Source organism: Melanerpes formicivorus, unplaced genomic scaffold (assembly GCF_026170545.1).
Source record: "Melanerpes formicivorus ecotype bairdi unplaced genomic scaffold, bMelFor1.0.p_v2 SCAF_9, whole genome shotgun sequence".
NCBI classification, from domain to species: domain Eukaryota; kingdom Metazoa; phylum Chordata; class Aves; order Piciformes; family Picidae; genus Melanerpes; species Melanerpes formicivorus.
The window spans coordinates 23,418,534-23,562,712 of NW_027142361.1; positions in this window are offsets into that span (position 1 = coordinate 23,418,534).

A 144,179-nucleotide genomic window follows, 5' to 3' on the forward strand; every position below is an offset into this window, starting at 1 on the left:
TATTGTAAATATTGTAAATTCTGTAAATTCCCCTGCATATCCTATATTGCTTTGTAAATATACAGCTCCACTGCTTTGCTAATTCAGCTGTGAGTTTTTTTTTCCTTTCCCTTCAATTTTTCCTTCCCTTTACTTTACAGGGGGGAGGAAGGAGGCTTTTTGGCCTTTCCCTTCCAACCCTATGACATTTTTTTTTCTTGGCTTTCCCAACGTGTGGCAGATAATTAGTTTAATTTATTACTTGATCGATTTAGTGTTTTCTAGCTGAATTAGCAAACATGAAGGTGTTGTGGATTGTAGAACGGCTATTCTTTTCAATTTTTGGGGCTCTGGTTTACAGATATTGTTTGGGTTTGATTTTGGATTACCTGAGTAAATATTTGGTGCGGACAATTTATCTGTGGGTTATGTATAGAGTTAGACTATGGTATGGAAAATGTATTGATTTTTTATGGCCAGCGAGATGCAGAAATGTTACCTCCACCACTCTCCCAATTGAGATAAAGGGTTTTAAGATTCCGCCGGAGGAGAAGGTATCTTTAGGTGATGGCTGGGATCCAAAGGTTATTTATGTGATGTGTATAAATCTGCTGCTGGTGATGGTAATTGCATATTTACTGTTTTCTTTGCAACGGGAGAGGAAGATATCCAGGGCGTGCTTTGTTATTAAAACTAGATCAAAAAGAAAACGCCGTGGCTCTGGATCAGTCCCAGAGTCATCTAGTGATGAGGAGTGTGGAGAATCTGTGTCAGTTAAAAAGAGGGCTAAGAAGTTAATTGGAAAGGCCGCTCTAAATGACTTTGCTGCTGATTCTGGCAAGCTGCCAAGGGCGGAGGCTGGTATCAACATGGCGCCTACTCCTTCTCCTCCTTCTTCTTCTCCATCGGCCATTAACGGAGCAACGTCATTTCCGCCCACTCTCTCGGTGGGACCGGAAGTCACTGCCCCAGCAGCTGATTTATCTCAGGACCTGTCAGCTTCTATTAAGGTGGCTGTAAATTCAAACACAGTTCCAGTTAAGGTGGCCGGTTTAAAGACAAGAGGTGGAAAGACAAAAGATGGAGAAGAAGAGCTGGAGACTGATCCTGGTGAGGGGCCCTCTACTCTAAGAAATCCTGCTGAGGAGGAAGAGAAGATTTGTTTTAAAGATCTAGCTAACCTAGTGAGAGCAAAGCAGGATAGAGATGAAGCTAGGAAAGGAGCTGGCAAAGGTGGTTCTCAGCTTAAAGAGATCCTTGAGAAAATGACAGCATGATTATTAGAACAAAAAGTTCAGGGAGAAGAAGAGGAAGATGATATTACTGAGTGTTCCTCGCCGCGTGAGGAATTCCAAAATGTCCGTAAAGATTTCACCAGGGCAGATAAGGAGCCAGTTCTAGCTTGGCTTAGTAGGTGTTATGATACAGGTGCTCCATTTCTAACAGTTGGAGATAAGTCAGCAGCTCAGTTAGGAACTCACTCGAGGGATAATGGAATAGATATACATCTAGGCAGGGCTCTTGGTAAGGTTAATCTGTGGATACGCCTTTTAATGGCGGTTGCCCTGAGATACCCTTCCCGAGGTGATCTTCCATGGAATCCTAAACCCTGGACTACCATAGATGAGGGAATTAAGCGCTTGAGAGAATTTGCTGTTAGAGAGCTACTCTATGGTGAACATGAAACTCTGAATCCTGATGACATTCCTGTGGGTACTGGTCTTGCTAAAAAGATCATCAAGCTTACTCCTTCTAATTATGCAAACATTCTGGCAAGCAGAATTGTGTCAAGAAATTGTGGTGGAGCTCCTCCTATGGTTGGCCAATTCAGTGATCAAATGAGACAATTGGAGGATAGCATGACACGTGTTTCTTTGGTTTCAGCCATTGAAACTCTGTCTGGAAAAATTGAGAATTGCATAAGAGAGTTAAAGGATGAATTTAAAAATTCAGGTCATCCTGAGTGCAATCACACAGCACTTAGAAAATGGCCAAGGGATCAGGCCCAGCCAGCATGGATTTACGAAGGGCAGGTCCTACCTGACCAACCTGATCTCCTTCTATGATCAGGTGACCCGCCTGGTGGATGCGGGGAGGCCTGTGGATGTGGTCTACCTGGACCTCAGCAAGGCCTTTGACACCGTCCCCCATAGCAAACTCCTGGCCAAGCTGTCAGCCCTTGGCTTGGATGGGAGCACACTGCATTGTGTTAGGAACTGGCTGGAGGGCCAAGCCCAGAGAGTGGTGGTGAATGGTGCCACATCCAGGTGGCGACCAGTCACTAGTGGTATGCCCCAAGGATCAGTCTTGGGCCCTGTGCTCTTTAACATCTTTATTGATAATCTGGATGAGGGCATTGAGTCCATCATCAGTAAATTTGCTGAAGACACCAAGCTGGGGGCAGGAGTTCATCTGCTGGAGGGTAGAGAGGCTCTGCAGAGGGACCTTGACAGGCTGGACAGATGGGCAGAGTCCAACATCAAGAGATTTAACACATCCAAGTGCCGGGTTCTGCACATTGGGCACAGCAACCCCATGCAGAGCTACAGGCTGGGGTCAGAGTGGCTGGAGAGCAGCCAGGCAGAGCGGGACCTGGGGGTGCTGGTCAATGGCAGGCTGAACATAAGCCAGCAGTGTGCCCAGGCAGCCAAGAGGGCCAATGGCATCCTGGCCTGCATCAGGAACATTGTGGCCAGCAGGAGCAGGGAGGTCATTCTGCCCCTGTACACTGCACTGGTTAGGCCACACCTCGAGTACTGTGTCCAGTTCTGGGCCCCTCAGTTTAGGAAGGATATTGACTTGCTGGAGCGAGTCCAGAGAAGGGCAACAAAGTTGGTGAGGGGTTTGGAACACAAGCCCTATGAGGAAAGACAGAGGGAGCTGGGATTGCTTAGCCTGGAGAAGAGGAGACTCAGGGGTGACCTTATTACTCTCTACAACTACCTGACAGGCGGATGATGGTCTCTTCTCCCACGCAGCCAGTACCAGAACAAGAGGACACAGTCTCAGGCTGCGCCAGGGGAGGTTTAGGTTGGATGTTAGGAAGAAGTCCTATACAGAGAGAGTGATTGCCCTTTGGAATTGGCTGCCCAAGGAGGTGGTGGAGTCTCCGTCTTTGGAGGTGTTCAGGAGGAGACTTGATGGGGTGCTTGGTGCCATGGGTTAGCTGTTTAGGTGGGTTGGATTGGTTGATGGGTTGGACGTGATGATTTTGAAGGTCTCTTCCAACCTGGTTTATTCTATGTTATTCTATGTAATTCTAAATTTGTATCAAGCTATCCCTCCCTGTATGTACATTTTTTGACACCTTCATCAACACAATTTCACTGTGCTTTTATGGAAAATCTATATATTCCTTGAAGCCTGTTAAAGCAGATAAGCAAAATTCAGGCACTTTTCCAGTTTATTGAGTTTTCACAGCTCCATTTATAGTGTAGTTACTTTAGAGTCTTCTGGAACAAAAGCTGGAGATGGGAGCTGATTGCTTTGAAAAAGTTGAAAGGGAAGCAAATGTACTTTGGTTTGCAGATATGAATGTGAGTGTATGTGCATGCATGGTTCTGTTACACAGTCTTCCTGTCCTCTTTTGCAGAGCTTAGAATTTTTTATTTGGTCAAGTTCTGGGCTGCAAACCCACATTTGGGTTGAGTTACAGAAGCTCAGATTTAGGGGTTATCAGTTGTACTCTGGGAAGTTTGACTGAACAAACAAATGATCACTCCTGTAAAATATGGTTAGGACTCAGTTTATGATTGGAGTAGGCAAATGGTCATGTCCTGATGCTTAATTACTCAATTCATTTTACTACAAATTGTGCTAACTGCTACTGATGTCCTTTCAACAGAGGTGCTTTAAAATATGTATAGATGTGGCACTTACAGACATGATTTAGTGGTGACTTGGCAGTGCTGGGTTATCCGTTGGACTTGATAATCACAGAATTTCAGGGGCTGGAAGGGACCTCGAAAGGTCATCCAGTCCAACCCCCTTACCAGAGCAGGATCACGTACACCAGATCACACAGGAGCGCATCCAGGCAAGTTATGAATATCTCCACAGAGGGAGACTCCAGAGCCCCCCTGGGCAGCCTGTTCCAATGTTCTGTCACCCTCACAGTGAAAAAAAGTTTTCCTCATGTTTCCAATGATCTTCCTATGCCTCAGCTTCCACTATTGCCCCTTGTGCTGCCATTGGGCACCACCGAGCAGAGCCTGGCTCCATCCTCTTGGGAGTCAGCCTTTAAATACTTATAAACATTGATGAGGTCACCTCTCAGTCTCCTCTTCTCTAAGCTAAAGAGCCCCAGCTCCCTCAGTCTCTCCTCATATGGAAGATGTTCCATTCCCCTAATTATCCCCTTAAAGGTCTTTCAGCCAAAACAGTTTTATGAGATATCCATAACCTGCCTGGATGCATTCCAGTGTGATCTGGTATAGGTGATCCTGTTCTGCAGGAGTATTGGACTGGAGGATCTTTCGAGGTCCCTTCCAGTCCCTGACATTCTGTGATTCTCTGAGTCTATGATTCTATCATCTGATAGTATTCCAAGTACCCAAACTGGTGAAATTCAGGTTCATTGGATGTGAGCAAAAACTGTGAGAAGCTGCCTTAATGGTAAGATTAATGAAGAAATGTGGTGCTGCAAAATTATAAGTCTTAAATTGTATCTGTGGTTGCAAAAGCTCATAAATTAACTTTGTTGATCCCTCATTTGATCACTGGGGTGTATATCAGAAAATCATGTCTAGAAGCAAATAGCTATGAAGTTAGACATGATTCTACTACTACTGTAACACAATTCTGAAGATAAAAGGAATTGTGGAAAAATGGATTTTTTTTAGAACCAAGAGCAAAAAATGAATGAAGACTGGAAGAATAAAACCTGATTATTCTTCAGATTCCACAGAGAATTAGAGAACCATAGAATTGTTAGGGTTGGAAGGGACCTCAAGGATCATCTAGTTCCAACAACCCCTGCCATGGGCAGGGACACCTCACATTAGACCAGGTTGCTCACAGCCACATCCAGCTTGGCCTTAAAAACCTCCAGGGATGAGGCTTCCACCACCTCCCTGGGCAACCTTTTCCAGTGTCTCAGCATATTCATGGTGAAGAACTTCTTCCTAACATCCAATCTCAATCTACTCATTTCTAATTTTTTTTCATTCCCCCTAGTCCTATCATTACCTGATACCCTAAGAAGGATACAGCCTCTTCAAACTGGCTTTGAAAAGCTCTAAAAATTATGGTGTTGTTTTTTTTTTTAAGTAATTTTGATTTGTTTTTTTGACTACTGCAGTCCAACTTGTTAGTTATATAAAATATTGCAATTTCTCATAGCAGACAAGTCAATCAGTTTACTAATTGGCTTGTTTGGAAGGAATAATTCTCCTGCTTAGAAATTGTAAAGTTGCTTCTGAGTCACTTTAGGTCTTAGTCTTGCATTTCTTTTATGTGGGCACAGTCCTATCCTGGTCTTATTTTTTTAGAATAGAATTAACCAGGTTGGAAGAGATCTTTGAGATCATTGAGTCCAACCTATCACCCAACACCATCTAATCAACTAAACCATGGCACCAAGCACCCCATCCAGTCTCTTCTTAAACACCTCCAGTGATGGTGACTCCACCACCTCCCTGGGCAGCACATTCCAATGGCAAATCACTCTTTCTATGAAAAACTTCCTAACATCCAGCCTAAACCTCCCCTGGTGCTGCTTGAGACTGTGTCCTCTTGTTCTGGTGCTGGTTGCCCGGGAGAGGAGACCAACCCCCACCTGGCTACAACCTCCCTTCAGGTAGTTGTAGAGAGCAATAAGGTATCCTCTGAGCCTCCTCTTCTCCAGGCTAAGCAACCCCAGCTCCCTCAGCCTCTCCTCATAGGGCTGTGCTCCAAACAACAAGCCACAATTCTTGTTAGCGTAAGGGCAAAAAGTGTTGCCCTTGTGAAAACAAATAGCGAAGCAGTTGGGATGGAGTGCAACAGAATTTGCTGCTTGGATAAGGATGGCAGGTAGGAAAAGTGGAGACTAAAGCAGTAACAGTAATAATCATATGTCACAGTGAAAACTGCAGGAAAGTAATGGCAAAGAAGAGTGCAGAGAGGTACTGTATGAATTAACATGACTTCCAAAGTGCTGTATGGATTTAAGAAAGGCATTGAGATAAGAATAATTAGTAGCAAAGGGGGAAAAGGAAAAAAAAAATCCACTTATGAATCCTGTTTTTCAAACCTGGGGCAAATATTTTCAAAGGTGTTGAAATTAATGTGGTCTCAGTGGCTAAATCCCCTAGCTAGTTTTGAACATTTTCATATAGATACTTAACTATTGGGCTGCTAGATAGATAATTAGGCTCTTAAATCAAAGAAAAGTTGATTTCAGAGAAGCTGACCTCTTCTGTAAGCTATTCAGAGTTCAGGGCTTTTGAAGATCAGGTCACTTTGATTTAGGTCTTCGGTACACAGCCTGGATGTTTTGACCTCCAGGGGAATCTTGAACAAGTGTCACAGGGTTACAACCTTCATGTCCACTCAGTATTGCAAAATAAAAAGAAGGTGCTGCAAAAACCTCACTGTAGAAGAGGCAGCCTGGTAGGATAGGAATATTGAGTATGGTCTTACTGGCTTGACGCTAGATAGTTGCAGGAAGGACAACTGATTCCCTGTGAGCTGCATCCCGAGATGATCTTCCATGGAATCCTAAGCCCTGTACTACCTGTCAGTGACCGGCAACCCTCCACCCGGAGCAATATAAACGCTATCCTTACTGAAGCTCTACAAAAAGGGCTTGGCTTACTCACAAGCTGAGAACTTCGTGGAGTCTTTCCTCAATAATGTTTATAATCCAGACAATGTGGCATGGATGTGCCGTAATAAGGAGACAGGAAATGGCGTCGGCTGCATAGCCGCACCGCGTGGCTCTGCTGTTCTCTCCCAGGATACAAAAGGTTCCTCGCTCGGATCGGGGCGGGGGGCAGTGGCAGGTCAGCAACGCTGGTTTCCACAGTCTACCAGGTTTTCTCCTACAGTGATGGATCATGCAGCGGTTGATCCCACGGAGTGCTGTCCACGGCACCGCACGCAGCTGGGTGACGGTGGCAAAAGGACCACGAGGCCTCCCAAAGCACTGGCTGGCACGCACGCACACACACACAGGCTCCAACACCGTGGTGGGGGGGCTCATTTACCAAACGACCCCTATTTACCATTTGCCCCAGTGAATACTGGTCCAATAAGCATCTGTTGCTAACGCAAACATTAACCAATGAAGTGACACCTACCAAATATGGCCTAAGTATATGCTATACCCAGGGAAAGAAACATATAGCCTGCCTCTTGTACTACAGGGGTGAGACCACACCCAGGTAGGCTGTTTACCTGGACTCAGTGGCGCCAGGATCCCCCCTGCTGCCTCCAGAAAGGAGGGGGAACAAAGGAGGGTTAACACATAGAGAAATATATCCTACCCAAATGTTTGGGGCACAATCCTGATCATAAGCATCCTTCACTACAATCGCATCCAAAGGAAGAATCAACAAGGAAATCTACGGTGCACGAAACCTGAGATCCCTGAAAGCCCTGAGTCAACTAAGAGATCCTGAGAATCCGTTTCTCTTTTCTTTGCTTTGTCGGCGAAGAAATGAACTGTTTTCCATTTTTATCATTTTCTGATTTTCTTGGACTTTTGAATCATCTACATCTGAGCATAGCCGGAATGGACTATGAACTTTAAATATCGTTTTGTATTAGATGGACAGTATGAACAGCCAATGAAATTGTTTAGAAGGGGTGGACTGTGACTGTTTGAGGATGTCCCCTTAAGAAAGAGAATATGGTAGTTGGATGTTTGTAAACGAAAAGACAGATCTAAACTAATTTCATTGGTAGATCGGTGTGGTGAAGGCACATTATGCCCCAATACTGAATCTTGTCCCAGCATGTGGGCAAGTTCCCCCTCCCTTGGAGGAAGACAAAAGCCAAGGTATTAGCCAGGCTTACATGCACCCAGCGCATGCAGTGCTCATGCTGTCACCAAGTATGGGCATAATTCTAGCTTCACGCTTTCTATAGGCTGAAGCCAGTTGTTTATGAGAGTGCCCATTGGTCAAGCCTAGCCTCGAGGAATCTATAAGTATCACCCCAGTTGGTAAACAAGTTGCCCCCTCTTTCACTTTGTCTCTGTGCTTGCTCGAGAGAGTAACTCTTCAGCTGCAGCCTTTGCCATTGAGCTTATTGTTGTTAGCTTCGGTTATACATGCACGCATACTGAAAGCCCATGCATGGTGAGAAGCACAGAGGGAGGACCTTTGCTGAGCCTGAGGAGCTCAGCGTTGCTGCAGACAGCCGTGCCGACCGGGAGAGCCCACCGTGCCACTGGAGGACTGGACCAACCCCCGAGGGTAAGATCTGCCCAGTTGCCGGGGAGAAGGGACTTGATCGATACCAAGTCCACGTATGCCTAGCCCCACCGTAGGGGGAGAGAAGCCGAGTGCTGCTCTGAGGAGCTGCCGAGTGCCGCTCTGAGCCCTGTGAACCTCAGGGAAGACTAAAGCATTGTTCGTGCTATACTGCGCCGGACCCGGGACCACTCTGAGAGTCCTGCTGCTCCTTTAAGCTCAGTAAACGAGAATCCACCACCTAACGCAGCCGCATTATCTCCTCGTAGCTGTTTGCATCAGCCCCGAGAACCGCCGTGATTGGGTCGACCCCCGTAGCTTTTCCTGCTGCCCGTCATTCAAACCCACCTACCGGCCATCGTCGTCCCGCTCTGACGTGCGAGCCCTGAGCCGACCCCGACCAGGACCGATCCCTGTTGTCTGAAGGGAATAGAATATCTTCCAAGTGCTTTCCATCCACTAGCACTCAGTTCAAAGTATCCGCGTCTAGCAGAGTAAGCGCTGATGCATAGAAAGATTGTAATATTGCTGTGTATAGCCAGAAGCCGCCCGCGTCCCGCCGAGTCTTCATCTAGTGGCCAAGTGGCGGAACTGCACCCTTCATTATATAAATATAGAGATAGTCTGTAACTAGTTAAATTAAGTTATAATCATAACACAAAGCCACTTGTGGAATCTATTTCACGAACGTGCACTAGAATATGTATATAAGTTGGTGATTTATCGGTTATTAATAGTTTGATAATTAATAAAAATAATATTTTCATAATTCATATTTCATATTCATAAATTTAATAACCTCTTCACCACAATCGGGAGGAAGCACCTTCTGAACTGGGAGTGCATGAGTACCATGGGCATTCCTGCACTTTTCTGGTCAGTCTGTCTTCCCTCCTTCTGTGGCTTTGCAGCTCACAGCATTCTGGGCTTTCGGCCAAGGCTTGACCTTGAAACTGATAAACTGCAAGGCCTGTATTAACTGCTTTCCAATTAACGCTTACCTGCTTCTAACTTTTTTTCTCTTTTCTCTCTTTCTAACCCTCTCTGGGGAAAGGGGGAGAGAAGAGGGAGCAGAGGTGGGGAACCCCCTCAGCAGAGGGGGAAACTCTCATTTCTGTGCTACTTTATTGTATATTTCTGTATATATTGTAAATACTGTGAATCCTGTATATATATTCCCCTGCATATCCTGTATTGCTTTGTAAATATACAGCACCCACTGCTTTGCTAATTCAGCTGTGAGTTTTTTATTCCTTTCCCTTCAATTTTCTTTCCCTCTACTCACAGTGGGGGGGGAGGGGCCTGGCCTTTCCCCCAACCCTACGACACTTACATGCGGCATTCAATACTAATTCAGATCTGACTCACGATATGAAGGTAGAAATGCTGGCTATTTTGGCATTTGACAATGCTAGTGAAGAAAGTAAACAGGTGCCACTGTCTCATGACTGCAGGAAGCAACAACAAATGAAGCATCGACAAACAGCAACGTACCTAGCCACGGCCATAGAAGCAGTCCTGAAACCACCGGTACGACCACCGCACAAAGGAAACAACCTGGGTGGAAATCATCGTGCCTCTGAGAAACCTAGGTACCTTAAATCAAAGTGCCTGACTGCTGGACAGACTCGAAAGTGTCACAGACCTAATCATTTTACTCCAGAGTGTCGCAGAAGCTGCTCCTGCAGCGCAAGTACACCCCGCGCAACGACACCAAACTCCCCCCCCGCAGCCCCCTCTGGCAGCGCATAGCGGACCTGACAACAGACGCATACCACTTTTAATCCACAAAGTGTTGTCAAGTTTAATTGGCTTGGTCCTTTGGGTCACAGACCCTGTGCACTGTTAATTGGCAGATTGTCTACCTCTAGACAGGGCATCCTTATAATTCCTGGTTCAATACATTCTGATTATGACTGGGCTATGAAAATTATGCTCTATACCATTGCCTTTCCTGTTAGCACTCTTGTTGGGACAGAAATTGCTCAGCTAATACCATCTGAGTCCCGAGTGCCTAAAACTTCCAAGAGGATCCAAGGGCAAGAAGGCTCGGGTTCCACCGATAGGCCTAATACCTTATTAGCTCTAGAAATCCAAAAGAGAAAACTGGAACAGATTGTATCTGTCAGAAACCCTTGTGGACAAATTATACAATTTTCAATTATTATGGATACTGGAGACGATGTCATCATGCTGAAGTCATGTGTTTAAAAGGTATCCAAACAAACTGGGTTAGCAAAGAGCCAGTGCAATTAACTTTTAACTATGGCAAATCAACCACTGTAAGACCGCACGTGTTAACCCTTCCAGTTGCTCTATTGGGCTGGGATGCCTTAAGTCAGCTAGGAGCAAAACTCGTTACTGTTCCTTTTCTGTAGTGGCTACTAATCAGCAACCAACCCTCAAATCAAAATGGAAAACACATAATCCAGTATGGGTGGAACAATGGTCGTTCAGACACGATAGGCTGCAAGTTGTTAAGACCCTAATACAGAAACAATAGCAACTAGAGCACACCTTGCTAGCCACCCTCAACCCACCCCTACCCCCACCCCCAGAAAAGTGAGGATTTTCTGGTACGACTCTTGCCGACCAAACTCTGCTCTGATTTAAAGTTACAGTGCTAATTTTTTCATTTCTGATTGAAATGTCCTTAAGAGATTTGTTATTTAGAGTTTTGCTAAGTTTTCCTGGTAAGCATAATGAATGGTGTGACCGGTTGAGGCTGTGCCTTTAAGAAAGGGAATATGGTGGACGGAAGTTGGTAAACGAAAAGAAGGATCTAAACTAATTTCATTGGTAGAGTGGGAGGAAGCACCTTCTGAACTGGGAGTGCAGGAGGGTGTCCTGGGCATTCCAGCACTTTTATCTTCAGTCTTTCTTCCGCTCCTCCGCCGAGCAGCAGCTATCTCTGTGCTGGGCTTTTGGCCAAGGCTTGACCTTGAAAAACTGATAGACTGCAAGGCCTGTATTAACTGCTTTCCAATTAACACATAACTGCTTCTAACTTTTTTTCCTCTTTTCTCTCTCTTTCTAACCCGCTCTGGGGAAAGGGGGAGAGAGGGGGAAGCGGAGGTGGGGAACCCCCTCAGCAGAGGGGGGAACTCTCATTTCTGTGCTACTTTGTTGTATATTTCTGTATATACTGTAAATATTGTAAATCTTCTATATATTTCCCTGCGTTTCCCTGCTTTGCAAATATACAGCTCCACTGCTTTGCTAATTCAGCTGTGAGGTTTTTTTTCCCTTTCTCTTAAATTTTCTTTCCCTTTACTTTACAGGGGCGAGGGAGGAGGCTTTTTGGCCTTACCCTTCCAACCCTACGACATTTTTTTCTTGGCTTACCCAACGTGCGGCAGATAATTAGTTTAATTTATTACTTGATTGATTTAGTGTTTCCTAGCTGAATTAGCAAACATGAAGGTGTTGTGGTTCGTAGAGCGGTTATTCTTTTCAATTTTTGGGGCTCTGGTTTACAGATATTGATTGGGTTTGACTTTGGATTACCTGGGTAAATATTTGGTGCAGACAATTTACATGTGGGTTATGTATAGAGTTAGGCTATGGTACGGAAAATGTGTGGATTTCTTATGGCCAGCGAGATACAGAAATGTTACCTCCACCACTCTCCCAATTGAGATAAAGGGTTTTAGGATTCCGCCTGAGGAGAGAGTAACTTTAGGTGATGGTTGGGACCCAAAGGTGATTTATTTCATGTGTATAATCCTGCTCTCGGTGATAATTAATGTGTATCTCCTGATTTCTTTGTGGCGAGAGAGAAAGGTGTCCAGACTGTGTTTTGTTATTAAAACTAGATCAAAAAGAAGACGCCATGGCTCAGGATCAGTCCCAGAGTCATCTAGTGATGAGGAGTGTGCAGAAACTCTGCCAGTTAAAAAGAGGGCAAAAAAATTAATTGGTAAAGCAGCTCTAAATGATTTTGCTGCTGATTCTGGCAAGATGCCAAGGGTGGCGGCCGGTATCAACATGGCGCCTACTCCTTCTCCTCCTCCTTCTTCTTCTTCTCCATCGGCCATTAACGGAGCAACGTCATTTCCACCCACACTCTCAGTGGGACCGGAAGTCACGGCCCCAGCAGCTGATTTATCTCAGGACCTGTCAGCTTCCATTAAGGTGGCTGTAAATTCAAACACAGCTCCAGTTAAGGTGGCTCCTTTAAAGACTAGAGGTGGAAAGGCCAAAGATGGAGAAGAAGAGCTGGAGACTGATCCTGGTGAGGGGCCCTCTACTCTAAGAAATCCTGCTGAGGAGGAAGAGAAGATTTGTTTTAAAGATCTAGCTAACCTAGTGAGAGCAAAGCAGGATAGAGATGAAGCTAGAAAAGGAGCTGGCAAAGGTGGTTCTCAGCTTAAAGAGATCCTTGAGAAAATGACAGCATGATTATTAGAACAAAAAGTTCAGGGAGAGGAAGAGGAAGATGATATTTAAGAATGTTCCTCATTGCGTGAGGAATTCCAAAATGTCCGTAAAGATTTCACCAGGGCAGATAAGGAGCCAGTTCTAGCTTGGCTTAGTAGGTGTTATGATACAGGTGCTCCAGCTCTAACTGTTGGAGACAAGACAGCAGCTCAGTTAGGAACTCTCTCGAAGGATAATGGAATAGATAGACATCTAGCCAAGATTCTCGGTAAGGTTAATCTGTGGATACGCCTTTTAATGGCGGTTGCCCTGAGATACCCTTCCCGAGATGATCTTCCATGGAATCCTAAACCCTGGACTACCATAGATGAGGGAATAAGGCACCTGAGAGAATTTGCTGTTAGAGAGCTACTCTATGGTGAACACGAAACTCTGAATCCTGATGACATTCCTGTGGGAACTGGTCTTGCTAAAAAGATCATCAAGCTTACTCCTTCTAATTATGCAAACATTCTAGCAAGCAGAATTGTGTCAAGAAATTATGGTGGAGCTCCTCCTATGGTTGGCCAATTCAGTGATCAAATGAGACAATTGGAGGATAGCATGACAAATGTTTCTTTGGTTTCAGCCATTGAAACTCTGTTTGGAAAAATTGAGTATTGCATGAAAGAGCTGAAGGATTCCATATACCAATAGGCACAGAAGGATAATTCTAATTCTTCCTCCAGGTGGATAAAAGTTTCATCTGTGAGGAATACACGTCCTCCAAGGAGGTCATTCCAAAACAGATCAATTTAAATAGACCACCAAGGCAATCACGTAGAACTATTTGGATAACTCTGCGTGAAAGTTTGGTGAGAACATGAACCACTGGGATGGCCAACCAACTTCTAATCTTTTCAGGAGACTGAGAGAACTGCAAAGTGGCAGAACCTGAGGTAGCAATACCAGAAGGGTAGCTGTTACTTCCATAGTTCCCCAGAACAACTCTAGTAGCTCCAACAGTGGCTCCAGTTGTAACATGCAAAGCTATAACACTTCACACTGTGCGCAATGCACATGTGGGCATGTTCCCCATAACTAGGGGTGCCCTGCCTCCCGCCAGGGGGAGGAGAGGGGTAACAGAGATAACAGAATCTATTGGGATGTGTACATCCAGTGGCCTGGCACTTCAAAATTTTGGAAGTACAGGGCCTTGGTTGACACAGGAGCTCAGTGCACCATAATGCCATCAAATTATCAGGGATCAGAGTCTATAACTATTCTGGGAGTCACTGGTGGATCTCAAGAGTTAGGTAAGGTGGAGGTTAATATAAGTTTAACAGGTAAACAATGGAGGAAGCATACAGTTGTGACCGGACCTGGCGCACCTTGTATTTTGAGAATTGATTTTCTGAGAGGAGGGCATTTCAAAGACCCTAGAGGTTATAAATGGGCTTTTGGAGTAGCTTCTATCGAAATTGATGGACAAAAATTGAAGCTATCTGCCAGACCTGAGCTTTCTGATGAATCTGCAGTTGTGGGACAACATAAGATACAGGACATTAAATTGCTGGTTGCTTCTCAGACTGTGCATCGCAGACAATACAGAACCAACCATGACTCTTTGTTGCGCATTCAGAATCTGATTGCCTCGACCCAGATGCAGGACCCTGCACTTGCTCTTATTGAACTTCATGAGGTTGGCCTGTGCCCACCTCTCCAGCCTGTCAAGGTCCCTCTGGATGGCCTCCCTTCCCTCCAGCGTGTCTGCTGCACCACACAGCTTGGTGTCATCAGCAAACTTGCTGAGGGTGCACTCAATGCCACTGTCCATGTGCCCCACAAAGATGTTGAATAAGACAGGTCCCAGGACTGATCCCTGAGGGACTCCACTTGTCACTGGCCTCCACTGGGACATGGAGCCATTGACAGCCACTCTTTGGGTGCGGCCATCAAGCCAGTTCCTTATCCATCTAGTGGTCCACCAATCAAACCCATGTGTCACCAGTTTGGAGACCAGGATGTGGTGTGGGACAGTGTCAAAGGCTTTGCTCAGGTCCAGGTAAACGACATCAGTTGCTCGCCCCTCATCTATTAATTTTGTCACCTGCTCATAGAAGGCCACCAGGTTGGTCAGGCAGGATTTGCCCTTGGCAAAGCCATGCTGACTGTTCCCAATCACCTCTTCACTATTCTTTTGAGCGAGTAGTGACTCCAGGAGGATCTGTTCCATGATCTTTCCAGGCACAGAGGTGAGACTGACTGGCCTGTAGTTCCCTGGTTCCTCCTTCTTGCCCTTTTTGAAGATGGGGGCAATGTTTCCCCTTTTCCAGTCTGTGGGGACTTCACCAGACTGCCAGGACTTTTGAAATATAATAGAGAGGGGTTTAGCAACCTCATCTGCCAGTTCTCTCAGTACCCGTGGGTGTAACCCGTCGGGTCCCATGGACTTGAACACTTTCAGGTTCTTCAGATGATCACGAACCTGATCTGCACTTACAATGGGCAGTTCTTCCTCCCCGTCCCTGGCTTTGACTTCCATAACATCAGGAGTGTGGCTAGAGGCCCTTGCAGTGAAGACTGAGGTAAAGAAGTTATTAAGTACCTCAGCCTTTTCCTCATCACAGGTGACCATGTCACCATTTTCTTTTCTGAGGGGGCCCACACCTTCCCTAGTCTTCTTTTTCCCATTAATATACCTGTAAAAGTTCTTAGTATTCCCTTTAATCTCCCTGGCTAGATTCAACTCAAACTCTGCTTTGGCTTTCCTGACCAGGACTCTTGCTGCTCGGGCAGCTTCCTTGTATTCCCCCTGTTCTACCTGTCCTTCCCTCCACTTCCTGTAGAGTTTCCTTTTAAGTAATAGTGTGTCCAGTAGCTCCTTGCCCATCCAGGCAGGCCTCCTAGCATTCTTACCTGCTTTTCTCTTTGTTGGTACACAGAGCTCCTGGACACAGAGGAGGTGGTCCTTGAATACTGACCAGCTGTCCTGGGTCCCTCTTCCCTCCAGGGCTTTGTCCCACGGCACTTTGGCTAGCAGATCCCTGAAGCGATCAAAATCTGCATGCCTAAAGTCTAGGGTCATGAGCTTGGAATACTTCCTCCTGATTGCCCTGAGGATGTTAAATTCAACTGCTTCATGGTCACTGCAGCCAAGGCCGTCTATGAGCCTCACATTGCTTACCAGCCCTTCCCTGTTGGTGAGAACAAGGTCCAGCATAGCACCATTTCTTGTTGGTTCCTCCACCATTTGGAGGAGGAAGTTGTCTTCTATGCAGTCCAGGAACATCCTGGATTGCTGGTGCCTTGCTGTGTTGTCCCTCCAGCAGATGTCCGGGTGGTTGAAATCACCCATGAGGACCAGGGCTTGTGACCTGGAAGCTGCTTCTATTTGCCTATGGAGGGCCTCATCTGCTTGGATCTGCTGGTCAGGTGGCCTGTAGGAGACCCCCACAGTAATATCTTCTTCCCCTGTCCTGCCTTTAATTTTGACCCATACACTCTCAACTAGCTCATCATCCCTCCCCAGTTGGAGCTCCACTGATTCCAACTGGCTATTGACATAGAGGGCAACACCTCCTCCTCTCCTTCCCTGCCTATCCTTCCTAAAGAGTTTATATCCATCTATGCCTACATCCCAGTCATGGGATTCATCCCACCAAGTTTCAGTAACAGCCACTATGTCATGGCATCCCAGCAGCACAGTGGCACTTAACTCATCCTGTTTATTGCCCAAGCTGCGCGCATTCGCATAGAAGCACTTCAGCTGGGCTGGCCCTGTCCTCCTCTTGTGCCAAATCCCCTCGGTTTCCACAGAATGTCCTGGTGGATCATTCGTGGCTTGCCTCAGGGTAGCAAGTTGAGAGCCCTTACCAGCTCTCCTTCTCTCTACTGCTGGTGAGCTGCCCCTCTGTTTGTCACCAGCCAGCAGGAGACTATTAACCCCATCCCCCTTCAAATCTAGTTTAAAGCCCTATCAATAAGCCCTGCCAATTCCTGCCCCAGGATTCTTATCCCACTCTGGGACAAGTGTGTCCCATGAGTTGTTTTCAGCTCAGGTGCCTTGAAAACCAATCCATGATTGTGGAACCCAAAGCCCTGTCGATGGCACCAGCCCCTGAGCCATGAATTGATCTGTCGGCCCTTCCTCAGTGTGTCCTCATCCATTGCTGACGTTAGAGGGATGGCAGAGAACACGACTTGAGCCCCTGATCCCTTTAGCATTTGCCCTAAGGTTCTGAAGTCTTTCTTAATAGATTGTGAGCCTCTCATTGTTACATCGTCACTGCCCACCTGAAAGACCAGCAGTGGGTAGTAGTCTGAAGGACTCACGAGGTTGGGAATTCTATCTACAACGTCTTTTACTTGGGCACCAGGGAGGCAGCTGACCGCTCTATGAAATGGGTCTGGTCTGCATATTGGGCCCTCTGTTCCCCTCAGTAGGGAGTCTCCTATGACGATGACCCTGCGAGGTTTCTTTTCTGGGTAAGTTTTGATGGCTGGCCTGAGGCAACCTGTCATTGGTGCAGCTTCTGACCTTCTTGGGTCCTCGACCTTACCAATGACCTGTTCCTCCTGCAGAGCCTCATACCTGTTCTGTAACTGCACTGGAGGCAGCGTGCTGCTCACAGGAGCAGACTTCCTTTGTTTGCATTTCTTCCGTCGGGCAGAGACCTGTTCCCATTGGCCCTGCTCATGGGGGTTACTACAGGGAGGTTGAGAGGCTTGCTGCTGGGAAGGTATCAAACTCCCTGTTCCCCTAAGTGTTACCCCCTGTTCTGGTTTAGAAGAGATTACCCCCTGTTCTGGTTTAGAAGAGATTACATTATGGGAATCGTCAATTTTCTGCTCGCCATCTCTTCTATCTCTTAGCCTTTCTACCTCTTCTTTTAGTTTGACCACCGTGCTCATCAGATCACTGACCTGCTCACACCTGAAACAGGAGCTGCTCCCTCCAGCCTCCATGTCGAGTGCCAGGTTCCAGCACTCACTGCAGCCACCAATATAATAATATAATAATATAATAATATAATAATAATATGGTGGACGGAAGTTGGTAAACGAAAAGAAGGATCTAAACTAATTTCATTGGTGGAGTGGGAGGAAGCACCTTCTGAACTGGGAGTGCAGGAGGGTGTCCTGGGCATTCCAGCACTTTTATCTTCAGTCTTTCTTCCGCTCCTCCGCCGAGCAGCAGCTATCTCTGTGCTGGGCTTTCAGCCAAGGCTTGACCTTGAAAAACTGATAGACTGCAAGGCCTGTATTAACTGCTTTCCAATTAACACATAACTGCTTCTAACTTTTTTTCCTCTTTTCTCTCTCTTTCTAACCCGCTCTGGGGAAAGGGGGAGAGAGGGGGAAGCGGAGGTGGGGAACCCCCTCAGCAGAGGGGGGAACTCTCATTTCTGTGCTACTTTGTTGTATATTTCTGTATATACTGTAAATATTGTAAATCTTGTATATATTTCCCTGCGTTTCCCTGCTTTGTAAATATACAGCACCCACTGCTTTGCTAATTCAGCTGTGAGGTTTTTTTCCCTTTCCCTTCAATTTTCTTTCCCTTTACTTTACAGTGGCGAGGGAGGAGGCTTTTTGGCCTTACCCTTCCAACCCTACGACAAATGGTAAGCATTTGATATTTACATATACGTAGTATATAGTAATCGAACTAAGGTGTAAGTACTGAGTGATGAGTTCACATTGTAAGATTTTCCTTTGTTTCGAACCTTCTTAGTTGTGTGCCTAGGCATTTCAAAGGAGCTCCATGTAATGTAGTTAAGGTTTGTAGTAAGGTTTGTAGTAAATAGGTATTCATTTTAGAAAGTATTCCTTAGCTAAGGTAATGTCTTTATATTTCCTTCTTAGACATAGACTAGAAAAAATAAAAAAACTATCCCAAACTGGTAAACAAAATGTAACATGTGCAAAGAAAAAATTTAAACATAGAAATATATAACAAAAGCACAAAAACTCTGGATACAAAACATAGAGTACTAAATAACAGAATTATAATAAAAGAGAAGAGCAACAATAAAAACAAATATTGAAAACAAAATATGACACAGTGAAAAATCATAAAGATTACTAACAAAAAATAGCTATTAACAAAAAAAACATAAGAATTGTTAGCAAAAATAAAAATAAGGATTATCAATACTACTAGATTAAAACAAACAAAAGTTTCATCTTTACATTTTGCTTAGTAGAGATTATAAAAAAAAAAAAAAAAAAAAAAAGGGGGAAAAGAGAGAATACCCCATAGCAAAAAATTAGCTCATGGCAACCCTAGAAATGCTGTAACCCTAGGGACATCAACCCTAGAAGTGCTGTAACCCTAGAAACATCAACTTTGCAATGTGCTGTAACCCTCTCACCACAAGACAGCATGAACATGGCACAACTGTCATGAAAATGGCAATCAGCAAACCTGCTTAGCACTGACCTCAACGACGGTCACGATAATTCAAGATGTCAACAGAAAGCATCTAACTGTGTTGTGACTGCTTAACTGTTGTGTGAACATTAAGAGATTAGAATTACTAGGATGAACAAAACCACATTATTATGTGTAATTTTATATTGGGCAAAGCAATGAAGCACTTTTTGCCCTTGCTGTTTGCCTGCAAGTTTTCTGTCTGTGAAGCTAGAGCCTGGCCAGATCTACCTTTACAGATTAAAGAAATCTTGCTACCATTAAACAATTCATGATTTTTGACCATCCTAGAGAAAATAAAGATGCAACATAATCCTAAAGCAGATTGCAAGAGACAGTGCTAAGGATTGCATTTGTGCCTCAATCTCTGTGTGCAATGTGTTCAGGCATAATCAAGTCTTCTCTGTCAATAAGAGGAGTGAAATGTAAAGATCAGAACTATTAAGATCTAAGTTTCATAGTTTCATAGTTTCATTCAGGGTTGGAAGGGACCACAAGGATCATCTTTACAATGTTTGTTATCTTTGACCATGTATTATGCCAGCTCTGTAGAGCATTGTAACTAGTTCAACTTAAGCTTTGTGCCTTGTATGGGTTACATCAGTCTGTTAGACATGCTGTGCTACAGAACTCTTGCTTTTGCTATACAGCTTAGCTTTACCTTGGTTGCTTCTGTGTTTTCAGCAGCATCTTGTATGGGATGAGAATAACTCCCATGACCAGATTGCTCACAAAAACAAAAAGGGGGATTTGTGGCAATGCCAGCGACGAGCAGTGTGAGCAATCTGGCAGTGCAGGCCTAGAGCCTGACGTGGTGGTAGGCCATGCTCAGCATAAATGCAGAGCCAGCTAGCAGTGAAGCAAAACAGTGCTGTGCCTGCAGCATGTAACTAAAAGAAGGCACTGGTAGCTATAAACATGGACAGTTATCTTGGGACAACAGGACATGCACCTGCGTCAACAAACCTTGCATGTCGTTAGCAGTTGGACCAATAATCTATAGCAGTGCAATGTGTGGTCACTCATAGGGAAACAATGAATCCATGCCAACAAGGCACTCTTCCTACGGTTGGCCAATTCACTGATCAAATGAGACAATTGGAGGATAGCATGACACGTGTTTCTTTGGTTTCAGCCATTGAAACTCTGTCTGGAAAAATTGAGAATTACATGAAAGAGCTGAAGGATGAATTTAAAAACACCATATCCCAATTGGCACAAAGAGATAATTGCAATTCTTCCTCCAGGTGGATAAAAGTTTCATCTGTGAGGAATAGACGTCCTCCAAGGAGGTCATTCCAAAACAGATCAAACCAAAACAGACCACCAAGGCAGTCATGTAGGACTATTTGGATAACTCTGCGTGATCAGTTTGGTGAGAACATGAACAGGTGGGATGGCCAACCAACCTCTAATCTTTTCAGGAGACTGAGGGAACTGCAAAGTGGCAGAACCCAATGTAGCAATACCAGAAGGGTAGCTGTTACTTCCACAGTTCCCCAGAACAACTATAATAGCTCCAAGAGTGGCTCCAGTTCTAACACTGCACACTGTGCTCAATGCACATGTGGGCATGTTCCCCATAACTAGGGGTGCCCTGCCTCCCGCCAGGGGGAGGAGAGGATAATAGAGATAACAGAATCTATTGGGATGTGTACATCCAGTGGCCTGGCACTTCACAATTTTGGAAGTACAGGGCCTTGGTTGACACAGGAGCTCAGTGCACCATACTGCCATCAAATTATCAGGGATCAGAGTCTATAACTATTCTGGGAGTCACTGGTTGTGGAGGGTTAGAGAGAGAAGGGCCCAGCCTTCTCTCCCCCACAAAGAGGAAGAAAAAAAAACCACAGCTAGCCAGCCAGAGAAGCAAAGGGAAAATGCTATATTTACAAGCAATTTTGGGGAATGCAGGATATATACACAATTTACAGAATTAACAACATATATATAGAAACATACAGCAAAGTAAAAACAAACAATAATACAGGAACGAAATTCCCTAGTCCGGAGGAGGGTTCCCCCCCTGTACCCCCTTCTCTCCCCTTTTTCCCCAAAGAGAGTTAGAAAGAGAGAAAAAGAGCAGTTGTTAATTAAAGCAAAGTGTTAGTGGGCATAATCTGTTCAGGGTCACTCTGGCAGGGAGCCCAGAAGCAGGCTCGCTGGAAAGGGAGAAGGAAAGGAGCGAACTGAGGAAAGTTCCCAGCTGCACCTAAACTTAAAGCTGCATTCTACCAATCCACGAATGAAATAAGTTTAGAATATCTGATTGTTTTCATTAATATTCCAAAATATTCAGCCATAGTGTCCCAGCACAGCCTCAAATGGTCACACTGGTGGATCTCAAAAGTTAAGTAAGGTGGAGGTTACTATAAGTTTAACTGGTAAACAATGGAAGAAGCATACAGTTGTGACCAGACATGACGCACCTTGTGTTTTGGGAATTGATTTTCTGAGAGAAGGGCATTTCAAAAACCCTAAAGGTTACAAATGGGCTTTTGGAGTAGCTTCAGTAGAAATTGATGGACAAAAACTGAAGCTACCTGTTAGACCTGAGCTTTCTGATGAATCTGCAGTTGTGGGACAACACAAGATACAGGACATTAAATTGCCGGTTGCTTCTCAGACTGCATCACAGACAATACAGAACCAACTGTGACTCTTTGTTGCGCATTCAGAATCTGATTCGTCAGTTGGAGAGTCAGAAAGTCGTCAGCAAAACTCATTCACCTTTCAACAGTCCAGTATGTCCTGTGTGAAAGCAGAATGGAGACTGGCGTCTGACAGTGGACTACTGAGCCCTAAATGAAGTAACACCACCTATGAGTGCAGCAGTACCAGACATGATGGAGCTACAGTATGAGCTGGAATCCAAAGAGGCCAAATGGTATGCTACCATAGACATTGCTAATGCATTTTTCTCTATTCCCATAGCAGAGGAATGCAGGCCTCAGTTTGCTTTCACCTGGAGGGGAATCCAGTACACTTTCAACAGATTGCCAATGGGTTGGATCCACAGCTCAAGCATCTGTCATGCAGGGATCCATGATGCTCTGGAGAAAGGCGGTGCTCCAGAACACATCCAGTTCATCGATGATATCATCGTCTGGGGTAAAACTGCTGAGGAAGTCTTCGAGAAAGGTAACAAAATCATTGACATCCTTCTGAATGCAGGTTTTGCCATCAAGCGAGACAAGGTGAAAGGACCTACCACAGAGGTTCAGTTTCTGGGAGTGCGGTGGCAGGATGGATGCCGACACATTCCAGTGGCTGTGGTAAATAGAGTCTCTACCATGGCAAATCCCACAAACATGCAAGAGACCTTACGTTTCTTGGGGATAGTGGGATTTTGGAGACTGCACATTCCAGGATACAGTCAGATTGTGCAACCTCTGCATGATGTGACTCGAAAGAGAAACCATTTCCACTGGGGTCCTGAACAACAAGCAGCCTTTGACCAGATAAAGCAAAAAGTGATTCAAGCAATGGGTCTGGGACCTGTCCAAGATGGTCCAGACATTAATAACATTTTGTACATGGCTGCAAGTGACAATGGTCCAACCTGGTGCTCCTGTGGCAAAAAGCTCCAGGTGAGACACGTGGACGACCTCTTGGTTTCTGGAGTCGAGGTTACAGAGGTTCAGAGGCAAATAATACTCCAACAGAGAAAGAGATTCTAGCTGCCTATGAAGGAGTTAAAGCAGCCTCTGATGTAATTGGAACAGAATCACAACTTCTCTTAGCTCCCAGATTACCAGTTTTGAATTGGATGTTCAAAGGCAAAGGCTCCACACCACATCATGCCACAGACGCAACATGGTCTAAGTGGATGGCTCTGATAACACAGAGAGCTCGAATGGGAAATCTTGAAAGACCTGGTCTAGTGGAGGTGATCTCAAGTTGGCCTGAAGGTACCAACTGTGCTAAACCTCCAGAGGAGAAAGTAACTCGTGCTGAGGAAGCTCCTCCTTACAATGACCTTTCTGATGATGAAAAGAAATATGCTTTGTTCACAGATGGTTCCTGTCGTCTTGTTGGAAACAAGTGAATGTGCAAGTCTGCAGTGTGGAGTCCAACACGCCGAGTTGCAGAGGCAAAAGATGGAGAAGGAGAATACAGTCAGTTCGCAGAGGTAAAAGCTGTCCAGCTAGCTCTCGACGTAGCTGAACGTGAGAGATGGCCAAAGCTTTATCTCTACACCGAGTCATGGATGGTAGCCAATGCTCTGTGGGGTTGGCTAAAGAACTGGAAGAAGAGTGGTTGGCAGAGGAAAGGAAAACCCATTTGGGCAACTGACCTGTGGCATGACATTGATGATCGAGTTGAGAGAATTCCAGTGAAAGTGAGACATTCCTAAGAGCAAAGCTACTGAGGAACAGCAACACAACCATCAGGCAAATCCAGCTGCAAGAGTTTCTCAAGTAGACATGGACTCTAATCTTGATCTCGACTGGAAACACTGAGGTGAGATATTTTTTGCTCGGTGGGCTCATGATTCATCAGGACATCAAGGCTGAGATGCAACATACCAGTGGGCTCGTGACAGATCCATAGACATTTCCATGGATGTTATCACACAGGTCATCCATGACTGTGACATTTGTGCTGCTATTAAGCAGGCAAAGCGAATTAAGGCCTTACGGTATGGTGACAGATGGTCCAAGTACAAGTATGGTGAAGCTTGGCAGATTGGCTACATCACTCTACCACGTTCTCGTTCTGGTAAGCAATACGTGCTTACTATGGTAGAGGCAAACACCGGATGGTTGGAAACATCCAGTTCCACATGCAACTGCACGCAACACCATTCTCGGTCTGGAGAGACAGATCCTTTGGAGACACGCAACTCTAGAGAGGATTGAGTCTGACAACGGAACTCATTTCAAAAACAACCTTGTAAAGGACTGGGCAAAAGAGCACGGTATTGAGTGGATATTCCATATTCCTTACTATGTGCCAGCTGCAGGGAAGATTGAACGCTACAACGGTTTGTTGAAGACCACTCTTAAAGCCATGGGGGGTGGATCTTTGAAAAACTGGGAAAAACATTTAGCAGAAGCCACCTGGCTGGTATATAGTAGAGGTGCAGTGAATTGGTCTGTACCTGCCCATCCAGGTCTTCTACAGAAAGTAGAAGGTGATAGAGTTCCTGTTAGAGAAAAGAATCTGTTTGGTAAAACTGTTTGGGTGTTTTCACCCTCAGGAGAGGCTAAACCTGTCTGAGGGGTGGTCTCAGCTGAAGGTCCAGGTCACACTTATTGGGTAATGCAAGAGAATGGTGAAATTCAGTGTATTCCACAAAGAAAGTTAACTTTAGCTGAAAGAGTTTAATTTCAGACAGTTGTACAGCTACATCCTGTCCAAAGGAAGAGTCTACGAGTAATCTACGGTGCACGAACCCTGAGAACCCTGAGAGCCCTGAGTCAACTAAGAGACCCTGAGAATCCTTGTTTCCTTTTCTTCGCTTCGTCTGCGAAGAGACAAACTGTTTTCCATTTTTCTCATTTCCTGATTTTCTTGGACTTTTGAGTCATCTACTTCTGAGTATAGCCGGAATGGACTATGGACTTTACTTACAAACTGTAAATATTGTTTTGGATTGGATGGACAGTATGAACAACCAATGAAATAATTTAGAAGGGGTGGATTGTGTCCATTTGAGGCTGTGCCTTTAAGAAAGAGACAGTGCTGGGACACTCTGGCTGAATGTTTTGGTGAAGACAATGGAAACATCGATATTCTAAACGAATTTCATTGGTAGATTGGTAGAATGCAGTTTTCAGTTTTAGCGCAGCTGGAATTTTTTCTCAGTTCGCTCCTTTCCTTCTCCCTTCCCGCTTGCCTGCTTCTGGGCTCCTTGCCAGAGCGACCTTGAACAGATAAGCAACTAATTCGCATGAGGCCTACTAAGATTTTGCTTTCTTAATAACTGCCTTTTTCTCTCTTTCTAACCTTCTTTGGGAAAAAGGGTGGTAGGGGGAGAGAAGGGGGTACGGGGGGGGAACCCTCCTCTGTCCGGAGGAGGGAATTTTGTTCCTGTATTCTTGTTTTTTTTTTTACTTCGCTGTGTATTTCTGTATATATATTGTAAATACTGTATATATGGTGTACATATCTTGCATTTTCCACATTGCTTGTAAAATATAGCATTCCTTCCGCTTCTCCGGATGAGTTAGCTGTGGTATTTTTCCCTTTGTGGGGGAGAGAAACCTAGGCCTTCTCTCTCAACCCACCACACCACCCTTTTCTTAATTTCCTTTTTCCTTGACTGTTACTTTTTTAGCCACCATCCTTAAGTGAGATCACAGAGGTACTGACTTTATAATTGTCTTCCTTTATGGCTTTGATGATGCATCCTAAGATTAGGAGGCCTGATCTGGAAAAGAAATCAGTTGCATTACATCATTTTTCATTACCTCAACAAATTAATACTGATGCTTTTCCTAGGTAGGAGTGATTTACCAGCTTAGGAAAATATAAAATGTATGCCCTGGCTCAATTCCATGAGGCATGAGGAAAATGATTGAATGAGAGCCGGGAACCTGCTTATCAAAAACTAATGGAAAGTAGAATTTATCTTCAATATTTTTTTCTTTAATGGCCTCACACATAGACTTATAAAAGCTGCTGGGAGCATTGTGGCTGTCTCTTCTGACCTCTTTCATTACATGGGCCACTGAACTGATCAAATTGATCTCTGCAACAGGCCCATAACTTGGGCTGAGCTTGTATGAGCTCCTAACAGAATCAATACTGGGTCAGAGTATCATTACTGCATCTGTGCACTCCTGCTTCTTCTCTGACAAAGCATGAAAAACGTCCACCACAACAAGTTTATTCTTTACCTTTTGGGAAACTATTTAGGCTAGTGTTGTTTTTAGCACGAGAATGAAATTCTCTTTAGAGTGTTTCCATAATCAGTGGAGAGAAACACATTTGCTCTTCCAGCAGGCTAGTCAGGGAACTCAGAGTTTGGCCCTTGTCATGAATCTTAACCCTAAGTAAACATTTTTTCCCCCCTGTTACTGAATACCAAGGGAGTTTGGGGAGATAAGGATTAAGAATTGTGGACTGGTTGATAGGACAGTGAGATGGATTGAGAACTGGCTGAAAGACAGAGCTCAGAGGATTGTGGTCAGTGGGGCAGAGTCTAGTTAGATGCCTATGGATAGCAATGTTCAAGGATCAGTACTGAGTTCAGTCCTGTTCAGTGTATTCCTCAATGACCTGGATGAAGGGATAGAGTGTACCCTCATCAAATTTGCTGATCATACTAAACTGGGAGGAGTGGCTGACACACCATAAGGCTGTGCTGCCATTCAGCAAGAACTGAACAGGCTGGAGAGTTGGGTAGGGAGGAACCTAGTGAAATTCAACAAGGACAAGTATAGAGTCCTACATCTCAGGAAAAACAGCCCCGTGTGTCAGTACAGGCTGGGGGCTGACCTGCTGAAGATCAGCTCTGGGGAAATGGACCTGCGAATCCTGGTGAACAAGAGGCTGAGCATGAGCCAACAATGTGCCCTCATCGCCAAGAAGGCAAAAGGCATCCTGGGATGCATTGAGAGTGCAGTCAGGAGGTTGAAGGAGGTTCTCATCTATTCTGTTCTAGTGAGGCTTCATCTGGAATAGCATATCCAGTTCTGGGCTCACCAACTCAAGAAGGACAAGAAACTTACTGGAGAGAGTCCAGCAGAGAACGAGTAAGATGGTGAGGGGAATGGAACATCTACCTTTTGAGGAAAGGCTGAGAGAGCTGAGTCTGTTTAGTCCAGAGGAGCCTGAGGGAGGATCTCATGAATGCTTACAAATATCTAAAGGGAGAGTGTCAAGAGGAGGGATCCAGACACTTCTCAGTAGTGTCCAGTGATAAGGCAATGGTCATAAACTGAAACACAGGAGGTTCTATGTAAACATAAGAAAGAAGTTCTTCACTTTGAGGATGACAGAGAATAGAATAGAATAGAATAGAATAGAATAGAATAGAATAGAATAGAATAGAATAGAATAGAAATAACCAGGTTGGAAAAGACCTTCAAGATCATCGAGTCCAACCTATCACCCAACATCATCCAATCAACTAAACCATGGCACCAAGTGCCTCATCCAGCCTCTTCCTAAACACGTCCAGTGAGGGTGACTCCACCACCTCCCTGGGCAGCACATTCCAATGGCCAATCACTCTTTCTATGAAGAACTTCTTGCTGACATCCAGCCTAAATCTCCACTGGAAGAGGCTGATGTTGTGGAGTCTCTTTCTCTGGAGTAATTTCAAACCCACCTGGATGTGTTCCCATGTGTTTTACTCTAGGTAACTGCTTTAGCAGGGCAGTTGGACTAGATAATCTTCAGAAGTTCCTTCAAATCCTGACCATTCTGTGTTTCGTGACCAGAAGACTGAGAGAAACACTTCTGGGATATACCTGTGCACCCAGTTGCCAGTATAGACAAATTTCAAGTCTTAAGCCCCAGTTTTTAAATGGCATCTTGTACTTGGACCATCTGTCACCATACCACAAGGGCTTAAGTCGTTTTGCCTGCTTAATAGCAGCACAAATGTCACAGTCATGGATGACTTGCGTGATAGCATCCATGGAAATGTCTATGGATCTGTCACGAGCCCATTGGTATGTTGCATCTCTGCCTTGATGTCCTGACGAATCATGAGCCCACCGAGCTAAGAATATCTCACCTCGGTGTTTCCAGTCGAGATCAAGATTAGAGTCCATGTCTACTTGAGAAACTCTTGCAGCTAGATCTGCCTGATGGTTGTGTTGCTGTTCCTCAGTAGCTTTGCTCTTAGGAATGTGAGCATCGATGTGCCTCACTTTCACTGGAATTCTCTCGATTCGATCAGCAATGTCCTGCCAAAGGTTGGCTGCCCAAATGGGTTTTCCTTTCCTCTGCCAGCCACTCTTCTTCCAGTTCTTTAGCCAACCCGATAGAGCATTGGCTACCATCCACGAGTCGGTGTAGAGATAAAGCTTTGGCCATCTCTCACGTTCAGCCACGTCGAGAGCTAGCTGGACAGCTTTTACCTCTGCGAACTGACTGGATTCTCCTTCTCCATCTTTCGCCTCTGCAACTCGGCGTGTTGGACTCCACACTGCAGACTTCCACCTTCGCTTGTTTCCAACAAGACGACAGGAACCGTCTGTGAACAAAGCATATTTCTTTTCATCATCAGAAAGGTCATTGTAAGGCGGAATCTTAAAACCCTTTATCTCAATTGGGAGAGTGGTGGAGGTAACATTCCTGTATCTCACTGGCCATAGGAAATTAATACATTTTCCATACCATAATTTAACTCTATACATAACCCACATATAAATTGTCCGCACCAAATATTTACCCAGGTAATCCAAAATCAAACCCAAACAATATCTGTAAACCAGACCCCCAAAAATTGAAAAGAATAATCGCTCCACAAACCACAATACCTTCATGTTTGCTAATTCAGCTAGAAAACACTAAATCAATCAAGTAATAAATTAAACTAATTATCTGCTCCACGTTGGGCGCCAATAAAAAAAAATGTGGTGGGGTGGAAGGGTAAGGCCAAGAAGCCTCCTCCCTTCCCCCTTGTAAGGTAAAAGGGAAAAAAAAAAAAATTGAAGGGAAAGGAAAAAAAACTCACAAGCTGAATTAGCAAAGCAGTGGAGCTTTATATTTACAAAGCAGTGTAGGATTTTCAGGGGAATATTTACAAATTTACAATATCTACAATATATACAAAGATATACAACAGAGTAACACAGAAATGAGAGTAACCCCCCTCGGCAGAGGGGGTTCCCCACCTCCGCTCTCCCCTCTTTCCCCCCCTTTCCCCAGAGTAGGTCAGAAAAAGGGAGAAAGAAGAAAGAAAGAAGTTAAAAGCAGTTTTGTGTTAATTGGAAAGGAGTCAATACAGGCCTTCTATCTTATCGGTTTCAAGGCCGAAGTCTTGGCAGAAAGCCCAGCAGAGAAAGAGCTGCTACCCAAAGAAGAGGCGGAAGCAAGACTGACAGAGAAGTGCTGGAAATGCCCAGTTCACTCCCAGTTCAGAAGGTGCTTCCTCCCACTCTTCCAATGAAATTAGTTTAGATTATTCCTTCCGTTTACCAACTTCCGTCCACCATATTCCCTTTCTTAAGGGGGCAACGTCAACCGGTCACAAAGGGTAAGGCCAAGAAGCCTCTTCCCTCCCCCCTGTAAGTAAGGGGAAAGAAAAATTGAAGGGAAAGGAAAAAAAACTCACAAGCTGAATTAGCAAAGCAGTGGAGCTGTATATTTACAAAGCAATGTAGGATATGCAGGGGAATATATACAAATTTACAATATTTACAATGTATACAAAGATATACAACAGTGTAACACAGAAATGAGAGTTCCCCCCCCCTTGCTGAGGGGGTTCCCCACCTCCGCTTTCCCCCTCTCTCCCCCTCTTCCCCAGAGCAGGTTAGAAAAGAGAGAGAAAGAGGAAAAAAAAATTAGAAGCAGTTTGTGTTAATTGGAAAGGAGTTAATACAGGCCTTATCAGGTTTGTCAGCTTGAAGGCCGAAGCCTTGGCAGAAAGCCCAGCACAGAGAGAGCTGCTGCCCAAGGAAGAGGCGGAAGCAAGACTGAAGATAAAGTGCTGGAAAACCCAGTATACCCTCCTGCTGTCCCAGTTCAGAAGGTGCTTCCTCCCACTTCACCAATGAAATAGTTTAGATTATTCTTTCCATTTACCAACTTCCGTCCACCATATTCCCTTTCTTAAGGGGACAACGTCAACCGGTCACACATCTAAAATAATTATACATACATCACAAATGTGCAAATATAGAGTAAAAAAAAGAGGTAGAGAAGAAGCCAAAGGAGAACTATTTCCCCACATTTCTTATATTCACCTTCCTACAAAATTAGAGGCCTTGACCCATTCTGATTGTAATAAAATTGCCTGAAGCCCTTATAAACTCCCTTTATAAGGGACTTCAGTTCTTTGATGGGACTGAAATTCCAGTGCAGGTAATTGCATTTTTCATGTCTCACTGTCAAATTGTTGCTGTGTGTTGTCAAATCTGTTTAGCAGGTGACACCTTTGATGTCTGAAGTGGATCCATCTTCTGTCTGATGAGAAGGTGAGTTCACAGTTTGTATTGCTGACATACCTGACAAAGGGGAGGGACTCTGCTGAGGGCTTGCACTGCGACTTGCTTAGTTAATATTTATAAACTTTACTTGAAATGGGCTGGGAAAAGATGACAAATTGTTACTGCTGTTAAAACAATAGTGTAAGCTGCCTATTTTCATGTAAGCACTTCCTTTCAATAACTTGCCTCAAGTACTCAGAAAACAAAAGGAAACAAAACAAACCTCTTGACCAAACCAAAAAAGAAATGTATCTGAAGCTGTTAGAATAAAACCCTTCATACCTAATTGTTTTTTCATGTGTGTGCCTGTTTAGCTCCATTCATGGTTTTTTTTTTTGTTTTGTTTGAATTGTGTAAAACTGTTGTAACCAAATAATTTATTAGCTCGGTTTTATTTGCAAGGAAGGTTCAGTTGCCCTTTATATTATTGTTATATCTCAAGACAATGTTTCTTTACTTAGGAGCAGATGTTTGAAATCCTCCAGGAGATTTTTATAAGACTATGGAAATGAACTTGGCATGGGTACCGATCTCCCAGGTGGAGCGGGTGAACACAAGCCTCCTTAGAAGTCTCAGATCAAGGCTAGTCAGAAAGAGCAACAGAGCCCAGCCACCAAAAGCCTAGTGCTTTGGTGACTGACAGGTACAGGCTCTTTCTGAAGTATAAAAAGGAATGCTAAATGATCTCACTGACAGAATAAATCTTCTATTTGTTTGGTCTGGACCAGATGTGCTAAAGGCTGATGTGGAAATGTCTGCTGATGCCAATCTCAGTTTAAATCACAATTTGGCAGCAGGGTTTCCTCCCCCACCCCACTCCCCCTTTCCTCTCTACCCCAATGTTTTTTTGTTGTTGTTGTTGAAGTTAACAATCCCATTCGGTGCTCCTAAGAAAGTTTCATCAATGCTCACAATTAATTGCCTCACTTGCCTTCTTCCCTAGGGCTGTGAGAAGCAGCCTTTCAGGCTTTGCTTTCCTTCATTGCAAAGAAGCCACTGAAAAGTCAGGAGAAACTCGTAGTATCACACTTTGAGGTCTCTGCCCCATCCTAATACCATCTGTCCACATCTCATTATGCAGACTTGGATGCTTTTTTTTTAAAAAAACATGGTTCAACAGAAATGGTTGAGGCAGTTTTAGGTCAGTTAGTTTGGCAGGTCCACGTGGGCTGATTGTATTAAAAGATAATATTAACCCGGGTTAATAATTTCAGGACAATAAAATACTATAAAAATTTTAATGCTTGTGCATCTAATGAGAGCTCCCCCTGAGGCCTGGTGTCAGCCTCTGAAAAACAAACAAACAAAGCCAGAAACTGGTTCTTTGTTTGATTTTTTTTTTTTTTAATTGGAAATCTAATACTTATTTGGTTTATTAGTTTCATATTTTCTTGTTATTCTGTGTTTTAACCACAGAACATGTGGTTAAAATACTCTAATTTTCTCTGTAAATGAAAATTTCCTAGAGGTAAATTGGAGGACACTGAAAGTGAAAAAGGAAAAGGTGGAAGTATCAGGGTTACAATTAGATATTATTGCATATGATGGTATCAGGATTATAACTAGATATAGAATAGAATAGAATAGAATACACTAGACCAGACTAGACTAGACTAGACTAGACTAGACTAGACTAGAATAGAATAGAATAAACCAGGTTGGATAAGACCTTTGAGATCATTGAGTCCAACCTATCAACCAACACCATCTCATCAACTAAACCATGGCACCAAGCACCCCATCCAGTCTCCTCCTAAATACCTCCAGTGATGGTGACTCCACCACCTCCCTGGGCAGCACATTCCAATGGCAAATCACTCTTTCTATGAAGAACTTCTTCCTAACATGCAGCCTAAACCTCCCCTGGTGCAGCTTGAGACTGTGTCCTCTTGTTCTGGTGCTGGTTGCCTGGGAGAAGAGACCAACCCCCACCTGGCTACAACCTCCCTTCAGGTAGTTGTAGAGAGCAATAAGGTCTCCCCTGAGCCTCCTCTTCTCCAGGCTAAGCAACCCCAGCTCCCTCAGCCTCTCCTGATAGGGCTTCTGCTCCAAACCCCTCCCCACCTTTGTTGTCCTTCTGTGGAAATGTTCCAATAAGTCAACATCTTCCCTAAACTAAGGGGCCCAGAACTGGACACAGGACTTAAGGTGTAGCCTAACCAGAGCTGAGTACAGGGCAGAATGTCCTTCAGAAATACCTTCAGAGTTGAGACAAATTTTGACCTTAAATGTATGGCAGAAGTTTTGAATTGTTCTTTTAATTTATTAGGAAAAAAATAATCCCACTGCATTTCATGGCAGAACAGACATCTACACTAACTTTTCAAGCATAGAAGGAAATTGTTGCTCCTTGCCAGTGTGTTGCAGAAGATTGCTTAACCAATCCCTCAAAATGTATTTCCGCTGACAGAGACAAGGTAGGCAACCTTCCCAGGTAAATACAGTTTTTCATTCTCAACAACCAAATTGTTTGCATCACTGTCAAATAAAGCCAGGTCTTTGATAAAAAATCACTGCAAGAAGATGACAGCCAGCAGTGTGCCCAGGTGGCCAAGAAGTCCAATGGCATCCTGGCCTTTATCAGAAACAGTGTGGCCAGCAGGAGCAGGGAAGTTATTCTGCCCCTGTACTCAGCACTGGTTAGACCACACCATGAGTCCTGTGTCCAGTTCTAGGCTCCTCAATTTAAGAAGGACATTGAGATACTTGAACTTGTCCAGAGAAGGACATCGAGGCTGGGGAGAGGTCTGGAGCATAGCCCTGTGAGGATAGGCTCAGGGAGTTTGGGTTATTTAGCCTGGAGAAGAGGAGGCTCAGGGGAGACCTTCTTGCTCTCTACAACTCCCCGAAGGGAGGTTGTAGCCAAGTGGGGGTTGGTCTCGTCTCCCAGGCAACCAGCACCAGAACAAGAGGACACAGTCTCTAGCTGTGCCAGCGGAGGTTTAGGCTGGAGGTGAGGAGAAAGTTCTTCACAGACAGAGTAATTGGCCATTGGAATGTGCTGCCCAGGGAGGTGGTGGAGTCCTTGTCCCTGGAGGTGTTCAAAAAAGGATTGGATGTGGCCCTTGAAGCCATGGATTAGTTAGTCATGAGGTATTAGGTATTAGGTAATAGGTTGGACTTGATGATCTCTGAGGTCTTTTCCAACCAGGCTGATTCTATTCTTCTATGATTCTGTGAATGTCTTGGTACAAGACATTCCAAGCTTACGACCCTAGACTTTAGGTATGCAGATTTTGATCACTTCAGGGATCTGATAGCCAAAGTGTCATGGGACAAAGCCCTGGAGGGAAGAGGGACCCAGGACAGCTGGTCAGTATTCAAGGACCACCTCCTCTGTGTCCAGGAGCTCTGTATACCAACAAAGAGAAAAGCAGGTAAGAATGCTAGGAGGCCTGCCTGGATGAGCAAGGAGTTACTGGACACACTATTACTTAAAAGGAAACTCTACAGGAAGTGGAGAGAAGGACAGCTAGAACAGGGGGTATATAAGGAAGCTGCCCGAGCAGCAAGAGTCCTGGTTAGGAAAGCCAAAGCAGAGTTTGAATTGAATCTAGCCGGGGAGATTAAAGGGAACACTAAGAACTTCTACAGGTATATTAATGGGAAGAAGAAGACTAGGGAAGGTGTGGGCCCCCTCAGAAAGGAAACTGGTGACATGGTCACAAGTGATGAGGAAAAGGCTGAGGTACTTAATAACTTCTTTACCTCAGTCTTCACTGCAAGGGCCTCTAGCCACACTCCTGATGTTATGGAAGACAATGCCAGGGACGGGGAGGAAGAACTGCCCCTGGTAAGTGCAGATCAGGTTCGTGATCACCTGAAGAACCTGAAAGTGTTCAAGTCCATGGGACCTGACGGGATACACCCACGGGTACTGAGAGAACTGGCAGAGGAGGTTGCTAAACCCCTCTCTATTATATTTCAAAAGTCATGGCAGTCTGGGGAAGTCCCCACAGACTGGAAAAGGGGAAACATTACCTCCATCTTCAAAAAGGGTAAGAAGGAGGAACCAGGGAACTACAGGCCAGTCAGTCTCACCTCTGTGCCTGGAAAGATCATGGAGCAGATCCTCCTGGAGTCACTACTCACTCAGAAGAATAGTGAAGAGGTGATTGGGAACAGTCAGCATGGCTTTGCCAAGGGCAAATCCTGCCTGACCAACCTGGTGGCCTTCTATGAGCAGGTGATAAAATTAATAGATGAGGGGCGAGCAACTGATGTCATTTACCTGGACCTGAGCAAAGCCTTTGACACTGTCCCGCACCACATCCTGGTCTCCAAACTGGTGACACATGGGTTTGATGGGTGGACCAGTAGATGGATAAGGAACTGGCTTGATGGCTGCACCCAAAGAGTGGCTGTCAATGGGTCCATGTCCCAGTGGAGGCCAGTGACAAGCAGAGTCCCTCAGGGATCAGTCCTGGGACCTGTCTTGTTCAACATCTTTGTGGGTGACATGGACAGTGGCATTGAGTGCACGCTCAGCAAGTTTGCTGATGACACCAAGCTGTGTGGTGCAGCAGACACACTGGAGGGAAGGGAGGCCATCCAGAGGGACCTTGACAGGCTGGAGAGGTGGGCACAAGCCAACCTCATGAAGTTCAATAAGAGCAAGTGCAGGCTCCTGCATCTGGGTCGAGGCAATCCCAGGCACAAATACAGGCTAGGCAGTGACTGGCTGGAAAGTAGCCCTGAGGAGAGAGACTTGGGGGTACTGGTGGACAAAAAGCTCAACATGAGCTCTCAATGTGCACTTGCAGCCCGCAAAGCCAATCAGATCCTGGGCTGCATCAGGAGAAGTGTGGCCAGCAGGTCGAGGGAGGTGATCCTCCCCCTCTACTCAGCCCTGGTGAGACCCCACCTGGAGTACTGTGTCCAGTTCTGGAGCCCCTATTACAAGAGGGATGTGGAGGTGCTGGAATGTGTCCAGAGAAGGGCCACAAGGATAATCAGAGGGCTGGAGCACCTCTCCTATGAGGACAGACTGAAGGAGTTGGGGCTGTTCAGTCTGCAGAAGAGAAGGCTCCGAGGTGACCTCATTGTGGCCTTCCAGTATCTGAAGGGGACCTACAGGAAGGCTGGGGAAGGACTTCTCAGGATGTCAGGTAGTGATAGGACTAGGGGGAATGGAATGAAGCTGGAGGTGGGGAGATTCAGGCTAGATGTGAGGAGGAGGTTCTTCCCCATGAGAGTGGTGAAACCCTGGAATGTGTTGTCCAGGGAGGTGGTCGAGGCCCCGTCCCTGGGGGTGTTTAAAAGCAGGCTGGATGAGGCTCTGGGCAGCCTGATATAGTGTAGGGTCTCCCTGCCCATGGCAGGGGGGTTGGAACTAGATGATCCTTGTGGTCCCTTCCAACCCTGAATGAAACTATGAAACTATGAAACTATGATACTATGTGTGGTGGGGTTGGAAGGGTAAGGCCAAGAAGCCTCCTCCCTCCCCCCTGTAAAGTAAAGGGAAAAGGAAATTGAAGGGAAAGGGAAAAAAAAACTTACAGCTGAATTAGCAAAGCAGTGGAGCTGTATATTTACAAAGCAATGTAGGATATGCAGGGGAATATATACAAATTTACAATATGTACAATATAGACAAAGATATACAATAGAGCATCACAGAAATGAGAGTTCCCCCCTCAGCAGAGGGAGTTCCCCACCTCCGCCATCCCCTTCTCTCCCCCTTTTCCCCAGAGCAGGTTAGGAGAGAGAGAGAAAGAGAAAGAAAGAAGTTAAAAGCAGATTCGTGTTAATTGGAAAGCAGTTAATACCGGCCTGGTAGCTTATCGGTTTTCAAGGCCGAAGCCTTGGCAGAAAGCCCAGGAGCTGCAAGCGGCTGCCTGAAGGAAAAGCGGAAGCAAGACTGGAGATAGAAGTGCCGGAGTGCCCAGGATACTCCTCCTGCACTCCCAGTTCAGAAGGTGCTTCCTCCCACTTCACCAATGAAATTAGTTTAGATTTTTCTTTCGTTTACCAACATCCGTCCACCATATTCCCTTTCTTAAAGGCACAGCCTCAAACCGTCGCACTATGATACTATGATACTATGTATCTTTAACCTACTGCAGGGGCTGAACTTCAGCTTTGCCATGACTCCCCACTATGATCAATTGTATTTCTGAACAGCAGATAGTTTAACTGTCACATCACACTCCAACAAAGGTGCCTTACTCTTTCTTAAGTTTCCTGGAAAGTGGTCTGAATAGCATTTCAGAGGTGTTTGAAGAGTTTTGTGAACACTGCTCAGCTTAGTTGCCTTAGACACCTGCAAACCTAAGGTAAAAGGGGAAAAACAAAAGACAAACCAGAAAATCCAACTTAAAGCAGTTGGAAAACAACTGTTAAGATGCTTGTCCTTGACAGGGATGGAAAGTTAGTAGCTATAAAGCTTTAGAACAAAATTAACTCCCAAGGTGTATTTTCCCTGGTATCTTATGACTAGTCCAACTTTGCACCCCATATTGATGCCTCAGAGGGTTGGCCTTTTAGTACTCCAAAAGTCTAAAAGAAATGTGATAACGCTGAGCATAACAGCTTGTTGCTAAAACCGTGCTGCCAAGCAGCTTAAAAAAGCTGTAGGCTAACTGTTAATAAATGAGCACTGTTGAATCCCAGCTGTGAATTCTACTAGATGAGAGGGCACTGAACACTCCACCAAGTTTTTCCTAGTTCCTTCATGGATAGTGTCTTTGGGCAGCTAGGATGCAGGGATCTTACAAGGAGGCTGAAGAGGGACTTCTCATAAGGGTGTCTAGCAACAGGACAAGGAGGAATGATTTTAAGGTGTGGGAGAGTAGGTTTAGATAGAATATAATAGAATAGAATAGAATAGAATAGAATAGAATAGAATAGACCAGACCAGGATGGATTATCGCATCCAACACATCATCCAACACCATCTAATCAACTAAACCATGCAACCAAGCACCCCATCAAGTCTCCTCCTAAACATTTCCAGTGATGGTGACTCCACCACCTCCGTTGGAAGCCCATTCCAATGGCCAGTCTCTCTGTCTGGGAAGAATTTCTTTCAAGCATCCAGCCTAAACCTCCCCTTGCACAGCTTGAGACTGTGTCCTCTTGTTCTGGTGCTGGTTGCCTGGGAGAAGAGACCAACCCCTGCCTCTCTACAATCTCCCTCCAGGTAGCTGCAGAGAGCAATAAGGTCTCCCCTGAGCCTCCTCTTCTCCAGGCTAAGCAACCCCAGCTCCCTCAGCCTCTCCTCATAGGGCTTGTGCTCCAAACCCCTCCCCAGCTTTGTTGCCCTTCTCTGGACATGTTCGAGCAAGTCAAGGAAGTTCTTCAGTAGAAGGATGGTGAGACTCTCAGATAGGCTGCTGTGACCGTTTGAGGCTGTGCCTTTAAGAAAGGGACAGTGATGAGACACTCTGGCTGAATATTTTGTAAACAAAGACAGGTCTAAACGAATTACATTGGTAGATTGCTAGAACACAGATTTAAGTTTTAGTGCCACCAGTGTGGCCTGTGTGAAAGCAGAATGGAGACTGGCGTCTGACAGTCGACGACCAAGCCCTAAATGAAGTAACACTACCCATGAGTGCAGCAGTACCAGACATGATGGAACTCCAGTATGAGCTGGAATCCAAAGAGGCTAAATGGTATGCTACCATAGACATTGCTAATGCATTTTTCTCTATTCCCATAGCAGAGGAATGCAGGCCGCAGGTTGCTTTCACCTGGAGAGGAATCCAGTACACTTTCAACAGATTGCCAGTGGGCTGGATCCACAGCTCAAGCATCTGTCATGCAGTAATCCACGATGCTCTGGAGGAAGGTGGTGCTCCAGAACACATCCAGTTCATCGATGATATCATAGTCTGGGGTAAAACTGCTGAGGAAGTCTTCGAGAAAGGTAACAAAATCATTGACATTCTCCTGAATGCAGGTTTTGCCATCAAGCGAGACAAGGTGAAAGGACCTACCACAGAGATTCAGTTTCTGGGAGTGCAGTGGCAGGATGGACGCCGACACATTCCAGTGGCTGTGGTAAATAGAGTCTCTACCATGGCAAATCCCAAAAACATGCATAAAACCCTATGTTTCTTGGGGATAGTGGGATTTTGGAGACTGCACATTCCAGGATACAGTCAGATTGTGCAACCTCTGTATGATGTGACTTGAAAGAGAAACCATTTCCACTGGGGACCTGAACAGCAAGCAGCCTTTGACCAGATAAAGCAAGAGGTAATTCAAGCAATGGGTCTGGGACCTGTCCGAGATGGTCCAGACATTAAGAACATTTTGTACACGGCTGCAAGTGACAGTGGTCCAACCTGGTGCTTGTGGCAAAAAGCGCCAGATGAGACATGTGGACGACTTCTTGGTTTCTGGAGTCGAGATTACAGAGGTTCAGAGGCAAATTATACTCCACCACAAAAAGAGATTCTCGCTGCCTATGAAGGAGTAAAAGCATCTTCTGAAGTGATTGGAACAGAATCACAACTTCTCCTAGCTCCCAGATTACCAGTTTTGAATTGGATGTTCAAAGGCAAAAGTTCTACACCACATCATGCCACAGACTCAACATGGTCTAAGTGGATGGCTCTGATAACGCAGAGAGCTTGAATGGGAAATCTTGAAAGACCTGGTCTAGTGGAGGTGATCTCAAGTTGGCCTGAAGGTATCAACTGTGCTAAACCTCCAGAGGAGAAAGTAACTCGTGCTGAGGAAGCTTCTCCTTACAATGACCTTTCTGATGATGAAAAGAAATATGCTTTGTTCACAGATGGTTCCTGTTGTCTTGTTAGGAAACAAGTGGAGGTGGAAGTCTGCAGTGTGGAGTCCAACACGCCGAGTTGCAGAGGCAAAAGATGGAGAAGGAGAATCCAGTCAGTTCGCAGAGGTAGAAGCTGTCCAGCTAGCTCTCGACGTAGCTGAACGTGAGAGATGGCCAAAGCTTTATCTCTACACCGACTCATGGATGGTAGCCAGTGCTCTATCGGGTTGGCTAAAGAACTTGAAGAAGAATGGTTGGCAGAGGAAAGGAACACCCATTTGGGCAGCTGAACTGTAGCAAGGCATTGCTGATCGAATTGAGAGAATTCCAGTGAAAGTGAGACACATCGATGCTCACATTCCTAAGAGCAAAGCTACTGAGGAACAGCAACACAACCATCAGGCAGATCTAGCTGCAGGAGTTTTTCAAGTAGACATGGACTCTAATCTTGATCTCGACTGGAAACACCGAGGTGAGATATTCTTAGCTCGGTGGGCTCATGATTCGTCAGGACATCAAGGCAGAGATGCAACATACCAATGGGCTCGTGACAGATCCATAGACATTTCCATGGATGCTATCACACAAGTCATCCATGACTGTGACATTTGTGCTGCTATTAAGCAGGCAAAGCGAATTAAACCCTTGTGGTATGGTGACAGATGGTCCAAATACAAGTATGGTGAAGCTTGGCAGATTGTCTATATCACTATACCACGTTCTCGTTCTGGTAAGCAATGCGTGCTTACTATGGTAGAGGCAAACACTGGATCGTTGGAAACTTTTCCAGTTCCATATGCAACTGCACGCAACACCATTCTCGATTTGGAGAGACAAATCCTGTGGAGACACAGAACTCCAGAGAGGATTGAGTCAGACAACAGAACTCATTTCAAGAACAACCTTGTAAAGAACTGGGCAAAAGAGCACAGCATTGAGTGGATATTCCATATACCTTACTATGTGCCAGCTGCAGGGTAGATTGAACGCTACAACGGTTTGTTGAAGACCACTCTTAAAGCCATGGGAGGTGGATCTTTGAAAAACTGGGAAAAACATTTAGCAGAAGCCACCTGGCTGGTAAATAGTAGAGGTGCAGTGAACCAAGCTGGACTGGCACTTTCAGACCTGCTACAGATAGTAGAAGGTGATAGAGTTCCTGTTGTTAGAGAAAAGAATCTGTTAGGCAAAACTGTTTGGGTATTTTCTGCCTCAGGAGAGGCTAGACCTATCCGAGGGGTGGTTTCAGCTGAAGGTCCGGGTCACACCTGTTGGGTAATGCAAGAGAATGGTGAAATTCAGTGTATTCTACAAAGAAATTTAACTTTAGCAGAAAGAGTTTAATTTCAGACTGTTGTACAGCTACATCACATCTAAAGGAACAATCTATGAGGAATCTACAGTGCACGAATCCTGAGAACCCCTGTTTCCCTTTTTCTTCGATTCGCCTATGAAGAGACAAACTGTTTTCCATTTTTCTTGTTTCCTGATTTTCTTGTACTTCTGAATCATCCAAATCTGAGTATAGCCGGAATGGACTATGAACTTTACTTATGAACTGTAAATATTGTTTTGGATTGCATGGGCAGTATAAACAGCCAATGATATCGTTTAGAAGTGGTGGACTGTGACCATTTGAGGCTGTGCCTTTAAGAAAGGGACAGTGCTGGGGCACTCTGGCTGAATATTTTGTAAACAAATCAGGTCTAAACGAATTTCATTGGTAGATTGGTAGAATGCAGTTTTAAGTTTTAGTGCAGTTGGAATTGTTCTCAGTTCCTTTCCTTCACCCTTTCCAGCTTGCCGGCTTCTGGGCGCCTAGCCAGAACGACCTTGGATAAGATAAGCATTAATCCTGCATGTGCTTGGAGGCCTAATAAGAGCTGTCTTCCTTAATAACTGCCTTTTCTCTCTGTAACCCTTTCTGGGAAAAAATGGAGGTAGGGGGAGAAAGTGGGGTACAGGGGGGAACCCTCCTCTGTCCAGAGGAGGGAATTTCGTTCCTGTATTTTTTTCCTTTGCTGCATATTTCTGTATATATATTGTAAATACTGTGTATATTGTGTATATACAACCTGCATTCCATATATTGCTTGTAAATATAGCATTCCTTTGCTTCTCCGACTGAGTTAGCTGTGGTTTTTTTCCTCTTTGTGGGGGAGGGAGAGCTGGGCCTTCTCTCTCAACCCTCTACAGCTGCCCTGAGGGGTTGTGGAAATGCAGGTTATTTATACACAATATATACAGTGTTTACGATATATATACAGAAATACACAGCAAAGGAAAAAAATACAGGAACTAAATTCCCTCCTCTGGACAGAGGAGGGTTCCCCCCCTGTACCCTGCTCTCTCCCCCTACCTCCCTTTGTCCCCAAAAAGGGTTAGAGAGAGAAAAAGGCAGTTATTAAGGAAGAGGCCTTCAAGCACATGCAGGATTAATGCTTATCTTATGCAAGGTCATTCTGGCTAGGTTCCCAGAAGCCGGCAAGCTGGAAAGGGTGAAGGAAAGGAATGAACGAACTGAGAAAAATTCCAACTGCACTAAAACTTAAAGCTGCGTTCTACCAATCTACCAATGAAATTCGTTTAGACCTGTCTTTGTTTACAAAATATTCAGCCAGAGTGTCCCAGCACTGTCCCTTTCTTAAAGGCACAGCCTCAAATGGTCACACCTTCTCTAGCTTTTCTCTGGTCTTTCTGATTTTTTCAGTTCTATCCATTTCATTCTATTCCCCTTAAAATAAAACTAAACAAACAATGTGGATAGCCTTAGCTGGCAGACAAGCTTGTGCTTATTTGCCATTCCTTCCCTTCCCACCTTCCCACAGCTGTCTGCTCCTCCAGTGTAATGGAAACTTGCTCTTGTATGATCATTGTTGGTCTTGTGTCATAGAATCACCAAATGCTTTAGGTTGGAAGGGACATTTAAAGGTCACCTAGTCCAAACCTCCCACAGTGAGCAGGCACATCTTCAATTAGATCAGGATGCTCAGAGCCCCATCTGACCTGACCTTGCATCTTTTTAGGGAAGAGGCTTCTCTCACCTCTCTGGGCACCCTGTTATTAAACAATGTATAACAATGGGTGCATGTTATGTGTGCTTATGTACAGGCATACAAACCACAGGGCAATAAATCACATTTCATATAACCAGATGCAGCTCTGATCATTAAGACAAAAAATTCTTTCACCCACTTAGATCTGTATCTATTTCAGACTAGTTTAATTCTCATTTACACTATGGATATTTCATATCACTCTGTCACTGGGGACATAAATTATTTTTAGATACCAATTGCCCCACTGCAATTGTTGAACAATAATAGAAATTGCTGAACTATGCTTCCAGCATAGGATGAAGTGAGCATAGTGTAAATGGCAGTTATGGCCATTTACTTTTCTTTATAGCCAAGCTGGCTCACTCATCCTTAGTTTAAGTGATAGTTCAAGCTGTGAAAGAGTTGTTACCACACTCATCATTTTTATTATGTAGGAAATGGTCCCTTTGGTTAATTGGATTTGGAAAATTTGCTGAGAATTCAGGTGAACCTCCATGAATCCTGGTAATACTGTGATATCCCACAAATATCTGTCAGCTGTCCACATTCTAACTAAGCCTTTCATTTTCTGTAGTTTTGAGCTCAGAATTGCAGAAAGAGCCCTTCCTGAAGTCATAGTATCATAGTATCATTCAGGGTTGGAAGGGACCACAAGGATCATCCAGTTCCAACCCCCCTGCCATGGGCAGGGACACCCTACACTAGATCAGGCTGCCCAGAGCCTCATCCAGCTTGCTCTCAAACACCTCCAGGGACGGGGCCTCGACCACCTCCCTGGACAACCCATTCCAGGGTTTCACCACTCTCATGGTGAAGAACTTCCTCCTCACATCTAGCCTGAATCTCCCCACCTCCAGCTTCATTCCATTCCCCCTAGTCCTATCACTACCTGACATCCTGAGAAGTCCTTCCCCAGCCTTCCTGTAGGCCCCCTTCAGGTACTGGAAGGCCACAATCAGGTCACCTCAGAGCCTTCTCTTCTGCAGACTGAACAGCCCCAACTCCTTCAGTCTGTCCTCATAGGAGAGGTGCTCCAGCCCTCTGATCATCCTTGTGGCCCTTCTCTGGACACGTTCCAGCACCCAGAACCCAGAACCCAGAACCCAGAACCCAGCGCGTGGCTGAGAGAGGAGGCAGCTTGAGCAGCGCAGCTCTGGGAGTTTGGCTTTTGGCTTTGATTCCCTTGCTTTTCAGGCGGTAAGGGGCTGGTGGCTTGGGACTTTCCAAGAGAGGAGGAGGGGCAGCGGGCTCGGATTGCCTACCTGCCGGAGGGCAGTGACGTAGCTGGGGGAGGGGTTGCCGCGGAGACCGCGCGCAAACCAAACAGAACCCAGCGCGTGGCTGAGAGAGGAGGCAGCTTGAGCAGCGCAGCTCTGGGAGTTTGGCTTTTGGCTTTGATTCCCTTGCTTTTCAGGCAGTAAGGGGCTGGTGGCTTGGGACTTTCCAAGAGAGGAGGAGGGGCAGCGGGCTCGGATTGCCTACCTGCCGGAGGGCAGTGACGTAGCTGGGGGAGGGGTTGCCGCGGAGACCGCGCGCAAACCAAACAGAACCCAGCGCGTGGCTGAGAGAGGAGGCAGCTTGAGCAGCGCAGCTCTGGGAGTTTGGCTTTTGGCTTTGATTCCCTTGCTTTTCAGGCGGTAAGGGGCTGGTGGCTTGGGACTTTCCAAGAGAGGAGGAGGGGCAGCGGGCTCGGATTGCCTACCTGCCGGAGGGCAGTGACGTAGCTGGGGGAGGGGTTGCCGCGGAGACCGCGCGCAAACCAAACAGAACCCAGCGCGTGGCTGAAGAGAGAGGAGGCAGCTTGAGCAGCGCAGCTCGGCTGCTCACTGACAGGGGAAAAAAAAAAAAAAAAAAAAAAAAAAAAAAAAAGCCGTGTGGAGAGGGTGGTTACTGCAAGATGGTCACCACTAGAGCAAAGGCTAGCAGAAGGACAGTGGGCACCCAAACAGAGACCACACACAAGCATGCAGATGTTCAGGCAGGTGGCTGCAGTGAGTGCTGGAACCTGGCACTCGACATGGAGGCTGGAGGGAGCAGCTCCTGCAGTGAGTGCTGGAACCTGGCACTCAACATGGAGGCTGGAGGGAGCAGCTCCTGTTTCAGGTGTGAGCAGGTCAGTGATCTGATGAGCATGGTGGTCAAACTAAAAGAAGAGGTAGAAAGGCTAAGAGATAGAAGAGATGGTGAGCAGAAAATTGACGATTCCCATAATGTAATCTCTTCTAAACCAGAACAGGGGGTAATCTCTTCTAAACCAGAACAGGGGGTAACACTTAGGGGAACAGGAAGTTTGATACCTTCCCAGCAGCAAGCCTCTCAACCTCCCTGTAGTAACCCCCATGAGCAGGGCCAATGGGAACAGGTCTCTGCCCGACGGAAGAAACGCAAACAAAGGAAGTCTGCTCCTGTGAGCAGCACGCTGCCTCCAGTGCAGTTACAGAACAGGTATGAGGCTCTGCAGGAGGAACAGGTCATTGGTAAGGTCGAGGACCCAAGAAGGTCAGAAGCTGCACCAATGACAGGTTGCCTCATGCCAGCCATCAAAACTTACCCAGAAAAGAAACCTCGCAGGGTCATCGTCATAGGAGACTCCCTACTGAGGGGAACAGAGGGCCCAATATGCAGACCAGACCCATTTCATAGAGCGGTCAGCTGCCTCCCTGGTGCCCAAGTAAAAGATGTTGTAGATAGAATTCCCAACCTCGTGAGTCCTTCGGACTACTACCCACTGCTGGTCTTTCAGGTGGGCAGTGACGATGTAACAATGAGAGGCTCACAATCTATTAAGAAAGACTTCAGAACCTTAGGGCAAATGCTAAAGGGATCAGGGGCTCAAGTCGTGTTCTCTGCCATCCCTCTAATGTCAGCAATGGATGAGGACACACTGAGGAAGGGCCGACAGATCAATTCATGGCTCAGGGGCTGGTGCCATCGACAGGGCTTTGGGTTCCACAATCATGGACTGGTTTTCAAGGCACCTGAGCTGAAAACAACTCATGGGACACACTTGTCCCAGAGTGGGATAAGAATCCTGGGGCAGGAATTGGCAGGGCTCATTGATAGGGCTTTAAACTAGATTTGAAGGGGGAAGGGGTTAATAGTCTCCTGCTGGCTGGTGACAAACAGAGGGGCAGCTCACCAGCAGGAGAGAGAAGGAGAGCTGGTAAGGGCTCTCAACTTGCTACCCTGAGGCAAGCCACGAATGATCCACCAGGACATTCTGTGGAAACCGAGGGGATTTGGCACAAGAGGAGGACAGGGCCAGCCCAGCTGAAGTGCTTCTATGCGAATGCGCGCAGCTTGGGTAACAAACAGGATGAGTTAAGGGCCACTGTGCTGCTGGGATGCCACGACATAGTGGCTGTTACTGAAACTTGGTGGGATGAATCCCATGACTGGGATGTAGGCATAGATGGGTATAAACTCTTTAGGAAGGATAGGCAGGGAAGGAGAGGAGGAGGTGTTGCCCTCTATGTCAATAGCCAGTTGGAATCAGTGGAGCTCCAACTGGGGAGGGATGATAAGCTAGTTGAGAGTGTATGGGTCAAAATTAAAGGCAGGACAGGGGAAGAAGATATTACTGTGGGGGTCTCCTACAGGCCACCTGACCAGCAGATCCAAGCAGATGAGGCCCTCCATAGGCAAATAGAAGCAGCTTCCAGGTCACAAGCCCTGGTCCTCATGGGTGATTTCAACCACCCGGACATCTGCTGGAGGGACAACACAGCAAGGCACCAGCAATCCAGGATGTTCCTGGACTGCATAGAAGACAACTTCCTCCTCCAAATGGTGGAGGAACCAACAAGAAATGGTGCTATGCTGGACCTTGTTCTCACCAACAGGGAAGGGCTGGTAAGCAATGTGAGGCTCATAGACGGCCTTGGCTGCAGTGACCATGAAGCAGTTAATTTTAACATCCTCAGGGCAATCAGGAGGAAGTATTCCAAGCTCATGACCCTAGACTTTAGGCATGCAGATTTTGATCGCTTCAGGGATCTGCTAGCCAAAGTGTCATGGGACAAAGCCCTGGAGGGAAGAGGGACCCAGGACAGCTGGTCAGTATTCAAGGACCACCTCCTCTGTGTCCAGGAGCTCTGTGTACCAACAAAGAGAAAAGCAGGTAAGAATGCTAGGAGGCCTGCCTGGATGGGCAAGGAGCTACTGGACACACTATTACTTAAAAGGAAACTCTACAGGAAGTGGAGGGAAGGACAGGTAGAACAGGGGGAATACAAGGAAGCTGCCCGAGCAGCAAGAGTCCTGGTCAGGAAAGCCAAAGCAGAGTTTGAGTTGAATCTAGCCAGGGAGATTAAAGGGAATACTAAGAACTTTTACAGGTATATTAATGGGAAGAAGAAGACTAGGGAAGGTGTGGGCCCCCTCAGAAAAGAAAATGGTGACATGGTCACCTGTGATGAGGAAAAGGCTGAGGTACTTAATAACTTCTTTACCTCAGTCTTCACTGCAAGGGCCTCTAGCCACACTCCTGATGTTATGGAAGTCAAAGCCAGGGACAGGGAGGAAGAACTGCCCATTGTAAGTGCAGATCAGGTTCGTGATCATCTGAAGAACCTGAAAGTGTTCAAGTCCATGGGACCCGACGGGTTACACCCACGGGTGCTGAGAGAACTGGCAGATGAGGTTGCTAAACCCCTCTCTATTATATTTCAAAAGTCCTGGCAGTCTGGTGAAGTCCCCACAGACTGGAAAAGGGGAAACATTGCCCCCATCTTCAAAAAGGGCAAGAAGGAGGAACCAGGGAACTACAGGCCAGTCAGTCTCACCTCTGTGCCTGGAAAGATCATGGAACAGATCCTCCTGGAGTCACTACTCGCTCAAAAGAATAGTGAAGAGGTGATTGGGAACAGTCGGCATGGCTTTGCCAAGGGCAAATCCTGCCTGACCAACCTGGTGGCCTTCTATGAGCAGGTGACAAAATTAATAGATGAGGGGCGAGCAACTGATGTCGTTTACCTGGACCTGAGCAAAGCCTTCGACACTGTCCCGCACCACATCCTGGTCTCCAAACTGGTGACACATGGGTTTGATTGGTGGACCACTAGATGGATAAGGAACTGGCTTGATGGCCGCACCCAAAGAGTGGCTGTCAATGGCTCCATGTCCCAGTGGAGGCCAGTGACAAGTGGAGTCCCTCAGGGATCAGTCCTGGGACCTATCTTATTCAACATCTTTGTGGGGGACATGGACAGTGGCATTGAGTGCACCCTCAGCAAGTTTGCTGATGACACCAAGCTGTGTGGTGCAGCAGACACGCTGGAGGGAAGGGAGGCCATCCAGAGGGACCTTGACAGGCTGGAGAGGTGGGCACAGGCCAACCTCATGAAGTTCAATAAGAGCAAGTGCAGGGTCCTGCATCTGGGTCGAGGCAATCCCAGGCACAAATACAGGCTGGGCAGTGACTGGCTGGAGGATAGCCCTGAGGAGAGAGACTTGGGGGTGCTGGTGGACAAAAAGCTCAACATGAGCTCTCAGTGTGCACTTGCAGCCCGCAAAGCCAATCAGATCCTGGGCTGCATGGGGAGAAGTGTGGCTAGCAGGTCAAGGGAGGTGATCCTCCCCCTCTACTCAGCCCTGGTGAGACCCCACCTGGAGTACTGTGTCCAGTTCTGGAGCCCCTATTACAAGAGGGATGTGGAGGTGCTGGAACGTGTCCAGAGAAGGGCCACGAGGATGATCAGAGGGCTGGAGCACCTCTCCTATGAGGACAGACTGAAGGAGTTGGGGCTGTACAGTCTGCAGAAGAGAAGGCTCCGAGGTGACCTAATTGTCGCCTTCCAGTATCTGAAGGGGGCCTACAGGAAGGCAGGGGAAGGACTTCTCAGGATATCAGGTAGTGATAGGACTAGGGGGAATGGAATGAAGCTGGAGGTGGGGAGATTCAGGCTGGATGTGAGGAGGAGGTTCTTCACCATGAGAGTGGTGAAACCCTGGAATGGGTTGTCCAGGGAGGTGGTCGAGGCCCCGTCCCTGGGGGTGTTTAAGAGCAGGCTGGATGAGGCTCTGTCCAGCCTGATCTAGTGTGGGGTGTCCCTGCCCATGGCAGGGGGGTTGGAACTAGATGATCCTTGTGGTCCCTTCCAACCCTGAATGAAACTATGAAACTATGAAACCTCCACATCCCTCTTGTAATAGTCCATTTGTACTTGATCACTGTACTATATTTTACAGAGTGAATGCTTTGCTATTGTAGTCCCTCTTCACCAATACATCTTCATATTCTATCAGAAATAGTGTAGTCAGCAGCACTGGGGAGTGTTTAATTGGTAGTGGTGAGGACACACCTTGAATATTGTGTTCAGTTTTGAGCCCCTTGCTACAAGAAGTACATTGAGGTGTTGCACCATGTCCAAAGAAGGGCAACAAAGCTGGTGTAAGGTCCAGAGCAGAAGTAGTGTGAGGAGCAGCTCAAAGAACTGGGGCTGTTTACCCTGGAGAAAAGGAGGCTAAGGAGAGACCTTCTGGCCCTCTACAACTCCCTGAAAGGTGGTTGGAGCCAGGTGGGGGTCAGTCTGCTCTCCCAGGTAACAAGAAATAGAACAATGGAAAATGGCCTCAGGTTCCACCAGAGGAGCTTTAGGTTGGACGCTAGGAACAATTTCTTCCCCAAAAGTCCCTGCTGAGGGAAGTGGTGAAGCCACCATTCCTGGAGGGGTTTAAAAACCAGGCAGATGTGGTGCTGAGAAACATGGTTTAGTCTGAACAAAAATGATTCTGTGACTCTACAAAATACATAATGAGATTGATTTACTTTTCAGATGAATACATTCTAAGTCTATTCCTTAACAGTCTGTAACTGCATGGAAGAAATTTGTAGGTATCTCAGCAGTACACCAAGTAATCAGTTTCCAGTAGCCTTATTGAAGACCTACCACCCTCACCATGGGACAGTGTTTCTGTGTCTGTCCTTTTGAATCTTCTCTGCCATTTAGAAGCAAGACCACAGGAGGTAAAAAAAAACCAAAAAAACAACAACAACAAAACAAACAAAAAAGAAAACAAATACAAAAAATAATTTCTCAAGAACTTGATTTTCTGGTTTATCCATTGCAGGTTTGGTCTGAAAGCCTTCAGAGGCATTAGGATACTTTCAATTGACTTCAGTGGGTTTTGGATTAAGACTTTAGGGAACAGTGTTTCACAAAACAGCAGATGAGAGTCTTTCTTTCCCTCTCACAATAATAAAAAGCAGTCCTAGCAAACTATAAAAATCTTCTGTGACTTCCCAACCATTCTCACTTCAGGAAGCTGGGGAAAAGAAACTGTAATCTTCTAATGAGGCAAATAAAAACAGAAGAAGAATAGGTAAGTTAAATGTTAATCTCCATTTTATCATACCTAATTATTAGTGTATGATGGTGATCTATATGCTGTAAAAATTACATCCTCCACAATACAACAGGGATGGTTTAAGCTACCTTAAATCACTCAATCTGCAACACATCTGAAATGTTAATTAAGCAAGTTTTTCATCTTCACCTCTGCTCTGCTGGCTTTAGTGAAAGCTTGTCTGCCAGGAGGAACTCTCTACAGGTACCACCAATTCTGTTTGAAGTTGGTGATCTGGGTTTGGCTCATAACATTCACAGTAGATTTACCTGAGAGATCAATAAAAGTGTGTTCAAAGCAAGATTGGCTTCATAGAGCCTGGGATTTTTATTAATTTATATAAACTTCCTAAAACTTTTGGTATAAAGAAAAAGGGAAAAGCCTGAAAATATTCACGATAGTGTACAGCAGGGGAACGAAAATGGTACAGCAGAGTCCTGGAACTAGTTTCTCTTCTCCAAAAAACACCCTCAAAAGACTGCACATATGAGAACAAGGAGCTGCTAGAGACACAGACAAGGTTTTCAGATATATCTGGAGCCTTCAGGTCATAGAATCATAGAATCAATAAGGTTGGAAGAGACCTCAAAGATCATCAAGTCCAACCTGTCACCCATCACCTCATGACTACTAAACCATGGCTCCAAGTGCCACATCCAATCCCCTCTTGAACACTTCCAGGGATGGTGACTCCACCACCTCCCTGGGCAGCCCATTCCAAAGGCTAACAACTCTCTTTGTGAAAAATTTTCTCCTCACCTCGAGCCTAAACCTCCCTTGGCACAGCTTGAGCCTGTGTCCTCTTGTTCTGGTGCTGGTTGCCTGGGAGAAAAGACCAACCCTCTCCTGGCTACAACCTCCCTTCAGGTATGTTTCAAGTTGTGACATCTCGACTGCTCCTCCTTTTCAGGGGATTGAAAGAACCTCATCTTGGAAACACTACTTTAAAATGCCTCATAGAAAGCACCCCAAAATACTCTTGAAAACCTTTATTGTGGCAAGTATTTGATGAAAAAAACTGTTTTCTGTCAGAAATGTCATGAGAGAAGCTCAGAAGGCAAATCACATCCTGGACTGCATCAAAAGATGTGTTGCCAGGAAATCCAGAGAGGTGATTCTTCCATTTTACTCTGCTCTGGCAAGACCTCACCTGGAGTACTGTGTACAGGTCTGGAGCCCTCAATATAGGAAGCACATGGAGCTGATGGAGAGGGTCCAGAGGAGGGCCATGAAAATGATCAGGGGGTTAGAGCATCTCTGCTACGAGGACAGGCTGAGGGAGCTGGGGTTGTTCAGCCTGGAGAAGAGGAGGCTTCAGGGAGACCTGATAGCAGCCTTCTAGTACCTGAAGGGGGCTACAGGAAGGATGGAGAGAGACTGTTTGCAAAGGTCTGCAGTGACAGGATGAGGGGCAGTGGCTTCAAACTAGAGAAGGGCATATTTAGATTGGATATCAGGAAGTTGTTTACTATGAGGATGGTGGAACACTAGAACAGGTTAAACAGGGAGGTGGTTGGAGCCCCATCCCTGGAGTTATTCAAGGTGGGGGTTGATGAGACTCTGGGTAATCTGATGTAGTTGGGGATGTCCCTGCTGACTGCGGGAAGGTTGGATTGGATGACCTTTGGAGGTCCCTTCCAGCCTGGATCATTCTATGATTCTATGATTCTTTGATTAAATCTTTGTAACAGACAAAATCTAAAAGCACTTCTCATCCCCAACTGTTAAACCAAATAGCATTGCTCGGAATGGCACATGTTGATTTTGTCTTCTTTTTTTCTCCCCCATGGTATATAGTTTAGTAGCACATAAAATCAGAATTTAAAACCCAATCAAGCAGCCAGCAAGACTTTGATCTTTAAAATGCTGGAATTATCTTTAATCAGAGGAGATTTATAAGTAGAATTACAGCCTGGCTTTATTCATTTAAGTTTCACTGCTCTTCCCACTAACAAAAATTTTGTCTCAAATATCTCCTCTGTTCTTTGAGAAGGATTTGTAATAGGCAGTCTTCAACTTCAGAATTGGGTTAATCTTCCAGATCTTTAGTGGCAGCACTATAAGTATGTCTGTGAGCATGGAGACCCTTAGAAGTAAAAGAGTATTTGAAGCTCTGGGTATGTGTGTTTCCAAGCCCATGGTGAACTGCCTCAAAGAGCAGAAGAAAATAAGGTCTGGAATGAGAAATCCTTGGGTTTCATGTAGGGTCCCAGGGAAAAACAGGCTACTTTCTTTTGAAATTCTGCTTTTTTGGGGGTTTCTTTATTTGTTCTCAAACATATAATGATTCTTATAATGGGATTGGGATTGGGATTGGGATGGGGTTTGGTTTGGTTTGGTTTGTGGGGTTGTTTTGTGGATTTTTTGGGGGGGAGGAAGGTGGTTTTCTTTTTCTTTTTCTTTTCCCATTGGAATAAATGGCAAAATATGTCAAATTGCTTGGTTAGAAGTTCCATAGAAAATTATATATCCTGAATAGAATAGAATAGAATAGAATAGAATAGACCAGACCAGGATGGATTATCGCATCCAACACATCATCCAACACCATCTAATCAACTAAACCATGGCACCAAGCACCCCATCCAGTCTCTTCCTAAACACCTGAATCCACTACCACACTGGGCAGCACATTCCAATGGCCAATCACTTTCTAGGAAGAATTTCTGCCTAGCATCCAGCCTAAACCTCCCCTGGCACAGCCTGAGACTATGTCTTCTTGTTCTGTGTCTGATTGCCTGGGAGAAGAGACCAACCCCCTCCTGGCTACAACCTCCCTTCAGGTAGTTGTAGACAGCAATAAGGTCTCCCCTGAGCCTCCTCTTCTCCAGGCTAAGCAACCCCAGCTCCCTCAGCCTCTCCTCATAGGGCTTGTGCTCCGAACCCCTCCCCAGCTTTGTTGCCCTTCTCTGGACACGTTCCATCAAGTCAACATCTTTCCTAAACTGAGGGGCCCAGAACTGGGCACAGTACAGTTAGGTTTGCTTTCTACAATTCCCTGAAGTGAGGCTGGAGTGAGGTGGGGGTCAGTTTGGTGTCCCAAGTAACAACCAATAAGACAACAAGAAATGGCCTCAAGTTGCCTCAGAGGAGCTTTAGGTTGGTCATTAGCAAAGATTTCCCTACTGAGGGGTTGTCAAAGAACCATGTAGTGGGTTGAGAGAAGGCCTAGCTCTCCCTCCCCCACAAAGAGGAAAAAAAAGACCACAGATAACTCAGTCAGAGAAGCAAAAGGAATGCTATATTTACAAGCAAAAATGAAATGCAGGTTATATATATACACAATATACAGTATTTACAATATATATACAGAAATATACAGCAAAGAAAAATACAGGAAAAAAACTCCCTCCTCCGGACAGAGGAGAGTTCCCCCTCTGTACCCCCCTCTCTCCCCCTACCTCTCTTTTTTCCCAAAAAGGGCTATATAGAGAGAAAAGGTAATTAATAAGGATGAAATTTTGTTAGGCCTTAAAAGTGCATGCAGGATTAGTGCCTATCTGGTCCAAGGTCAAACTCCGGCTGCTCAGAAGCAGACAGGCTGGAAAAGCAGGACAGAGAGAAAACTGAGAAAAATTCCAACTGAACTCAAACTTAAAGTTGCATTCTACCAATCTACCAATGAAATATCTGATAGTTTTCGTTATTATTCCAAAACATTCAGCCAGAGTGTCCCAGCACTGTCCCTTTCTTAAAGGCACAGCCTCAAATGGTCACTAACCAGAATAGATTGTCGAGGGAAGTAATGGAGTCACAATCCCTGAAGGGATTTATAAGATGTGTAGATGTGGTTCTGAGGTTTAGTGATGGCTTAGAATTACTGGCTAAATGGTTGGGCTTGTTGATCTTGATGGTCTCCTCCAATAAAAAGTATTCCATGAAAGTCCAATGAAGACAAAGTGATTCTGCCTGCATGGATGAGAGCTGCCTTCCATGCACTTCATTGCTTTTACACATTTTGTATCATGTCACCCTTTCTCCCATTCCATCTCAAACCCAGTTAAAGCAGGTGGCTCTGCAAAGGGAAACTGCTTTAAGGGAATTTTCAGGAAAAACCTTCCTCTATGGAGTGGAAGTTGTGAAGTGGGGAAGGGAATATTTAGAGTGGAGGTTACTTTATTTCTTGTCTTTTCTTTTTGAGTTTCCAAAGAAAGTGCCAGGTGTTTGTTCTCTTTCCAACCCCTGCAAACAAAGTGTCAGACCTAATCCACCGAGCCCTTTGCTAACTGAACAATGCTGGATTTATCCTGCCTTACTTAGCACACAATATCTGGATACTTTGACTACTTCAGAGGATTATGGCTGTAGTTCTTTGTGGGGCTTTATTGCACCATAGCAGGCTGTAATAAGACCTTAAACATTTTTTTTTTTAAAGGAAAAAAAAAAAGAAGAAAAGAAGAAAAGAACACCCACACCCCACCCCTCATCTATGAATAAAGGCTTTTATAAGCAGTCTTGCAATGCATTATGCCTGAGTATTCCTTCTGACAGTGTACCACTGGAAAAATAAGTATTCCCATTGCCCCTTTGCAAGGAAAGGTCTAGCTGAAGCACAGTGAGCAGCAGTTTAACATTTCTTGGGTTTCCTTTTATTTATGGGTAACTGGGAGTGCTGCTCTTGTAGCTGCGAAGCGGGGCAAAGTAACCCACAGATGCAATCTGCACAAAGAGAGACCTAGGAAGAACACTTCATAGACATCCAAAGAGAAGGGGGAGCCAAAGCTCCCTTAGGAAAAGAGAGACACATTATGACTGAGTTCTGATAAAGGTGTAAGTCACTCAAACTCCTACTTCTGTATGAGAAAAGTAATCACTGCGATTCCCATGCCTGCTCCTTAGGATGGTATCTTTATAACTTATCTAAATACACTATTTGACTCTTAATATACCTGTTCATAGTGCAGCACATTGGAAGATGGGACTGAGGATACAAGAATCACAGAATGGTTTGGGTTGGAAGGGACCTTAGGATTCCATCTAATTCCAAGCTCTTTTCCATAGGTAGGGACATTTTCCACTAGATCAATTTGCTCAAAGCCCCATCCAACCTGACCTTGAACTCTTCCAATGATGAGGTATCCACAACCCCTCTGGGCAACTTTTTCCAGTGCCTCACCACCCTCACAGTGAAGAACTTTTCTTATGCCTGCTCTAAATCTACCTTAATTCAGTTTAAAGCCATTAGTCCTCATCCCATCACTACATGCCCTTGTAAAAAGTCAACATATAGGAAAAGAAACACAAATGACCTTTTCCAATTCACTGTGTTTTGAGGTCAGGAAAGGGAACCATGTAGAGGGAACATTTACCAAACACCAACCCTATGATGACCTTGAGTACTGTGTCCAGTTCTTGGCCCCTTAGTTTAGGAAAGATGTTGAGTTGCTGGAATGAGTCCAGAGAAGTGCAACAAACCTGGGGAGAGGTTTGGGGCACAAGCCCTATGAGGAGAGGCTGAGGGAGCTGGGGTTGCTTAGCTTGGAGAGGAGGAGGCTCAGGGGAGACCTTATTGCTGTCTACAACTACCTGAAGGGAGGTTGTAGCCAGGAGGGGGTTGGTCTCTTCTCCCAGACAACCAGCATCAGAACAAGAGGACACAGTCTCAAGCTGCACCAGGGGAGGTTTAGGTTGGATGTTAGGATGAAATGACACATTCCATTTCTAAAATTTTGGATACAACAAGATTTTGAAGATAGCTTTGGCCCAGATTGTGTTTCAGGACTCTAGTGTCCCATCTCAGATCTCTGGTGACCCTATCTTCTTTCTTTTTTCTGCATGCCACTTAGCTGAGATTTCTGTTTCTACAGTGACTTCCTCAGTTCCCTTTATGCATAAGCAGCTCTTCCTGAACTTCCATCCAGCTCTTACTTCCCAAGCCCTATTTATCTACCATTTCCTCCCACCAAAAAGAAAAAAGAAAGAGGCTTGGGTACCATCCTATGATCATCCTGACTTCTCTAAATTCTCTGCGCCATAGTTTTGATCCTTATTAGCTAGTACCCATGCAGGCAGTGTCTGAACACTGTTTAGGGGTTAATAGTACAGAAGCCATTTCCAAGTGGCAGGACTGGGTTCCATCCTATGATCATCCTGACTTCTCTAAATTCTCTCAGCCATAGTTTTATTCCTTATTAGCTAGTACCCATGCAGGCAGTGTCTGAGCACTGTTCAGGGGTTAATAATACAGAAGCCATTTCCAAGTGGCAGGTGGGATGCAGCCACTTTGTTTTCAGGAGGAAGAATATCTAAGCATGTGGATGCAAGCTGTCTCCTCCCAGCTGGTCTCAAGGACACAGAATGAGCCCTGGCCTTGTTTTGTACAGAAGGGGAGAATTCTAGGAGCAAATAATAACTTGGGGAGCGGATGTGGTTTTCTTAACATTTAGCTCATTGTAGCAGTTTCTAATTCTGTGTTTACAGTTATAATTATATATGCTCATAGTTGACTGTATCCCTTTCTTAAAATGAAAAGAAAGGACTCATTTTGCACAGAAAATATTCACAGGGGCATTTTCAGATGCTTTGTTACCCATGGTTATGTTTCTGTGTCTGTGCATCACTGTCTTCTCTTCTTAAATGTATATCTTTCTTAGAAACATGTTAACCCTGAATCTATTTCTATATATATGTAATTTTTTATCATACCTATAGGTATCACAATTTATTAATGAGTGAATACCTCATAGTCTTTTAACCTTTTCTAGTAAATTAAATTACTCTCCCAATTTTCACCCTGTCATGTGATCCTCCCACCCTTGTCTAAATCTTCCTGTGCAACAAAATAGGTGACATAAGTAAGACTGCTATGCATAATCAGTAGGTTCTCTGTTTAATAAATAAGTCATGTGTTATATAAAGGGCGGGATTTCCAGTTGTTAAGCAGGCACTCTGAGTGGTAATAATATTTTTAGCTTCTGTCCAGAAGAAGAATGGAATATTTAAATCTGTTATTTCTGATAAGAAATGGAATAGACTAGATTAGAATAGACTAGAATAGGGTAGAGTAGAATAGAATCACAGGTTGGAAGAGACCTCAAAGATCATCACGTCCAACCTGTCACTACAGACCCCATGACTAAACCATGGCACCAAGTGCCACATCCAATCCCCTCTTGAACACCTCCAGGGATGGTGACTCCACCACCTCCCTGGGCAGCACATTCCAATGGCGAATGACTCTCTCAGTGAAGAACTTTCTCCTCACCTCCAGCCTAAACTTCCCCTGGTGCAGCTTGAGACTGTGTCCTCTTGTTCTGGTGCTGGTTGCTTGACAGAAGAGACCAACTCCCTCCTGGCTACAACCTTCTTTCAGGTAATTGTAGACAGCGATAAGGTCTCCCCTGAGTCTCCTCTTCTCCAGGCTGTTGCCCTTCTCTGTACACATTCAATATAGAATAGAATAGAATAGAATAGAATAGAATAGAATAGAATAGAATAGAATAGACCAGGTTGGAAAAGACATCTGAGATCATCGAGTCTAACCTATCATCCAACAAATTAATTCCAACCAAATTATATCTTTGGAAAAATCAGTTCTGGTTGCAGAGATAACTGAATGACATCTTGAAAGAAAAAGAACCTAAAATCATCTGCTAGACATCAAACTTCCAGAGTTGTCAGGCTTGATCCACTGTTTGTTTCATAGTAGCAAAAAATGCCAGTGGAAAAAAACAACAAAAACAAAACACAAAAAGAAAGGAAAAGGAAGTTTTGGCACTGTTAATGAGACAGAGGTGGCTGTAAACAATAGATGTCTTGTAGCTATACTGAAACGGGAATCAAAGCTGTAATTAAATATAAAGCACTGCCAATGATAGGCTCTTTAATGTAACATATCTTAGTTGCTTTTCTTTAGCAAATATCTTTCCTTAGACAAAAGCTGACTGACTGAAAATAAGACAAGAAAGATTTGTGCTGAAGACTGATTTTTTTTGCTTATGACACACAAGTCCTGCAGTTTTAGCAGCAAATATTCTTGACTAGAACTCAGAGAAGAACTCATTACACAATTTTGGTGGCCTCTGTCTTCAAGAGGACACAGTCTCAAGCTGCACCAGGGGAGGTTTAGGCTGGATGTTAGGAAGAAGTTCTTCACAGAGAGATTGGTCATTGGAATGCGGTGCCCAGGGAGATGGTGAAGTCACCATCACTGGAGGTGTCTAGGAAGAGCCTGGATGGGGCACTTGGTGATATGGTTTAATTGGTTAGATGGTGTTGGATGATGGGTTGGACATGATGATCTCGAAGGTCTCTTCCAACATCAGTATCAGTATCACTAAGCTTGGAAGAGACCTCAAAGATCATCGAGTCCAACCTGTCACCACAGAACTCATGACTAGAGTAGGGAGGACACTACTGCCCACCGCAGGCTTGAACTCACGACCTTCCCATTAAGGGTCTTATGCACTACCAACTGAGCTACATCTGCCTCTAACATATTCTATTCTATTCTATTCTATTCTATTCTATTCTATTCTATTCTATTCTATTCTATTCTATTCTATTCTATTCTAAATGATACCATGTGAAGTGGCTTGTTCATGGATGAACATAGGCTTTAGGTCAACCCTGAGAAAAGGCAGATCTAAGCAGCCTTTGCATCTTCTACCTTCTACCTTCAGACCTGAGAATCATAGACTTGTTTTGCATGTGAGAGACCATTAAGATGATCAAATCCAACTATTAAGTCAACACTCTCTGCCAGCTCACCACCAAACCATGTCACTCAGCACCACATCTACATGTTTCCTAGATCCATCCAGGCATGGTGTCACTTTGCAGAATCACAGGATCTCAGAATCAATCACAGAATGTTAGGGGCTGGAAGGGACCTCAAAAGATCATCTAGTCCAACCCTCTTGCCAGAGCAGGATCACCTACACCAGATCACACAGGAATGCAGCCAGGTGGGTTTTGAATATCTTCTTTGGGCAGCTTTCTCCCAGAGAATAAGAGAAAGAATAAGGGAGGAAATACTTTATGAAACCTGAAGAGCTGAAACTTCTTCACCTTTGTATTTTCAAGTTATAAAATAACTCAAATATGTGGGCACTGGATGGATGACAGCATTCTCCCAAACACAGAAGTCCAAAGTGTGTTGCTTCATGAATATACACAAATGAGAACAAAGTAAAGAGAGTACTGGAAGGCAAAGGTAACTCTTATTCAACATCTGCCTAAGCTAATCAAAAGGATCCACAACTTCTGCACTGTCCTTGATCAGCTGCATGGTGCCTCCAGACAGAATCCAACCTATCTGTGTAAACAAAAGGAAGCCCTGAGCTAGTACTAGGAAATAGGTCGGAGGATTTGGTACAAAGAACCACAGTTCTTGTCTGGTTCAGCTTAATTCTCTTCTTGCATAATTTTCTCCTTGCAAATCAAAAGAAAAGAGCTCAGAATCTGAGCTACTACCCTGCTATAAGCCTAAAAGATAAAGTCAAAATCTACACCACTGAAGTAAGAGTGGATGCATAAATGCAGTATAAATAATCTGTCAGTTTGAGGGCAGTATAATAATCAAAATCAAGATATTTCAATATAGAATAGAAACAATAATTTTTCTAAATTGCAAGAGGAACAGAGTCAGAAGGAAAAAACACCCAATTATTCCCATTTAACTCAGAACAACTCTATTACAGAATATGACCCTGGAGAAGCTCCTCTGCAAGGGAAGATATTCACCAACTGCTTCTGCTTGCCTGACAGAGTTCAAGCAGTGTCTGGACAAACCATTTAGTCACATGATTTAGTCCTGCCAAAATCAGGGATTTGGACTCTCTGATCCTTAAGGGTTCCTTCCAAATTGAGATACTCTATGATGTTATGATTCTGCTTTCAGAAACAGTGGAAATAATGAAGATGGTTTGTCATAGTTTGAAGTGATGAGTTTGGACTTTCTGATGTCTAATAGAGTGCAAGCAGTGAGATTTCCCAGCTGCTGGGGTATGTAGTACCTCTTCCCTGCAGATTGGCTAATAATCACTTCTTGAGGTTGTACTGCAGCTGTCTCTCTAGGAAATCACTGGAAAAAATGTCACTGAGCCAGGCAGTGACATTTCTGGGACCTGACAATCTCTCAAATTATGTTGACAATGGCAAATATGTCAAAAAGTCATCAGGGAGAGACTGACCTGTGCAAGCATACACACATAGAATCATAGAATTGTCAGGGTTGGAAGAGACCTCAAGGATCATCTACTTCCAACCCCCCTGCCATGAGCAGGGACACCTCACACTAGAACAGGTTGCTCAGAGCCTCATCCAGCCTGGCCTTGAAATCCTCCAGGTATGGGTCTTCCACCACCTCCCTGGGCTATCTGTTTCAGTGTCTTACCAGCCCCATGGGGAAGAACTTCTTCTTAACATTCAATCTGAAGCTACCCATTTCTATTTTTGTTCCATTCTCCCTAGTCCTATCACACCTGACACCCTAAAATGTCCCTCTCCAGCTTTCTTGTAGCCCTCCTTTAGATACTGGAAGGCCACAATAAGGTCTCCTTGGAGCCTTCTCTTCTGCAGACTGAACATCATGCACAGTCTCAGCTAAACTGCATAAGCCACAGATCCTTATAAGAACTAGGCTTGTAGTGTTGGTGACTTCTAGGGTGCTCCACTTAGAGGCCCTTTGTGTGCCAGAGGCAAGTGGAAATTAGAGTGAACATTACCAGCCTTGACTCCAGCCTTGACTTCAGGGCCAAATAAAAGAGGGACTCTATAGAGAACAGTTTTGCTACCTCACAAGCATTTGTGTATATAATCTCACAGTTTTGCTCCTGATAATAATTCAAGTGAGGGGCTGGCACTTAGAGCTTTCTCTTGAACTCACATCAAGGTTGCTCTTACTTTTACTTGATCATTTTGATAGCCAGAGATTATATTAGTCTCTCATTCCTTTGCATGCTATTGTCTACAGAATTTAGTATGTGCCAATAACCTTGATTTGACAGGAGGCTCTTACTGACTTGCAACTCTTAAACAACAGTTAGGGTGAGTGGCTATTCTAAAAATTAAGGGTTTGGGGAATTTGAATCCTAAACACTACTGACAGTATCTCTGAGATTGTTACGTACAATGCAGCAGAGAAGCAGCTGGCTATTATCCTGTCAATTAAATTATATTGGCAGTACTGGGCAATGTCTTATCTGACCTTTAGATGCTCATCCGGGAGGGAGCAGGCTTTATGCAACTCCTCTATCCTACCTGGAAAGTCTGAGCAAAAGTCTTCCATATTCTAATGTAACTCAGAGGGCACAAATTCCTTTGTTTAGACAACCCATGTGAGGCAGCATCTGTTCATAATAATCATAGAATCATAGAATCAATAAGGTTGGAAATTACCTCAGAGATCATCAAGTCCATCTATATCACTGAATCACAGAATCACCAAGGTTGGAAGAGACATCAAAGATCATCAAGCCCAACATGTCATCACAGACCTCATGATTAAACCATTGCACCAAGTGCCACATCCAATCCCCTCTTGAACACCTCCAGGGATGGGGACTCCACCACCTCCCTGGGCAGCCCTAATGACTCTGAGCACTTAATATGGCTATTTTTGGAGCTGAATCTCATTTAGTTTTCTTAACCTTAGACTGATAATCTACTGGGGCTGTTTTTAAGTCTAGCATCCAATTTTAACAATATAATCATAAAAATAATATTTGGCATAGCATTTTGTTTACTAAATTCCCTCCACAGAGTTACACATTAACTTTTCTTAGTTCTACATTTCTTTCTTCTTCTTCTCAAAGCTAAAGGACTGACTTGAACAACAGTCAAGGTCTTCAGATTCCTCCAGGACCCTTCAATCTCTGAGCTTCACAAAAGCAAATCAACTGCATCAGCTAAACAACAAAGCTACTCCATAATCAGAATCAACCTGGTTGTATTTTTCCCAGTGCAAAATGGCACCAGTCAACTCCTTCCTAATTAATTATCACCCCAGTAGACTCGTTCCAGTGCATTTGGAAGAGTTCTCAACAACAACAACAATCTTCCCTTTGAAGTACCTTAAAACGTGCACATCGCATTGTGTTGATTGATTGATGAACCTCATTGCAGTGTGTCTATAATAATGTGCTAAATGTTACATATGCCCTTAGTGGGTAATTTCAGGAAATTATTAAAATGTGCTTCTTTTAAAAGGTTTGGGAATGTAAGTCAAAGAGACACTTAACAGACCCAGTGCTGATTAGTGTGGGTGACCACAGTGTACCAGAACCTTTGATATTTCTTGGCTTTTTCTTGGTTTCCCGGAGGCCCTTTTGACAAAGCAAGAAAGATGGCTGAGACACCCTTGGCCTTCTGGGAAACTCAGTGACATTTAAAGACTTCTGGGGCCTATTCTGCTAATATCTAAACTAATTAAAATCAAATCATAATTGTGGAAGCATGTTCACCGGTATTCTAATCAGACTCGGAAGCACTGCACGCTACATGCTGCTGTGATGAAGGCTGTCTCAGCTATGTGAGGAGTGTTTTACTACACAGCAAATTGTTCTCAGTGATTCTTCTCCATCTTACAACCAGCTCCTTGTATCAGGAATGTCACTTCAAATGTAGGATGAACACTTGCTTCAACACGTCTTTCTGCATACACTGAACACATTGTGCTGTGTCATGTAATGGGGTATTTGACAGGGTGTGGCAGACTTTTTTTACACCAGCTGTGTTTTTATCAGGGCTGAACTTCCACCTTACACAGCCCCAGATCTGTTTCTGGAATTATATTTGACATCTGAGGAGGCAGAGCAGCTGAGGAATAAGAAATACTTGTGTCAGAGACGAGTATGTTTGACACAGTTTGATTTATCAGCAGTTCAAGATTTATTAACAAAGTGAGATAAATCAAAGGCTGGATTTAACAGCACTTGACTTAATAAAACAGTGATTTAATTGTAGATTTGAGAATTACAAGATTCACTCTAACTTACTACAAGGTATCTGAAACCAAAGTATGTATATGTGCATGAACACAGAACATGTAGTCATAGAAATACTTGGCCAGTGAAATATGTAGATGTCCAAACTCATGAGAATAAAAGTATAAAATCAGACACTAAGATGAATGGAGAGGTGGGTGTGGCCGGTTGACGTTGCCCCCTTAAGAAAGGGAATATGGTGGACGGAAGTTGGTAAACGGAAGGAATAGTCTAAACTAATTTCATTGGTTAAGTGGGAGGAAGCACCTTCGGAACTGGGAGTGAACTGGACATTTCCACGACTTTTCTGTCAGTCTTGCTTCCGCCTTTTCTTCGTGCAGCAGCTCTGTCTCTGTGCTGGGCTTTCTGCCAAGGCCTCGGCCTTGAAGACAGATAAAGGCCGGTATATTAACTCCCTTCCAATTAACACGAACTGCTTCTAACTTTTTTTTCCTCTCTTTTCTTTCTCTTTCTATCCCATTCTGGGGAAAGGGGGGAGAGAGGGGAGAGCGGAGGTGGGGAACCCCTCTCTGTCCGAGGGGGATCACTCTCATTTCTGTGTTATTCTGTTGTATATCTTTGTATATATTGTAGATATTGTAAATTTGTAAATATTCCCCTGCATACCCTACATTGCTTTGTAAATATAGCTCCACTGCTTTGCTAATTCAGCTTGTGAGGTTTTTTTTTTCCTTTCCCTTCAATTTTTTTTTCCCTTTTACCTTACAAGGGGGAAGGGAGGAGGCTTCTCGGCCTTACACTTCCAAACCCACCACATTTTTTTTTACTGGCGTACCCAACGTGCAGCAGATAATTAGTTTAATTTATTATTTGATTGATTTAGAGTTTTCCAGCTGAATTAGCAAACATGAAGGTATTGTGGTTTGTGGAGCGATTATTCTTTTCAATTTTTGGGGCTCTGGTTTACAGATATTGTTTGGGTTTGATTTTGGATTACCTGGGTAAATATTTGGTGCGGACAATTTATATGTGGGTTATGTATAGAGTTAAATTATGGTATGGAAAATGTATTAATTTCCTATGGCCAGTGAGATACAGGAATGTTACCTCCACCACTCTCCCAATTGAGATAAAGGGTTTTAAGATTCCGCCTGAGGAGAGAGTAACTTTAGGTGAGGCCTGGGATCCAAAGGTGATTTATTTCATGTCTATAATTCTGCTGCTGGTGATAATTATCGTGTATCTCCTGATTTCTTTATGGCGAGAGAGAAAGGTGTCCAGAGCTTGTTTTGTTATTAAAACTAGATCAAAAAGAAAACGCCGTGGCTCTCGATCAGTCCCAGAGACATCTAGTGACGAGGACTGTGGAGAACCTGTGTCAGTCAAAAAGAAGGCTAAAAAGATAATTGGTAAGGCAGCTCTAAATGACTTTGCTGATTCTGGCAAGCAGCCAAGGGCATCGGCTGGTATCAACATGGTGCCTACTCCTTCTCCTACTCCTTCTCCTTCTTCTTCTTCTCCATCGGCCAGTAACGGAGCAACGTCACTTCCACCCACTCCATCGGTGGGACCGGAAGTCACTGCCCCAGCAGCTGATTTATCTCAGGACCTGTCAGCTTCCATTAAGGTGGCTGTAAATTCAAACACAGCTCCAGTTAAGGTGGCTCCTTTAAAGACTAGAGGTGCAAAGGCCCAAGATGGAGAAGAAGAGGTGGAGACTGATCCTGGTGAGGGGCCCTCTACTCTAAAAGATCCTGCCCAGGAGGAAGAGAAGGTTTGTTTTAAAGATCTAGCTAACCTAGTGAGATCAAAGCAGGATAGAGATGAAGTTAGGAAAGCAGCTGGCAAAGGTGGTTCTCAGCTTAAAGAGATCCTTAGGAGAATGACAGCAGGATTATATGGGCAAAGAATTCGGGGAGATGAAGATGAAGATGATATTTTGGAATGTTCTTCTCCACGGGAGGAATTGCAAAATGTCCGTAAAGATTTCACCAGGGCAGATAAGGAGCCAGTTCTAGCTTGGCTTAGTAGGTGTTATGATACAGGTGCTTCAGCTCTAACAGTTGGAGACAAGTCAGCAGCTAGGTTAGGAACTCTCTCGAGGGACAATGGAATAGATAGACATCTAGGCGAAGCTCTCGGTAAGGTTAATCTGTGGATACGCCTTTTAAAAGCGGTTGCCCTGAGATACCCTTCCCGAGATGATCTTCCCTGGAATCCTAAAACCTGGACTACCATAGATGAGGGAATTAAGCGCTTGAGAGAATTTGCTGTTAGAGAGCTACTCTATGGTGAACATGAAACTCTGAATCCTGATGACATTCCTGTGGGTATTGGTCTTGCTAAAAAGATCATCAAACTTGCTCCTTCTAATTATGCAAACATTCTGGCAAGCAGAATTGTGTCAAGAAGTTATGGTGGAGCTTCTCCTACGGTTGGCCAATTCAGTGATCAAATGAGACAATTGGAGGATAGCATGACACGTGGTTCTTTGGTTTCGGCCATTAAAACGATGTCTGGTGATATTCAGAATTGCATAAGAGAGTTAAAAGATGAATTTAGAAATTCCATATCCCAATTGGCACAAAGGGATAGTTTCAATTCTTCCTCCAGGTGGGTACAAGTTTCATCTGTGAGGAATACACGTCCTCCAAGGAGGTCATTCCAAAACAGGACATTCCAAAACAGGTCATTCCAAAAGAGACCACCAAGGCAGTCACGTAGAACTATTTGGATAACTCTGCGTGATCAGTTTGGTGAGAACATGAACCGCTGGGATGGCCAACCAACTTCTAATCTTTTCAGGAGACTGAGGGAATTGCAAAGTGGCAGAACCCAAGGTAGCAATACCAGAAGGGTAGCTGTTACTTCCACAGCTCCCCAGAACGACTCTTATGGCTCCAACAGTGGCTCCAGTTATAACATGCAAAGTTATAACCCTGCAAACTATGTGCAATGCACATGTGCGCATGTTCCCCATAACTAGGGGTGCCCTGCCTCCCGCCAGGGGGAGGAGAGGGATAACAGAGATAATAGAATCTATTGGGATGTGTACATCCAGTGGCCTGGCACTTCACAATTTCGGAAGTACAGGGCCTTGGTTGACACAGGAGCTCAGTGCACCATAATACCATCAAATTATCAGGGATCAGAGTCTATAACTATTCTGGGAGTCACTGGTGGATCTCAAGAGTTAAGTAAGGTAGAGGTTAACATAAGTTTAACTGGTAAACAATGGAGGAAGCATACAGTTGTGACCGGACCTGACGCACCTTGTATTTTGGGAATTGATTTTCTGAGAGAAGGGCGTTTCAAAGACCCTAGAGGTTACAAATGGGCTTTTGGAGTAGCTTCTATAGAAATTGATGGACAAAAATTGAAGCTGTCTGCCAGACCTGAACTTTCTGATGAATCTGCAGTTGTGGGACAACATAAGATACAGGACATTAAATTGCCGGTTGCTTCTCAGACTGTGCATCACAGACAATACAGAACCAACCGTGACTCTTTGTTGCCCATTCAGAATCTGATTCGTCAGTTGGAGAGTCAGAAAGTCGTCAGCAAAACTCATTCACCTTTTAACAGTCCAGTGTGGCCTGTGCGAAAGCAGAATGGAGACTGGCGTCTGACAGTTGACTACCGAGCCCTAAATGAAGTGACACCACCTATGAGTGCAGCAGTACCAGACATGATGGAGCTACAGTATGAGCTGGAATCCAAAAAGGCCAAATGGTATGCTACCATAGACATTGCTAATGCATTTTTCTCTATTCCCATAGCAGAGGAATGCAGGCCTCAGTTTGCTTTCACCTGGAGAGGAATCCAGTATACTTTTAACAGACTGCCAATGGGCTGGATCCATAGCTCAAGCATCTGTCATGCAGTGATCCACGATGCTCTGGAGAAAGGCGGTGCTCCGGAACACATCCAGTTCATCGATGATATCATCGTCTGGGGTAAAACTGCTGAGGAAGTCTTCGAGAAAGGTAACAAAATCATTGACATTCTTCTGAATGCAGGTTTTGCCATCAAGCGAGACAAGGTGAAAGGACCTACCGCAGAGGTTCAGTTTCTGGGAGTGCGGTGGCAGGATGGACGCCGACACATTCCAGTGGCTGTGGTAAATAGAGTCGCTACCATGGCAAATCCCACAAACGAGCAAGTGACCCTGCGTTTCTTGGGGATAGTGGGATTTTGGAGACTACACATTCCAGGATACAGTCAAATTGTGAAACCTCTGTATGATGTGACTCGAAAGAGAAACCATTTCCACTGGGGACCTGAACAGCAAGCAGCCTTTGACCAGATAAAACAAGAGGTGATTCAAGCGATGGGTCTGGGACCTGTCCGAGATGGTCCAGACATTAAGAACATTTTGTACACGGCTGCAAGTGACAATGGTCCAACCTGGTGCTTGTGGCAAAAAGCTCCAGGTGAGACACGTGGACGACCTCTTGGTTTCTGGAGTCGAGGTTACAGAGGTTCAGAGGCTAATTATACTCCAACAGAGAGAGAAATCTTAGCTGCCTATGAAGGAGTAAAAGCATCTTCTGAAGTGATTGGAACTGAATCAAAACTTCTCCTAGCTCCCAGATTACCAGTTTTGAATTGGATGTTCAAAGGCAAAGGCTCCACACCACATCATGCCACAGACTCAACATGGTCTAAGTGGATGGCTCTGATAACACAGAGAGCTCGAATGGGAAATCTTGAAAGACCTGGTCTAGTGGAGGTGATCTCAAGTTGGCCTGAAGGTATCAACTGTGCCAAACCTCCAGAGGAGAAAGTAACTCGTGCAGAGGAAGCTCCTCCTTACAATGAGCATTCTGATGATGAAAAGAAATATACTTTGTTCACAGACGGTTCCTGTCGTCTTGCTGGAAACAAGCGAAGGTGGAAGTCTGCAGTGTGGAGTCCAACACGCCGAGTTGCAGAGGCGAAAGATGGAGAAGGGGAATACAGTCAGTTCGCAGAGGTAAAAGCTGTCCAGCTAGCTCTCGACGTAGCTGAACGTGAGAGATGGCCAAAGCTTTATCTCTACACCGAGTCATGGATGGTAGCCAATGCTCTGTGTGGTTGGCTAAAGAACGGGAAGAAGAGTGGTTGGCAGAGAAAAGGAAAACCCATTTGGGCAGCCAACCTATGGCAGGACATTGCTGATCGAATTGAGAGAATTCCAGTGAAAGTGAGACACATCGATGCTCACATTCCTAAGAGCAAAGCTACTGAGGAACAGCAACACAACCATCAGGCAGATCTAGCTGCAAGAGTTTCTCAAGTAGACATGGACTCTAATCTTGATCTCGACTGGAAACACCGAGGTGAGATATTCTTACTTAGCTCGGTGGGCTCACGATTCATCAGGACATCAAGGCAGAGATGCAACATACCAATGGGCTCGTGACAGATCTATAGACATTTCCATGGATGCTATCACACAAGTCATCCATGACTGTGACATTTGTGCTGCTATTAAGCAGGCAAAACGACTTAAGCCCTTGTGGTATGGTGACAGATGGTCCAAGTACAAGTATGGTGAAGCTTGGCAGATTGACTACATCACTCTACCACGTTCTCGTTCTGGTAAGCAATACGTGCTTACTATGGTAGAGGCAAACACTGGATGGTTCGAAACTTATCCAGTTCCACATGCAACTGCACGCAACACCATTCTCGGTCTGGAGAGACAAGTCCTGTGGAGACATGGAACTCCAGAAAGGATTGAGTCAGACAACGGAACTCATTTCAAGAACAACCTTGTAAAGAACTGGGCAAAAGAGCACGGTATTGAGTGGATATTCCACATTCCCTACTATGCACCAGCTTCAGGGAAGATTGAACGCTACAACGGTTTGTTGAAGACCACTCTCAAAGCCATGGGAGGTGGATCTTTGAAAAACTGGGAAAAACATTTAGCACAAGCAACCTGGCTGGTAAACAGTAGAGGCTCAGTGAATCGAGCTGGACCTGCACATTCAGATTTGCTACGGAAAGTAGAAGGTGATAGAGTTCCTGTTGTTAGAGAAAAGAATCTGTTAGGTAAAACTGTTTGGGTATTTTCACCCTCAGGAGAGGCTAAACCTGTCCGAGGGGTGGTTTCAGCTGAAGGTCCGGGTCACACTTATTGGGTAATGCAAGAGAATGGTGAAATTCAGTGTATTCCACAAAGAAATTTAACTTTAGCTGAAAGAGGTTAATTTTGAACTGCTGTACAGCTACATCGCGTCCAGAGGAAGAATCAATGAGGAATCTACGGTGCACGAACCCTGAGAGCCCTGAGTCAACTAAGAGACCCTGAGAATCCCTGTTTCCCTTTTCTTCGCTTCATCGACGAAGAAATGAACTGTTTTCCATTTTTCTCATTTTCTGATTTTCTTGGACTTTTGAATCATCTACATCTGAGCATAGCCGGAATGGACTATGAACTTTACTCACGAACTGTAAATATCGTTTTGGATTGGATGGACAGTATGAACAGCCAATGAAATTGTTTAGAAGGGGTGGACTGTGGCCGGTTGACGTTGCCCCCTTAAGAAAGGGAATATGGTGGACGGAAGTTGGTAAACGGAAGGAATAGTCTAAACTAATTTCATTGGTTAAGTGGGAGGAAGCACCTTCGGAACTGGGAGTGAACTGGACATTTCCACGACTTCTCTGTCAGTCTTGCTTCTGCCTTTTCTTCGTGCAGCAGCTCTGTCTCTGTGCTGGGCTTTCTGCCAAGGCCTCGGCCTTGAAGACAGATAAAGGCCGGTATATTAACTCCCTTTCAATTAACACGAACTGCTTCTAACTTTTTTTTCCTCTCTTTTCTTTCTCTTTCTATCCCATTCTGGGGAAAGGGGGGAGAGAGGGGAGAGCGGAGGTGGGGAACCCCTCTCTGTCCGAGGGGGATCACTCTCATTTCTGTGTTATTCTGTTGTATATCTTTGTATATATTGTAGATATTGTAAATTTGTAAATATTCCCCTGCATACCCTACATTGCTTTGTAAATATAGCTCCACTGCTTTGCTAATTCAGCTTGTGAGTTTTTTTTTTTTCCTTTCCCTTCAATTTTTTTTTCCCTTTTACCTTACAAGGGGGAAGGGAGGAGGCTTCTCGGCCTTACCCTTCCAAACCCACCACAGTGGGTAAAAGAGATTAGCCTATAGCCAAAGTAGTTCCTTCAGTTTAGAGTAACTACAATTCATGGGTATTTCTCAACTGTCAGCGTTTGAATCTCAAGGAGGTGGTGTTCCTAGGCCTGGTGTCATCTTCATCAGCAGATGGTCCTGAGAAGCATCCCTGCTCAGGGGAAATGCTGGATGCAGCCCACTGTGATGCAGGGGAGATCAGTAGATCCCATTTTGAACCTTCATAGGGGCTGACTCAACATGGTGCCATGGTTATTTGATTAGATGGTGCTGGATGATAGGTTGGACTCGGTGATCTTGAAGGTCTTTTCCAACCTGGTCTATTCTATTCTATTCTAGTCTATTCTATTCTAGTCTAGTCTAGTCTAGCATAGTCTAGTCTAGTCTAGTCTAGTCTATTCTATTCTAACTGACTATTGTCAGGTACTTTTCCTTTTGACATAATTCAAGTGATGCAATATTCTGGTTTGTGATGTACTGATCTTGCTGGATTTTAGGGTCTTGGTGTTTTTTCCATCAGTCACACATGCCAAGAACTTACTGGATCTTGATATCCTGGTATCTCCTCTCTGAGCCATGACCCAAATGCAAGTGTATCAGGTCATGAGAAAGTCAGATGATAATCTGAGACCATAAGGAGGAGGTAGGAGCCAGGTGGGCCCAAGGAGTACTGCAGAAGGTAACTGTTATTGTCTCCAGAGAATAGGAGAAGCAAGAGCTAGATATACTGAGGAGGTACCTTAAGGCTCTGGTACACTGCTTTTTGCAATCCATACTTTTCCAATGGATTGCTGCATGGCTCAGGGAAGGGAATACTACTCATGGGTGGCCCATGAGTGAGGGGGAATTGTACCACCACAACCTGACAAACAACCAAGAGTTAGGTCCCTTTGATTTCTTACATTACTCCCTGCATGACCACCAAGAGTCCCTTCAAAAATGTAGGAATTATTTAGGAAATGGCAACATATGATTGTTTAAACCCCTACTTCGAATAAAGGATGCAATTCATTTTCTCTCACAACCTGTCAACCCCCAGAAATAGTGCAAAGAAAGTTTGTTAAAGATGACCAGGGGTACGGAAAAACCTTTGTCTATTATTGATTGGGACTCCTCAATGTGGAAAAAATAACTGAGAAGGGATGTGATGAATAAACTGATCTCCTTTGACTGAGGAGATAAAGGGCAGGAGGGAATGAGTATCATGTATTCCATCAGAGTTTTCAAGCAAGTGCAGCAAGGGTCTAATTCTGCTACCTCAGAATCAATAGATAGGCAGAGTCTTCACTCATGCTGAGGTTGGAGATCATGGGCTATGTGACCGTTTGAGGCTGTGCCTTTAAGAAAGGGACACTATGGCTGAATGTTTTATAAACAAAAGACAGGTCTAAACTAATTTCATTGGTAGATTGGTAGAAAGGAACTTTAAGTTTTGAGTCCAGGTGAGACTTTCCTCAGTTCATACTTCCCTCCCTTTCCAGCTTGTCTGCTTCTAGGCTCTCTGCCAGACTGACCTTGGACTGATAAGTGTGAGGCCTACAAACTTACTAACATTTTGCTCTAATTTATAAGTGCTTTTAATTAACAATTGCTCTTTTTCTCTCTTTCTAACCCTCTTTGGGGAAAAAGGGGAGAGAAGGGGGTACAGGGAGGGGGAACCCTCCTCCTGTATTACTTTGCTGTATATTTCTGTGTATATATTGTAAATACTGTAAATTGTGTATATATACCCAGCATTCCCTAAAACTGCTTGTAAATACAGCATTCCTTTGTTTCTCCGGCTGTGGCTAGCTGTGGTTATTTTTTTTTCTTTCACTTTGTGGGGGGGGAGAAGGCTGGGCCTTCTTCTCAAACCCTCAACATTTTTTTTTTTTTGGCTTCCCAACGTGTGGCAGATAATGAGCTTGATTTATTGCTTGCTTGAGCCGTACTAGCAAACATGAAGGTGCTTTGGATTTTTAAGCAATTGCTATTCTCAATATGTTCGGTTCTGGTCTACAAGTATTCTCTGGGCCTCCTGGTTGATCATCTGGGTAAATATTTGATTCACAAAATTTATTTGTGGTTTATGTACAAAATGAGGCTTCTGTATGGTCGCTGCCTGGATTTTTTCTGGCCTGCGAGATACAGGAATGTGACCTCTAGCACTCTCCGGATTGAGATAAAGGAGTTTAAGATCCCAGTAGGGGAAAGAGTAACTTTAAGTGATGGTTGGGATCCAAAGGTGATTTATTTGATGTTTGTAATCCTGCTCTCGGTGATAATTAATATGTATCTGCTGTTTTCCTTGCGTCGGGAGAGAAAGGTGTCCAGAGCTTGTTTTATTATTAAGCCTAGATGAAAGAAGAAGTGGCGTTCCTCTGGGTCAGTCCCAGAGACATCCAGTGATGAGGAGTGTGGGGAATCTGTGTCAGTTAAAGAGAAAGCTAAAAAGTCTATTGGAAAAGCTGCTCTGAACAGTTTTGTTGCTGATTCTGGCAAGCTGCCAGGGGTGGCGGCAACTGCCAATATGGCGTCTCCTCCTCCATCTTCTTCTTCTTCTTCTTCGGCCATTAACGAGTCAAGGTCATTTCCGCCCACTCTTTCGGCAGGACCGGAAGCCACTCCCCCAGCAGCTGATCTGTCTCAGAACCTGTCAGCTTCTGTTAAAGTGGCTGTAAATTCACACACAGCCCCAATTAAGCAAGTAGCAGTTTTAAAAACTAGAAGTGGAAAGACCAAAGATGATCCAGGATCTAATGGAGGAGAGAGCAGGAGACTGATCCTGGTGAGGGACCCTCTACTAGAAAAGATCCTGATGAGGAGGAAGAGAAGGTTTGTTTTAAAGATCTAGCTGAATTAGTGAGATCAAAACAGGATAAAGATGCAGCTAGGACAGGAGCTAGAAGTGGCGGTTCTCAGCTTAAAGAGATCCTTAGGAGAGTGGCAGCAGGATTGTGGGGACAACATGTTCAGGAAGATGTGGTAGATGGAGAGGAAGATGACCTTTCAGGATGTTCTTCACCATGCGAAGAGTTAAGAAATGCCCATAAAGATTACACCAGGGCAGATAAGGAGCCAGTTCTAGCTTGGCTTAGTAGATGTTATGATACTGGTGCTCCAGCTCAAATGGTCGGAGACAAGTCAGCAGCTCAGCTATGAACTCTCTCAAAGGATAATGGAATAGACAGACATCCAGGCAAGGTTCTCGGTAAGGTTAATCTGTGGATACACCTTTTAATGGCAGTCGCCCTGAGATACCCTTCCCGAGATGATCTTCCATGGAATCCTAAAATCTGGACTACCATAGATGAGGGAATTAAGCACCTGAGAGAATTTGCTGTTAGAGAGATACTCTATGGTGAACATGAAACTCTGAATCCTGATGACATTCCTGTGGGAACAGGTCTTGCTAAAAAGCTCATCAAACTTGCTCCTTCTAATAATGCAAACATTCTGGCAAGCAGAATTGTGTCAAGAAATTCTGGTGGAGCTTCTCCTACGGTTGGCCAATTCACTGATCAAATGAGACAACTGGAGGATAGCATGACACGTGCTTCTTTGGTTTCAGGCATTGAAACTCTGTCTGGAAAAATTGAGAATTGCATGAAAGAGCTGACAGATTCCATATACCAATTGGCACAGAGAGATAATTCTAATTCTTCCTCCAGGTGGATACAAGTTTCATCTGTGAGGAATACACTTCCTCCAAGGAGGTCATTCCAAAACAGATCAAATCAAAACAGACCACCAAGGCAATCACGTAGGACTATTTGGATAACTCTGCGTGATCACTTTGGTGACAACATGAACAGGTGGGATGACCAACCAACCTCTAATCTTTTCAGGAGACTGAGGGAACTGCAATGTAGCAGAAACCAATGTAGCAATACCAGAAGGGTAGCTGTTACTTCCACAGTTCCCCAGAACAACTCTAGTAGCTCCAAGAGTGGCTCCAGTTCTAACACTGCACACTGTGCTCAATGCACATGTGGACATGTTCCCCATAACTAGTGGTGCCCTGCCTCCCGCCAGGGGGAGGATAGGGATAACAGAGACAATAGAATCTATTGGGATGTGTACATCCAGTAGCCTGGCACTTCACAATTTTGGAAGTACAGGGCCTTGGTTGACACAGGAGCTCAGTGCACCATAATGCCATCAAATTATCAGGGATCAGAGTCTATAACTATTCTGGGAGTCACTGTTGGATCTCAAGAGTTAAGTAAGGCGGAGGTTAATATATGTTTAACTGGTAAACAATGGAGTAAACATTCAGTTGTGACCGGACCTGATGCACCTTGTATTTTGGGAATTGATTTTCTGAGAGAAGGGCGTTTCAAAGACCCTAGAGGTTATTAATGGGCTTTTGGAGTACCTTCTGTAGAAATTGATGGACAAAAATTGAAGCTGTCTGCTAGACCTGAGCTTTCTGATGAATCTGCAGTTGTGGGACAACACAAGATACAGGACATTAAAGTGCCGGTTGCTTCTCAGACTGTGCATCACAGACAGTACAGAACCAACCGTGACTCTTTGTTGCCCATTCAGAATCTGATTCGTCAGTTGGAGAGTCAGAAAGTCGTCAGCAAAACTCATTCACCTTTCAACAGTCCAGTGTGGCCTGTGTAGAAGCAGAATGAAGACTGGCGTCTGACGGTCGACGACCAAGCCCTAAATGAAGTGACACCACCTATGAGTGCAGCAGTACCGGACATGATGGAACTCCAGTATGAGCTGGAATCCAAAGAGGCCAAATGGTATGCTACCATAGACATTGCTAATGCATTTTTCTCTATTCCCATAGCAGAGGAATGCAGGCCTCAGTTTGCTTTCACCTGGAGAGGAATCCAGTACACTTTCAACAGATTGCCAATGGGCTGGATCCACAGCTCAAGCATCTGTCATGCAGTGATCCACGATGCTCTGGAGAAAGGCGGTGCTCCAGAACACATCCAGTTCATCGATGATATCATCGTCCGAGGTAAAAACTGCTGAGGAAGTCTTCGAGAAAGGTAACAAAATCATTGACATTCTTCTGAATGCAGGTTTTGCCATCAAGCGAGACAAGGTGAAAGGACCTACCACAGAAATTCAGTTTCTGGGAGTGCGGTGGCAGGATGGACGCCAACACATTCCAGTGGATGTGGTAAATAGAGTCTCTACCATGGCAAATCCCACACACATGCAAGAAACCCTACGCTTCTTGGGGATGGTGGGATTTTGGAGACTGCATATTCCTGGATACAGTCAGATTGTGAAACCTCTGTATGATGTGACTCAAAAGAGAAACAATTTCCACTGTTTTTCCAGATAGATCAAATGTAGTCACTTTATAGATGGGAATGTGATTTAAATCATATGACTTTGCAAACATTAAATTTTGAATTTATCTTTATTAAAGCTGGATTTTAATTTCATTCCATGTATCCTCATTAAGCAAGTGTTTGCTTCCTCAGGCATTTTATTCAAGCTAACTTTTAATCTAACTATTGCTACTCAAAGCTGTAAAAGTTAATGCCTATTTGAATTTTTATTTGGAAATCTACTAGATTCACACACACACACCCCTCCACCCCCTTTATAGAACCATTTTGGTTCTATATAGAGCCATTCTTTATAGAGCCATTTTGGTTCGCTAGCCGATCGGGACTGCTCGTTCGGAACCACTCCGCTTGAACTGTGAGCTATGAACCTCATTGCCCTCTACAACTACCTGAAAGGTGGTTGTAGCCAGGAAGGGGTTGGCCTCTTCTCCCAGGCAACCAGCACCAGAACAAGGGGACACAGTCTCAAGCTGCGCCAGGGGAGGTTTAGACTCGAGGTGAGGAGGAAATTCTTCACCGAGCGAGTCGTTCGTCATTGGAACGGGTTGCCCAGGGAGGTGGTTGAGTCATCGACCCTGGAGGCGTTCAAGGGGAGATTGGACGTGGCACTTGGTGCCATGGTCTAGTCATGGGGTCTGTGTTGATAGGTTGGACTTGATGATCCTCGAGGTCCTTTCCAACCTAAGTTATACTGTTATACTGTGATACTATGATACTGTGAGTTTCTCATGGGGTTTTTTGCCTTCCTTTCGGGGTTTCGCGGGTCAGGAGGACTCCTGGTAGGGGGGAGTCTGCAGGATCGTGCTCACGTGAGCCTGCACGGGAACGGAAGCCTGACGTCAGCCACGGCAGTTTTAAATACCGCCTGGGCTGTGCGCGCGGCGCCATTTTGGTTCGCTAGCTAGCCTATCAGCTGGTTGCAAAAAAAAAAAAAACAACCCAACCTCAAACGTTCCACCATGGCTGTCATTCGAATGAAGGGTAGAAAAGCAGCATCTGCCCAGACACAGCTGTTTTACCAGCATGCTGGAGTCCAGGCTGCCACCTGCAGAGAGTGCTTCAGCCTGGCACTTGGAATAGAGGGGGAGGGAGAGGACACCTGTGTCAGGTGTGACCAGGTGAATTTTCTCCTCAGCCTGGTGGCAGAGCTAAAGGACGAAGTGGCCGAGCTGAAGGAGGAGGTATCTAGGCTAAGGACAATAAGGGAAAGTGAATGGGAGTTAGACTTGTGGGAGAAGGCTCTGCAGATCTCCCCTTCTGAGGGAAGAGTCCCTGGAAACAAAGAGGGATGGATACAGGTCCCTGCCAGGGGTGGCAAGAGGAATTCACCCTCTCCTCCTCCTCCGCTGCCCTTACATAATAAGTATTAGGCCCTGCAGGCTGAGGGCAGTGGGGATGAGAGGGTGTCGAGGGTTGGAGGAAAAGGCCGGGCCTTCTCCCCCCCCGTAAAGTGAAGGGAAGAAAATTGAAAGGAAAAAAAAAAACAACCCCACAGCCGGATTAGCAAAGGAGTGTGTGCTGTATTTACAAAGCAGTTTAGTAAGATGTAGGGGAATATATACACAATTTACAGTATTTACAATATATACAGAAATATACAACAAAGTAACACAGAATGAGATTTCCCTTCCCCCCGTCTGGAGGAAGGGTTTCCCCCCCTGTGCCCCCTTCTCTCCCCTTTTTCCCCAAAGAGGGTTAGAAAGAGAGAGGAAAACAAAGGAGCAGTTGTTAATTGGAAAGCAGTCAGTACAGGCCTTGCAGTTATCAGTTTCAAGGTCAGTCTGGCCAAAAGCCCAGAAAGCTGCAAGCTGCCTCAAGGAAGAAAAGAAGTGCAGGACTGCCCAGAAGTCTCTGCTGTACTACAAGTTCAAAGGTGCTTTCTACCAATCTACCAATGAAATTAGTTTAGATCTGTCTTTCGTTTATAAACATTCAGCCACAATGTCCCCTTTCTTAAAGGGACAGCCTCAAACGGTCACAGAGGGCTAAGGCTGAGAAGCAGGCATCCAGAGGGGAGCCTAAGGCCAAGCGGTCCCCACCAGCTATAACGACCAGCTCCACAAAGAAAAGGAGAAGGGTTATAGTTGTTGGGGACTTTCTCCTGGGGGGTACTGAGGGACCCATATGTCGTCCCGACCCATCCCACAGGGAGGTCTGCTCCCTAGCCGGGGTGCGGGTTAGGGACATTGCAAGGAGACTCCCTAAATTAATCCAGCCCATTGACTATTACCCTCTGCTGGTAATACAGGCTGGGAGTGATGAGATTGACAAGAAGGGCACCAGGGCGATTAAGAAGGAATTCAGGGCCCTTGGACAATTGATTGATGGGGGAGGAGCTCAAGTGGTGTTCTGCTCAGTTCCCTCAGTGGCAGGGGTGTACACCGAGAGGAATGGGAGAACCCACACCATCAACAATTGGCTCAGGGGATGGCGCCAGTGGCAGAATTTTGGTTTCTTTAATCATGGGACAGCTTTCACTGCGCCTGACCTGCTGGGTCCTGATGGGGTGCATTTATCTAGAAGGGGTAAGAGAGTCCTGTCACTGGAGTTGGCAGGGCTCATTAGGAGGGCTTTAAACTAGGTCTGAAGGGGTGGGTGAGGCAATCGGTCCCTCTGCAGAGGAAAGAGTAGGGCACAAGGTAGGGTCAGTTGAGAAGTCAGGAACTCAACTGCGATGCATGTACACCAATGCACGCAGCCTGGGCAATAAGCAAGAGGATCTGGAGGTTCTGATCCATCAGGGCGACTATGATATAGTCGCCATCTCAGAAACTTGGTGGGACAACACCCACGATTGGAGTGCTACACTGGGGGGTTACAGGCTCCTTAGGAGAGACAGGCGAGGGAGAAGAGGAGGAGGGGTGGCTCTGTATATTAGAGAGTCACTCTCTGCCACACAACTTGAGGTGGAAGATGAGGGAGTTGAGAGCCTGTGGGTTAAAATCAGAGGGCAGCCTAACAAATCTGACATCCTGGTTGGAATCTGTTACAGACCACCCAACCAGGATGAAGAGGCTGATGAATTATTCTACAAGCAACTGGAGGCTGTCTCAAGATCATCAGATCTTGTCCTTGTCGGTGACTTCAACCTCCCAGATATCTGCTGGGAACTTAATTCAGCAGAGAGGAGGCAGTCCAGAAGATTCCTGGAGCAAATGGAGGACTGCTTCCTGACGAAGCTGTTAAGCGAGCCTACCAGGGGACAGGCTCTGCTTGCCCTTCTCTGGACACCTTGAAGCAAATGAACATCTTTCCTAAACTGAGGGGCCCAGAACTGGACACAGGACTCAAGTTGTGACCCAACCAGTGATGAGTACAGGGCAGAATGACTTCCCTGCTCCTGCTGGCCACACTGATCCTGATCCAGGCCAGGATGCCATTGGTCTTTGTTATGATACAGGTGCTCCAGCTCTAATGCTTGGAGACAAATCATCAAAGACAAGTAAATTCTGCAAATTGTGTATATATATCTTGCATTCCCTAAAAATTGCTTGCAAATATAGCATTTCCCTTTTTGATTCTCTGGCTGTGGCTAGCTGTGGTTTTTATTTCTTTTTCTCTTTGTGGGGGGAGAAGGCTGGGCCTTCCTCTCAAACCCATGACATTACCACAGAGATTCAGTTTCTGGGAGTGCAGTGGCAGGATGGACGCCGACACATTCCAGTGGATGTAGTAAATAGAGTCTCTACCATGGCAAATCCCAAAAACATGCATAAAACCCTACGTTTCTTGGGGATAGTGGGATTTTGGAGACTGCACATTCCTGGATACAGTCAGATTGTGAAACCTCTGTATGATGTGACTCAAAAGAGAAACAGTTTCCACTGGGGACCTGAACAACAAGCAGCCTTTGACTAGATAAAACAAGAGGTAGTTCAACCAGTGGGTCTGGGACCTGTCCGAGATGGTCCAGACATTAAGAACATTTTGTACACGGCTGCAAGTGACAATGGTCCAACCTGGTGCTTGTGGCAAAAAGCTCCAGGTGAGACACGTCGACGACCCCTTGGTTTCTGGAGTCGAGGTTACAGAGGTTCAGAGGGTAATTATACTCCAACAGAGAAAGAAATTTTAGCTGCCTATGAAGGAGTAAAAGCATCTTCTGAAGTGATTGGAACTGAATCACAACTTCTCCTAGCTCCCAGATTACCAGTTTGGAATTGGATGTTCAAAGGCAAAGGCTCCACACCACATCATGCCACAGACTCAACATGGTCTAAGTGGATGGCTCTGATAAGACAGAGAGCTCGAATGGGAAATCTTGAAAGACCTGGTCTAGTGGAGGTGATCTCAAGTTGGCCTTGTGACCGGTTGACGTTGCCCCCTTAAGAAAGGGAATATGGTGGACGGAAGTTGGTAAACGGAATGAATAATCTAAACTATTTCATTGGTGAAGTGGGAGGAAGCATCTTCTGAACTGGGAGTGAACTGGGCATTTCCAGCACTTCTCTGTCTGTCTTGCTTCCGCCTCTCCACGGTGCAGCAGCTCTCTCTCTGCTCGGCTTTCTGCCAAGGCCTCGGCCTTGAAGACCAGATACAGGCTGGTATTAACTCCCTTCCAATTAACACGAACTGCTTCTAACATTTTTTTTCCTCTCTTTTCTTTCTCTTTCTATCCCATTCTGGGGAAAGGGGGGGAGAGAGGGGAGAGCGGAGGTGGGGAACCCCCTCTGCCGAGGGGGGTTACTCTCATTTCTGTGTTACTCTGTTGTATATCTTTGTATATATTGTAGATATTGTAAATTTGTAAATATTCCCCTGCAAATCCTACACTGCTTTGTAAATATAGCTCCACTGCCTTGCTAATTCAGCTTGTGAGGTTTTTTTTTCCCTTCCCTTCAATTTTTTTTCCCTTTTACCTTACAAGGGGGAAGGGAGGAGGCTTCTTGGCCTTACCCTTCCACCCCACCACATTTTTTTATTGGCGTACCCAACGTGCGGCAGATAATTAGTTCAATTTATTATTTGATTGATTTAGTGTTTTCTAGCTGAATTAGCAAACATGAAGGTATTGTGGTTTGTGGAGCGATTATTCTTTTCAATTTTTGGGGCTCTGGTTTACAGGTATTGTTTGGGTTTCATTTTGGATTACCTGGGTAAATATTTGGTGCGGACAATTTATATGTGGGTTATGTATAGAGTTAAATTATGGTATGGAAAATGTATTAATTTATTACGGCCAGTGAGATACAGGAATGTTACCTCCACCACTCTCCCAATTGAGATAAAGGGTTTTAGGATTCCGCCTGAGGAGACAGTAACTTTAGGTGATGCCTGGGATCCAAAGGTGATTTATGTGATGTGTATAATTCTGCTGCTGGTGATAACTAATGTGTTTTCTCTGTATTCCTTGTGGCAAGAGAAAAAGGTGTCCAGGGCATGTTTTGTTATTAAAACTAGATCAAAAAGAAAACGCCGTGGCTCTCGATCAGTCCCAGAGTCATCTAGTGACGAGGACTGTGGAGAACCCGTGTCAGTTAAAAAGAAGGCTAAAAAGTTAATTGGTAAGGCAGCTCTAAATGACTTTGCTGATTCTGGCAAGCAGCCAAGGGCATCGGCTGGTATCAACATGGTGCCTACTCCTTCTCCCACTCCTTCTCCTTCTTCTTCTTCTCCGTCGGCCATTAATGGAGCAACGTCACTTCTGCCCACTCCCTCGGTGGGACCGGAAGTCACAGCCCCAGCAGCTGATTTATCTCAGGACCTGTCAGCTTCCATTAAGGTGGCTGTAAATTCAAACACAGCTCCAGTTAAGGTGGCTCCTTTAAAGACTAGAGGTGCAAAGGCCAAGGATTGGAGAAGAAGAGGAGCTGGAGACTGATCCTGGTGAGGGGCCCTCTACTCTAAAAGATCCTGCTCAGGAGGAAGAGGCGGTTTGTTTTAAAGATCTAGCGAACCTAGTGAGATCAAAGCAGGATAGAGATGAAGTTAGGAAGGCAGCTGGCAAAGGCGGTTCTCAGCTTAAAGAGATCCTTAGGAGAATGACAGCAGGATTATATGGGCAAAGAATTCAGGGAGACGAAGATGAAGATGATATTTTGGAGAGTTCTTCTCCACGGGAGGAATTGAGAAATGTCCGTAAAGATTTCACCAGGGCAGATAAGGAGCCAGTTCTAGCTTGGCTTAGTAGGTGTTATGATACAGGTGCTCCAGTTCTAACAGTTGGAGACAAGTCAGCAGCTAGGTTAGGAACTCTCTCAAGGGATAATGGAATAGATAGACATCTAGGCAGAGCTCTCGGTAAGGTTAATCTTTGGATACGCCTTTTAATAGCGGTTGCCCTGAGATACCCTTCCTGAGATGATCTTCCATGGAATCCTAAACCCTGGACTACCATAGATGAGGGAATTAAGCGCTTGAGAAAATTTGCGGTTAGAGAGCTACTCTATGGTGAACATGAAACTCTGAATCCTGATGACATTCCTGTGGGTATTGGTCTTGCTAAAAAGATCATCAAACTTGCTCCTTCTAATTATGCAAACATTCTGGCAAGCAGAATTGTGTCAAGAAGTTATGGTGGAGCTTCTCCTACGGTTGGCCAATTCAGTGATCAAATGAGACAATTGGAGGATAGCATGACACATGGTTCTTTGGTTTCAGCCATTAAAACTATGTCTGGTGATATTCAGAATTGCATAAGAGAGTTAAAAGATTCCATATACCAATTGGCACAGAAGGATAATTTCAATTCTTCCACCAGGTGGGTACAAGTTTCATCTGTGAGGAATACACGTCCTCCAAGGAGGTCATTCCAAAACAGGGCATTCCAAAACAGGTCATTCCAAAACAGGTCATTCCAAAACAGACCACCAAGGCAATCACGTAGAACTATTTGGATAACTCTGCGTGATCAGTTTGGTGGGAACATGAACCGCTGGGATGGCCAACCAACTTCTAATCTTTTCAGGAGACTGAGGGAATTGCAAAGTGGCAGAACCCAAGGTAGCAATACCAGAAGGGTAGCTGTTACTTCGACAGTTCCCCAGAATGACTCTTATGGCTCCAACAGTGGCTCCAGTTATAACATGCAAAGTTATAACCCTGCAAACTATGTGCAATGCACATGTGCGCATGTTCCCCATAACAAGGGGTGCCCTGCCTCCCGCCAGGGGGAGGAGAGGGATAACAGAGATAATAGAATCTATTGGGATGTGTACATCCAGTGGCCTGGAACTTCGCAATTTCGGAAGTACAGGGCCTTGGTTGACACAGGAGCTCAGTGCACCATAATACCATCAAATTATCAGGGATCAGAGTCTATAACTATTCTGGGAGTCACTGGTGGATCTCAAGAGCTAAGTAAGGTAGAGGCTAATATAAGTTAAACTGGTAAACAATGGAGGAAGCATACAGTTGTGACCGGACCTGATGCACCTTGTATTTTGGGAATTGATTTTCTGAGAGAAGGGCGTTTCAAAGACCCTAGAGGTTACAAATGGGCTTTTGGAGTACCTTCTGTAGAAATTGATGGACAAAAATTGAAGCTGTCTGCTAGACCTGAGCTTTCTGATGAATCTGCAGTTGTGGGACAACATAAGATACAGGACATTAAATTGCCGGTTGCTTCTCAGACTGTGCATCACAGACAATACAGAACCAACCGTGACTCTTTGTTGCCCATTCAGAATCTGATTCGTCAGTTGGAAAGTCAGAAAGTCGTCAGCAAAACTCATTCACCTTTCAACAGTCCAGTGTGGCCTGTGCGGAAGCAGAATGGAGACTGGCATCTAACAGTAGACTATCGAGCCCTGAATGAAGTGACACCACCTATGAGTGCAGCAGTACCAGACATGATGGAGCTACAATATGAGCTGGAATCTAAAGAGGCCAAGTGGTATGCTACCATAGACATTGCTAATGCATTTTTCTCTATTCCCATAGCAGAGGAATGCAGGCCTCAGTTTGCTTTCACCTGGAGAGGAATCCAGTACACTTTCAACAGACTGCCAATGGGCTGGATCCACAGCTCAAGCATCTGTCATGCAGTGATCCACGATGCTCTGGAGAAAGGCGGTGCTCCAGAACACATCCAGTTCATCGATGATATCATCGTCCGAGGTAAAAACTGCTGAGGAAGTCTTCGAGAAAGGTAACAAAATCATTGACATTCGTCTGAATGCAGGTTTTGCCATCAAGCGAGACAAGGTGAAAGGACCTACCACAGAGATTCAATTTCTGGGAGTGAGGTGCCAGGATGAATGCCGACACATTCCAGTGGATGTGGTAAATAGAGTCTCTACCATGGCAAGTCCCACAAACAAGCAAGAGACCCTACGTTTCTTAGGGATAGTGGGATTTTGGAGACTGCACATTCCTGGATACAGTCAGATTGTGAAACCTCTGTATGATGTGACTCAAAAGAGAAACAGTTTCCACTGGGGACCTGAACAACAAGCAGCCTTTGACCAGGTAAAGCAAGAGGTAATTCAAGCAATGGGTCTGGGACCTGTCCGAGATGGTCCAGACATTAAGAACATTTTGTACACAGCTGCAAGTGACAATGGTCCAATCTGGTGCTTGTGGCAAAAAAGCTCCAGGTGAAACACGTGGACGACCTCTTGGTTTCTGGAGTCGAGGTTACAGAGGTTCAGAAGCTAATTATACTCCAACAGAGAAAGAAATTTTAGCTGCCTATGAAGGAGTAAAAGCATCTTCTGAAGTGATTGGAACTCAATCACAACTTCTCCTAGCTCCCAGATTACCAGTTTTGAATTGGATGTTTAAAGGCAAAGGCTCCACACCACATCATGCCACAGACTCAACATGGTCTAAGTGGATGGCTCTGATAACACAGAGAGCTCGAATGGGAAATCTTGAAAGACCTGGTCTAGTGGAGGTGATCTCAAGTTGGCCTGAAGGTATCAACTGTGCTAAACCTCCAGAGGAGAAAGTGACTCGTGCTGAGGAAGCTCCTCCTTACAATGACCTTTCTGATGATGAAAAGAAATATGCTTTGTTCACAGACGGTTCCTGTCGTCTTGTTGGAAACAAGCGAAGGTGGAAGTCTGCAGTGTGGAGTCCAACACGCCGAGTTGCAGAGGCGAAAGATGGAGAAGGAGAATCCAGTCAGTTCGCAGATGTAAAAGCTGTCCAGCTAGCTCTCGACGTGGCTGAACGTGAGAGATGGCCAAAGCTTTATCTCTACACCGACTCATGGATGGTAGCCAATGCTCTATGGGGTTGGCTAAAGAACTGGAAGAAGAGTGGTTGGCAGAGGAAAGGAAAACCCATTTGGGCAGCCAACCTATGGCAGGACATTGCTGATTAAATCGAGAGAATTCCAGTGAAAGTGAGACACATCGATGCTCACATTCCTAAGAGCAAAGCTACTGAGGAACAGCAACACAACCATCAGGCAGATCTAGCTGCAAGAGTTTCTCAAGTAGACATGGACTCTAATCTTGATCTTGACTGGAAACACCGAGGTGAGATATTCTTAGCTCGGTGGGCTCACGATTCGTCAGGACATCAAGGCAGAGATGCAACATACCAATGGGCTCGTGACAGATCCATAGACATTTCCATGGATGCCATCACACAAGTCATCCATGACTGTGACATTTGTGCTCCTATTAAGCAGGCAAAACGACTTAAGCCCTTGTGGTATGATGACAGATGGTCCAAGTACAAGTATGGTGAAGCTTGGCAGATTGACTACATCACTCTACCATGTTCTCATTCTGGTAAGCAATACGTGCTTACTATGGTAGAGGCAAACACTGGGTGGTTGGAAACTTATCCAGTTCCACATGCAACTGCACGCAACACCATTCTCGGTCTGGAGAGACAAATCCTGTGGAGACACGGAACTCCGGAGAGGATCGAGTCAGACAACGGAACTCATTTCAAGAACAACCTTGTAAAGAGCTGGGCAAAAGAGCACCGTATTGAGTGGATATTCCATATTCCCTACTATGCACCAGCTTCAGGGAAGATTGAATGCTACAACGGTTTGTTGAAGACCACTCTTAAAGCCATGGGGGGTGGATCTTTGAAAAACTGGGAAAAACATTTAGCACAAGCAACCTGGCTGGTAAACAGTAGAGGTTCAGTGAACCGAGCTGGACCTGCACATTCAGATTTGCTACGGAAAGTAGAAGGTGATAGAGTTCCTGTTGTTAGAGAAAAGAATCTGTTAGGTAAAACTGTTTGGGTATTTTCGCCCTCAGGAGAGGCTAAACCTGTCCAAGGGGTGGTTTCAGCTGAAGGTCCGGGTCACACTTATTGGGTAATGCAAGAGAATGGTGAAATTCAGTGTATTCCACAAAGAAATTTAACTTTAGCTGAAAGAGTTTAATTTCAAACTGTTGTGCAGCTACATTGCGCCCAAAGGAAGAATCTGCGAAGAATCTACAGTGCACGAACCCTGTGAACCCTGAGAGTCCTGAGTCAACTAAGCGACACTGAGAATCCCTGTTTTCCTTTTCTTTGCTTCGTTGGCGACGAGGTGAACTGTTTTCCATTTTTCTCATTTACTGATTTTCTTGGACTTTTGAGTCATCTACATCTGAGTATAGCCGGAATGGACTATGAACTTTACTTACGAACTGTAAATATTGTCTTGGATTGGATGGACAGTATGAACAGCCAATGAAATAATTTAGAAGGGGTGGACTGTGACCGTTTGAGGCTGTGCCTTTAAGAAAAGGACAGTACTGGGACACTCTGGCTGAATGTTTTGTAAAGAAAAGACAGGTCTAAACGAATTTCATTGGTAGAATGCAACTTTAAGTTTTGAGTGCAGATGAGACTTTCCTCAGTTCACTCTTCCCTCCTCCCTTTCCAGCTCGTCTGCCCTTAGGCTTTCTGCCAGACTGACCTTGGACAGATAAGCGTGTTGCCTACTAACACTTTGCTTGAATTTATAACTGCTTTTATTAACAATTGCTCTTTTTCTCTCTTTCTAACCCTTTTTGGGGGAAAAAGGGGAGAGAAGGGGGTACGGGGGGGAACCCTCCTCAGCAGAGGAGGGAGTTTCGTTCCTGTATTATTATTGTTCTTTTACTTTGCTGTATATTTCTGTGCACATATTGTAAATACTGTAAATTGTGTATATATCCTGCATTCCCTAAAAATTGCTTGTAAATGTAGCATTTCCCTTTTTGCTTCTCCAGCTGGCTAGCTGTGGTTTTTATTTCTTTTTCTCTTTGTGGGGGGAGAAGGCTGGTCCTTTCTCTCTCACCCTCCACAGCCTTCTTGGCCACCTGTGCATACATTTTGAGGTATCATTTCCAAAAGAAAACTTTCAGAGTTTGCAGTTGGAATGATTGTTTAAAAGAAATCCTGCTTCCCATTTTGACTCTGACGTACCAGGTAGTCAAAATTGCTGCTCTTTTGTGAGGAGAGAAGAATTTCTCTGACTTCCCTTCCCTCAGTTATGGCTGAAAAGATAATTGGAATAGATTTTCTTAAACAAAATGTCAAGACCTTTTACATAATCAGGCACGAAATGTTTGACAGGAAGATCACAGAATCACAGCACAGTAGGAGTTTCATAGTTTCATAGTTTCATAGTTTCATAGTTTCATTCAGGGTTGGAAGGGACCACAAGGATCATCTAGTTCCAACCCCCCTGCCATGGGCAGGGACACCCCACACTAGATCAGGCTGGACAGAGCCTCATCCAGCCTGCTCTTAAACACCCCCAGGGACGGGGCCTTGACCACCTCCCTGGACAACCCATTCCAGGGTCTCACCACTCTCATGGTGAAGAACCTCCTCCTCACATCTAGCCTGAATCTCCCCACCTCCAGCTTCATTCCATTCCCCCTAGTCCTATCACTACCTGAGATCTTGAGAAGTCCTTCCCCAGCCTTCCTGTAGGCCCCCTTCAGATACTGGAAGGCCACAATTAGGTCACCTCAGAGCCTTCTCTTCTGCAGACTGAACAGTCCCAACTCCTTCAGTCTGTCCTCATAGGAGAGGTGCTCCAGCCCTCTGATCATCCTTGTGGCCCTTCTCTGGACACGTTCCAGCACCTCCACATCCCTCTTGTAATAGGGGCTCCAGAACTGGAGGCAGTACTCCAGGTGGGGTCTCACCAGGGCTGAGTAGAGGGGGAGGATCACCTCCCTCGACCTGCTAGCCACACTTCTCCTGATGCAGCCCAGGATCTGATTGGCTTTGCGGGCTGCAAGTGCACATTGAGAGCTCATGTTGAGCTTTTTGTCCACCAGCACCCCCAAGTCTCTCTCCTCAGGGCTACTTTCCAGCCAGTCACTGCCCAGCCTGTATTTGTGCCTGGGATTGCCTCGACCCAGATGCAGGACCCTGCACTTGCTCTTATTGAACTTCATGAGGTTGGCTTGTGCCCACCTCTCCAGCCTGTCAAGGTCCCTCTGGATGGCCTCCCTTCCCTCCAGCGTGTCTGCTGCACCACACAGCTTGGTGTCATCAGCAAACTTGCTGAGGGTGCACTCAATGCCACTGTCCATGTCACCCACAAAGAAGTTGAATAAGACAGGTCCCAGGACTGATCCCTGAGGGACTCTGCTTGTCACTGGCCTCCACTGGGACATGGAGCCATGGACAGCCACTCTTTGGGTGCAGCCATCAAGCCAGTTCCTTATCCATCTAGTGGTCCACCCATCAAACCCATGTGTCACCAGTTTGGAGACCAGGATGTGGTGCGGGACAGTGTCGAAGGCTTTGCTCAGGTCCAGGTAAACGACATCAGTTGCTCTCCCCTCATCTATTAATTTTGTCACCTGCTCATAGAAGGCCACCAGGTTGGTCAGGCAGGATTTGCCCTTGGCAAAGCCATGCTGACTGTTCCCAATCACCTCTTCACTATTCTTTTGAGCGAGTAGTGACTCCAGGAGGATCTGCTCCATGATCTTTACAGGCACAGAGGTGAGACTGACTGGCCTGTAGTTCCCTGGTTCCTCCTTCTTACCCTTTTTGAAGATGGGGGCAATGTTTCCCCTTTTCCAGTCTGTGGGGACTTCCCCAGACTGCCATGACTTTTGAAATATAATAGAGAGGGGTTTAGCAACCTCATCTGCCAGTTCTCCCAGTACCCGTGGGTGTATCCCGTCGGGTCCCATGGACTTGAACACTTTCAGGTTCTTCAGATGATCACGAACCTGATCTGCACTTACAATGGGCAGTTCTTCCTCCCCGTCCCTGGCTTTGACTTCCATAACATCAGGAGTGTGGCTAGAGGCCCTTGCAGTGAAGACTGAGGTAAAGAAGTTATTAAGTACCTCAGCCTTTTCCTCATCACTTGTGACCATGTCACCAGTTTCCTTTCTGAGGGGGCCCACACCTTCCCTAGTCTTCTTCTTCCCATTAATATACCTGTAGAAGTTCTTAGTGTTCCCTTTAATCTCCCTGGCTAGATTCAATTCAAACTCTGCTTTGGCTTTCCTAACCAGGACTCTTGCTGCTCGGGCAGCTTCCTTATATTCCCCCTGTTCTACCTGTCCTTCTCTCCACTTCCTGTAGAGTTTCCTTTTAAGTAATAGTGTGTCTAGTAGCTCCTTGCCCATCCAGGCAGGCCTCCTAGCATTCTTACCTGCTTTTCTCTTTGTTGGTATACAGAGCTCCTGGACACAGAGAAGGTGGTCCTTGAATACTGACCAGCTGTCCTGGGTCCCTCTTCCCTCCAGGGCTTTGTCCCACGACACTTTGCCTATCAGCTCCCTGAAGCGATCAAAATCTGCACGCCTAAAGTCTAGGGTCGTGAGCTTGGAATACTTCTTCCTGATTGCCCTGAGGATATTAAATTCAACTGCTTCATGGTCACTGCAGCCAAGGCCGTCTATGAGCCTCACATTGCTTACCAGCCCTTCCCTGTTGGTGAGAACAAGGTCCAGCAAAGCACCATTTCTTGTTGTTTCCTCTACCATTTGGAGGAGGAAGTTGTCTTCTATACATTCCAGGAACATCCTGGATTGCTGGTGCCTTGCTGTGTTGTCCCTCCAGCAGATGTCCGAGTGGTTGAAATCACCCATGAGGACCAGGGCTTGTGACCTGGAAGCCGCTTCTATTTGCCTATGGAGGGCCTCATCTGCTTGGATCTGCTGGTCAGGTGGCCTGTAGGAGACCCCCACAGTTGGAAGGGACCTCTGGTAGACCTCCAGTCCAACTGCCCTGCTAAAGAAGGGACACCTAGAACAGGTGGCACAGGAACCTGTCCAGGTGAATTTGGAATCTCTATAGAGAAGGAGACTCCACAATCTCTCTAGGCAGTCTGTCACAGGGTTCCATCACACTCATGGCAAAAGAAGTTTTTCCTTACGTTTAGGTGGAACTTCCTGTGTTCCAGTTTGCACCCATTGCCCCTAGTCCTGTTGCTGGCTACCACTGAAGAGTCTGATCCCATCCTCTTGACATCCACTCATTAGATACTGATAAGCATTTAGAAGATCCCCTCTCAGTTTCTCCTCATCATCTTTGCAGTACTCCATTAGACTCTCTCCAGATTCACAGAATCACTGTGGTTGGAAAAAACCTTTAAGATCATCAAGTCCAACCATTATCTAACTCTATCAAGGGCACTACTACATCATATCTTTGAGTACATCCTTGTCTTTCTGTAACTGGGGAGCCCAGAACTGGATGCAGTACTTTTGAGGTAGCCCCACTAGGGCTGAGCCGAAAGGGAGAAGAATCTCACATTCTTCTTAATGCGCTTCAAGATGCTATTGGCCTTCCTGGCCACAAGAGATGTGCCTATTGGAGGTGCTGTTATCAGAGAATGTGAAGGTACATAACAATAAACTGGAAAAGTAAGTTTCCAAATAATTAGGTATTTTCATCCTGGAACTGAAAAGTAAATCTGGGGTTAGTGTTACAGTTTGAGGTCAGGTTTCTCTTTACCTAGGTGTTTTTTTAATTCCACTTCAGATTGTTGCAACATCTTTGCTTTAGCCTTCACAAAATCTGCCTTCCTACTTTGCCCTCTCCTGTTGTTGATTCACATTGCAATTCCCTTAAGGAAAATGGAATAGATACAAGCCTGCAAAGTCCTGAACACTTCCACCTTTCTTTGCCTTTTGAACCTTAATTCTGAAATAATTCTAACCTGGAAAATGATCAAGACATATTGTGATAACATCTTTTAATGCCTGCTCTAAGCAAGGATCCAGCTGGCATAGTATAAAACCATGACTAGAGGTTGCTGACTCCTCTTCCCTACTGCCAAATTTCCTTTACCACACCAAGAACAATGTTAGTAAAGGAAACAGAAGGCTGGACAATGAAAGGAGGTTTTGTTCAAACCTCCCACTGATACTGAGCTTCACAGGTAATAAGCAGAACTGGCCTGAGGCCAAAAATAAACTTTTTATTTGGCTCTCTCAGCAAAGGAAACTACTGCTGCAACACAGGACTTCAGCAACTTTTCCCTGAAGGTAATGAAATTTCATTCAACTCAGGGCTGGTAAAATGGATTCTAGAAGACAGTAGAACTCAGGCCACTCAGAGTGGTTTTCTTTCCAAGTCCTATCAGCAGATGATGAAGAGTTGTTTTACATTAAATCAGAAATTATGAAAGGGGTATCACCATCACTGGAGGTGTTTAGGAAGAGACTGGATGGGGCACTTCGTGCCATGGTTTAGTTGATTAGATGGTGTTGGGTGATAGGTTGGACTGGATGATCGCAAAGGTCTTTTCCAACCTGGTTAATTCTGTTCTATTCTATTCTATTCTATATGCACATTGTGTACCACAAGGAAAAAAAATAATTGTAAAGAGTTCCAGTTCTCTTTTTGGTTTTTCTTTGTAGTATCTCCTATAGCCACATGGATAAACCTAATTGTGCACATCCCCTATGTAGAATAGAGTGGTGACTCCACCACCTCCCTGGGCAGCCCATTCCAATGGCCAATTACTCTTTCTGTGAAGGGTTTTTTCCTAATATCCAGCCTAAACCTACCCTGGTGCAGCTTGAGACTATGTCCTCTTGTTCTATCACAGGTTGCCTGGGAGAAGAGACCAACCCCCACCTGTCTAAAACTTCCTTTCAGGTAGGAAGGAAGTCTAAGAAACATGTTAAAAATTACATGAAGGAAAGCAAAAAAGAATGGCCTTTTTCCCCCCCAAGTGTTTTCATTTTTAATGTTTAAATGCAAAAAAACCAGACCCATATGAAGATATCATTCAGTCATACTGAGATGGTGTTGGATGATGGGTTGGACATGATGATCTCAAAGGTCTCTTCCAACCTGGTCTATTCTATTCTATTCTATTCTATTCTATTCTATTCTATTCTATTCTATTCTATTCTATTCTATTCTAAAATTATCTTTCTATAATGCTTTAAATTGCCAAAGTTTCTGTGTCAGCAGCAATTAGTCCAAATAATCCTCACACTTTTTAGATGCTAATAATAACCTTGCAAAAGTCAATCAATTTGTGTGTGTGGGTGTGTGTACATGAGGGCTACAATCCCTCCATGTATTCACATGCACAGAGTATCCAGGCATTTGTCAGTCTCTAATAAGAAACAGAAGTGACATCTGTCATGCATTCCAGTAAACACATTAAGCAAACACAATAGGACCCCAAAATGTTTACTCAAGTACCCTAATTAATTGTGATTTGCTGTAACAGAGTTTTCCATTAATTAAACAGCAAGTTCCTCCCTCTTCTGTAGCTGGTTTTTTTTGTGCATTGGGGAAAAGATTTAAACTAAAGATTTCCCTTCTGGCCCTGCCAAGGTGCATTTTTCCCTCCTAGACTTGACTTAGTGTAGAAGTTGATGTGAGAGTTTATCACGGCTGTTTTGACAGTCCGGTCATCCTAATCCAGGGATCTGGTCCCTGTGATTTGTCAATTATTCTACTAACCCTACAGCGAGAGGAACACTCAAGGCACTGAACTGTCATCCAATAACCGAGAAATAATGTCAGCAGCCAGTGAGTAGGGATTGTGAGAGATGGGGATGCTTTTGACAACAGAGTAGTGTGGATCATTTGGGCATTTATTTCATTTATAGGCATTCGTAACAAATTAATTACACCTCGCTGCAAGGCTTCCCTCTACCTCGCTGGATCCAGCCCTGCATGGTGAGTGCAATTGAGTGCAGAGATTGCAGCAAGGCAGATCCAGGCCTGGAGGTTCGATTCCCAGCCTCTTTTCGCTCCCCTCCTGTGACCTTGAGCTTGTTATTTGACTCGGATATGTTTCGATATCCCCCTGGATAAACTGAGGATAAAAGCATCCACACAAAAGAGCAGAGAGAACCTTAATCAATTAATGCCTGCAAAGGACATTAAGATCGTTTAACGGAAGGTAGAATTAAAGTGCAAATTATGCTAAAGTCCTACTGAAATGAAAGGCAAGTATGTTTAAGAGGGGATTTAGATGCAGAAGGCTAGACAGCAAAAAAAAATCTAGGTGGAGGATCACAAGAGGCTTGATTCTGATAAAGTGTGTATCAGGATAATTTGGCTTAACTCTCCACTTAGTACTAACAAAGCAGGCTCTACCCTGGATTCTCTCGGTGTAAGGTTACACTGATTCATGATTGTACCAATTAAAGCAGCTGAGAGTCTAATTTTTTGGTGCTTAAAGTTCACATACCTAGAGCTATAATTATGTGGTTTTTTTTCATTCCCTGAGTCTTTTTTCCCCCTGTTGTTTCTCAGTCACAGGTTTACCCTAAGTATGTTAAAGTGAGAATATATGTCAGAAGAAATGAACTAAGAGAAACAAGTGAAACCCCTGAAGCCATCCTGTTTCCAAGTAAGACACAGTACAGCCACCAAGACTGAATGATGATCAGAGGGCTGGAGCACCTCTCTTATGAAGATGTTGGGGCTGTTCAGTCTGGAAAAGAGAAGGCTATGGGGAGACCTTTTTGTGGCCTTCCAGTATCTGAAGGGAGCCTACAAGAAAGCTTGGAGGGACTTTTTAGGGTGTCAGGGAGTGATAGGACTAGGGGGAATGGAGGGAAAATAGAAATGGGTAGATTCAGATGGAATGTTAGGAAGAAGTTCTTCCCCATGAGGGTGGTGAGACACTGGAACAGGTTGCCCAGGGGGGTGGTGGAAGCCTCATCCCTGGAGGTTTTTAAGGCCAGGCTAGATGTGGCTGTGAGCAACCTGCTGTAGTGTGAGGTGTCTCTGCCCATGACAGGGGGGTTGGAATTGGATGATCCTTGAGGTTCCTTCCAACCATAACAATTGTATGATTCTGTATGGATACCAAGGAAAGTCTCTTACACCTTTAGTTTCTTGGTTTAGATCTGGTGCAGCCCTAGAAGTAATAGGTTCAATTTTTCTACCACCTGACAGCTTTTCAAAAAATCCCAGGCTGTGAGATGGGTGAATTCATTTGGCAGCCAATTGTCACCATTGAGCTAACTTCTTTAAACTGATATACTCAGTCTTCTCATTTCCAGCAATATGGTGTGGGAACAGCCCAGCCAACATCTTGTGGGGATGAACTCGGCTGATATGAAATACAAAATGTCAAGGGTTTGGTTTAGGATTGCTTGCAGTAGACAGAATAATTTCAAGCTCCAGCTTTTGGTGGCTGAGAAGGTTTATTCTGGACACTAACACAGACATGGAAAGGAGAAATTTATGGTGATATTTGGAAGGGAAAGCTCTTTCTGGTTTTGAGCTGTTGCAGAATCATGGGGGCTATCATTAGAATTGCAAAATATAGATAATTCTATTAATCAAAGAATTTTATCTTGCACATGACTGAAATAGGCAAATCCACTGCTGAGATTCATGGAAGTCTTGGAAGACAGAGATGCCTCAAAGTGTGTGTCTAAAATCACCACTTTCAGCCTTAGCTGTATTACTAGGGCAACAAAGGGCAACAAAGCTGGGGAGGGGTTTGGAGCACAAGCCCTACGAGGAGAGGCTGAGGGAGCTGGGACTGTTTAACCTGGAGAACGGGAGGCTCAGGGGAGACCTTATTACCATATACAACTACCTGAAGGGAGATTGTAGACAGGTAAGGGTTGGTCTCTTCTCCCAGGCAACCTGTGATAGAACAAGAGGACACAGTCTCAAGCTGTGCCAGGGGAGGTTTAGGCTGGAGGTTAGGAAGTTCTTCCCAGAAAGAGTGATTGGCCATTGGAATGTGCTGCCCAGGGAGGTGGTGGAGTCACCATCACTGGAAGTGTTTAGGAAGAGCCTGGATGAGGCACTTAGTGCCATGGTTTAGATGATTAGATGGTGTTGGGTGATAGGTTGGACTTGATGATCTCAAAGGTCTTTTCCAACCTGGTTAATTCTGTATTCTATAGGGAATTATAATCCAGAGTCCAGGACTTTTCATGATTATATGTGAAACCAGACCCTAAATTTCTCAGTTTCTGTGTTGTGTTCAAATCTGGAAAACCGCTGGAAGCCAGCTCAGGAAAAATATTGTTCTTCAGTGATGCTTTGCTATGTGATTATCACTTCATTGTACAAAATTTAAACCATCTTAATGCTGAAAACCTTGAAAGTATTTGCACTACACGGAAAAAAAAAGTCCCAAACCTTTGGAATAACCCAAATGAGAAAAATGCTTGATGCCACTAAACCCAACTGAAGCAGCTGGTTCTTGTAATTCTCCATAGCATTCAGATAATTTAGGGTAACTTCTTAACTATAGAACTATTATCTTCCCATCAAACACCAAAAGATGGGCATGCTGATAGTTTAAGGATGTCTGAAGATATTCAGATATAGAATCATAGAATCAATAAGGTTGGATAAGACCTCAAAGATCAAGTCCAACCTGACATGCTAGGACTGGTGTCTGAGAGGTGGATATTATTACAGCTGGTGAAGCAATAGAGGGGAGATGGTAAACACAGCCCAGCTCTTGACTCTCTCCACATTTATGAGTCTAACTCTTTAATAACTCAGTAGTAGGCTTATTCCATAACCACTGAAACCTTTAAAACAATTTGCTGGAAACTTGGATTATCAATGAGAAACTTTAAACCTCTAAGACTGCTGCTTGACAATTTGTCACTCAACTTCAGCAAAACTATAGGGGAAAAAGCACAATGAATTAATGAAGAGCAACAAATCCCCATGACAACATGTTACTTCATTAAAATTTTATCAGCATTCTTCCTAAAGAAAGCATGCCTTCTGTTCTATGCTGAGCTCCTTCTACAGTGTTGTACAGACAATTCACAGCATTCTGGCGCTTCAAAATTAGTTCCTGTGGAGAGTGAGCTACACACAGACTCTAGATTGTGTCACACAGCGGTCTCCTGGGTGCCATGATGAAGTTTTGCCTACAATTTTTTGTTGTGGTGTCTGTGTATCTTGTGCCTTAAACATTAATCAAGCAGTTCCCAATTGCAGTCTTGGAGAATAGGTTAATTAGCTGCAAATGCAGCTCTCTGCTAATTTTCAGCAAATGCATTAAACTGCATTTCATAAATATTTTCCTAGCAACCAAATACAAGCTTTGGGAGGAAAATGTTTTCGTTGCTTTGGCTGGGGCTCTATGGGCCCCCCATTTTTTGGTGGAAATCCATAAAATACAGCCATTGGTGTTCAGTGTATTTCTCAGTTCTGGATGTCAGTACAGAAAAAGAATAATAACATAGTAGAAATGGTTGTTAGATACTGGAAGCTTGCCAATATAATGTTCAATGATTCAATTAATATATTTATTTTTTCTTGCTCAGAAACACTGAAACCTTTTGTTGGGAATGCAAATTGTTTCAAAGACTGTGACCGTTTGAGGCTGTGCCTTTAAGAAAGGGAATATGGTGGATGGAAGTTGGTAAATGAAAAGAACAATCTAAACTAATTTCATTGGTAAAGTGGGAGGAAGCACCTTCTGAACTGGGAGTGCAGGAAGGTATCCTGGGCACTCCCCCACTTTTATCTTCAGTCTTGCTTCCGCTTCTCCTTTGGGCAGCAGCTTGCAGCTCCTGGGCTTTCTGCCAAGGCTTCGGCCTTGAAACTGATAAAGGCCTGTATTAACTCCTTTCCAATTAACACAAACTGATTCTAACCTTTTTCTCTTTCTCTCTCTTTTCTAACCCACACTGGGGAATAGGGGGAGAGAGGGGGAGAGCAGAGGTGGGGAACCCCCTCAGCAAGGGGAGGGGAACTCTCATTTCTGTGTTACTTTATTGTATATCTTTGTATATATTGTAAATATTGTAAATTTGTATATATTCCCCTGCATATCCTACATTGCTTTGTAAATATACAGCTCCACTGCTTTGCTAATTCAGCTGTGAGGGTTTTTTTTTCCCTTTCCCTTCAATTTTCTTTCCCTTTACTTTACAGGGGGGAGGGAGGAGGCTTTTTTGGCCTTACCCTTCCAACCCTACGACATTTTTTTTTTCTTGGCATACCCAACGTGCGGCAGATAATTAGTTTAATTTATTACTTGATTGATTTAGTGTTTTCTAGCTGAATTAGCCAACATGAAGGTGTTATGGTTTGTGGAGCGATTATTCTTTTCAATTTTTGGGGCACTGGTTTACAGATATTGTTTGGGTTTGATTTTGGATTACCTGGGTAAATATTTGGTGCGGACAATTTATCTGTGGGTTATGTATAGAGTTAGACTATGGTATGGAAAATGCATGGATTTCTTATGGCCAGTGAGGTACAGGAATGTTACCTCCACCACTCTCCCAATTGAGATAAAGGGTTTTAGGATTCCACCGGAGGAGAGAGTAACTTTAGGGGATGCCTGGGATCCAAAGGTGATTTATTTCATGTGTATAATTCTGCTGCTGGTGATAACTAACGTGTATTCTCTGTATTCTTTGCGGCGAGAGAGAAAGGTGTCCAGAGCTTGCTTTGTTATTAAAACTAGATCAAAAAGAAAACGCCGTGGCTCTGGATCAGTCCCAGAGTCATCTAGTGACGAAGAATGTGGGGAATCTGTGTCAGTTAAAAAGAAGGCTAAAAAGTTAATTGGTAGAGCAGCCCTGAACGATTTTGCTGCTGATTCTGGCAAGCTGCCAAGGGCGTCAGCTGGTATCAACATGGCGCCTACTCCTTCTCCTCCTTCTTCTTCATCGGCCATTAATGGGGCAACGTCACTTCCGCCCACTCTCTCGGTGGGACCGGAAGTCACTGCCCCAGCAGCTGATTTATCTCAGGACCTGTCGGCTTCCATTAAGGTGGCTGTAAATTCAAACACAGCTCCAGTTAAGGTGGCTCCTTTAAAGACTAGAGGTGCAAAGGCCAAAGACAGAGAAGAAGAGGAGCTGGAGACTGATCCTGGTGAGGGGCCCTCTACTCTAAGAAATCCTGCTGAGGAGGAAGAGAAGGATTGTTTTGAAGATCTAGCTAACCTAGTGAGATCAAAGCAGGATAGAGATGAAGTTAGGAAAGGAGCTGGCAAAGGTGGTTCTCAGCTTAAAGAGATCCTTGGGAGAATGACAGCAGGATTATATGGACAAAAATTTCAGGGAGACGAGGAGGAAGATCATATTTCAGAGTGTTCGTCACCCCGCAAGGAATTGTGAAATGTCCGTAAAGATTTCACCAGGGCAGATAAGGAGCCAGTTCTAGCTTGGCTTAGTAGGTGTTATGACACAGGTGCTCCAGCTCTAACAGTTGGAGACAAGTCAGCAGCTCAGTTAGGAACTCTCTCAAGGGATAATGGAATAGATAGACATCTAGGCAGAGCTCTCGGTAAGGTTAATCTGTGGATACGCCTTTTAATAGCGGTTGCCCTGAGATACCCTTCCCGGGATAATCTTCCATGGAATCCTAAACCCTGAACTACCATAGATAAGGGAATTAAGCGCTTGAGAGAATTTGCTGTTAGAGAGCTACTCTATGGTGAACATGAAACTCTGAATCCTGATGACATTCCTGTGGGTATTGGTCTTGCTAAAAAGATCATCAAACTTGCTCCTTCTAATTATGCAAACATTCTGGCAAGCAGAATTGTGTCAAGAAATTATGGTGGAGCTTCTCCCACGGTTGGCCAATTCAGTGATCAAATGAGACAATTGGAGGATAGCATGACACGTGTTTCTTTGGTTTCAGCTATTAAAACTATGTCTGGTGATATACAGAATTGCATAAGAGAGTTAAAAGATGAATTTAGAAATTCCATATCCCAATTGGCACGGAAGGATAATTTCAATTCTTCCTCCAGGTGGGTACAAGTTTCATCTGTGAGGAATACACGTCCTCCAAGGAGGTCATTCCAAAACAGGACATTCCAAAACAGACCACCAAGGCAATCACGTAGAACTATTTGGATAACTCTAGGTGATCAGTTTGGAGAGAACATGAACCGCTGGGATGGCCAACCAACTTCTAATCTTTTCAGGAGACTGAGAGAACTCCAAAGTGCAGGAACCCGAGGTAGCAATACCAGAAGGGTAGCTTTTACTTCCACAGTTCCCCAGGACAACCCTAGTAGCTCCAACAGTGGCTCCAGTTATAACATGCAAAGTTATAACCCTGCAAACTATGTGCAATGCACATGTGCGCATGTTCCCCATAACTAGGGGTGCCCTGCCTCCCGCCAGCGGGAGGAAAGGGTTAACAGAGATAATAGAATCTATTGGGATGTGTACATCCAGTGGCCTGGCACTTCACAATTTCAGAGGTACCGGGCCTTGGTTGACACAGGAGCTCAGTGCACCGTAATGCCATCAAATTACCAGGGATCAGAGACTATAACTATTCTGGGAGTCACTGGTGGATCTCAAGAGTTAAGTAAGGTAGAGGTTAATATAAGTTTAACTGGTAAACAATGGAGGAAGCATACAGTTGTGACCGGACCTGATGCACCTTGTATTTTGGGAATTGATTTTCTGAGAGGAGGGCATTTCAAAGACCCTAGAGGTTATAAATGGGCTTTTGGAGTAGCTTCTATAGAAATTGACATTAAACTGCCGGTTGCTTCTCAGACTGTGCATCACAGACAATACAGAACCAACCGTGACTCTTTGTTGCCCATTCAGAATCTGATTCGTCAGTTGGAGAGTCAGAAAGTCGTCAGCAAAACTCATTCACCTTTCAACAGTCCAGTGTGGCCTGTGCGAAAGCAGAATGGAGACTGGCGTCTGACAGTTGACTACCGAGCCCTAAATGAAGTGACACCACCTATGAGTGCAGCAGTACCAGACATGATGGAGCTACAGTATGAGCTGGAATCCAAAGAGGCCAAATGGTATGCTCCCATAGACATTGCTAATGCATTTTTCTCTATTCCCATAGCAGGAGAATGCAGGCCTCAGTTTGCTTTCACCTGGAGAGGAATCCAGTACACTTTCAACAGATTGCCAATGGGCTGGATCCACAGCTCAAGCATCTGTCATGCAGTGATCCACGATGCTCTGGAGAAAGGCGGTGCTCCAGAACACATCCAGTTCATCGATGATATCATCGTCCGGGGTAAAACTGCTGAGGAAGTCTTCGAGAAAGGTAACAAAATCATTGACATTTTCCTGAATGCAGGTTTTGCCATCAAACGAGACAAGGTGAAAGGACCTACCGCAGAGATTCAGTTTCTGGGAGTGCGGTGGCAGGATGGACGCCGACACATTCCAGTGGATGTGGTAGATAGAGTCTCTACCATGGCAAATCCCAAAAACATGCATAAAACCCTACGTTTCTTGGGGATAATGGGATTTTGGAGACTGCACATTCCTGGATACAGTCAGATTGTGAAACCTCTGTATGATGTGACTCGAAAGAGAAGCCATTTCCACTGGGGAACTGAACAACAAGTAGCCTTTGACCAGATAAAACAAGAGGCGATTCAAGGAATGGGTCTGGGACCTGTCCGTGATGGTCCAGACATTAAGAACATTTTGTACACGGCTGCAAGTGACAATGGTCCAACCTGGTGCTTGTGGAAAAAAGCTCCAGGTGAGACATGTGGACGACCTCTTGGTTTCTGAAGTTCAGGTTACAGAGGTTCAGAGGCTAATTATACTCCAACAGAGAAAGAAATTTTAGCTGCCTATGAAGGAGTAAAAGCATCTTCTGAAGTGATTGGAACTGCATCACAACTTCTCTTAGCTCCCAGATTACCAGTTTTGAATTGGATGTTCAAAGGCAAAGGCTCCACACCACATCATGCCACAGACTCAACATGGTCTAAGTGGATGGCTCTGATAACACAGAGAGCTCGAATGGGAAATCTTGAAAGACCTGGTCTAGTGGAGGTGATCTCAAGTTGGCCTGAAGGCATCAACTGTGCTAAACCTCCAGAGGAGAAAGTAACTCGTGCTGAGGAAGCTCCTCCTTACAATGACCTTTCTGATGATGAAAAGAAATATGCTTTGTTCACAGACGGTTCCTGTTGTCTTGTTGGAAAGAAGCGAAGGTGGAAGTCTGCAGTGTGGAGTCCAACACGCCGAGTTGCAGAGGCGAAAGATGGAGAAGGGGAATCCAGTCAGTTCGCAGAGGTAAAAGCTGTCCAGCTAGCTCTCGACGTAGCTGAACGTGAGAGATGGCCAAAGCTTTATCTCTACACCGACTCATGGATGGTAGCCAATGCTCTATGGGGTTGGCTAAAGAACTGCAAGAAGAGTGGTTGGCAGAGGAAAGGAAAACCCATTTGGGTAGCCAACCTGTGGCAGGACATTGCTGATCGAATCGAGAGAATTCCAGTGAAAGTGAGACACATCGATGCTCACATTCCTAAGAGCAAAGCTACTGAGGAACAGCAACATAACCATCAAGCAGATCTAGCTGCAAGAGTTTCTCAAGTAGGCATGGACTCTGATCTTGATCTCGACTGGAAACACCGAGGTGAGATATTCTTAGCTCGGTGGGCTCATGATTCGTCAGGACATCAAGGCAGAGATGCAACATACCAATGGGCTCGTGACAGATCCATAGACATTTCCATAGTGAAAGTGAGACACATCAATGCTCACATTCCTAATAGCAAAGGTACTGAGGAACAGCAACACAACCATCAGGCAGATCTAGCTGCAAGAGTTTCTCAGGTAGACATGGACTCTAAACTTGATCTCGACTGGAAACACCGAGGTGAGATATTCTGAGCTCGGTGGGCTCATGATTCGTCAGGACATCAAGGCAGAGATGCAACATACCAATGGGCTTGTGACAGATCCATAGACATTTCCATGGATGCTATCACACAAGTCATCCATGACTGTGACATTTGTGCCGCTATTAAGCAGGCAAAACGACTTAAGCCCTTGTGGTATGGTGACAGATGGTCCAAGTACAAGTATGGTGAAGCTTGGCAGATTGACTACATCACTCTACCATGTTCTCGTTCTGGTAAGCAATACGTGCTTACTATGGTAGAGGCAAACACTGGATGGTTGGAAACTTATCCAGTTCCACATGCAACTGCACGCAACACCATTCTCGGTCTGGAGAGACAGATCCTGTGGAGACACGGAACTCCAGAGAGGATTGAGTCAGACAATGGAACTCATTTCAAGAACAACCTTGTAAAGAACTGGACAAAAGAGCACGGTATTGAGTGGATATTCCACATTCCCTACTATGCACCAGCTTCAGGGAAGATTGAATGCTACAACGGTTTGTTGAAGACCACTCTTAAAGCCATGGGAGGTGGATCTTTGAAAAACTGGGAAAAGCATTTCGTGCAAGCGACCTGGATGGTAAATAGTAGAGGTTCAGTGAACCGAGCTGGACCTGCACATTCAGATTTGCTACGGAAAGTAGAAGGTGATAGAGTTCCTGTTGTTAGAGAAAAGAATCTGTTAGGTAAAACTGTTTGCGTATTTTCACCCTCAGGAGAGGCTAGACCTATCCGAGGGGTGGTTTCAGCTGAAGGTCCGGGTCACACTTATTGGGTAATGCAAGAGAATGGTGAAATTCAGTGTATTCCACAAAGAAATTTAACTTTAGCTGAAAGAAGTTAATTTCAAACTGCTGTACAGCTACATCGCGTCCAAAGGAAGAATTAACGAGGAAATCTACGGTGCACGAACCCTGAGATCCCTGAATCAACTAAGAGACCCTGAGAATCCTTGCTTCCCGTTTCTTTGCTTCGTCGGCGAAGAAATGAACTGTTTTCCATTTTTCCCTTTTTTTGATTTTCTTGGACTTTTGATATATCTACATCTGAGCATAGCCGGAATGGACTATGAACTTTGTTTACGTACTGTAAATATCGTCTTGGATTGGATGGACAGTATGAACGGCCAATGGAATTGTTTAGAATAGGTGGACTGTGACCGTTTGAGGCTGTCCCCTTAAGAAAGGGAATATGGTGGATGGAAGTTGGTAAATGAAAAGAACAATCTAAACTAATTTCATTGGTAAAGTGGGAGGAAGCACCTTCTGAACTGGGAGTGCAGGAAGGTATCCTGGGCACTCCCCCACTTTTATCTTCAGTCTTGCTTCCGCTTCTCCTTTGGGCAGCAGCTTGCAGCTCCTGGGCTTTCTGCCAAGGCTTCGGCCTTGAAACTGATAAAGGCCTATGTAGGACGACGGAGATTGGGAATCAATACGGCTGACCAATGTGATCAAGTATTGTTCCTTTATTGTTCCAGTGTTGCAGGCCGATGGTGCAGGCCTGAGGTGCAGGCCTATGGAGCAGGCCTGTAGTGCAAGTATAGCACGGTAAAGTGTAGAAGAAACAGGAGACAGGAAAGGCAGAAGAAGTGCGTAGCAAGGCAACTGCTACAACTTATATAAGCTCGGAGTGCTCTGTTGGCATAGCTCCATTGGTTCCCTATGAGTGACCACACATTGCACTATTACAGATTATTGGTCCAACTACTAATAACACAACGAGGTTGTTGATGCAGGTGCATATCCTGTTGTCCCAAGATAACTGTCCATGTTTATAGCTACCAGTGTCTTGTTTTAGTTACGTGCTGCAGGCACAGCACTGTTTTGCTATACTGCTAGCTGATTCTGCATTTATGGCCTACCACCATGTCAGGCTCTAGGCCTGCACTGCCAGATTGCTCACACTACTCGTCGCTGGCATTGCCACAGGCCTGTATTAACTCCTTTCCAATTAACACAAACTGTTTCTAACTTTTTTCTCTTTCTCTCTCTTTTATAACCCACTCTGGGGAATAGGGGGAGAGAGGGGAGAGCAGAGGTGGGGAACCCCCTCAGCAAGGGGGGGGGGAACTCTCATTTCTGTGTTACTTTATTGTATATCTTTGTATATATTGTAAATATTGTAAATTTGTATATATTCCCCTGCATATCCTACATTGCTTTGTAAATATACAGCTCCACTGCTTTGCTAATTCAGCTGTGAGGTTTTTTTTTCCCTTTCCCTTCAATTTTCTTTCCCTTTACTTTACAGGGGGGAGGGAGGAGGCTTTTTTGGCCTTACCCTTCCAACCCTACGACAAAGACAAAAAATAATAATAAAAAAAAAAGATTGGGAGGAAAAAAATCCCCAAATTAGTCCTAAAAATAGATAATAGCTGATATGAATGTCTGTAAGAACAGCCTCAAGCTGTGCCAGGGGAGGTTTAGGCTGGAGGTTAGGAAGTTCTTCACAGAAAGGGAGATTTGCCATTGGAATGTGCTGCCCAGGGAGGTGGTGGAATCACCCTCACTGGACATGTTTAGGAAGAGGCTGGATGAGGCACTTGGTGCCATGGTTTAGTTGATTAGATGGTGTTGGGTGATAGGTTGGACTCGATGATCTCGATGATCTTTTCCAACCTAGTTAATTCTATTCTATTCCATTCTATTCTATTCGTGACCGTTTGAGGCTGTGCCTTTAAGAAAGGGACAGTTCTGGAACACTCTGACTCAATGTTTTGGAATAACGAAAACAATCAGATAGTCTAAATGAATTTCATTGGTAGATTGGTAGAATGTAACTTTAAGTTTTAGTTCAGTTGGAATGTTTTGTCAGTTTCTCTCTGTCCTGCTTTTCCAGCCTATCTGCTTCTGAGCAGCCGGAGTTTGACCTTGGATACCAGATAAGCACTAATCCTGCATGTGCCCTTTTTGGGAAAAAAGGGAGGTAGGGGGAGAGAGGGGGTTACAGAGGGGGAACCCTCCTCTGTCCGGAGGAGGGAGTTTTGTTCCTGTATTTTTCTTTGCTGTATATTTCTGTATATATATTGTAAATACTGTATATTGTGTATATATATAGCCTGCATTTCATTTTTGCTTGTAAATATAGCATTCCTTTTGCTTTTCCGACTGAATTAGCCGTGGATTTTTTTTCCTCTTTGTGGGGGAGGGAGAGCTAGGCCTTCTCTCACCCACCACACCTATTCTATTCTATTGTGTTCTATTCCATTCCATTCCATTCCATTCCATTCCATTCCATTCCATTCCATTCCATTCCATTCCATTCCATTCCATTCCATTCCACATTAATAACATTTCCCTCACAGTGTCACAATCTACTTCCTTACTGCATATGTTTGGCTCTGAAAGCAACTAACAAGACAGATTCTGTTCCCAAAAGCTTTGCAAGCCAAACAGCTTTGGGATACAAAGACCCAGGGAAGGAAACTCATTCCTATTTTTTTTTTCACCTATGAGTGAAGGTGTTTGAAGAAGTATGGTGTTGAAGTGACCAGATAAAATCCTGGTTTATTTATTTATTTTTAGTTAGGCAGGGGGAGGTGGAATTAAATGTCCATGCTTATAATGTAATATTTCTGAGCCAGATATCTTACAAAGCGAACACAGAACAAGACCACACTCCTGCAAAATGAGATCTCACACTTTTCCTGGAAATATACCTCCTCAGCTTATCTCTTTCCATTCAAGAATCATAGAATCATAGAATTGTTAGGGTTGGAAGGGACCTCAAGGATCATCTACTTCCAACTCCCCTGCCATGGGCAGGGACACAGTATCACAGTATCACAGTATCACAGTATCACTTAGGTTGGAAAGGACCTCGAGGATCATCGAGTCCAACCTGACACCGCAGACCCCATGACTAGACCATGGCACCAAGTGCCACGTCCAATCTCCCCTTGAACGCCTCCAGGGTCGATGACTCAACCACCTCCCTGGGCAACCCATTCCAATGCCGAATGACTCGCTCGGTGAAGAACTTCCTCCTCACCTCGAGTCTGAACCTCCCCTGGCGCAGCTTGAGACTGTGTCCCCTTGTTCTGGTGCTGGTTGCCTGGGAGAAGAGGCCAACTCCCTCCTGGCTACAACCACCCTTCAGGTAGTTGTAGAGGGCAATAAGGTCACCCCTGAGCCTCCTCTTCTCCAGGCTAAACAATCCCAGCTCCCTCAGCCTCTCCTCATAGGGCTTGTGTTCAAGGCCTCTCACCAGCCTTGTTGCCCTTCTCTGGACACGCTCAAGTGTCTCAATGTCCTCCTTAAACTGAGGAGCCCAGAACTGGACACAGTACTCAAGGTGCGGCCTAACCAGAGCAGAGTACAGGGGCACTATGACCTCCCTGCTCCTGCTGGCCACACTATTCCTAATGCAGGCCAGAATGCTATTGGCCCTCCTGGCCACCTGAGCACACTGCTGGCTCATATTCAGGTGGCTGTCGATCAGCACACCCAGGTCCCTCTCTGTCTGGGAGCTCTCCAGCCACTCCGACCCCAGCCTATAGCTCTGCATGGGATTGCCATAGCCAAAGTGCAGCACTCGGCACTTGGACTTGTTGAAAGCCATCCCATTGGACTCTGCCCATCTTTCCAGTCGGTCGAGGTCCCTCTGCAGAGCCTTTCTACCCTCTAATTGACTAACATCTGCCCCTAACTTTGTGTCATCTGCAAACTTGCTGATGACTGACTCTACCCCTTCATCCAGATCATCAACGAATATGTTGAAGAGGACAGGGCCCAGCACTGATCCCTGGGGGACACCACTGGTGACTGGCCTCCAGCTGGATGCGGCACCGTTCACGACCACTCTCTGGGCCCGGCCCTCCAGCCAGTTCCTAACCCAGCACAGAGTGTAGTGGTCCAATCCACAGGCTGACAGCTTAGTCAGCAGTTTGCTGTGGGGGACGGTGTCAAAGGCCTTGCTGAAGTCTAGGTAGACCACATCCACAGGCCTCCCCACATCCACCAGGCGGGTCACCTGATCATAGAAAGAGATCAGGTTGGAGAGGCAGGATCTGCCCTTCCTGAATCCATGTTGGCTGGACCTGAGCCCTTGGCCATCCTTCAGGTGCGCAGTTATTGCTGCCAGGATAATCTGCTCCATCACTTTCCCTGGCACTGAGGTCAGGCTGACTGGCCTGTAGTTTCCAGGTTCCTCCATCCGACCCTTCTTGTGGATGGGGACCACGTTGGCCAGTTTCCAGTCATCTGGGACCTCACCAGTGAGCCAGGACTGGAGGAAAATGATGGAGAGTGGCCTAGCTAGCACATCCGCCAGCTCTCTCAGCACCCTAGGATGGATCCCATCTGGTCCCATGGACTTGTGGATATCCAAGTGGCTCAGCAGGTCCCGAACTAACTCCTCATGGATTTCCAGGGTATTACTCTGCTCCCCGACCCCAACGCCCAGCTCCGGAGACCACTCGTCCTGAACTCCTGCCTTGCTGTTAAACATTGAGGTAAAGAAGGTGTTCAGGACCTCAGCTTTATCCTCATCCTCAGTAACTGTGTTCCCCTCCAGGTCCACTAGGGAGTTCAGGTTCTTCCTGCCCTTCTTCTTATTGTTAATATATTTATGAAAATGCTTTTTATTATCTTTGACTGAGGTGGCCAGCTTCAGTTCCAGCTGGGCCTTAGCCTCCCTAATTTTATTCCTACATAATCTAACAGCTTCCTTGAACATACCTCGAGAAGCCTTCCCCTCCTTCCAAAGGTGATACAGCCTCCTCTTCCCCCTTAAATCCTCCAGGAGCTGCTTGCTCATCCAGGCTGGTCGCCTTCCCCGCCGGCTTGCCTTCCGGCACATGGGAACCGCCAATTCCTGTGCCTTCAAGAGCTCCTGTTTGAAGTAGGTCCAACCCTCCTGAACCCCTTGGTTCATGAGGGCTGGTACCCAGGGGACTTTGCAGACAAGTTTTTTAAATAGGCTGAAGTTCGCCCTTCGGAAGTCCAAGGTGGAGGTTCTGTTGGTGCTCCTCCCAATCTCCCTGCATATTGAAAACTTCACTATCTCGTGGTCACTGCACCCTAGGCAGCCTCCCACGATCACATCTCCCACCAGCCCTTCCCTATTGCAGAACAGCAGGTCAAGCAGAGCCTGTCCCCTGGTAGGCTCGCTTAACAGCTGTGTCAGGAAGCAGTCCTCCATTCGCTCCAGGAATCTTCTGGACTGCCTCCTCCCTGCTGAATTAAGTTCCCAGCAGATATCTGGGAGGTTGAAGTCACCAACAAGGACAAGATCAGATGATCTTGAGACAGCCTCCAGTTGCTTGTAGAACAACTCATCAGCCGCCTCATCCTGGTTGGGTGGTCTGTAACAGATTCCAATCAGGATGTCAGACTTGTTAGGTTGTCCTCTGATTTTGACCCACAGGCTCTCAACTACCTCATCTTCCACCACAAGTTGTGTGGCAGAGATTGACTCTCTAATATACAGAGCCACCCCTCCTCCTCTTCTCCCTCGCCTGTCCCTCCTAAAGAGCCTGTAACCCCCCATTGTAGCACTCCAATCGTGGGTGCTGTCCCACCAAGTTTCTGAGATAGCGACTACATCATAGTCGCCCTGATGGATTAGGACCTCCAACTCCTCTTGCTTGTTGCCCAGGCTGCGTGCATTGGTGTACATGCATCGCAGCTGGGTTCCTGACTTCTCAACTGACCCTACCTTGCGCCCTACTCTTACCTCTGCAGAGGGACCGATTGCCTCACCCACCCCCTTCAGACCTAGTTTAAAGCCCTCCTAATGAGCCCTGCCAACTCCAGTGCCAGGACTCTTTTACCCCTTCTAGATAGATGCACCCCATCAGGACCCAGCAGGTCAGTTGCAGTGAAAGATTACCTCAGTGCCTGATCTTTTTATTATTCTGTTTGCCTTTTATATGCCACATTGGGTATGCCACCTCTTTCTAGCCAAACCTCTGAAACTCTGAAGGGGTTTTTATTTTGCTGTTGAGGAAGCAGCATCAGGTAACATGACCAATGTAAACATGATCCTCCTCAGCATACTTTCCAAACCAGTTTTAATAAATAAGTGTTATGGACAGCTCGATAAACCATTAACTGTAACCCCCAAAATATCCTAAGAACTTGACTATTCACATCCTTTTTGTTGGAAGAAGCATTCCCAAAGGAAAAGGGAAAGAAAGAAAGAAATACTGGGTTCAGTTTTGGGCTCCTCACTCCAAGAGAGATATTGAAATGCCTCTCTCCAGAGAGGTTGAGGAGTCTCCTCTGGAGACTTTCAAGCCCTGTTTGGATGTGTGACCTGTGCTAGATGAGATGGTCCTGCTCTGGCAAGAGGGTTGGACTCAAAGATCTCCAGAGGTCCCTTCCAACCCCTAACACTCTGTGATCCTGTGATTCCTGAGAAATGAGGCTGCTCTACAGCTCAAGCTGTGTCTGTGCTCAGTTCCTGTTTTCTTGTTAATGAAGAACTTAGAAATGAGATGAGCTTCCAAACAGCCTTAAATCTAACAATGTAAACATGGATGGGTTCCCCTCATAGTTAAATTACCAAAATTATCTGCTCAGGCCCTTTGTCCTGCAGGTTGCGTTACACTGCACCATCTCAACCTCACTGATCCATGAACTTGGATGAACATGTTGCAAGCCAGGTTAAGATCTTCCCACATACACCATGTTCAGCTGACATTGCTGTCCACAGGACCTCTCCATTTTGTCTTCACCCTCTCCAAATATCTCCATGTCATTGCCTCACATTTCCATTAGGGAAATCCTAAGCACATATACAGGCTGGGTGAGGAGTGGCTCAAGAGCAAACTCAAGGAGAAGGACTTGGGGGTGTCAGTTGATGAAAAACTCAACATGAGCCAGCAATAGTTGCTGGCAGTCCAGAAGGCAGCCATGTGCTGGGCTGCATTAAAAGAAGTGTGACCAGCAGGGCAGGGAGGTGACTCTCCCCATGTGATCTGCTCTTGTGAAACCCCACCTGAAGTACTGTCTCCAGTTCTACTGTGCCCAGCATAAGAGGGACATAGAACTGCTGGAGAGGGTTCAGGAGAGAGCTGCAAAGATGATCACAGGGCTGGAGAACCTCCTGTATCAGGACAGGCTCTGATACTTGCGGCTCTCCAGCCTGGAGAAAAGAAGACTCAGGGAAGACATTCCAATACCTGAAAAAGGCCTACAAGAAAACCAGGAAGGGACTTTACACAAGAGCTTGTAATGATAGAATAGAATAGAATAGAATAGAATAGAATAGAATAGAATAGAATAGAATAGAATAGAATAGGATTAACCAGGATGGAAGAGACCTTTGAGATCGAGTCCAACCTAGCATCCAACACTATCTAATCAACTAAACCATGGCACCAAGCATACCATCCAGTCTCTTCCTAAACACCTCGAGTGATGGGGACTCCACCACCTCCCTGGGCAGCACATTCCAATGGCAAATAACTCTTTCTATGAAGAATTTCTTCCTAATATCCAACTTAAACCTCCCCTGGCACAGCCTGAGACTGTGTCCTCTTGTTCTGGTGCTGGTTGCCTGGGAGAAGAGACCAACTCCCACCTGGCTACAACCTCCCTTCAGGCAGTTGTAGACAGCAATAAGGTCTTCCCTGAGCCTCCTCTTCTCCAGTCTAAGCAACCCCAGCTCCCTCAGCCTCTCCCCACAGGGCTGTGCTCCAAATCCCTTCCCAGCTTTGTTGCCTTTCTCTGGACAGGTTCCAACAAGACAACATCTTTCCGAAACTGAGAGGCCCAGAACTGGATACAGGACTCAAGGTGTGATATGACAAGAGGGAATGGACTGAAGGTCGATGAGGGCAGATTTAGACTGGATGTGAGGAAAGAATTCTTTACAGTGAGGGCAGTGAGACACTGGAACAAGCTGTCCAAGAAGGCTGTGAATGTGCCTTCCCTGGAGGTGTTCAAGTCTGGGTTGATAGAGGCCTTGAGTAACCTGTTCTAGTGGAAGGTGTCCCTGCTCACAAGAGGTCAGTTGGAGCTAAATGACCTTTAAGGTCCCTTCCAACCCAAACCATTCTATGAATCTATAAATCTATGAATCTTGGTGTCTTTTAGCCTAACTTTCTCATTAATTTTACAGTCTTTCCACACTAGCCAAAATAACACTTCTCTTTGTTGGCTATTGATCCTATACTGACCACCTAGAGAGGGGAAGAACTCATTGAAATGGTGGCAAACACTGCAAAGCTTTCTCTAAAATGGAAAACTGTTTTGACTTTTTGCATTTAATTCTAAAAGAGAGGTCTTTCATCAATGCCAGCTCAGCACCTTAGAGAGAAAAATGATGTCTTGAATAAAAAGCTTTCAAACCCTGAGGTTGGCTGTGATTCCCCCCCCCCCCCTTTTTTTTCCCTTCACTTTCCCCTATACTTTGTAAACACTTTTCTCTATAAAAGCAATGGACATAACTCTGAAATCATCCATCTTTTTATAAGCAATATGGTCTAAGTATTACAATCCTAACACAAAAAAGATATTAGTTTCTTTTTTCTTCCCCCCCCCCCTCCATTTTTGGATGGAAGTTACCCAGTTAGGGAATAAATGCAGAACACAAAGATGTCATTTTCTTTCTTAAACAAGGTCAGCATGATGACAATAAGGGCATTTTAAAAGCTTTCTATTGTGCATGTGTTCATGGGGGAGAAGGAGCTGATCAATGTCCTTTCAGGTTCTCAGGTTTCTTTTTAGGACTTTTCCCTGGTCCCCTTTTATTTTAAACCCACCCCTCCCCTGTTAAAAGTGAAGTTACTATTTTATTTTTTTTTAAATAGGAAATAAAACATCAGTTGCATTGTCATATCTTAGCAAGGAAAATCGATTTGGTCTGGATCCCAGTTCAGGTTTTCACAAAGAAACATCTCAGCAGTATTATCACAGTATCACAGTATCACAGTATAACTTAGGTTGGAAAGGACCTCGAGGATCATCGAGTCCAACCTATCAACACAGACCCCATGACTAGACCGTGGCACCAAGTGCCACATCCAATCTCCTCTTGAATGCCTCCAGGGATGGTGACTCAACCACCTCCCTGGGCAACCCGTTCCAATGATGAATTACTCGCTCGGTGAAGAACTTCCTCCTCACCTCGAGTCTAAACCTCCCCTGGCGCAGCTTGAGACTGCGTCCCCTTGTTCTGGTGCTGGTTGCCTGGGAGAAGAGACCAACCCCTTCCCGGCCACAACCACCCCTCAGGTAGTTGTAGGGGGCAATGAGGTCACCCCTGAGTCTCCTCTTCTCCAGGCTAAACAATCCCAGCTCCCTCAGCCTCTCCTCATAGGGCTTGTGTTCAAGGCCTCTCACCAGCCTTGTTGCCCTTCTCTGGACACGTTCAAGTGTCTCGATGTCCTTCTTAAACTGAGGGGCCCAGAACTGGACACAGTACTCAAGGTGCGGCCTAACCAAAGCAGAGTAAAGGGGCACAATGACCTCCCTGCTCCTGCTGGCCACACTATTCCTAATGCAGGCCAGGATGCCATTGGCCATCTTGGCCACCTGGGCACACTGCTGGCTCATATTCAGGCAGCTGTCGATCAGCACCCCCAGGTCCCTCTCTGTTTGGGAGCTCACCAGCCACTCCGACCCCAGCCTGTAGCTCTGCATGGGATTGCCGTAGCCAAAGTGCAGCACTTGGACTTGTTGAATGCCTTCCCATTGGACTCTGCCCATCTGTCCATCTGGGTACTTGCTTTGCAGGCGCAGACTGGCCTCTAGCCCTGCAAACTCTAAGGCAGGGCTGCAGTTTTATTAAGAAGCCATATTATGAGTACTTAGAAACATGGAATTGTTAGGGTTGGAAGGGACCTCACGGATCTTCCAGTTCCAACCCCCTACCATGGGCAGGGACACCTCACACTACAGCAGGTTGCTCACAGCCACATCCAGCCTGGCCTTCAAAACTTCCAGGGATGAGGCTTCCACCACCTCCTTGAGCAACCTGTTCCAGTGTCTCACCACCTTCATGGTGAAAAACGTCTTCCTAATATCCAATCTGAATCTACCCATTTCTATTTTTTTTCCATTCCTCCCAGGCCTATCACTACCTGACAACCTAAAAAGTCCCTCCCCAGCTTTCTTGTAGCCCCCTTCAGATACTGGAAGGCTACAATTAGGTCTCCTCATAGCCTTCTCTTCTCCAGACTGAATAGCCCCAACTCCCTCAGTCTGTCCTCTTAGGAGAGGAGCAGCTGCCCTCTGCTCATGCTCATGGCCCTTCTCTGGACACATTCCAACATGCCCATATCCTTCCTATAATAGGGGCTCAAGAAATGGACACAATACTCCAGGTAGGATCTCAGCAGAGCAGAGGAGGAGAATCACCTCCCCCTACCTGCTGGCTATACTTCTCTTGATGCAGCCCAGGATGTGATTGGCTTTCTGTGCTGCAAATGCACACTGCTGGCTCATGCTGAGCTTCTCATCCATCAACACCCACAAGTCCTTTTCTTCAGGGCTTCTCTCAAGCCAGTGGCTGCCCAGCCTTATTGCCACTTATAGACAGCTACTAGCTTAAAACTTCTCTTGGTAAACAAGAGAAGACAAAAATAGTCTTGGTTTTGCCAACAGTGCCCTCACAAAACAGAATTAGTCTCTCCTAACTTGGCCTCCAGTGTGGACGCTTCCATGTCAGGTAGCCATGCACAAATCCCATCTAAGTCAATGAAAAGACATTATTCTGACTTCAGATTTTATTTCTTCCTTTTCCTACCTTATTTTCAGTCACAACAACACAGTGCTGTCTGTGTTGCACTGTTAGTATTGGTTTGTTACAGCAGGAGTGGGTACAAATACTCAGACAGATAATTATTGCTATATCACAATATTTACCTTGCCCAAAAATTATTTTGCGGTACGAATAGAATAGAAGAGAGTAGAATAGAATAGAATAGAACAGAATAGAATTAACCAGGTTGGAAGAGACCTTTTTTGTATCATAGTATCATTCAGGGTTGGAAGGGACCACACGGATCATCTAGTTCCAAGCCCCCTGCCATGGGCAGGGACACCCCACACTAGATCAGGCTGGACAGAGCCTCATCCAGCCTGCTCTTAAACACCTCCAGGGACGGGGCCTCGACCACCTCCCTGGACAACACATTCCAGGGTTTCACCACTCTCATGGTGAAGAACCTTCTCCTCACATCCAGCCTGAATCTCCCCACCTCCAGCTTCATTCCATTCCCCCTAGTCCTATCACTACCTGAGATCCTGAGAAGTCCTTCCCCAGCCTTCCTGTAGGCCCCCTTCAGATACTGGAAGGCTACAATTAGGTCTCCTCATAGCCTTCTCTTCTGCAGACTGAACAGCCCCAACTCCTTCAGTCTGTCATCATAGGAGAGGTGCTCCAGCCCTCTGATCATCCTCGTGGCCCTTCTCTGGACACGTTCCAGCACCTCCACATCCCTCTTGTAATAGGGGCTCCAGAACTGGAGGCAGTACTCCAGGTGGGGTCTCACCAGGGCTGAGTAGAGGGGGAGGATCACCTCCCTCGACCTGCTAGCCACACTTCCCCTGATGCAGCCCAGGATCTGATTGGCTTTGCAGGCTGCAAGTGCACACTGAGAGCTCATGTTGACCTTCTCATCCACCAGCACCCCCAAGTCTCTCTCTTCAGGGCTACTTTCCAGCCAGTCACTGCCCAGCCTGTATTTGTGCCTGGGATTGCCTCGACCCAGATGCAGGACCCTGCACTTGCTCTTGTTGAACCTCATGAGGTTGGCTTGTGCCCACCTCTTCAGCCTGTCAAGGTCCCTCTGGATGGCCTCCCTTCCCTCCAGCGTGTCTGCTGCACCACACAGCTTGGTGTCATCAGCAAACTTGCACTTGCAAACTTGCCACTGTCCATGTCACCTACAAAGATGTTGAACAAGACAGGTCCCAGGACTGATCCCTGAGGGACTCCGCTTGTCACTGGCCTCCACTGGGACATGGACCCATTGACAGCCACTCTTTGGGCGCGGCCATCAAGCCAGTTCCTTATCCATCTAGTGGTCCACCCATCAAACCCATGTGTCACCAGTTTGGAGACCAGGATGTGGTGCGGGACAGTGTTGAAGGCTTTGCTCAGGTCCAGGTAAACGACATCAGTTGCTCTCCCCTCATCTATTAATTTTGTCACCTGCTCATAGAAGGCCACCAGGTTGGTCAGGCAGGATTTGCCCTTGGCAAAGCCATGCTGACTGTTCCCAATCACCTCTTCACTATTCTTCTGAGCCAGTAGTGACTCCAGGAGGATCTGCTCCATGATCTTTCTGGGCACAGAGGTGAGACTGACTGGCCTGTAGTTCCCTGCTTCCTCCTTCTTACCTTTTTTGAAAATGGGGGTGATGTTTCCCCTTTTCCAGTCTGTGGGGACTTCCCCAGATTGCCATGACTTTTGAAATATAATAGAGAGGGGTTTAGCAACCTCATCTGCCAGGGAATTATAGGCCTGTCAGCCTGACCTCAGTGCCAGGCAAGATCATGGAACAGGTCATCCTCAGTGCAATAACACAGCACTTAGAGGATGGCCAAGGGATCAGGCTCAGCCAACATGGATTTAGGAAGGGCAGGTCCTGCCTGACCAACCTGATCTCCTTCTATGATCAGGTGACCCGCCTGGTGGATGTGGGGAGGCCTGTGGATGTAGTTTACCTGGACTTCAGCAAGGCCTTTGACACCGTCCCCCATAGCAAACTCCTGGCCAAGCTGTCAGCCCATGGCTTGGACAGCAGCACTCTGAGCTGGGTTAGGAACTGGCTGAATGGCCGAACCCAGAGAGTGGTGGTGAATGGTGTCACATCCAGCTGGCGGCCAGTCAGTTGTGGAGTCCCCCAGGGATCAGTGCTGGGCCCCATCCTCTTTAACATCTTTATTGATGATCTGGATGAGGGCATTGAGTCTATCATCAGTAAATTTGCTGATGACACCAAGCTGGGGACAGGAGTTGATCTGCTAGAGGGTGGAGAGGCTTTGCAGAGAGACCTCGACAGGCTGGACAGATGGGCAGAGTCCAACGGCATGAGATTTAACGCATCCAAGTGCTGGGTTCTGCACATTGGCCACAACAACCCCATGCAGTGCTACAGGCTGGGGTCAGAGTGGCTGGAGAGCGGCCAGGCAGAGAGGGACCTGGGGGTGCTGGTTGATGGTAGGCTGAACATGAGCCTGCAGTGTGCCCAGGTGGCCAGGAGGGCCAATGGCATCCTGGCCTGCATTAAGAACAGTGTGGCCAGCAGGAGCAGGGAGGTCATTCTGCCCCTCTACACTGCACTGGTTAGGCCACACCTCGAGTACTGTGTCCAGTTCTGGGCCCCTCAGTTTAGGAAGGACGTTGACATGCTGGAACAAGTCCAGAAAAGCGCAACAAAGTTGGTGAGGGGCTTGGAACACAAGCCCTATGAGGAGAGGCTGAGGGAGCTGGGGCTGCTTAGCCTGGAGAGGAGGAGACTCAGGGGTGACCTTATTGCTCTCTACAACTACCTGAAGGGGGGTTGTAAACAGGCAGAGGTTGGTCTCTTCTCCCAGGCAGCCAGCACCAGAACAAGAGGACACAGTCTCAGGCTGCGCCAGGGGAAGTTCAGGCTGGAGGTCAGGAGGAAGTTTTACACAGAGAGAGTGATTGCCCATTGGAATGGACTGCCCGGGGAGGTGGTGGAGTCGCCGTCACTGGAGGTGTTCAGGAGGAGACTTGACAGGGTGATTGGTTACATGGGTTAGTTGATTAGGTGGTGTTGGATGATAGGTTGGATGTGATGATCTTGAAGGTCTCTTCCAACCTGGTCTATGCTATTCTATTCTATTCTATTCTATTCTATTCTATTCTATTCTATTCTATTCTATTCTATTCTCTCAGCACCCGTGGGTGTACCCCGTCGGGTCCCATGGACTTGAACACTTTCACGTTCTTCTGGTGATTGCTAACCTGATCTGCACTTACAATGGGCAGTTCTTCCTCCCCGTCCCTGGCATTGTCTTCCATAACATCAGGAGTGTGGCTAGAGGCCCTTGCAGTGAAGACTGAGGTAAAGAAGTTATTAAGTACCTCAGCCTTTTCCTCATCACTTGTGACCATGTCACCAGTTTCCTTTCTGAGGGGGCCCACACCTTCCCTAGTCTTCTTCTTCCCATTAATATACATATTGAAGTTCTTAGTGTTCCCTTTAATCTCCCTGGCTAGATTCAATTTGAACTCTGCTTTGGCTTTCCTAACCAGGACTCTTGCTGCTCGGGCAGCTTCCTTATATACCCCCTGTTCTAGCTGTCCTTCTCTCCACTTCCTGTAGAGTTTCCTTTTAAGTAATAGTGTGTCCAGTAACTCCTTGCTCATTGTGGTGGGTTAACACCTTTTTCTGAAAGCAAAAGAAGAAAGCAGGGTGGAGGGCTTGCGGGTACTTTACACTCCCTGAAGGGCGTCTCCCCCCTGGGAAAGCTGAGTCTGTTCCACTCCCCCCTCCCTGCCCAGCAAGGGTATAAAAAGCAGGAGCCAAAAAGGAGATCCAACAGCTATGAGGTCCTGCTTTTCCTGTAGCAGAGGGCACCCAACCCAAACTACAACACTCATCCAGGCAGGCCTCCTAGCATTCTTACCTGCTTTTCTCTTTGTTGGTATACAGAGCTCCTGGACACAGAGGAGGTGGTCCTTGAATACTGACCAGCTGTCCTGGGTCCCTCTTCCCTCCAGGGCTTTGTCCCACGACACTTTGGCTAGCAGATCCCTGAAGCGATCAAAATCTGCATGCCTACAGTTTAGGGTCGTAAGCTTGGAATACTTCCTCCTGATTGCCCTGAGGAGATTAAATTCAACTGCTTCATGGTCACTGCAGCCAAGGCTGTCTCTGAGCCTCACATTGCTTACCAGCCCTTCCCTGTTGGTGAGAACAAGGTCCAGCATAGCACCATTTCTTGTTGGTTCCTCTACCATTTGGAGGAGGAAGTTGTCTTCTATGCAGTCCAGGAACATCCTGGATTGCTGGTGCCTTGCTGTGTTGTCCCTCCAGCAGATGTCTGGGTGGTTGAAATCACCCATGAGGACCAGGGCTTGTGACCTGGAAGCCGCTTCTATTTGCCTGTGGAGGGCCTCATCTGCTTGGATCTGCTGGTCAGGTGGCCTGTAGGAGACCCCCACAGTAATATCTCCTTCCCCTGCCCTGCCTTTAATTTTAACCCATACACTCTCAACCAGCTCATCATCCCTCCCCAGTTTGAGCTCCACTGATTCCAACTGGCTATTGACATAGAGGGCAACACCTCCTCCTCTCCTTCCCTGCCTATCCTTCCTAAAGAGTTTATACCCATCTATCCCTACATTCCAGTCATGAGATTCATCCCACCAAGTTTCAGTAACAGCCACTATGTCGTGGCATCCCAGCAGCACAGTGGCCCTTAACTCATCCTGTTTGTTGCCCAAGCTGCACGCATTCGCATAGAAGCACTTCAGCTGGGCTGGCCCTGTCCTCCTCTTGTGCCGATTCCCCTCGGTTTCCACAGAATGTCCTGGTGGATCATTCGTGGCTTGCCTCAGGGCAGCAAGTTGAGAGCCCTTACCAGCTCTCCTTCTCTCTACTGCTGGTGAGCTGCCCCTCTGTTTGTCACCAGCGAGCACGAGACTATTAACCCCTTCCCCCTGCTTTGAGATCTTTGAGATCATCGAGTCCAACCTATCATCCAACACCATCTAATCAACTAAACCATGGCACCAAGCATACCATCCAGTCTCTTCCTAAACACTCCCAATGATGCAGACTCCACCTCCTCCCTGGGCAGGTCATTCCAATGGCCAATCACTCTTTCTATGAAGAACTTCTTCCTAACACCCATCCTAAACCTCCCCTGGCACAGCTTGAGACCGTGTCCTCTTGTTCTGGTGCTGGTTGCCTGGGAGAAGAGACCAATCCCCACCTGGCTACAACCTCTCTTCAGGCAGTTGTAGACAGCAAAGTACTGACTACTCTTTGAAGGACCATCTTTGCTTAGAAGTGTATACCTTACAAATGTCAAGATTACATTACAAATATCAGGATAGGTTGTACTGATTTAGAAGGTAAAATCTAATATGACTGATGCACAGCGAATACAATACTGCAGATGTTCATAGAATCATAGAATCTATAAGACCTCAGAGATCTTCAAGTCCTTTGGACAGGATGTAGCTGTACAACAGTTTGAAATTAACCTCTTTCAGCTAAAGTTAAATTTCTTTGTGGAATACACTGAATTTCACCATTCTCTTGCATTACCCAATAAGTGTGACCCGGACCTTCAGCTGAGACCACCCCTCGGACAGGTTTAGCCTCTCCTGAGGGTGAAAATACCCAAACAGTTTTACCTAACAGATTCTTTTCTCTAACAACAGGAACTCTATCACCTTCTACTTTCCGTAGCAAATCTGAATGTGCAGGTCCAGCTCGGTTCACTGAACCCCTACTATTTACCAGCCAGGTTGCTTGTGCTAAATGTTTTTCCCAGTTTTTCAAAGATCCACCTCCCATGGCTTTGAGAGTGGTCTTCAACAAACCGTTGTAGCGTTCAATCTTCCCTGAAGCTGGTGCATAGTAGGGAATATGGAATATCCACTCAATACCGTGCTCTTTTGCCCAGTTCTTTACAAGGTTGTTCTTGAAATGAGTTCCGTTGTCTGACTCAATCCTCTCTGGAGTTCCATGTCTCCACAGGATCTGTCTCTCCAGACCGAGAATGGTGTTGCGTGCAGTTGCATGTGGAACTGGATAAGTTTCCAACCACCCAGTGTTTGCCTCTACCATAGTAAGCACGTACTGCTTACCAGAAGGAGAACGTGGTAGAGTGATGTAGTCAATCTGCCAAGCTTCACCATACTTGTACTTGGACCATCTGTCACCATACCACAAGGGCTTAAGTCGTTTTGCCTGCTTAATAGCAGCACAAATGTCACAGTCATGGATGACTTGTGTGATAGCATCCATGGAAATGTCTATGGATCTGTCACGAGCCCATTGGTATGTTGCATCTCTGCCTTGATGTCCTGACGAATCATGAGCCCACCGAGCTAAGAATATCTCACCTCGGTGTTTCCAGTCAAGATCAAGATTAGAGTCCATGTCTACTTGAGAAACTCTTGCAGCTAGATCTGCCTGATGGTTGTGTTGTTGTTCCTCAGTAGCTTTGCTCTTAGGAATGTGAGCATCGATGTGTCTCACTTTCACTGGAATTCTCTCGATTCGATCAGCAATGTCCTGCCATAGGTTGGCTGCCCAAATGGGTTTTCCTTTTCTCTGCCAACCACTCTTCTTCCAGTTCTTTAGCCAACCCCATAGAGCATTGGCTACCATCCATGAGTCGGTGTAGAGATAAAGCTTTGGCCATCTCTCACGTTCAGCCACGTCGAGAGCTAGCTGGACAGCTTTTACCTCTGCGAACTGACTGGATTCTCCTTCTCCATCTTTCGCCTCTGCAACTCGGCGTGTTGGACTCCACACTGCAGACTTCCACCTTCGCTTGTTTCCAACAAGACGACAGGAACCGTCTGTGGACAAAGCGTATTTCTTTTCATCATCAGAAAGGTCATTGTAAGGAGGAGCTTCCTCAGCACGAGTCACTTTCTCCTCTGGAGGTTTAGCACAGTTGATACCTTCAGGCCAACTTGAGATCACCTCCACTAGACCAGGTCTTTCAAGATTTCCCATTCGAGCTCTCTGTGTTATCAGAGCCATCCACTTAGACCAGGTTGAGTCTGTGGCATGATGTGGTGTGGAACCTTTGCCTTTGAACATCCAATTCAAAACTGGTAGTCTGGGAGCTAAGAGAAGTTGTGATTCAGTTCCAATCACTTCTGAAGATGCTTTCACTCCTTCATAGGCAGCTAAAATTTCTTTCTCTGTTGGAGTGTAATTAGCCTCTGAACCTCTGTAACCTCGACTCCAGAAACCAAGAGGTCATCCACATGTCTCACCTGGAGCTTTTTGCCACAAGCACCAGGTTGGACCATTGTCACTTGCAGCCGTGTACAAAATGTTCTTAATGTCTGGACCATTTCGGACAGGTCCCAGACCCATTGCTTGAATTACCTCTTGCTTTATCTGGTCAAAGGCTGCTTGCTGTTCAGGTCCCCAGTGGAAATGGTTTCTCTTTCGGGTTACATCATACAGAGGTTTCACAATTTGACTGTATCCAGGAATGTGCAGTCTCCAAAATCCCACTATCCCCAGGAAACGTAAGGTCTCTTGCTTGTTTGTGGGATTTGCCATGGTGGAGACTCTATTTACCACATCCACTGGAATGTGTCGGCGTCCATCCTGCCACCGCACTCCCAGAAACTGAATCTCTGTGGTAGGTCCTTTCACCTTTTCTCGTTTGTTGGCAAAACCTGCATTCAGAAGAATGTCAATGATTTTGTTACCTTTCTCGAAGACTTCCTCAGCAGTTTTACCCCAGACAATGATATCATCGATGAACTGGATGTGTTCTGGAGCACCGCCTTTCTCCAGAGCATCGTGGATCACTGCATGACAGATGCTTGAGCTGTGGATCCAGCCCATTGGCAGTCTGTTGAAAGTGTACTGGATTCCTCTCCAGGTGAAAGCAAATTGAGGCCTGCATTCCTCTGCTATGGGAATAGAGAAAAATGCATTAGCAATGTCTATGGTAGCATACCATTTGGCCTCTTTGGATTCCAGCTCATACTGTAGTTCCATCATGTCTGGTACTGCGGCACTCATAGGTGGTGTTACTTCATTTAGGGCTCGGTAGTCTACCGTCAGACGCCAGTCTCCATTCTGGTTCCACACAGGCCACACTGGACTGTTGAAAGGTGAATGAGTTTTGCTGACAACTTTCTGACTTTCCAACTGACGAATCAGATTCTGAATGGGCAACAAAGAGTCACGGTTGGTTCTGTATTGTCTGTGATGCACAGTCTGAGAAGCAACCGGCAATTTAATGTCCTGTATCTTATGTTGTCCCACAACTGCAGATTCATCAGAAAGTTCAGGTCTGGCAGACAGCTTCAATTTTTGTCCATCAATTTCTACAGAAGCTACTCCAAAAGCCCATTTGTAACCTCTAGGGTCTTTGAAACGCCCTTCTCTCAGAAAATCAATTCCCAAAATACAAGGTGCGTCAGGTCCGGTCACAACTGTATGCTTCCTCCATTGTTTACCAGTTAAACTTATGTTAACCTCTACCTTACTTAACTCTTGAGATCCACCAGTGACTCCCAGAATAGTTATAGACTCTGATCCCTGATAATTTGATGGTATTATGGTGCACTGAGCTCCTGTGTCAACCAAGGCCCTGTACTTCCGAAATTGTGAAGTGCCAGGCCACTGGATGTACACATCCCAATAGATTCTATTATCTCTGTTATCCCTCTCCTCCCCCTGGCGGGAGGCAGGGCACCCCTTGTTATGGGGAACATGCGCACATGTGCATTGCACATAGTTTGCAGGGTTATAACTTTGCATGTTATAACTGGAGCCACTGTTGGAGCCATAAGAGTCATTCTGGGGAACTGTGGAAGTAACAGCTACCCTTCTGGTATTGCTACCTCGGGTTCTGCCACTTTGCAATTCCCTCAGTTTCCCGAAAAGATTAGAAGTTGGTTGGCCATCCCAGCGGTTCATGTTCTCACCAAACTGATCACGCAGAGTTATCCAAATAGTTCTACGTGATTGCCTTGGTGGTCTGTTTTGGAATGACCTGTTTTGGAATGACCTGTTTTGGAATGCCCTGTTTTGGAATGACCTCCTTGGAGGACGTGTATTCCTCACAGATGAAACTTGTACCCACCTGGTGGAATAATTGAAATTATCCTTCTGTGCCAATTGGTATATGGAATCTTTTAACTCTCTTATGCAATTCTGTATATCACCAGACATCGTTTTAATGGCCGACACCAAAGAACCACGTGTCATGCTATCCTCCAGTTGTCTCATTTGATCACTGAATTGGCCAACCGTGGGAGAAGCTCCACCATAATTTCTTGACACAATTCTGCTTGCCAGAATGTTTGCATAATTGGAAGGAGCAAATTTGATGATCTTTTAAGCAAGACCAATACCCACAGGAATGTCATCAGGATTCAGAGTTTCATGTTCACCATAGAGTAGCTCTCTAACAGCAAATTCTCTCAAACGCTTAATTCCCTCATCTATGGTAGTCCAGGGTTTAGGATTCCATGGAAGATCATCTCGGGAAGGGTATCTTAGGGCAACCGCTATTAAAAGGCATATCCACAGATTAACCTTACTGAGAGCTTCACCTAGATGTCTATCTATTCCATTGTCCCTCGAGAGAGTTCCTAACTGAGCTGCTTACTTGTCTCCAACTGTTAGAGCTGAAGCACCTGTATCATAACACCTACTAAGCCAAGCTAGAACTGGCTCCTTATCTGCCCTGGTGAAATCTTTACGGACATTTCGCAATTCCTCCCGTGGTGACGAACAGTCTGTAATATCATCTTCATCTCCCTGAATTCTTTGCCCATAAAATCCTGCTGTCATTCTCCTAAGGATCTCTTTAAGCTGAGAACCACCGTTGCCAGCTGCTTTCCTAGCTTCATCTCTATCCTGCTTTGATCTCACTAGGTTAGCTAGATCTTTAAAACAAACCTTCTCTTCCTCCTGAGCAGGATCTTTTAGAGTAGAGGGCCCCTCACCAGGATCAGTCTCCACCTCTTCTTCTCCATCTTTGCCCTTTCCAGCTCTAGTCTTTAAAGGAGCCACCTTAACTGGAGCTGTGTTTGAATTTACAGCCACCTTAATGGAAGCCGACAGGTCCTGAGATAAATCAGCTGCTGGGGCAGTGACTTCCGGTCCCATCGAGGGAGTGGACGGAAGTGACGTTGCTCCATTACTGGCCGACGGAGAAGAAGAAGAAGGAGAAGGAGTGGGAGAAAGAGTAGGTGCCATGTTGATACCAGCCGATGCCCTTGGCTGCTTGCCAGAATCAGCAAAGTCATTTAGAGCTGCCTTACCAATTAACTTTTTAGCCTTCTTTTTATCTGACACGGGTTCTCCACAGTCCTCGTCACTAGATGACTCTGGGACTGATCGAGAGCCATGGCGTTTTCTTTTTGATCTAGTTTTAATAACAAAACACGCCCTGGACACCTTTTTCTCTCGCCACAAGGAATACAGAGAAAACACATTAGTTATCACCAGCAGCAGAATTATACACATGAAATAAACCACCTTTGGATCCCAGGCATCACCTAAAGTTACTGTCTCCTCAGGCGGAATCTTAAAACCCTTTATCTCAATTGGGAGAGTGGTGGAGGTAACATTCCTGTATCTCACTGGCCATAATAAATTAATATATTTTCCATACCATAATTTAACTTTATACATAACCCACATATAAATTGTCCGCACCAAATATTTACCCAGGTAATCCAAAATCAAACCCAAACAATATCTGTAAACCAGAGCCCCAAAAATTGAAAAGAATAATCGCTCCACAAACCACAATACCTTCATGTTTGCTAATTCAGCTGGAAAATACTAAATCAATCAAATAATAAATTAAACTAATTATCTGCCGCACGTTGGGTATGCCAATAAAAAATATGTGGTGGGTTTGGAAGGGGTAAGGCCAAGAAGCCACCTACCTTCTCCCTTGTAAAGTAAAAGGGGAAAAAAAAATTGAAGGGAAAGGAAAAAAAAAACCTCACAAGCTGAATTAGCAAAGCAGTGGAGCTATATTTACAAAGCAACGTAGGGAATGCAGGGGATTATTTACAAATTTACAATATCTACAATATATACAAAGATATACAACAGAGCAACACAGAAATGAGAGTAATCCCCCCTCGGCAGAGGGGTCCCCCACCTCCACTCTCCCCTCTCTTCCCCCCCTTTCCCCAGAATGGGATAGAAAGAGAAAGAAAAGAGAGGAAAAAAAGTTAGAAGCAGTTTGTGCTATTTGGAAAGGAGTTAATACCGGCTGTTATCTGGTCTTCAAGGCCGAGGCCTGGGCAGAAAGCCCAGCACAGAAAGCTGCTGCATGGAGAAGAGGCGGAAGCAAGACTGAAGATAAAGAGCTGGAAAAACCCAGTATAGTCCCAGCTCAGAAGGTGCTTCCTCCCACTTTACCAATGAAATAGTTTAGACTGTTCCTTCCGTTTACCAAATTCCGTCCACCAACTTCCGTCCACCATATTCCCTTTCTTAAGGGGGCAACGTCAACCGGCCACAGATCAGAAGCCTCGGAAAAGCACGGACTGCTGCTCTTTTTGAGCTGAAGGACCCGCACACAGCCTCTGCGCTCGGCGGGAATCGGCTTTCACCGATTCTCCACGTGTTCGGGATCGTTCGGGTCCCTGCGTGCCGCGGCAGTTTCAAAGCCCGCGGCAGCTCCCGTTTCAGCGGTAAGCTCCATCGGGGACACACATCGAGACCAGAAGCCTCGGAAAAGCACGGACTGCTGCTGTTTTTGAGCGGAAGGACCCGCACACACCCTCTGCGCTCGGCAGGAATCGGCTTTCCCCGATTCTCCACGTGTTCGGGATCGTTCGGGTCCCTGCGTGCCGCGGCAGTTTCAAAGCCCGCGGCAGCTCGCAGCAGCTTCCGTTTCAGCGGTAAGCTTCATCGGGGACACACATCGAGACCAGAAGCCTCGGAAAAGCACGGACTGCTGCTGTTTTTGACCTGAAGGACCCGCACACAGCCTCTGTGCTCGGCAGGAATTGGCTTTCACCGATTCTCCACGTGTTCGGGATCGTTCGGGTCCCTGCGGGCCGCGGCAGTTTCAAAGCCCGTGGCACCTCGCGGCAGCTTCCGTTTCAGCGGTAAGCTTCATCGGGGACACACATCGAGACCAGAAGCCTCGGAAAAGCACGGACTGCTGCTGTTTTTGACCTGGGGGAACCGCACACAGCCTCTGCGCTCGGCAGGAATCGGCTTTCACCGATTCTCCACGTGTTCGGGATCGTTTGGGTCCCTGTGTGCCGCGGCAGTTTCAAAGCCCGCGGCAGCTTCCATTTCAGCGGTAAGCTCCATTGGGGACACACATCGAGACCAGAAGCCTCGGAAAAGCACGGACTGCTGCTGTTTTTGAGCTGAAGGACCCGCACACAGCCTCTGCACTCGGCAGGAATCGGCTTTCCCCGATTCTCCACGTGTTCGGGATCGTTCGGGTCCCTGCGTGCCGCGGCAGTTTCAAAGCCCACGGCAGCTCGCGGCAGCTCCCGTTTCAGCGGTAAGCTCCATCGGGGACACACATCGAGACCAGAAGCCTCGGAAAAGCACGGACTGCTGCTGTTTTTGACCTGGAGGACCCGCACACAGCCTCTGTGCTCGGCAGGAATTGGCTTTCACCGATTCTCCACGTGTTCGGGATCGTTCGGGTCCCTGCGTGCCGCGGGAGTTTCAAAGCCCGCGGCAGCTCGCGGCAGCTCCCGTTTCAGCGGTAAGCTCCATCGGGGACACACATCGAGACCAGAAGCCTCGGAAAAGCACGGACTGCTGCTGTTTTTGAGCTGAAGGACCCGCACACACCCGCTGCGCTCGGCAGGAATCGGCTTTCACCGATTCTCCACGTGTTCGGGATCGTTTGGGTCCCTGCGTGCCGCGGCAGTTTCAAAGCCCGCGGCAGCTCACGGCAGCTTCCGTTTCAGCGGTAAGCTTCATCGGGGACACACATCGAGACCAGAAGCCTCGGAAAAGCACGGACTGCTGCTGATTTTGAGCTGAAGGACCCGGACACAGTCTCTGTGCTCGACAGGAATCGGCTTTCCCCGATTCTCCACGTGTTCGGGATCGTTCGGGTCCCTGCGTGCCGCGGCAGTTTCAAAGCCCGCGGTAGCTACCGTTTCAGCGGTAAGCTCCATCGTGGACACACATCGAGACCAGAAGACTCGGAAAAGCACGGACTGCTGCTATTTTTGAGCTGAAGGACCCGCACACAGCCTCTGCACTCGGCAGGAATCGGCTTTCACCGATTATCCGCGTGTTCGGGATCGTTCGGGTCCCTGCGTGCCGCGGCAGTTTCAAAGCCCGCGGCAGCTCGCGGCAGCTTCCGTTTCAGTGGTAAGCTCCATCGGGGACACACATCGCGACCAGAAGCCACGGAAAAGCACGGACTGCTGCTGTTTTTGACCTGAAGGACCCGCACACAGCCTCTGCGCTCGGCAGGAATCGGCTTTCACCGATTCTCGACGTGTTCGGGATCGTTCGGGTCCCTGCGTGCCGCGGCAGTTTCAAAGCCTGTGGCAGTTCACGGCAGCTTCCGTATCAGCGGTAAGCTTCATCGGGGACACACATCGAGACCAGAAGCCTCGGAAAAGCACGGACTGCTGCTGTTTTTGACCTGAAGGACCCGCACACAGCTTCTGTGCTCGGCAGGAATTGGCTTTCACCGATTCTCCACGTGTTCGGGATCGTTCGGGCCCCTGCGTGCCGCGGCAGTTTCAAAGCCCGCAGCAGCTCTCGTTTCAGCGGTGAGCTCCATCGGGGACACACATCGAGACCAGAAGCCTCGGAAAAGCACGGACTGCTGCTGTTTTTGAGCTGAAGGACCCGCACACAGCCTCTGTGCTCGGCAGGAATCGGCTTTCACTGATTCTCCACTTGTTCGGGATCGTTCGGGTCCCTGCGTGCCGCGGCAGTTTCAAAGCCCACGGCAGCTCACGGCAGCTCCCGTTTCAGCGGTAAGCTCCATCGGGGACACACATCGAGACCAGAAGCCTCGGAAAAGCACGGACTGCTGCTGTTTCTGATCTGAAGGACCCGCACACAGCCTCTGCGCTCGGCAGGAATCGGCTTTCACCGATTCTCCACGTGTTCGGGATCGTTCGGGTCCCTGCGTGCCGCGGCAGTTTCAAAGCCCGCGGCAGCTCGTGGCAGCTTCCGTTTCAGTGGTGAGCTCCATCGGGGACACACATCGAGACCAGAAGCCTCGGAAAAGCACGGACTGCTGCTGTTTTTGACCTGAAGGGCCCGCACACAGCCTCTGTGCTCGGCAGGAATCGGCTTTCACCGATTCTCCACGTGTTCGGGATCGTTCGGGTCCCTGCGTGCCGCGGCAGTTTCAAAGCCCGCGGCAGCTTCCGTTTCAGCGGTAAGCTCCATCGGGGACACACATCGAGACCAGAAGCCTCGGAAAAGCACGGACTGCTGCTGATTTTGAGCTGAAGGACCCGCACACAGCCTCTGCGCTCGGCAGGAATAGGCTTTCACCGATTCTCCACGTGTTCGGGATCGTTCGGGTCCCTGCGTGCCTTGGCTGTTTCAAAGCGCCTGGCAGTTCGCGGCAGCTTCCGTTTCAGCGGTAAGCTTCATCGGGGACTCATATCGAGACCAGAAGCCTCGGAAAAGCACGGACTGCTGCTGTTTTTGACCTGAAGGACCCGCACACAGCCTCTGCGGTCAGCAGGAATCAGCTTTCACCGATTCTCCACGTGTTCGGGATCGTTTGGGTCCCTGCGTGCCGCGGCAGTTTCAAAGCCCGCGGCAGCTCGCGGCAGCTCCCGTTTCAGCGGTAAGCTCCATCGGGGACACACATGGAGACCAGAAGCCTCGGAAAAGCACGGACTGCTGCTGTTTTTGAGCTGAAGGACCCGCACACAGCCTCTGCGCTCGGCAGGAATCGGCTTTCACCGATTCTCCACGTGTTCGGGATCGTTCGGGTCCCTGCGTGCCGCGGGAGTTTCAAAGCCCGCGGCAGCTCGCGGCAGCTCCCGTTTCAGCGGTAAGCTCCATCGGGGACACACATCGAGACCAGAAGCCGCGGAAAAGCATGGACTGCTGCTGTTTTTGAGCTGAAGGACCCGCACACAGCCTCTGCGCTCGGCAGGAATCGGCTTTCACCGATTCTCCACGTGTTCGGGATCGTTCGGGTCCCTGCGTGCCGCGGCAGTTTCAAAGCCCACGGCAGCTCGCGGCAGCTCCCGTTTCAGCGGTAAGCTCCATCGGGGACACACATCGAGACCAGAAGCCTCGGAAAAGCACGGACTGCTGCTGTTTCTGACCTGAAGGACCCGCACACAGCCTCTGCGCTAGGCAGGAATCGGCTTTCACCGATTCTCCACGTGTTCAGGATCGTTCGGGACCCTGCGTGCTGCGGCAGTTTCAAAGCCCGCGGCAGCTCGTGGCAGCTTCCGTTTCAGTGGTGAGCTCCATCGGGGACACACATCGAGACCAGAAGCCTCGGAAAAGCACGGACTGCTGCTGTTTTTGACCTGAAGGACCCGCACACAGCCTCTGTGCTCGGCAGGAATCGGCTTTCACCGATTCTCCACGTGTTCGGGATCGTTCGGGTCCCTGCATGCCGCGGCAGTTTCAAAGCCCGCGGCAGCTCGCGGCAGCTTCCGTTTCAGCGGTAAGCTTCATCGGGGACACACATTGAGTCCAGAAGCCTCAGAAAAGCACGGACTGCTGCTGTTTTTGACCTGGAGGACCCGCACACAGCCTCTGCGCTCGGCAGGAATCGGCTTTCACCGATTCTCCACGTGTTCGGGATCGTTTGGGTCCCTGTGTGCCGCGGCAGTTTCAAAGCCCACGGCAGCTCGTAGCAGCTCCCGTTTCAGCGGTAAGCTCCATCGGGGACACACATCGAGAGCAGAAGCCTCGGAAAAGCACGGACTGCTGCTGTTTTTGAGCTGAAGGACCCGCACACATCCTCTGCGCTCGGCAGGAATCGGCTTTCCCCGATTCTCCACGTGTTCGGGATCGTTCGGGTCCCTGCGTGCCGCGGCAGTTTCAAAGCCCGCGGCAGTTCGCGGCAGCTCCCGTTTCAGCGGTAAGCTTCATCGGGGACACATATCGAGACCAGAAGCCTCGGAAAAGCACGGACTGCTGCTGTTTTTGAGCTGAAGGACCCGCACACAGCCTCTGTGCTCGGCAGGAATTGGCTTTCACCGATTCTCCACGTGTTCGGGATCGTTCGGGTCCCTGCGTGCCGCGGCAGTTTCAAAGCCCGCGGCAGCTCGCGGCAGCTCCCGTTTCAGCGGTAAGCTCCATCGGGGACACACATCGAGACCAGAAGCCTCGGAAAAGCACGGACTGCTGCTGTTTTTGAGCTGAAGGACCCGCACACACCCTCTGCGCTCGGCAGGAATCGGCTTTCACCGATTCTCCACGTGTTCGGGATCGTTCGGGTCCCTGCGTGCCGCGGCAGTTTCAAAGCCCGCGGCAGCTCGCAGCAGCTTCCGTTTCAGCGGTAAGCTTCATCGGGGACACACATCGAGACCAGAAGCCTCGGAAAAGCACGGACTGCTGCTGTTTTTGACCTGGAGGACCCGCACACAGCCTCTGCACTCGGCAGGAATCGGCTTTCCCCGATTCTCCACGTGTTCGGGATCGTTCGGGTCCCTGCGTGCCGCGGCAGTTTCAAAGCCCGCGGTAGCTTCCGTTTCAGCGGTAAGCTCCATCGGGGACACACATCGAGACCAGAAGCCTCGGAAAAGCATGGACTGCTGCTGTTTTTGACCTGAAGGAACCGCACACAGCCTCTGCACTCGGCAGGAATCGGCTTTCACCGATTATCCGCGTGTTCGGGATCGTTCGGGTCCCTGCGTGCCGCGGCAGTTTCAAAGCCCGCGGCAGCTCGCGGCAGCTTCCGTTTCAGTGGTAAGCTCCATCGGGGACACACATCGCGACCAGAAGCCTCGGAAAAGCACGGACTGCTGCTGTTTTTGACCTGAAGGACCCGCACACAGCTTCTGCACCCGGCAGGAATCGGCTTTCACCGATTCTCCACGTGTTCGGGATCGTTTGGGTCCCTGTGTGCCGCGGCAGTTTGAAAGCCCGCGGCAGCTTCCGTTTCAGCGGTAAGCTCCATCGGGGACACACATCGAGACCAGAAGCCTCGGAAAAGCATGGACTGCTGCTGTTTTTGACCTGAAGGACCCGCACACAGCCTCTGCACTCGGCAGGAATCGGCTTTCACCGATTCTCCACGTGTTCGGGATCGTTCGGGTCCCTGCGTGCCGCGGCAGTTTCAAAGCCCACGGCAGCTCGCAGCAGCTCCCGTTTCAGCGGTAAGCTCCATCGGGGACACACATCGAGACCAGAAGCCTCGGAAAAGCACGGACTGCTGCTGTTTTTGACCTGAAGGACCCGCACACAGCCTCTGCGCTCGGCAGGAATCGGCTTTCCCCGATTCTCCACGTGTTCGGGATCGTTCGGGTCCCTGAGTGCCGCGGCAGTTTCAAAGCGCCTGGCAGTTCGCGGCAGCTCCCGTTTCAGTGGTAAGCTTCATCGGGGACACACATCGAGACCAGAAGCCTCGGAAAAGCACGGACTGCTGCTGTTTTTGACCTGAAGGACACGCACACAGCCTCTGCGCTCGGCAGGAATTGGCTTTCACCGATTCTCCACGTGTTCGGGATCGTTTGGGTCCCTGCGTGCCGCGGCAGTTTCAAAGCCCGCGGCAGCTAGCGGCAGCTCCCTTTTCAGCGGTAAGCTCCATCGGGGAAACACATCGAGACCAGAAGCCTCGGAAAAGCACGGACTGCTGCTGTTTTTGAGCTGAAGGACCCGCACACACCCTCTGCGCTCGGCAGGAATCGGCTTTCCCCGATTCTCCACGTGTTCGGGATCGTTCGGGTCCCTGCGTGCCGCGGCAGTTTCAAAGCCCGCGGCAGCTCGCAGCAGCTTCCGTTTCAGCGGTAAGCTTCATCGGGGACACACATCGAGACCAGAAGCCTCGGAAAAGCACGGACTGCTGCTGTTTTTGAGCTGAAGGACCCGCACACAGCCTCTGTGCTCGGCAGGAATTGGCTTTCACCGATTCTCCACGTATTCGGGATCGTTCGGGTCCCTGCGTGCCGCGGCAGTTTGAAAGCCCGCAGCAGCTCTCGTTTCTGCGGTGAGCTCCATCGGGGACACACATGGAGACCAGAAGCCTCGGAAAAGCACGGACTGCTGCTGTTTTTGAGCTGAAGGACCCGCACACAGCCTCTGCGCTCGGCAGGAATCGGCTTTCACTGATTCTCTACGTGTTCGGGATCGTTCGGGTCCCTGCGTGCCGCGGCAGTTTCAAAGCCCACGGCAGGTCGCGGCAGCTCCCGTTTCAGCGGTAAGCTCCATTGGGGACACACATCGAGACCAGAAGCCTCGGAAAAGCACGGACTGCTGCTGGTTTTGACCTGAAGGACCCGCACACAGCCTCTGCGCTCGGCAGGAATCGGCTTTCACCGATTCTCCACGTGTTCGGGATCGTTCGGGTCCCTGTGTGCCGCGGCAGTTTCAAAGCCTGCGGCAGCTTCCGTTTCAGCGGTAAGCTCCATCGGGGACACACATCGAGACCAGAGGCCTCGGAAAAGCACGGACTGCTGCTGTTTTTGACCTCTGGGAACCGCACACAGCTTCTGCACTCGGCAGGACTCGGCTTTCCTCGATTCTCCACGTGTTCGGGATCGTTCGGGTCCCTGCGTGCCGCGGCAGTTTCAAAGCCTGCAGCAGCTTCCGTTTCAGCGGTAAGCTCCATCGGGGACACACATCGAGACCAGAAGCCTCGGAAAAGCACGGACTGCTGCTGTTTTTCAGCTAGAGGACCCGCACACAGCCTCTGCGCTTGGCAGGAATCGGCTTTCACCGATTCTCCACGTGTTCGGGATCGTTCGGGTCCCTGCGTGCCACGGCAGTTTCAAAGCCCGCGGCAGCTCGCAGCAGCTTCCGTTTCAGCGGTAAGCTTCATCGGGGACACACATCGAGACCAGAAGCCTCGGAAAAGCACGGACTGATGCTGTTTTTGACCTGGAGGACCCGCACACAGCCTCTGCACTCGGCAGGAATCGGCTTTCACCGATTCTCCACGTGTTCGGGATCGTTCGGGTCCCTGCGTGCTGCGGCAGTTTCAAAGCCCGCGGTAGCTTCCGTTTCAGCGGTAAGCTCCATCGTGGACACACATCGAGACCAGAAGCCTCGGAAAAGCACGGACTGCTGCTGTTTTTGACCTGAAGGACCCGCACACAGCCTCTGCACTCGGCAGGAATCGGCTTTCACCGATTATCCGCGTGTTCGGGATCGTTCGGGTCCCTGCGTGCCGCGGCAGTTTCAAAGCCTGTGGCAGTTCACGGCAGCTTCCGTTTCAGCGGTAAGCTTCATCGGGGACACACATCGAGACCAGAAGCCTCGGAAAAGCACGGACTGCTGCTGTTTTTGACCTGAAGGACCCGCACACAGCTTCTGTGCTCGGCAGGAATTGGCTTTCACCGATTCTCCACATGTTCGGGATCGTTCGGGTCCCTGCGTGCCGCGGCAGTTTCAAAGCCCGCAGCAGCTCTCGTTTCCGCGGTGAGCTCCATCGGGGACACACATCGAGACCAGAAGCCTCGGAAAAGCACGGACTGCTGCTGTTTTTGAGCTGAAGGACCCGCACACAGCCTCTGCGCTCGGCAGGAATCGGTTTTCACCGATTCTCTACGTGTTCGGGATCGTTCGGGTCCCTGCGTGCCGCGGCAGTTTCAAAGCCCACGGCAGCTCGCGGCAGCTCCCGTTTCAGCGGTAAGCTCCATTGGGGACACACATCGAGACCAGAAGCCTCGGAAAAGCACGGACTGCTGCTGGTTTTGACCTGAAGGACCCGCACACAGCCTCTGCGCTCGGCAGGAATCGGCTTTCACCGATTCTCCACGTGTTCGGGATCGTTCGGGTCCCTGCGTGCCGCGGCAGTTTCAAAGCCCGTGGCAGCTCGCGGCAGCTTCCGTTTCAGCGGTAAGCTTCATCGGGGACACACATCGAGACCAGAAGCCTCGGAAAAGCACGGACTGCTGCTGTTTTTGACCTGGGGGAACCGCACACAGCCTCTGCACTCGGCAGGAATCGGCTTTCACCGATTCTCCACGTGTTCGGGATCGTTTGGGTCCCTGTGTGCCGCGGCAGTTTCAAAGCCTGTGGCAGTTCACGGCAGCTTCCGTTTCAGCGGTAAGCTTCATCGGGGACACACATCGAGACCAGAAGCCTCGGAAAAGCACGGACTGCTGCTGTTTTTGACCTGAAGGACCCGCACACAGCCTCTGCGCTCGGCAGGAATCGGCTTTCACCGATTCTCCACGTGTTCGGGATCGTTCGGGTCCCTGTGTGCCGCGGCAGTTTCAAAGCCCACGGCAGCTCGCGGCAGCTCCCGTTTCAGCGGTAAGCTCCATTGGGGACACACATCGAGACCAGAAGCCTCGGAAAAGCACGGACTGCTGCTGGTTTTGACCTGAAGGACCCGCACACAGCCTCTGCGCTCGGCAGGAATCGGGTTTCACCGATTCTCCACGTGTTCGGGATCGTTCGGGTCCCTGTGTGCCGCGGCAGTTTCAAAGCCCGCGGCAGCTTCCGTTTCAGCGGTAAGCTCCATCGGGGACACACATCGAGACCAGAGGCCTCGGAAAAGCACGGACTGCTGCTGTTTTTGACCTTGGGGAACCGCACACAGCTTCTGCACTCGGCAGGACTCGGCTTTCCTCGATTCTCCACGTGTTCGGGATCGTTCGGGTCCCTGCGTGCCGCGGCAGTTTCAAAGCCTGCAGCAGCTTTCGTTACAGCGGTAAGCTCCATCGGGGACACACATCGAGACCAGAAGCCTCGGAAAAGCACGGACTGCTGCTGTTTTTCACCTAGAGGACCCGCACACAGCCTCTGCGCTCGGCAGGAATCGGCTTTCACCGATTCTCCACGTGTTCGGGATCGTTCGGGTCCCTGCGTGCCGCGGCAGTTTCAAAGCCCACGGCAGCTCGCGGCACCTCCCGTTTCAGCGCTAAGCTCCATCGGGGACACACATCGAGACCAGAAGCCTCGGAAAAGCACGGACTGCTGCTGTTTTTGCCCTGAAGGACCCGCACACATCCTCTGTGCTCGGCAGGAATTGGCTTTCACCGATTCTCCACGTGTTCGGGATCGTTCGGGTCCCTGCGTGCCGCGGCAGTTTCAAAGCCCGCGGCTGCTAGCGGCAGCTCCCGTTTCAGCGGTAAGCTCCATCGGGGACACACATCGAGACCACAAGCCTCGGAAAAGCACGGACTGCTGCTGTTTTTGACCTGGGGGAACCGCACACAGCCTCTGCGCTCGGCAGGAATCGGCTTTCACCGATTCTCCACGTGTTCGGGATCGTTTGGGTCCCTGTGTGCCGCGGCAGTTTCAAAGCCCGCGGCAGCTTCCGTTTCAGCGGTAAGCTCCATTGGGGACACACATCGAGACCAGAAGCCTCGGAAAAGCACGGACTGCTGCTGTTTTTGAGCTGAAGGACCCGCACACAGCCTCTGCACTCGGCAGGAATCGTCTTTCACCGATTCTCCACGTGTTCGGGATCGTTCGGGTCCCTGCGTGCCGCGGCAGTTTCAAAGCCCACGGCAGCTCGCGGCACCTCCCGTTTCAGCGCTAAGCTCCATTGGGGACACACATCGAGACCAGAAGCCTCGGAAAAGCACGGACTGCTGCTGTTTTTGCCCTGAAGGACCCGCACACAGCCTCTGTGCTCGGCAGGAATTGGCTTTCACCGATTCTCCACGTGTTCGGGATCGTTCGGGTCCCTGCGTGCCGCGGGAGTTTCAAAGCCCGCGGCTGCTAGCGGCAGCTCCCGTTTCAGCGGTAAGCTCCATCGGGGACACACATCGAGACCAGAAGCCTCGGAAAAGCACGGACTGCTTCTGTTTTTGAGCTGAAGGACCCGCACACACCCTCTGCGCTCGGCAGGAATCGGCTTTCACCGATTCTCCACGTGTTCGGGATCGTTCGGGTCCCTGCGTGCCGCGGCAGTTTCAAAGCCCGCGGCAGCTCACGGCAGCTTCCGTTTCAGCGGTAAGCCCCATCGGGGACACACATCGAGACCAGAAGCCTCGGAAAAGCACGGACTGCTGCTGTTTTTGACCTGAAGGACCCGCACACAGCCTCTGCGCTCGGCAGGAATCGGCTTTCCCCGATTCTCCACGTGTTCGGGATCGTTCGGGTCCCTGCGTGCCGCGGCAGTTTCAAAGCCCGCGGTAGCTTCCGTTTCAGCGGTAAGCTCCATCGTGGACACACATCGAGACCAGAAGCCTCGGAAAAGCACGGAGTGCTGCTGTTTTTGACCTGAAGGACCCGCACACAGCCTCTGCACTCGGCAGGAATCGGCTTTCACCGATTATCCGCGTGTTCGGGATCGTTCGGGTCCCTGCGTGCCGCGGCAGTTTCAAAGCCTGTGGCAGTTCACGGCAGCTTCCGTTTCAGCGGTAAGCTTCATCGGGGACACACATCGAGACCAGAAGCCTCGGAAAAGCACGGGCTGCTGCTGTTTTTGACCTGAAGGACCCGCACACAGCTTCTGTGCTCGGCAGGAATTGGCTTTCACCGATTCTCCACGTGTTCGGGATCGTTCGGGTCCCTGCGTGCCGCGGCAGTTTCAAAGCCCGCAGCAGCTCTCGTTTCAGCGGTGAGCTCCATCGGGGACACACATCGAGACCAGAAGCCTCGGAAAAGCACGGACTGCTGCTGTTTTTGAGCTGAAGGACCCGCACACAGCCTCTGCGCTCGGCAGGAATCGGCTTTCACCGATTCTCTACGTGTTCGGGATCGTTCGGGTCCCTGCGTGCCGCGGCAGTTTCAAAGCCCACGGCAGCTCGCGGCAGCTCCCGTTTCAGCGGTAAGCTCCATTGGGGACACACATCGAGACCAGAAGCCTCGGAAAAGCACGGACTGCTGCTGGTTTTGACCTGAAGGACCCGCACACAGCCTCTGCGCTCGGCAGGAATCGGCTTTCACCGATTCTCCACGTGTTCGGGATCGTTCGGGTCCCTGTGTGCCGCGGCAGTTTCAAAGCCCGCGGCAGCTTCCGTTTCAGCGGTAAGCTCCATCGGGGACACACATCGAGACCAGAGGCCTCGGAAAAGCACGGACTGCTGCTGTTTTTGACCTCGGGGAACCGCACACAGCTTCTGCACTCGGCAGGACTCGGCTTTCCTCGATTCTCCACGTGTTCAGGATCGTTCGGGTCCCTGCGTGCCGCGGCAGTTTCAAAGCCTGCAGCAGCTTCCGTTTCAGCGGTAAGCTCCATCGGGGACACACATCGAGACCAGAAGCCTCGGAAAAGCACGGACTGCTGCTGTTTTTCAGCTAGAGGACCCGCACACAGCCTCTGCGCTCGGCAGGAATCGGCTTTCACCGATTCTCCACGTGTTCGGGATCGTTCGGGTCCCTGCGTGCAACGGCAGTTTCAAAGCCCGCGGCAGCTCGCAGCAGCTTCCGTTTCAGCGGTAAGCTTCATCGGGGACACACATCGAGACCAGAAGCCTCGGAAAAGCACGGACTGATGCTGTTTTTGACCTGGAGGACCCGCACACAGCCTCTGCACTCGGCAGGAATCGGCTTTCACCGATTCTCCACGTGTTCGGGATCGTTCGGGTCCCTGCGTGCCGCGGCAGTTTCAAAGCCCGCGGCAGCTCGCAGCAGCTTCCGTTTCAGCGGTAAGCTTCATCGGGGACACACATCGAGACCAGAAGCCTCGGAAAAGCACGGACTGCTGCTGGTTTTGACCTGAAGGACGCGCACACAGCCTCTGTGCTCGGCAGGAATTGGCTTTCACCGATTCTCCACGTGTTCGGGATCGTTCGGGTCCCTGCGTGCCGCGGCAGTTTCAAAGCCCGCAGCAGCTCTCGTTTCAGCGGTGAGCTCCATCGGGGACACACATCGAGACCAGAAGCCTCGGAAAAGCACGGACTGCTGCTGTTTTTGACCTGAAGGACCCGCACACAGCCTCTGCGCTCAGCAGGAATCGGCTTTCACCGATTCTCCACGTGTTCGGGATCGTTCGGGTCCCTGCGTGCCGCGGCAGTTTCACAGCCCGCGACAGCTTGCTGCAGCTTCCGTTTAAGCGGTAAGCTTCATCGGGGACACACATTGAGACCAGAAGCCTCGGAAAAGCACGGACTGCTGCTGTTTTTGACCTGGGGGAACTGCACACAGCTTCTGCACTCGGCAGAAATCGGCTTTCACCGATTCTCCACGTGTTCGGGATCGTTCGGGTCCCTGTGTGCCGCGGCAGTTTCAAAGCCCGCGGCAGCTTCCGTTTCAGCGGTGAGCTCCATCGGGGACACACATCGAGACCAGAAGCATCGGAAAAGCACGGACTGGTGCTGTTTTTGACCTGAAGGACCCGCACACAGCCTCTGCGCTCGGCAGGAATCGGCTTTTGCCAATTCTCCACGTGTTCGGGATCGTTCGGGTCCATGCGTGCCGCGGCAGTTTCAAACCCCGCGGCAGCTCGCGGCAGCTCCCGTTTCAGCGGTAAGCTCCATCGGGGACACACATCGAGACCAGAAGCCTCGGAAAAGCACGGACTGCTGCTGTTTTTGACCTCGGGGAACCGCACACAGCTTCTGCACTCGGCAGGACTCGGCTTTCCCCGATTGTCCACGTGTTCGGGATCGTTCGGGTCCCTGCGTGCCGCGGCAGTTTCAAAGCCCGCGGCAGCTTCCGTTTCAGCGGTAAGCTCCATCGGGGACACACATCGAGACCAGAAGCCTCGGAAAAGCACGGACTGCTGCTGATTTAGAGCTGAAGGGCCCGGACACAGTCTCTGTGCTCGACAGGAATCGGCTTTCACCGATTCTCCACGTGTTCGGGATCGTTCGGGTCCCTGCGTGCCGCGGCAGTTTCAAAGCCCGCGGCAACTCGTGGCAGCTTCCGTTTCAGCGGTGAACTCCACCGGGGACACACATCGAGACCAGAAGCCTCGGAAAAGCACGGACTGCTGCTGTTTTTGACCTGGGGGAACCGCACACAGCTTCTGCACTCGGCAGGACTCAGCTTTCCCCGATTGTCCACGTGTTCGGGATCGTTTGGGTCCCTGTGTGCCGCGGCAGTTTCAAAGCCCGCGGCAGCTTCCGTTTCAGCGGTAAGCTCCATCGGGGACACACATCGAGACCAGAAGCCTCGGAAAAGCACGGACTGCTGCTGTTTTTGAGCTGAAGGACCCGCACACAGCCTCTGCGCTCGGCAGGAATCGGCTTTCACCGATTCTCCACGTGTTCGGGATCGTTCGGGTCCCTGCGTGCCGCGGCAGTTTGAAAGCCCGCGGTAGCTTCCGTTTCAGCGGTAAGCTCCATCGTGGACACACATCGAGACCAGAAGCCTCGGAAAAGCACGGACTGCTGCTGTTTTTGACCTGAAGGACCCGCACACAGCCTCTGCACTCGGCAGGAATCGGCTTTCACCGATTATCCGCGTGTTCGGGATCGTTCGGGTCCCTGCGTGCCGCGGCAGTTTCAAAGCCCGCGGCAGCTCGCGGCAGCTCCCGTTTCAGCGGTAAGCTCCATCGGGGACACACATCGAGACCAGAAGCCTCGGAAAAGCACGGACTGCTGCTGTTTTTGAGCTGAAGGACCCGCACACACCCTCTGCGCTCGGCAGGAATCGGCTTTCACCGATTCTCCACGTGTTCGGGATCGTTCGGGTCCCTGCGTGCCGCGGCAGTTTCAAAGCCCGCGGCAGCTCGCAGCAGCTTCCGTTTCAGCGGTAAGCTTCATCGGGGACACACATCGAGACCAGAAGCCTCGGAAAAGCACGGACTGCTGCTGTTTTTGACCTGAAGGACCCGCACACAGCCTCTGCACTCGGCAGGAATCGGCTTTCACCGATTCTCCACGTGTTCGGGATCGTTCGGGTCCCTGCGTGCCGCGGCAGTTTCAAAGCCCGCGGTAGCTTCCGTTTCAGCGGTAAGCTCCATCGTGGACACACATCGAGACTAGAAGCCTCGGAAAAGCATGGACTGCTGCTGTTTTTGACCTGAAGGACCCGCACACAGCCTCTGCACTCGGCAGGAATCGGCTTTCACCGATTATCCGCGTGTTCGGGATCGTTCGGGTCCCTGCGTGCCGCGGCAGTTTCAAACCCCGCGGCAGCTCGCGGCAGCTTCCGTTTCAGTGGTAAGCTCCATCTGGGACACACATCGCGACCAGAAGCCACGGAAAAGCACGGACTGCTGCTGTTTTTGAGCTGAAGGACCCGCACACAGCCTCTGCGCTCGGCAGGAATCGGCTTTCACCGATGGTCCACGTGTTCAGGATCGTTCGGGTCCCTGCGTGCCGCGGCAGTTTCAAAGCCCATGGCAGCTCGCGGCAGCTCCCGTTTCAGCGGTAAGCTCCATTGGGGACACACATCGAGACCAGAAGCCTCGGAAAAGCACGGACTGCTGCTGGTTTTGACCTGAAGGACCCGCACACAGCCTCTGCGCTCGGCAGGAATCGGCTTTCACCGATTCTCCACGTGTTCGGGATCGTTCGGGTCCCTGTGTGCCGCGGCAGTTTCAAAGCCCGCGGCAGATTCCGTTTCAGCGGTAAGCTCCATTGGGGACACACATCGAGACCAGAGGCCTCGGAAAAGCACTGACTGCTGCTGTTTTTGACCTCGGGGAACCGCACACAGCTTCTGCACTCGGCAGGACTCGGCTTTCCCCGATTCTCCACGTGTTCGGGATCGTTCGGGTCCCTGCGTGCCGCGGCAGTTTGAAAGCCCGCAGCAGCTTCCGTTTCAGCGGTAAGCTCCATCGGGGACACACATCGAGACCAGAAGCCTCGGAAAAGCACGGACTGCTGCTGTTTTTCAGCAAGAGGACCCGCACACAGCCTCTGCGCTCGGCAGGAATCGGCTTTCACCGATTCTCCACGTGTTCGGGATCGTTCGGGTCCCTGCGTGCCGCGGCAGTTTCAAAGCACGCGGTAGCTTCCGTTTCAGCGGTAAGCTCCATCGGGGACACGCATCGAGACCAGAAGCCTCGGAAAAGCACGGACTGCTGCTGTTTTTGACCTGAAGGACCCGCACACAGCCTCTGCACTCGGCAGGAATCGGCTTTCACCGATTCTCCACGTGTTCGGGATCGTTCGGGTCCCTGCGTGCCGCGGCAGTTTCAAAGCCCGTGGCAGCTCGCGGCAGCTCCCGTTTCAGCGGTAAGCTCCATCGGGGACGCACATCGAGACCAGAAGCCTCGGAAAAGCACGGACTGCTGCTGTTTTTGACCTGAAGGACCCGCACACAGCCTCTGCACTCGGCAGGAATCGGCTTTCACCGATTATCCGCGTGTTCGGGATCGTTCGGGTCCCTGCGTGCCGCAGCAGTTTCAAAGCCCGCGGCAGCTCGCGGCAGCTTCCGTTTCAGTGGTAAGCTTCATCGGGGACACACATCGAGACCAGAAGCCTCGGAAAAGCACGGACTGCTGCTGTTTTTGACCTGGGGGAACCGCACACAGCTTCTGCGCTCGGCAGGAATCGGCTTTCACTGATTCTCCACGTGTTGGGGATCGTTCGGGTCCCTGTGTGCCGCGGCAGTTTCAAAGCCCGCGGCAGCTTCCGTTTCAGCGGTAAGCTCCATCGGGGACACACATCGAGACCAGAAGCCTCGGAAAAGCACGGACTGCTGCTGTTTTTGACCTGAAGGACCCGCACACAGCCTCTGCGCTCGGCAGGAATCGGCTTTAACCAATTCTCCACGTGTTCGGGATCGTTCGGGTCCCTGCGTGCCGCGGCAGTTTCAAACCCCGCGGCAGCTCGCGGCAGCTCCCGTTTCAGCGGTAAGCTCCATTGGGGACACACATCGAGACCAGAAGCCTCGGAAAAGCACGGACTGCTGCTGTTTTGACCTGAAGGACCCGCACACAGCCTCTGCGCTCGGCAGGAATCGGCTTTCACCGATTCTCCACGTGTTCGGGATCGTTCGGGTCCCTGCGTGCCGCGGCAGTTTGAAAGCCCGCAGCAGCTCTCGTTTCAGCGGTGAGCTCCATCGGGGACACACATCGAGACCAGAAGCCTCGGAAAAGCACGGGCTGCTGCTGTTTTTGAGCTGAAGGACCCGCACACAGCCTCTGCGCTCGGCAGGAATCGGCTTTCACCGATTCTCTACGTGTTCGGGATCGTTCGGGTCCCTGCGTGCCGCGGCAGTTTCAAAGCCCACGGCAGCTCGCGGCAGCTCCCGTTTCAGCAGTAAGCTCCATTGGGGACACACATCGAGACCAGAAGTCTCGGAAAAGCACGGACTGCTGCTGGTTTTGACCTGAAGGACCCGCACACAGCCTCTGCGCTCGGCAGGAATCGGCTTTCACCGATTATCCGCGTGTTCGGGATCGTTCGGGTCCCTGTGTGCCGCGGCAGTTTCAAAGCCCGCGGCAGATTCCGTTTCAGCGGTAAGCTCCATTGGGGACACACATCGAGACCAGAGGCCTCGGAAAAGCACTGACTGCTGCTGTTTTTGACCTCGGGGAACCGCACACAGCTTCTGCAGTCGGCAGGACTCGGCTTTCCCCGATTCTCCACGTGTTCGGGATCGTTCGGGTCCCTGCGTGCCGCGGCAGTTACAAAGCCCGCAGCAGCTTCCGTTTCAGCGGTAAGCTCCATCGGGGACACACATCGAGACCAGAAGCCTCGGAAAAGCACGGACTGCTGCTGTTTTTCAGCAAGAGGACCCGCACACAGCCTCTGCGCTCGGCAGGAATCGGCTTTCACCGATTCTCCACGTGTTCGGGATCGTTCGGGTCCCTGCGTGCCGCGGCAGTTTCAAAGCACGCGGTAGCTTCCGTTTCAGCGGTAAGCTCCATCGGGGACACGCATCGAGACCAGAAGCCTCGGAAAAGCACGGGCTGCTGCTGTTTTTGACCTGAAGGACCCGCACACAGCCTCTGCACTCGGCAGGAATCGGCTTTCACCGATTCTCCACGTGTTCGGGATCGTTCGGGTCCCTGCGTGCCGCGGCAGTTTCAAAGCCCGTGGCAGCTCGCGGCAGCTCCCGTTTCAGCGGTAAGCTCCATCGGGGACACACATCGAGACCAGAAGCCTCGGAAAAGCACGGACTGCTGCTGTTTTTGAGGTGAAGGACCCGCACACAGCCTCTGCACTCGGCAGGAATCGGCTTTCACCGATTATCCGCGTGTTCGGGATCGTTCGGGTCCCTGCATGCCGCAGCAGTTTCAAAGCCCGCGGCAGCTCGCGGCAGCTTCCGTTTCAGTGGTAAGCTTCATCGGGGACACACATCGAGACCAGAAGCCTCGGAAAAGCACGGACTGCTGCTGTTTTTGACCTGGGGGAACCGCACACAGCTTCTGCGCTCGGCAGGAATCGGCTTTCACTGATTCTCCACGTGTTCGGGATCGTTCGGGTCCCTGTGTGCCGCGGCAGTTTCAAAGCCCGCGGCAGCTTCCGTTTCAGCGGTAAGCCCCATCGGGGACACACATCGAGACCAGAAGCCTCGGAAAAGCACGGACTGCTGCTGTTTTTGACCTGAAGGACCCGCACACAGCCTCTGCGCTCGGCAGGAATCGGCTTTAACCAATTCTCCACGTGTTCGGGATCGTTCGGGTCCCTGCGTGCCGCGGCAGTTTCAAACCCCGCGGCAGCTCGCGGCAGCTCCCGTTTCAGCGGTAAGCTCCATTGGGGACACACATCGAGACCAGAAGCCTCGGAAAAGCATGGACTGCTGCTGTTTTGACCTGAAGGACCCGCACACAGCCTCTGCGCTCGGCAGGAATCGGCTTTCACCGATTCTCCACGTGTTCGGGATCGTTCGGGTCCCTGCGTGCCGCGGCAGTTTGAAAGCCCGCAGCAGCTCTCGTTTCAGCGGTGAGCTCCATCGGGGACACACATCGAGACCAGAAGCCTCGGAAAAGCACGGGCTGCTGCTGTTTTTGAGCTGAAGGACCCGCACACAGCCTCTGCGCTCGGCAGGAATCGGCTTTCACCGATTCTCTACGTGTTCGGGATCGTTCGGGTCCCTGCGTGCCGCGGCAGTTTCAAAGCCCACGGCAGCTCGCGGCAGCTCCCGTTTCAGCAGTAAGCTCCATTGGGGACACACATCGAGACCAGAAGCCTCGGAAAAGCACGGACTGCTGCTGGTTTTGACCTGAAGGACCCGCACACAGCCTCTGCGCTCGGCAGGAATCGGCTTTCACCGATTATCCGCGTGTTCGGGATCGTTCGGGTCCCTGCGTGCCGCGGCAGTTTCAAACCCCGCGGCAGCTCGCGGCAGCTTCCGTTTCAGTGGTAAGCTCCATCGGGGACACACATCGCGACCAGAAGCCACGGAAAAGCACGGACTGCTGCTGGTTTTGACCTGAAGGACCCGCACACAGCCTCTGCGCTCGGCAGGAATCGGCTTTCACCGATTCTCCACGTGTTCAGGATAGTTTGGGTCCCTGTGTGCCGCGGCAGTTTCAAAGCCCGCGGCAGATTCCGTTTCAGCGGTAAGCTCCATTGGGGACACACATCGAGACCAGAGGCCTCGGAAAAGCACTGACTGCTGCTGTTTTTGACCTCGGGGAACCGCACACAGCTTCTGCACTCGGCAGGACTCGGCTTTCCCCGATTCTCCACGTGTTCGGGATCGTTCGGGTCCCTGCGTGCCGCGGCAGTTTCAAAGCCCGCAGCAGCTTCCGTTTCAGCGGTAAGCTCCATCGGGGACACACATCGAGACCAGAAGCCTCGGAAAAGCACGGACTGCTGCTGTTTTTGAGCTGAAGGACCCGCACACAGCCTCTGCGCTCGGCAGGAATCGGCTTTCACCGATTCTCTACGTGTTCGGGATCGTTTGGGTCCCTGCGTGCCGCGGCAGTTTCAAAGCCCACGGCAGCTCGCGGCAGCTCCCGTTTCAGCGGTAAGCTCCATTGGGGACACACATCGAGACCAGAAGCCTCGGAAAAGCACGGACTGCTGCTGGTTTTGACCTCGGGGAACCGCACACAGCTTCTGCACTCGGCAGGACTCGGCTTTCCTCGATTCTCCACGTGTTCGGGATCGTTCGGGTCCCTGCGTGCCGCGGCAGTTTCAAAGCCTGCAGCAGCTTCCGTTTCAGCGGTAAGCTCCATCGGGGACACACATCGAGACCAGAAGCCTCGGAAAAGCACGGACTGATGCTGTTTTTGACCTGGAGGACCCGCACACAGCCTCTGCACTCGGCAGGAATCGGCTTTCACCGATTCTCCACGTGTTCGGGATCGTTCGGGTCCCTGCGTGCCGCGGCAGTTTCAAAGCCCGCGGCAGCTCGCAGCAGCTTCCGTTTCAGCGGTAAGCTTCATCGGGGACACACATCGAGACCAGAAGCCTCGGAAAAGGACGGACTGCTGCTGGTTTTGACCTGAAGGACGCGCACACAGCCTCTGTGCTCGGCAGGAATTGGCTTTCACTGATTCTCCACGTGTTCGGGATCGTTCGGGTCCCTGCGTGCCGCGGCAGTTTCAAAGCCCGCAGCAGCTCTCGTTTCAGCGGTGAGCTCCATCGGGGACACACATCGAGACCAGAAGCCTCGGAAAAGCACGGACTGCTGCTGTTTTTGACCTGAAGGACCCGCACACAGCCTCTGCGCTCGGCAGGAATCGGCTTTCACCGATTCTCCACGTGTTCGGGATCGTTCGGGTCCCTGCGTGCCGCGGCAGTTTCAAAGCCCGCGGCAGCTTCCGTTTCAGCGGTGAGCTCCATCGGGGACACACATCGAGACGAGAAGCATCGGAAAAGCACGGACTGGTGCTGTTTTTGACCTGAAGGACCCGCACACAGCCTCTGCGCTCGGCAGGAATCGGCTTTTGCCAATTCTCCACGTGTTCGGGATCGTTCGGGTCCATGCGTGCCGCGGCAGTTTCAAACCCCGCGGCAGCTCGCGGCAGCTCCCGTTTCAGC